Source organism: Microcaecilia unicolor, chromosome 8 (genome assembly GCF_901765095.1).
Source record: "Microcaecilia unicolor chromosome 8, aMicUni1.1, whole genome shotgun sequence".
In the NCBI taxonomy this organism is placed as follows: Eukaryota; Metazoa; Chordata; class Amphibia; order Gymnophiona; family Siphonopidae; genus Microcaecilia; species Microcaecilia unicolor.
This window is the reverse complement of record NC_044038.1, coordinates 5,931,650-6,075,828: the sequence shown is the minus strand read 5'-3', so window position 1 is coordinate 6,075,828 and position 144,179 is coordinate 5,931,650. Positions and strand designations below refer to the sequence as shown.

The 144,179-nt window shown below is 44.9% G+C and overlaps 2 protein-coding genes across 4 annotated transcripts; both read left to right on the top strand.

The window, feature by feature from the left end:
* Nucleotides 1–60,922: 60,922 nt before the first annotated feature.
* LOC115476750 (somatostatin receptor type 5-like) lies at nucleotides 60,923–90,058 on the top strand. Its single transcript, XM_030213321.1, has 2 exons — nucleotides 60,923–61,550; nucleotides 88,350–90,058. Exon 2 carries the CDS (start codon nucleotides 88,408–88,410, stop codon nucleotides 89,509–89,511), a length of 1,104 nt encoding a protein of 367 aa, XP_030069181.1. The 5' UTR covers nucleotides 60,923–61,550; nucleotides 88,350–88,407; the 3' UTR covers nucleotides 89,512–90,058.
* Nucleotides 90,059–109,697: 19,639 nt separating this feature from the next.
* Nucleotides 109,698–128,312, top strand: LOC115476129 (somatostatin receptor type 5-like). Of its 3 annotated transcripts, XM_030212310.1 has the most exons (4): nucleotides 109,698–109,760; nucleotides 109,844–109,904; nucleotides 126,333–126,429; nucleotides 126,668–128,312. In XM_030212310.1, exon 4 carries the CDS (start codon nucleotides 126,688–126,690, stop codon nucleotides 127,696–127,698), a length of 1,011 nt encoding a protein of 336 aa, XP_030068170.1. In that variant the 5' UTR covers nucleotides 109,698–109,760; nucleotides 109,844–109,904; nucleotides 126,333–126,429; nucleotides 126,668–126,687; the 3' UTR covers nucleotides 127,699–128,312. The 3 variants fall into 3 exon arrangements, with proteins under 3 accessions (XP_030068170.1, XP_030068172.1, XP_030068173.1); XM_030212312.1 differs by lacking the exon at nucleotides 109,698–109,760 and having other exon boundaries at nucleotides 109,785–109,904; XM_030212313.1 differs by lacking the exons at nucleotides 109,698–109,760; nucleotides 109,844–109,904 and adding an exon at nucleotides 116,843–116,930.
* The last annotated feature ends 15,867 nt before the right edge of the window (nucleotides 128,313–144,179 follow it).

The window sequence follows — 144,179 nt, the reverse complement described above, 5'->3', positions numbered from 1 at the left end:
ACACCTTAGAATATCTCCGACAGTTAACGCAAAGATTTGCAGTTCCCTTTGCGTTGTTCGGCATTTTCTGCAGGGCAACTTTGCACAATTTAGTAAATAGGGAGTTTCAGTGCAGTGGGAGGTGGTCACCGTTTGTCTACCTGATTTAAAAACTATTCTTTCTTGATGTCACACTGCAGCTGTCTGTGCTGTATTCCTGACTTACGTGTATGATGAATTTGGATCCTGTATAGGGCTCTGATAAAAATTCACCCTTCAGCTGTCCGTGCTGTGTTCGTGCCTCATGTGTGTTAGTATCTAATCTGATGATTGTCTGCTCTGTTACAGGACTGCTCTTATTTAAATTCATAAATATGGAAGATGCTAATTAGTAGGGTTTTCAAAGATATTGAGTTATAACATATGTAAAGGAATGACATCAAATTAGCATAAGAAAGGGAAATCAATGGTTTTGATCCTTCAGATTACCAAATAAATGATGGTCTTGCACTGGTACTGTGGTTCCTGCAGATATAAGAAGTAATCACGTTATTATTCAATAGCATACAAATTCCATCCCTGTGGCTCATGATAAATCAAATCAATGCTATTCCCTTCCATGTTTTATGATTTTCTCATTATTCCTCATTGCAGCCTGTCTTCTGACTCCAGGCATTGATCATTTTTAGCATTCTCTCCAAGCCCTGCTAAGACCTTGTGAAAAGAAAATAATGACCAGGATTAGCCAGGGCCATTTTCAGGGGCCGACGGTGCCCAAGGAAAGAAAAAATAAATGCATGGTGAAGAGAGCACAGGGTGACATTGGGGAGAATTCAGTAAAGGTCGCCCAGCGTTAGGAATTGGGATGATAAGCACTGAGAATGAATACTAGAAAGGCCCTTCTGGACAGAACTGTTTTCCTAGAATATTACTAAGCTGCAATAGGGCTAGCACGTGGGGTTACCGTGCCCAAAATCGGCACCACCGCCAGGGTAGCGCGGGCGCCAGGCAGTAATTTCAAAGTTTGTGCGTGCTGTTTCCCACAGTGGAAAATAATTTTTATACCATGGGGGGGGGGGCATTCCCAGCGCGGCCACATTGCCACAAGGCCACTGTTTTCCGATGACTAGCATGTCAGCCCTTACTGCCAAGTAAATAGGTGGTGGTAAGGGGTCAGGCAATAATATTAGCGCATGGCCATTTACCGCCTCATTAAAAAAACAATGCCTTTTTACCCACTGCGGTAACAAATGGCCCAGCGTGCTCCAATTTCACACTAACATGGGCCACTTTTTACCGCAGCTTAATAAAAGGGTCCCTTAACACGCATTTTGCACCTAACTTTGGATGCGAGCACTTATGCCACCTACATAAATACATAAGTATTGCCATACTGGGACAGACCGAAGGTCCATCAAGCCCAGCATCCTGTTTCCAGCAGTGGCCAATCCAGGTCACAAGTACCTGGCAGAAACCCAAACAGTAGCAACATTCCACTTAGAACCCCAAAGAGTAGCAAGATTCTAGAATTCTAAAGAATAACAAGATTCCATGCAGAATTTCAAAGTGTAGCAACATTCCATTTAGAATCCCAAGTACATAAGTGTTGCCATACTGGGAAAGACCAAAGGTCCATCAAGCCCAGCATCCTGTTTCCAGCAGTGGCCAATCTAGGTCACAAGTACCTGGCAGAAACCCAAACAGTAGCAACATTCCATTTAGAATCCCAAGTACATAAGTGTTGCCATACTGGGAAAGACCAAAGGTCCATCAAGCCCAGCATCCTGTTTCCAGCAGTGGCCAATCTAGGTCACAAGTACCTGGCAGAAACCCAAACAGTAGCAACATTCCACTTAGAACCCCAAAGAGCAGCAAGATTCTAGAATTCTAAAGAATAACAAGATTCCATGCAGAATTTCAAAGTGTAGCAACATTCCATTTAGAACCCTAAAGAGTAGCAAGATTCTAGAATTCTAAAGAATAACAAGATTCCATGCAGAATTTCAAAGTGTAGCAACATTCCATTTAGAATCCCAAGTACATAAGTGTTGCCATACTGGGAAAGACCAAAGGTCCATCAAGCCCAGCATCCTGTTTCCAACAGTGGCCAATCCAGGTCATAAGTACCTGGCAAGATCCTGAAAAAGTACAAAACATTTTAAACTGCTTATCCCAGAAGTAATGGGTTTTCTCCAAGTCTATTTAATAATGGTCTATGGACTTTTCCTTCTACAAAATTAAATATATTTTTGTAGTGTCAGGTATGACGGCACGCTGGGGGTGGGAAGTAACGCCAGGCTGCTGCAGTAGCCTAACGGTACTTCCTTTTTAGTGAGTGGTAAGCCCGCGTTGGACTTACCTCCGCTTTGTAAAAGGGGCCCTGAGTGCTTTGAAAATGAGCCCCGAAGATCGTCTCCTACCCTGCCAATGGCATATTCTGAAATGATGCCTATCAAGCATCTTTGGGGGACTTTTACTAAAGTGTACCAGTGTTTTTAACTCACATTAAAAATCAGTGGTGCTAAATGCGGAGACGTCCGTGGGAATATAGTGGGTGTCTCAGCATTTAGCGCCAGCTAATTTTTAGGGTGAGCTAAACACTCTAGCACACCTTAGTAAATGTCCCCCTTTCTGCATTATGGCAGCAGAAGGGCAAGAGGTGTCTGTGGATTAACTCCTGCCCTACTTTGACTCCGAGGAAGGAGTAAAGATGCTGGGGACAGGATCTGAGCAAATGAAAACCAAAACAATGAGCAGTTTTCCAGTGCCCACCCCTTGCTCGCTTTGAAGACCTCGGATGTATCACTGAACCTTTGATTTTCTCGCACACTTGTTGTTATAATAGATTAGCTGCTGAAAATATGATCACAAGGTTCACAATGTCAGTTCTTAACGAATTCTTGCTAAAACAATCATTATTTCTGTTACTTACAAGAACAAGGTTCTAAAAATAGATGTTATGAAGAGGAGAGAGATTCTGAGGATGGAAAGTAAAAAGTATTACCACTGGTTTCACAGAGTCAAGTTACCTGCACCACTGATTTCCATGAGTACAATCCAGAGGTATAACCAGAATTGAATTTTTTTTTTGTGGGGGGTGGGGCGGTGAATGAGAGGCCAAGGTTAATCTGAGGAGGGGGAAGGGGGTAGGGAAGTGGTGGGGTGGGGTGGGGTTGGGAAGGGAAAGTGCGAATGGAAAGGGAAAGTGCAGGAGTGGCCTAGTGGTTAGGGTGGTGGACTTTGGTCCTGGGGAACTGAGTTCGATTCCTACTTCAGGCACAGGCAGCTCCTTGTGACTCTGGGCAAGTCACTTAACCCTCCATTGCCCCATGTAAGCCGCATTGAGCCTGCCATGAGTGGGAAAGCGCAGGGTACAAATGTAACAAAAATAAAATAGATACTATTGGAGATTCTACATGGAATGTTGCTACTATTGGAGATTCTACATGGAATGTTGCTACTATTGGAAATTCTACATGGAATGTTGCTATTCCACTAGCAACATTCCATGTAGAAAGCTGCGCAGGCTTCTGTTTCTGTGAGTCTGACGTCCTGCACGTCAGGCACAGGCAACTCCTTGTGACTCTGGGCAAGTCACTTAACCCTCCATTGCCTCATGTAAGCCGCATTGAGCCTGCCATGAGTGGGAAAGCGCGGGGTACAAATGTACCAAAAAAAAAGGAAAGGGTGACATTTTCATTGTAATTGCCCGACAATGTATCTTATAAACCAAAGGATGCCCAGCTAATGTTTGGCTACTCTCAGTGTTCCTCATTTACAGATGTGAAGCAGCATCTGTAAAGAAACACAACAGATGTGATAGCTTTATCCAGTCATGGTCCCTTATCCTATATAATAATTTTTACCTCCAACATTCCATCGCTGTCTGGCTGCCTGGGTTCCTAACATCTCATGACGTCAGCCAGCCTCCAGCGTTCCGTTCCCCCTCACTGCCCCACCCTCGCGTCAAAATGTAATGACGTCAGAGGGCGGAACAGTGAGAGGGAAGGGAACGCTGGAGGCGAGCTGACGTCGGGATGTTACCAACGGAAGGGGAGCCAGCCAGGCCAACCAGAAAACGATGAGGTACAAAGGAAGAGAGAATCGTGGCACATGGAGGGGAGGGCAGGGCAGAGCAGAATCGATGGACATGGATGGGATGGGATGGGAGGAGAAGACAGGAGAGAAGAGAATTATGGGACACGGATGGGAGAGCAGGGAAGAGGAGAATCGCTGGACATGGAAAGGAGGGGAGGGAAGGGAAGAATCGCTGGACATGGAGGGGAGGGAAGAGACAAAAAATCGCTTACAAGAGAGCCTTTCTAGGGCCCGTTTCATTGTTGAGGAAACGGGCTGGGTTCCACTAGTATGTAGGTATTTGGCAAAGAGTTAAACAGGATTTGTCAGATATAAAAAAGTGTGCAGCGGTGGGTAAAATACAGTCCGAATATGATGGTATGTGAATCCTCCCAGACCATCCTTTAGGCCACTTGTTAATTGTTAGTTAATGTTTATATTGTTATTTAGAAAAGTAAGAAAGGGCCCCTTTTACTAAGCCACGTAAACGCTTAAGCCTGCCCACTTGTACAGCGCTGCGTAACCCTGGCAGCGCTATAGAAATGCTAAGTAGTAGTAGTAAGGCACACCAAATTGGAGTTGCCATCCGGTTACCGCGTGGCCCTTGCGCTAATTTCAATTTTGGTGTGTGTCCGCTACGCACGTCTGAAAAATATTTTTTTGTTTCTGGTGCACGTAACAGATGTGCGCCAACTGGCATCTGAAGCTCGTAGGTCATTACCGCCCAAATTCTTGACAGGTCTATGGCTGGCAGTAAGGTCTCGGACCCAAAATGGACGCACGGCAATTTTCATTTTGATGCATGTCCATTTTCAGCCCCCAAAAAAGGCCTTTTTTTTACAGGCATGCTGAAAAATGATTCTGCACGCGCCCAAAACCCACACCTAAACTACCGCAGGTTGATAGTTTTTTGGGTTCAAAGATGCATATATTTCCTGACACATCAAGGGAATCGCAGACTGGGAGGTGTGAAGTCTTGGCTTTTAAGCCAGGAATCATTGCCCTAGGTGGGACCTTCCTAGCGCGATTCCCTTGTAAGTGTTTTATTTCCTTATTACTTATTTGTTTGAACCTAAGAAATTAAAAGAGTTTGTGGAAACAGATGAAGAATGCTCTGCAGCAACTTCCTTCAGTTACCACTGTACCGGCTGCAATAACCGATTAACCTTCCTCCCTCAGAAAATGTGAAGTGTAAGATTAACCATTTTGAGTTTTTCTTATTTTCTTTAAGATTGTTTTCCTGATCTTGGATTTTCCAATTGTGGACAATTATGTAAATATATATTGTTGAGAGAAAATGTTTTCCTTTTTATATTAATTTCTATATTTCCTTACATTTATGTGATAAATGTGAATGTAATTAAGTAAAATGATAAATAAAATTAAAAAAAAAAAAAAAAAAACTACCGCAGGCCATTTTTCAGCGTGCCTTTGTAAAAGGACCCCAAAGAAAACTAAAAAAAACATCATCTTGGTTTTTAACATTTTTTTCATGCCTCTTTGATATACCACAATCATTAGAAGACATCTAAGTGGTTTACGTTGTATTAAAAAAAGGGGGGGAGGGATCATAGGGTTATGAGTACTCATAAATAAGGACTAGGACGAAGGACGGGGGATAGACATGCAACAGAAGGGAAAAAACAAAGGCCAAACATGACCAGCTGTGAAATCTAAAAAGTGACGATATAAAAAGAATGAAAGGCAAGGCAAAGGCGTAAGTCACGCTGTCACTTGAGCAAAGAAATGGGCCTTTATGGAGGCTATAATGTCTTAAAAGAGGCTTCCATCCTGATGGCCAAAGGCAGGCTATTCCACAAGGTAGAAACTGACACACTAAGTACATAAGTAATGCCACACTGGGAGAAGACCAAGGGTCCATCGAGCCCAGCATCCTGTCCACGACAGCGGCCAATCCAGGCCAAGGGCACCTGGCGAGCTTCCCAAACGTACAAACATTCTATACAATCAAGCCATTGTGACATCACTAATGAGGTTGGCTCTTATTGGTGGAATGAGCCACTATGACATCACAATAGGTTAAATCACTGCTCTATGTAATAAAAGTGAGCCAAGTAGAGGACATAAGTACATAAGTAATGCCACACTGGGAGAAGACCAAGGGTCCATCGAGCCCAGCATCCTGTCCACGACAGCGGCCAATCCAGGCCAAGGGCACCTGGCGAGCTTCCCAAACGTACAAACATTCTATACAATCAAGCCATTGTGACATCACTAATGAGGTTGGCTCTTATTGGTGGAATGAGCCACTATGACATCACAATAGGTTAAATCACTGCTCTATGTAATAAAAGTGAGCCAAGTAGAGGACATAAGTACATAAGTAATGCCACACTGGGAAAAGACCAAGGGTCCATCGAGCCCATCATCCTGTCCACGACAGCGGCCAATCCAGGCCAAGGGCACCTGGTGAGCTTCCCAAACGTACAAACATTCTATACAATCAAGCCATTGTGACATCACTAATGAGGTTGGCTCTTATTGGTGGAATGAGCCACTATGACATCACAATAGGTTAAATCACTGCTCTATGTAATAAAAGTGAGCCAAGTAGAGGACATAAGTACATAAGTAATGCCACACTGGGAAAAGACCAAGGGTCCATCGAGCCCAGCATCCTGTCCACGACAGCGGCCAATCCAGGCCAAGGGCACCTGGTGAGCTTCCCAAACGTACAAACATTCTATACAATCAAGCCATTGTGACATCACTAATGAGGTTGGCTCTTATTGGTGGAATGAGCCACTATGACATCACAATAGGTTAAATCACTGCTCTATGTAATAAAAGTGAGCCAAGTAGAGGACATAAGTACATAAGTAATGCCACACTGGGAAAAGACCAAGGGTCCATCGAGCCCAGCATCCTGTCCACGACAGCGGCCAATCCAGGCCAAGGGCACCTGGTGAGCTTCCCAAACGTACAAACATTCTATACAATCAAGCCATTGTGACATCACTAATGAGGTTGGCTCTTATTGGTGGAATGAGCCACTATGACATCACAATAGGTTAAATCACTGCTCTATGTAATAAAAGTGAGCCAAGTAGAGGACATAAGTACATAAGTAATGCCACACTGGGAAAAGACCAAGGGTCCATCGAGCCCAGCATCCTGTCCACGACAGCGGCCAATCCTGGCCAAGGGCACCTGGTGAGCTTCCCAAACGTACAAACATTCTATACAATCAAGCCATTGTGACATCACTAATGAGGTTGGCTCTTATTGGTGGAATGAGCCACTATGACATCACAATAGGTTAAATCACTGCTCTATGTAATAAAAGTGAGCCAAGTAGAGGACATAAGTACATAAGTAATGCCACACTGGGAAAAGACCAAGGGTCCATCGAGCCCAGCATCCTGTCCACGACAGCGGCCAATCCAGGCCAAGGGCACCTGGTGAGCTTCCCAAACGTACAAACATTCTATACAATCAAGCCATTGTGACATCACTAATGAGGTTGGCTCTTATTGGTGGAATGAGCCACTATGACATCACAATAGGTTAAATCACTGCTCTATGTAATAAAAGTGAGCCAAGTAGAGGACATAAGTACATAAGTAATGCCACACTGGGAAAAGACCAAGGGTCCATCGAGCCCAGCATCCTGTCCACGACAGCGGCCAATCCAGGCCAAGGGCACCTGGTGAGCTTCCCAAACGTACAAACATTCTATACAATCAAGCCATTGTGACATCACTAATGAGGTTGGCTCTTATTGGTGGAATGAGCCACTATGACATCACAATAGGTTAAATCACTGCTTTATGTAATAAAAGTGAGCCAAGTAGAGGACATAAGTACATAAGTAATGCCACACTGGGAAAAGACCAAGGGTCCATCGAGCCCAGCATCCTGTCCACGACAGCGGCCAATCCAGGCCAAGGGCACCTGGTGAGCTTCCCAAACGTACAAACATTCTATACAATCAAGCCATTGTGACATCACTAATGAGGTTGGCTCTTATTGGTGGAATGAGCCACTATGACATCACAATAGGTTAAATCACTGCTCTATGTAATAAAAGTGAGCCAAGTAGAGGACATAAGTACATAAGTAATGCCACACTGGGAAAAAGACCAAGGGTCCATCGAGCCCAGCATCCTGTCCACGACAGCGGCCAATCCAGGCCAAGGGCACCTGGCGAGCTTCCCAAACGTACAAACATTCTATACAATCAAGCCATTGTGACATCACTAATGAGGTTGGCTCTTATTGGTGGAATGAGCCACTATGACATCACAATAGGTTAAATCACTGCTCTATGTAATAAAAGTGAGCCAAGTAGAGGACATAAGTACATAAGTAATGCCACACTGGGAAAAGACCAAGGGTCCATCGAGCCCAGCATCCTGTCCACGACAGCGGCCAATCCAGGCCAAGGGCACCTGGTGAGCTTCCCAAACGTACAAACATTCTATACAATCAAGCCATTGTGACATCACTAATGAGGTTGGCTCTTATTGGTGGAATGAGCCACTATGACATCACAATAGGTTAAATCACTGCTCTATGTAATAAAAGTGAGCCAAGTAGAGGACATAAGTACATAAGTAATGCCACACTGGGAAAAGACCAAGGGTCCATCGAGCCCAGCATCCTGTCCACGACAGCGGCCAATCCAGGCCAAGGGCACCTGGTGAGCTTCCCAAACGTACAAACATTCTATACAATCAAGCCATTGTGACATCACTAATGAGGTTGGCTCTTATTGGTGGAATGAGCCACTATGACATCACAATAGGTTAAATCACTGCTCTATGTAATAAAAGTGAGCCAAGTAGAGGACATAAGTACATAAGTAATGCCACACTGGGAAAAGACCAAGGGTCCATCGAGCCCAGCATCCTGTCCACGACAGCGGCCAATCCAGGCCAAGGGCACCTGGTGAGCTTCCCAAACGTACAAACATTCTATACAATCAAGCCATTGTGACATCACTAATGAGGTTGGCTCTTATTGGTGGAATGAGCCACTATGACATCACAATAGGTTAAATCACTGCTCTATGTAATAAAAGTGAGCCAAGTAGAGGACATAAGTACATAAGTAATGCCACACTGGGAAAAGACCAAGGGTCCATCGAGCCCAGCATCCTGTCCACGACAGCGGCCAATCCAGGCCAAGGGCACCTGGCGAGCTTCCCAAACGTACAAACATTCTATACAATCAAGCCATTGTGACATCACTAATGAGGTTGGCTCTTATTGGTGGAATGAGCCACTATGACATCACAATAGGTTAAATCACTGCTCTATGTAATAAAAGTGAGCCAAGTAGAGGACATAAGTACATAAGTAATGCCACACTGGGAAAAGACCAAGGGTCCATCGAGCCCAGCATCCTGTCCACGACAGCGGCCAATCCAGGCCAAGGGCACCTGGCGAGGGGTTCTTTTACTAAGGTGTGGGAAAAAGGACCCTGCAGCAGCAGCGAGGGCTGCTTTTCCCGTGTACCAGGGCCCTTTTTTCCTGCAGTGAGTAAAAATCCCCTTAAAAAATGGCCATGCGGTAAGAGTACTTAAGGGCTCCTGCAGTAACCAAGCAGTGCACGGCGATGCCCGATTACTGCCGGGTTAGCGCTGCGCTATTAAATTTGAAAAAATATTTTCTGGCACCAATGTCTTGCACTTGAGCCAGAACTACCGTTGGCGGCTGCTTCGGGCCGGTGGTACTTCCGGGATAGCGTGCGGTTAAGCCCGAATTGGGCTTACCGACGCTTTGTAAAAGGGTCCTTAAAACAGGAGTGACGGGTGCAGTCCTGTCCGATCTGGCGTTGGGAAGAATTTTGGGAGGCCAACATAAAAAGACCCGGTGAGAGGCGATAATGTAGTTTGAAGAGAATCCAGTATGGAACAGGAAGGGGGGAGTAGGGGGGGGGGGGGTAGGACGATCATATTTCTTCATGCCAAAAAGCAGTTTAATAGCTGTGTTTTGGTTCAGTTTTACAACTGAGCAGCACTTAAACCCTGATTTAATGAATTACAATTATCCAAGCAAGAATACGGATGACAACGGAGAAAAAATGTCGAGTAGAATAAACTGAAGATTTCTATCCAACGCATTCTTCAAGAAACACCGACTGCTTGTACTAGCATTGGAAGCTAACGAGGAACTAGGTCAGCAGCACTGTTAATATGAATTACTGTATAAATAAAAGCCCTAATGAAACCACCAGGTTAGGGCAAAAAGATCTATCCACATCCAGCAATAACATCAGCCTATCAAAAGGTAATGAACGGCATCGTATGCATCGGTATTCTTAGGGAGTCGATGAGAATTATCTAGCAATAATGAACGAATGTATGTCTAAGGAAAAATTATTCATTTATCCATTATTCATGGTGCATGATAAATTATTTTAATCATACTCCCTAATATTCTACCCATGGTTTATTACAGGGAGATTTCTGAATAACTAATAGATCACAGACTCAGGAAAGAAAAACGTTGGAGCAGTAACACAGCAGAGCATAATGTAGTACAGAGAATGTCCCTGGAACCTTGTTTTCATAAAATTCATCTTCTGTAGGGTTTCATTTTGGATGAGTGATAAATATATAGACCCTCATAAGTACATAAATATTGCCATACTGGGACAGACCGAAGGTCCTTCAAGCCCAGCATCCTGTTTCCAACAGTGGCCAATCCAGGTTACAAGTACCAGGCAAGATCCGAAAAATGTACAAAACATTTTATACTGCTTATTCTAGAAATAAGCAGTGGATTTTCCCCAAGTCCATTTTAATAATGGTCTATAGATTTTTCCTTTAGGAAGCCAGCCAAACCTTTTTTTAAAACCCTGCTAAGCTAACCACTTTTACTATATTCTCTGGCAAGAAATTCCAGAATTAAATTACACGTTGAGCGAAGAAATATTTTCTCCGATTCCTTTTAAATTTACTACATTGTAGCTTCATCACATGCCCCCTAATCCTAGTATATTTGGAAAGTGTGAACATACGCTTCACATCTACCCGTTCAACTCCACTCATTATTTTATAGACCTCTATCATTTCTCCAAGCTGAAGAGCCCTAGCCGCTTTAGCCTTTCCTCATAGGGAAGTCGCCCCATCCCCTTTATCAGTTTCGTAGCCTTTCACTGTACCTTTTCTAATTCCACTATATCTTTTTTGAGGTGCGGTGGCCAGGATTGAACACAATATTCAAGGTGCAGTCACACCTTGGAGCAATACAAAGGCATTATTATAACGTCCTCATTTTTGTTTTCCATTCCTTTCTTAATAATACCTAACATTGTATTTGTTTTCTTAGCCGCTGCCGCACACTAAGCAGAGGGTTTCAACGTATCATCAACGATGACACCTAGATCCCTTTCCCGGTCTGTGACTCCTATTGTGGAACCTTGCATTAAATAACTATATCCTTGTATTTCCACTGTTAAGTGATCTATTGAAAATGTAGTTCCAAACACAGACGAATCGGCATGCTCTATCCCGCGCTAGCCCTCCCGCTGCTTTGTAAAAGTGCCCTTAAAGAGGCTATTGTGGTATATCGGCCATTAAGGGTCTTGAGATCAGAACACGCGATGATATTGGTCTCTAGGAAATTGCACTCTGTGAAAAATGCTTTTACTTAGAAAACAACATTTCCTTTGCTGATCCGCCTGGGGTTTTAAGACCGCGTGGCAGTACGGCTTCCTTTCATATGTTTGCTCAAGCATGGGGTTGATATGATATGCCAGTTTTGCTTGTTGTAAACTGAGTTTATTTCTGTCTTTTTTTTTACTGTGTATGTTTTATTGTGATCCGCTTAGTTGTAGGAGGGCTAGACATTTGTAAATAAATAAATAATCCCCCAAGGGGTCCTTTTACTAAGGTGCGTTGAAAAATGGCCTGCGGTAGTGTAGGTGCATGTTTTGGGTGCATTCAGAATTATTTTTTTGATGCACCTACAAAAAATGCCTTTTTTTTTGCCGAAAATGGACGTGCGGCAAAATGAAAATTGCTGTTTGTCCATTTTGGGTCTGACACCTTACCGCAAGCCATTGACCTAGCGGTAATGGTCTACACACTTCAAGTAGCTGCTGCGTGTCAGATGCGTCAAAATTGAAATTACCACAAGGGTCACATGTTGGGTGTGTGTAGGTGCCTGCGTGGCTTAGTAAAGGGGCCCCCATGTGAACTGTAAGGTGTATATGTATCAGCTTACATATTTATTAATTTAGATTTTGCTCACACCTTTTTCAATAGTAGCTCAAGGTGAGTTACATTCAGGTACTCTGGATATTTCTCTGTCCCAGGAGGGCTCACAATCTTAAGTTTGTACCTGAGGCAATGGAGGGTTAAGTGACTTGCCCAAGATCACAAGGAGCAGCAGTGGGATTTGAACTGGCCACCTCTGGATTGCAAGACTGGTGCTCTAACCACTAGGCCACTCCTCCACTCCAAAGAATCTTGTTACTCTTTCTTTGGGGTTCTACATGGAATGTTGCTACACTTTGAAATTCTGCATGGAATCTTGTTATTGTTTAGAATTCTAGAATCTTTATTTATTTAGATTTTGTTCACACCTTTTTCAGTAGTAGCTCAAGGTGAGTTATGTTCAGGTACTCTGGATATTTCCCTGTCCCAGGAGGGCTCACAATCTAAGTTTGTACCTGAGGCAATGGAGCAGCAGTGGGATTTGAACCAGCCACTTCTGGATTACAAGACCGGTACTCTAACCACTAGGCCACTCCTCCACTCCATAGACAGGGCCAACTCGAGGTGGTGCAAAGCAGGACAATTGCCTGAGCCCCAATGCTACAAGGAGCTCCTTTGGTGAAGCTAAGTCACTAAGGCGGAGCCTAGAGCACCTGGCACTGGGTGAAGCCATTCCTTTGTTTCCAGTATGACTAAAGCCAGTTCTAGATATAGACCAAGATGTGAACTAGATTATAACTTGTTGCATTAGTAGGGCCTCAACTCCTCAACGGTTTCCTCCAGTTCTGAGCTTTTCCTTAATGTTTTCACGTTTGTCCCTTTACATATGAGAAAACCAAATAAATCTCACCCCACAGGACAGGAGCAGCACAGCACAGTGGGAATGACTAAAAGGATGGAAAAGGTGATCCAAATAAAACAATCCTTTATTGTGAACCAGCTACATATACAATGGCGGGTCACGACACGGGCCGTGTTTCGGCACTAAAGCCTTCGTCAGGAGTCCATAAACACCAAAAAATGTAGAGGAACCGGGAAGTCCAAAGTCCTTAATACAGATCCAGTCAATCTTCAAAATGAATATGGTTGGTCTCGCAGCAGCTAGTCTGTGAAACAACTTGGTCCATCCTTTTGGTCATTGCTTTGTGCTCCTGCCCTTAAATATAATAACACATGTGTTTCTCAGCTGTTCGTCTACACACCCTCATTTTTTTATGCCACTGGAACTGGGAAAGAAATGGAAGAGTTTAAAATGCTTAATGCAAGTAAGATCTGAAAACATTTAAAGAAAAGACAACATTACAATTAGCATTCAGAAAATTACTTTCCTCTCATTCTCTTGCAACACTTTTCATTTGTTACGGTAACAAAACACTTCTGTATTTCCTGCTATTTCTGGAATGAAGTGGGCTTAATCAGGACTCGCTTCACTGTCCCGGCTTTTCTATTTTAGATATATGGATCTGCTGTGAGCATCAGAGCTGGTATGAAAAGATTAGGAGGCTGCAGGCTCCGAAGGGATGGCAATACTTTTTATACCTCTGACTGCAGACAAATTGATCTTTTGGTTTTTAAACCATAAATGTTTCTTCTTCTCCACAGGTCCCTTCTCTCTCATTACAGGCTGCCTCATCCCTGCCTGAAGTTGCCTCTTGTTTTCTCACCTCTACTCTCCAGCTCCCCACTCCCCTTCCTCTCAATTTCATCTTTCCTACCATCCTTCCATGTGTTTCTCTCCAGTCTTTCCTTCCCTTTCTCCCTCTCTTCTGTGTGTTTCTGTCTACTCTCTCGTCCCACCAAAGTTTGAAAATACATTGTCTTCCTAATCCTGTAACTGGACATCTTTTTTTACAGGCCAGTTAAATGCATAAGTGCACAGATTGGCAGCATTTACATGGCCAAGTGTACACTTCTGCATGTCAGTGGCAGCAAATCACATGAGAGTTATATTGTAAGGACGTGCGTAAGTGGCGATAGTGCATTAATGCAAAGGGGGGAGGGTGTTCACATGGGCGGAGCATGGGTAGGGCATGGATGCTGCTGCCACATATATGCTCCACTTATAGAATACTGTAAAAGTTACACAAACTTTTGTTACCCTTTGGGATTCCAGAATCGTCTTACTCTGTGGGATTCCAGAATCTTGTTACTCTTTGGGATTCTGAAACCTTGCTAGTATTTGGGATTCCGGAATCTTGTTACTCTTTGGGATTCTGGAACCTTTCTACACTTTGGGATTCTGGAACCTTGCAACTCTTTGGGATTCCGGAATCTTGTTACTCTTTGGGATTGTGGAACCTTGCTACACTTTGGGATTCTGGAATCTTGTTACTCTTTGGGATTCTGGAACCTTGCAACTCTTTGGGATTCCAGAATCTTGTTACTCTTTGGGATTCTGGAACCCCCTTGCTACTGTTTGGGATTCCGGAATCTTGTTACTCTTTGGGATTCCAGCGGAGTGGCCTAATGGTTAGTGTGTAGCAGGTTGTGGACCTAGGGAACTGGGTTCAATTCCTGCTGTTGACTGATGGTCATCAGTGGGTTGAGATCTTTGGGAACCAAGTTCAATTCCCTCTGTAGCTCCATGTGACCCTGGGCAAGTTACTTAACCCTCCATTCCCCAGGGAAATGGGACTTGATATACTGCCTTTCTGAGGTTTTTGCAACTACATTCAAAACGGTTTACATATATTCAGGTACTTATTTTGTACCAGGGGCAATGGAGGGTTAAGTGACTTGCCCAGAGTCACAAGGAGCTGCAGTGGGAATTGAACCCAGTTCCCCAGGATCAAAGTCCACTGCACTAACCTCTAGGCTACTCCTCCATCCATGAGCCACATGGTGCCAGAAGTTCAGGTTGATTTCAAGGGTTGTAGTCTCGTGAGACCTAAAACCACGAGAGCAACACGAACTCCTGGCACTACGTGGCTTAAGCTTTCAGAGATCCAAGTCATGGTGGGGAATCAGGAATCACAGCCATTTACCTGGCCAAGAGAGACTGGGGAGGGTATTTGATGAAATATGCAGCAAAATATGACAGTGCATGTTTTGGCCCTCCAAAGGTTACAAAATACAAAATGTGGCCCCCAATAGGAAAAGATTAAACAAGCCTGATTTACACCAAGGGAAACATGGCGGAAATGTCAGTGTGTAGATTTAGGCGCACAGGGGCATATTCAATAATAGTGTGTATAAATTTTGGAACACCCACGAAATACCCATTTCCCTGGCCATAACCATGTCCCTTTTTTCCTCCACGCCTTAGAGTTTAGGCGCAGTGCGTTACAAGTTGTGCACGTAAATTCTAATTACTGCCAATTAGTGGTCATTAAGACTTAGATGGTAAGCCAATTAAGTTATGCGCGTTGTTATAGAATTCACTTGGATTTTGGACTAGGCGCGATATATAGAATCTGGGAGTTTGTTTCATTCATTCCAAATTGGAGACAACGTGAAACAGCAGAACGAATATTGGTGTATTCAATGCCATATTTAATGGCATTCACTTCCCCAGTGGCTAAAAAGCTCAGTGAGTCACACCCCAAACTCAAGCGTTTTCACCCGCTGTGATTAAAGCAGAAACACAGAGTGGAAAACTTCCAGTCACTGTAATATTCTGAACTATTAACAGGAAACAGTCAGTAAAATGAATTTTGCCTATGGCAAAAGTGACAGGAAAAGGAATAAAAGATGAAATTTTAAAAAATTAATTAAAAATCCCTTCTGAGCATGTTAATGCCAGGCAGATAATTGTCTTTTTAAATCTACCTTGCCTGCTGCTTTCTGGAGTTTCTTTTTTTTTTTTTTTTTTTTACATGGATCAGAATTCATCAGAACTTTTATCCTCAGCACAAAAAAGTGTCAAGAAACCAGTGATGAATTATTAGGGCCCTTTATATCGGTAATGTAAACAGCAAATGGCGTGGAGAAGATGGAGCTGGAGACTCGCATTGACTCGCTTCCCGTGAATGCATTTAATTTCTTTCGCCTGTAATAGGGATGAAGAAAGAGGTCTGACCGAGAAAGTCTCTTTCCCTGATAGGAAATGTAACCCTAACTTGCTGTAAATCATGATCAGATGGGTGGAACAAAACCGTGGAAAATGAATCGTAAACTGAGGAGCCTGTGTGGTGAAATAACTCCACCTTCAGCAATCATTAATATGAAAACTAGCTGTATTTTCTGTCCAAAAGCAAAGATCAGATTTCATTCCTAGGCACACAAACACATTGAGCCTGCAAATTGGTGGGAAAATGTGGGGTACAAATGCTACAAATAAAAAGAAACCAACAAAATCAACACTTGGGGAAGGGGTGTTTTGCAAAGTTCATTTAGTTCACAATTCAGTGCGATTCCAGTTGGACCAGAGTTAAGGACTACACAAGTAGTTCGGTACGTGGTTGAACATTTAATTTTGCGCAGTTTGCAGCCATGGACGGAGCTGGTCTTTGAAAACATTCCCAGAGTAGTTACAAAGGCCGTGTGTGCGACTGCGGACATCCAGTTCTTGTCCAGCTGTGGCCAGATGTCACCTTTATGACACTTTGGTCTCTGGACAGACCTCTCAGATCCCAGAGGCCAACACACAACAATGTTCACAAGTGTTTGTAATGCACCAAAAATTATGTATCACAGGCTGAGGTGAAATGCTCCGCATTACTTTTGCCATCTTTGCATGCTGAGTGCACAGTATTTGTTTTGGTATTTTCTTGGGGGGGAGAGGGCATGTCAGGGGTGGAGCTAATCAGCTAGAACTGACATTATCACCATGCTAAGTGGTTAATGCATCCATAACACCTCCTAAATAGGAGAAGGTAACCTTTATCTTGTCTTCCTCTCTTCAATAGTCCCTTTTCCCTATGTGTCCTATCTGTCTGTCCTGATTTAGAATGTAAGCTCTTTTGAGCAGGGACTGTCTTTTCTTCATGTTCAATTGTGAAGCGCTGCGTACGACTGGTAGCACTCTAGAAATGATTTGTAGTAGTAGTAGCTGCTATGGTAATTTTTAAATGGCCATGTGAGAGAAATGGACTTAGCGCATAGGAAACACAGAAACACCCATTTCTTAGCGTGTCTTAGAAAAGGGGCCACTAAGTCGTAAGAACATTGGTGTTGCCGTACCGGACAGACCGAAGGTCCATCAAGCCCAGCATCCTGTTTCGAACAGTGGCTAATCCAGGTCACAAGTACCCGGCAAGATCCCAGAAGAGTAAAACAGATTTTATGCTGCTTATTCTAGAAATAAGCAGTGGATTTTCCACAAGTCCATGCTAATAATGGCTTATGAACGTTTCTTTTAGGAAATTATCAAAACCCTTTTTAAACCCTGCTAAGCTAAATGCTTTTACCACATTCTCTGGCAACAAATTCCAGAGTTTAATTATTCATTGAGTGAAGAAATATTTTATCCGTTTTTTTTAATTTACTACTTAGTAGCTTCATTGTGTGCCCCCTAGTCCAAGTATTTTTGGAAAGATTAAAAAAGCAATTCATGTCTATCTGTTCCACTCCACTCAGTATTTTATAGACCTCTATCATATCTCTCCTTAGCTGTCTCTTCTCCAAGAGCCCTAGCCAATTTAGTCTTTATAATTTTTGTCACACTTCTCTGTACCTTTTCTAATTCCACTATATCTTTTTGAGATGTCATGACCAGAATTGCACACAATATTCGAGGTGCGGTCACACCATGGAGCGATACAAAGGCATTATAACACCCTTCCTGTGCCAAAATACATACAGCAACAAAACTGTGAAAATGATGAGACAGTCCATGAAAAAAAAAGTGCACTTCTACAAAGGGCATCTAAATTTAAGCATCAGTTGTGGATACTGATTTGTAGACTAGGTGCAACTTATACGCATAAATGATGTCACTAATTGGCGGTTAGCTTAGCAGGGTATAAAAAAGGTTTGGATGGCTTCCTAAAGGAAAGGCCCATAAGCCATTATTAAAATGGACTTGGGGAAAATCCACTGCTTATTTCTAGAGTAAGCAGCATAAAATGTATTGTACTTTTTTGGGGGATCTTGCCAGATACTTGTGACCTGGATTGGTCACTGTTGGAAACAGGATGCTGGGCTTGATGGACCTTCGGTCTGTCCCAGTATGGCAACACTTATGCAACATAGCAGAATGCAGAGTGACGGGAGGTGCAGAGAAGCAGTTGAGAGAGGGAGGGCAGAACCAGGAGATTATTGTCAGGCTGTCAGCTGATTGAAGACACCCAAGAGGGAGGTAGGGGATGAGGTGGTGACTGAGATAGGCGGGAGCCTGGATTTGTAAATTACAGGATACCATAACATTTACCCCATGATGGAAATGCACTGATGCCAACTTAACTTCTTGTATAGGTTCATAGCCTGCATAATTTAGGTGTTGAAGCTGTAGCACCCAATTATAGAATTTGCCCCTAAATTTTCAGATGCACTAGTGACTAACTACTACTACTACTACTTAACATTTCTAGAGCGCTACTAGGGTTACGCAGCGCTGTACAAATTAACAAAGAAAGATGGTCCCTGCTCAAAGGAGCTTACAATCTAAAGGACGAAATGTCAAGTTGGGGCAGTCTAGATTTCCTGAGTAGAGGTGTAGTGGTTAGGTGCCAAAGGTGACATTGAAGAGGTGGGCTTTAAGCAAGGATTTGAAGATGGGCAGGGAGGGGGGCTGGTGAATGGGCTCAGGGAGTTTATTCCAAGCATGGGATGAGGCGAGGCAGAAAGGGCGGAGCCTGGAGTTGGCGGTGGTGGAGAAGGGTACTGAGAGGAGGGATTTGTCTTGAGAGCGGAGGTTACGGGTAGGAACGTAAGGAGAGATGAGGGTTGAGAGGTATGGAGGGGCTGCAGATTGAGTGCATTTGTAGGTTAGTAGGAGAAGCTTGAACTGTATGCGGTATCTGATCGGAAGCCAGTGAAGTGACTTGAAGAGAGGGGTGATATGAGTATATCGGTCCAGGCGGAAGATAAGACGTGCAGCAGAGTTCTGAACGGACTGAAGGGGGGTAGGTGGCAAAGTGGGAGGCCAGTGAGGAGTAGGTTGCAGTAGTCAAGGCGAGAGGTAATGAGAGTGGATGAGAGTTCGGGTGATATGATCAGAGAGGAAAGGGCGAATTTTGCTGATGCTATAGAGGAAGAAGCGACAGGTCTTGGCTATCTGCTGGATATGCGCAGAGAAGGAGAGGGATGCACATTCCTAACAGCACATAACCCTGTATTTCTTATCCAGACTCTGAGGTCCTGCATGCCTCAAGAATCGCTGTGCATCGAATTTCAAATCCTGAATGTAATTTGGAGCTAAAGCAATTTTGCCGCACAAATGTTCTGGCGAGTTTGCATAAGTAACCTGTCAAATGTGCCAAGTACAAGAACCACATTAGAGGGCTGAGTTCTGCTTCAGGTGTGAGCAAAGCAAGCTAAGTCCTAAATTCAGAAGATAAATCTGTATGGTGTGCTGATAAACCCCACGCCATGAAAACACTCACCTTTATGGACCTCTGGGGATTAGGAGTTAAGCATAGGCAGAAGGGAAGGCAGGAAAACATAGAAACAGCAGCACATAGCAACCAGCTGGAATGCTAATGTGTATGAGGTTCAAACTGCAAAATGGTCTGAAAGCAATGAGAATGGAAATATGAGAGAGAGAGAAAAGGGTTCTGCTAAAGAGCGAGGCAACTATTCACAGTTTTTGCAAGCCAAAGAACTATTTCTTGCACTGCTAATATTTCTCTTCAAGGATTTTCAGATAGCAGGTTTGATACTTATGGAAGGAACGGTTTCGATAGCAGGGAAAGGTGATGCCCTGCATAAATATAAAAAAAGGCATACCCTCCCGATCCAACCTAAATGCCTGACCTCGGCTACAGAAGAAAACTAAAGCACATAATGAACGTAACTCTAATCCTCTGCTCTATGATTCTTATTGTGGCTCTGCCATATAAACTTCATCTTACCACAACATCACTTTGTATTTGTTCACACCGCAATCTGCGAACGCCTTTCCGGTACTATGTAAGCCACATTGAGCCTGCAAATAGGTGGGAAAATGTGAGATACAAATGTAACAATTTACTACTACTACTACTATTTAGCATTTTTATAGCGCTACAAGGCGTACGCAGCGCTCCACAAACATAGAAGAAAGACAGTCCCTGCTCAAAGAGCTTACAATCTAATAGACAAAAAATAAAGCAAGCAAATCAATTAATGTGTAGAGGAAAGAGGAGAGGGGAGGGTAGGTGGGGGCGAGTGGTTACGAGTCAAAAGCAATGTTAAAGAGGTGGGCTTTCAGTCTAGATTTAAAGGTGGCCAAGGAAGGGGCAAGACGTAGGGGCTCAGGAAGTTTATTCCAGGCATAGGGTGCAGCCAGACAGAAGGCGCGAAGTCTGGAGTTGGCAGTAGCGGAGAAGGGAACAGATAAGAAGGATTTATCCATGGAGCGGAGTGCACGGGAAGGGGTGTAGGGAAGGACGAGTGTGGATTTGGAATGGCTTAGGGAAGCTTCTTCATACCCCACCCCACAATGCTCCAGCAAAGAGTCCATACTACAACCGCTGGACGTTACATGCCTCTCTCTCTCACACACATACAAACACACACTAGCAGTGCAAGCTTCACACACACACCCTGAAAGAGGGCCCTGAGCAAATTGATGAATGAGGTGAAACAGGTCCCATAGGGGTCAGATAAGGGAAGTACTTGCTATGATTTACCTATTGAGCTTTTGCTTGGAAATTTGTAAGTTTGAGTCACTGACACTAAAACCACATAAAGCACATTGGTGGATGCTAGTAAGTAAAAAAGCGGGTGGAGGTCTTTCAGACCGATAAAAGATAAGCAGAACCTGTACTAAGCAGACTGAAATAAACAGTCAGGCTTTACGGTTTCTGAGGTCTTCTCCTCTGTTGTTATAGTACAGCTGGGATTTCCTACTGTTCGTTTTATTTATTTCGATTTTTGCTCACACCTTTTTCAGTAGAAGGACAGATCTTTGTATTTGTTGGGTGAATGTGTAAATGCACCACAGAGTTGGAATTAGGCAGCAGGATAAACTGAGACAAGAGCATCCCATGTATATCAGAGGCAGGCAATGGATTTAAACTTCCATTTGAATGAATGTCACAAATATTGAGAGTTATTTTGTTTTTGTACTTTCTATATTACATTGCAATTTGCAATTTTGTTTTTGTATGAAAATTTAATAAAAATTTCTGGAAAAAAAGAAATAGTTTAAAATAGATGATACACATTAGGGGAGCAGAGTCATGGTATAAGAACATAAGAGTAGCCATACTGGGTCAGACCAATGGTCCATCTAGCCCAGTATCCTGTGTTCCAAACAGTGGCCAAGCCAGGTCACAAGTACCTGGCAGAAACCCAAATCATGGCAACATTCCATGTAGAACCCCAAAGAATATCAAGATTCTGGAATCCTAAAGAGTGACAAGATTCCATGCAGAAACTCAAAGAGTAGCGACATTCCATGTAGAACCCCAAAGAATATCAAGATTCTGGAATCCTAAAGAGTGACAAGATTCCATGCAGAATCTCAAAGAGTAGCGACATTCCATGTAGAACCCCAAAGAATAGCAAGATTCTGGAATCCTAAAGACTGACAAGATTCCATGCAGAATCTCAGAGTAGCAACATTCCATACTACACATCCCAGGGCAAGCAGTTGCTTCCCATGTCTGTCTCAATAGCAGAATATGGACTTTTCCTCCAGGAACTTGTCCAAACCTTTTTTAAACCCAGATGCACTAACCACTGTTACCACATCCTCCGGCTAAGAATTCCAGATCTTAACTATTCGTTGAGTGAAAAAATGTTTCCTCCTATTTGTTTTAGAAATATTTCTATGTAACATTTCCTTGAGTGTCCTCTAGTCTTTGTACTTTTGGAATGAGTAAAAAAATCAATTTACTTCTACTCGTTCTACAGCACTCAAGATTTTATAGACCCCAGTCATATCTCCCTTCAGCTGTCTCTTTTCCAAGCTTAAGAGCCCTTTAGCCTTTCCTCATACCAGAGGTATGGTGCTGGTTCTTCAAACTGAATGAAGCTCTGCTACCCTTCACGCTCACATTACTATTTTCTGGTCACGTTATTAGCGTTAGATTTGTTTTGGTCTTGTCCATAGAATACTAGCATGAAGCCGCTTTCACATGCCAAGCTTTAGGTGTGACCACTTACACCAGTCAATGGCTGGCATAGGTTGGTGCACCTAAATGCACCACGCAATTCACGTAACAGACACAATTCTACAAGTGTGTGTCGCTTGGCGACACACCCACGGTTCACCCACATGCACACTCCTTGCAGTCATATGCTACAACATTTCATCTTACCATCTAATAGCACCTGGCACTTGTGCAATTAAGACGCCACTTATGCATGCCAGATGCGGGTAACTGCATGTACCCGTCGCATGCACCAGTTACTGAACAGCCCTGGCATTGCCCCAGGAATGAGCCTTAGCCCTACCCTTGAAAGATTCTCTGTGAAAGAGAAAGAAAAGTAGACACAACGCTTTCCTATGCCTGTTCGCAAGTGGAGAACTCTACAAATGAATATCAGAAAACATTCGTTGGAGGAGAGGTGAGAGAGGGAACTGTTTCGCTCACATTTAATAAGGGAATCAGCACCGTTGGGTTATTTCAGCACATGACACTGCTGGGTGACCCTACTGTACCTGCTTTCATCACAGACAACCTACTGCTGTTGAATCTGGATTGCAGTTTGCAGATTCGAAAGGTTAAGTGGCCCAGTTTGCTTTGCCAGTTCTGCTTTCTCTAATCAGAGTGCAGAATCGTTTTCTTTTTTTTTATTTTTATGAAGGTCCTACATAAGAAAGATGGAAGAAAATCATTTGCAGCTGCTACATTTTCTGTCCCAGACCTCAAAAAAACCACACGAAGAAAGTGTGAGTGCGTTTGGGGCAAATCTTACTTTTATAGACCAGTTCAGTGCAGCCATCTTCCATTAACAGTGGAACAGAGGATTCATTTTAATCCATCTTTTCATCTCTTCAGCCAGCAGCCTTTTACAGTTTCCCATTTAAACATCTTCCTTTTTCCCTGCTTCCTTTTTTGAACCTATAAATCATCAACTACATAGTAACATAGTAACATAGTAGATGACGGCAGAAAAAGACCTGCACAGTCCATCCAGTCTGCCCAACAAGATAACTCATATTTGCTGCTTTTTGTGTATACCCTACTTTGATTTGTACCTGTCCTCTTCAGGGCACAGACCGTATAAGTCTACCCAGCACTATCCCCGCCTCCCAACCACCAGCCCCGCCTCCCAACCACTGGCTCTGGCACAGACTGTATAAGTCTGCCCAGCTCTATCCTCGCCTCCCAACCACCAGCCCCGCCTCCCAACCACCGGCTCTGGCACAGACCGTACAAGTCTGCCCAGCACTATCCCCACCTCCCAACCACCAGTCCCGCTTCCCACCACCGGCTCTGGCACAGACCGTACAAGTCTGCCCAGCACTATCCCCGCCTCCCAACCACCAGCCCCGCCTCCCGATCTTGACTAAGCTCCTGAGGATCCATTCCTTCGGCACAGGATTCCTTTATGCTTATCCCACGCATGTTTGAATTCCGTTACCGTTTTCATTTCCACCACCTCCCGCGGGAGGGCATTCCAAGCATCCACTACTCTCTCCGTGAAAAAAAATACTTCCTGACATTTTTCTTGAGTCTGCCCCCCTTCAATCTCATTTCATGTCCTCTCGTTCTGCCATCTTCCCATCTCCGGAAAAGGTTCATTTGCGGATTAATACCTTTCAAATATTTGAACGTCTGTATCATATCACCCCTGTTTCTCCTTTCCTCCAGAGTATACATGTTTAGTTCAGCAAGTCTCTCCTCATACATCTTGTAACGCAAATCCCATACCATTCTCGTAGCTTTTCTTTGCACCGCTTCAATTCTTTTTACATCCTTAACAAGATACGGCCTCCAAAATTGAACACAATACTCCAGGTGGGGCCTCACCAACGACTTATACAGGGGCATCAACACCCCCTTTCTTCTGCTGGTCACACCTCTCTCTATACAGCCTAACAACCTTCTAGCTACGGCCACCGCCTTGTCACACTGTTTCGTCGCCTTCAAATCCTCAGATACTATCACCCCAAGATCCCTCTCTCCGCCCGTACCTATCAGACTCTCCCCGCCTAACACATACGTCTCTGTGCTCACATCAGGAGAATCAGCTAGTCCAGTGTCTCAGAGCTTGATTGAAACCTCTCTAATGTGCTACAGTTTGGTCTTTTTTGGAAATCCCAATCACCGAGTCAAAACAAAATGCAGTATCAGTTCCTTCTGCCATTACCATATAACATTAGCAGAGATATCACTTTTCATATGGTGAAGACATCAATCAATGGTATTGGTATTAAACGGAGCTATAATTTCTTTCATTAAGAGATATCTTTGTAAAAAGCTGACTTCTGAAAGGTAAAAGGTTTACCAGGATCCACATGTGAAAGGGGACAATTCTATGAAGGCATATTTGACTATTATGGAATCTGTGGAACTGTCTCGAAATGGTTCTCAGGTCTTACCAAGTTGAGCAACTGGGTATTATCTTGTTTCTTGTAGTGGTTCCACAGGGTTCTCCTCTGTCACCTATTTTGATTAACATTATGATGTTCCCTTTAGGCCACTGGCTAGAATCAAACGGGTTTTCAGCGTTCATATATGCTGATGTTACAATTTATATCCCATTCATCAAGGAATTACATGAGATTGCAAACAAAACCAAAGTAGGTATTGGCTTAATGGAATCCTGGGCTCTTAATTTCAAATTGAAACTTACTACTGATAAAACGAAATTTATGATAGCAACTAGCCCTTATCACCCAATAACCATCTCAAATTTTAAGACTGATAATGATCTGTAACCTGTCATTAAAATTGTCCATAGAACCTGAAGATTGGAGGGTAACCACTGTAACATCGATTTTTTAAAAAGGGTTCCAGGGATGATAAGGGTGTGGAGAGAGTGGTTTCTGTGCCAGCTGATCTTCTCGCTTTGCTAAACCAGACCTAATCTTCAACCAGCCCATAAAAATATATTTGTGCAGCCCATCTGATGCTTATACTCAACTCAGTGTTACACTGTTAAGCATGTTCCCAAGTTTTTTTGCCTGAATAAAGCAAGTACAAGTAAATCTTTTGGTTCAGAACCTAAATTCTGGCTTCGACTGAAAGGAGTGTGATGAGTGCATGATTGTTCTATTGGACTCCCAGGTCAAGCTGGTCCCAGCCCTGACCTCCCTACCAAACTATAACATTTACTAAAGCAACCCACCTGATGCTCAGCGAGCAAAACAGAGTATTACGCTTTATAGAGGACGGAGGGAGAACTGGCTGCTAGTAATGTTTTTAAAACATAATTTAAACAAAAATGAAAACTTTGTTCATTCCTCATTCATTTTCAAAGAGGAAATGAATCAAAATGGGACACGTGAAGGATATTTCCTATTTCATTTCAATCAAAAGAGCTACCACTGTTACCTTCAGTGTCTTGCCTTATTTTCTCAGTTCATCAGCAGGACGGTCTTAGTTTTATGTGAAAAGCAATAAAAATGCAAAACAGCTGGCACCTCGGAGATGCTGTCGTGCAGTATGGCGACGTCTGCTCTGAAACATAACGGCTAATAGCTGGGGACAGAAAACAATGCCCAAGGTAGAGCTTTAACGTTATCTCAAAAACGCAGCCACAAGACACCCATCATTCCCTTCACTAATGTTCCTTGGGGTACCTGTGTTTTATGGATTAACTGCTCCATTAATCCGGTGAGCACATGGTGAGCAGCTGGTACCTCGCGAGCAGCTGGTACCTCGTTCCATTCCTGTGCTAAGCAGGACCTTGGAAAATGTCTCTGCCTTCTAAAGATTTTGGCACACAATAAGATACCCCCTATGGACACAGTGATTTAGACCGGTGCTCTAACCACTAGATTGTCAGCCCTCCTGGGACAGAGAAATATCCAGAGTACCTGAATATAACTCACCTTGAGCTACTACTGAAAAAGGTGGGAGCAAAATCTAAATAAATAAAGATTCTAGAATTCTAAAGAATGACAAGATTCCATGCAGAATTTAAAGTGTAGCAACATTCCATGTAGAACCCCAAAGAGTAACAAGATTCTTTGGGGTGGAGGAGTGGCCTAGTGTTTAGAGCACCAGTCTTGACATCCAGAGGTGGCCAGTTCAAATCCTGCTACTGCTCCTTGTGAGCTTGGGCAAGTCACTTAACCCTCCATTGCCTCAGGTACAAACTTAGATTGTGAGCCCTCCTGGGACAGAGAAATATGCAGAGTACCTGAATGTAACTCACCTTGAGCTACTACTGAAAAAGGTGTCATCAAAATCTAAATAAATAAAGATTCTAGAATTCTAAAGAATGACAAGATTCCATGCAGAATTTAAAGTGTAGCAACATTCCATGTAGAACCCCAAAGAGTAACAAGATTCTTTGGAGTGGAGGAGTGGCCTAGTGGTTAGAGCACCGGTTCAAATCCCACTGCTGCTGCTTGTGATCTTGGGCAACTCACTTAACCCTCCATTGCCTCAGGTACAAACTTAGATTGTGAGCCCTCCTGGGACAGAGAAATATCCAGAGTACCTGACTGTAACTCACCTTGAGCTACTACTGAAAAAGGTGTGAGCAAAATGGAAATTTAAAAAAAAAGGTAAATGTGGGAGCTAGAAGGTACTAGCACTTCATTTATCTGTGCCCCCATGATCATCCCCATATGGTCGGAAAGACCCGCCCTGTGCATCCCAGGATGCACTGGGCAAGGCTGGGCACCACCATTTTGAAGGTGGCACTGGAAAGAGAAGGGAGTGTGCTACTTCCTGCTCCAGCACAGAGGGAAGGGAGGTGGGTGGGGGGTTGGTGTGGCAGCCCACTTCAGCCACCAGGGATTTTTGGAGGGTTTGGGGAGGGGGTTAGGGGGCTGGAGATCCACTGGACCTCCAGCCCCCCATGCTCTCATGTCATGGGGAGGTTGGGGATGGAGGTCCACCTGACCTCCATGTCACTGTTCTGAGGGGGGTGTGAGGGATTGGGGAGTCACTAGGCTACCAGAGTCTTGCTTTTGGAGGGGGGGGTCCGGAAGTTCCACGGATCTCCAGCCCCTGTTTGACAGGTTGTGCTTTTCGCATGCTCAGGCACAATCCTCCCACGCTACTGCCAGATGATCAATGCTAATAATGTGCATAAATTTGCGTGTTATTAGCGTTGATCATTGGGGAGTTAATTCCTTGTGCTGTTCCAGTGCTATTTTTAGGGCGCTGCTTCCGAACGGCACGGGGAATTGATCATCGGGGCCTGACTGAGCAAAGGAGCTGACCAGAGGTGAGGGGGGAAACAGCATAACCCTTGGAAGGGGCTGCAGAGGAAGAGGGGCACAGGGACTGGCCGAGTTTCATCCTGATGCTGAGCGCTTTCATACGCGGTGACGCCAAGATGCTGGAGCACAAAGGCAGACAAAAGCAATAAGAATGACAAATTGGCAAAGCACCAATTCGGTAAATAAAAGAGTTTGCAGGGAATGTTTTTGCAATGTGGATTAATTGGAAATAAATTTAACGGCACCCAGTAAAGACCTGCTAAGCAGCAGGTGCTGTCTAAGGATAAGAAACTGCAAAACAAAGATCCTGTAAGGAAATTAAACAGAAAACAAACACCGGTGCCCTCCAAAGTATCATTTCCATTACTCTGTTTTGCAGACATCTGTGTGCTAGAACAGGAATTACATTCATTATAAAGGGCTTTTATTAAGGCTACGCTTGTGGATAACGAAGCGTCGCGGGACGTTCATTTACCAGGAAAGAAAGCATTCCTGGATTCCTGATTAAATACAGTCCTGTTCGATTTGCATCATTCCCAGACAATCTGTGGGGGGCAAGGCAAACTAACAATTTTTCCTACAGTCAGAAACGCCGTAATCCATCTGGCGAAGTGCTTTCAGGAGACAGAGAATGCTTTGGTTTTCTTTTTCTAGTAAGCTTATTCCTGAAAGGCGTAGACTTCACGGATGTTTACATTCTCCGTGTTCTCCCAAATTGATATGATATGGGGCAAGCGAGCGCTCAAATTACTTTCACGGTCTCATGGCTGTGGAGCTTCAACTGTGTCCTTTAGCAGGGGTTGTCCAGGGAGATTTGTTCTCTCCCTTTCCTCTACCTATGGTCCTCTGACAGTGACGGCATTCTGCAAACTGCTGATCCTCCATAGCACTAAACACTTTTTGCAGGATTTGTTCTCTGGATCTTTGGCTAGTGCTGCTGGGTTGGAGACGGAGCTTGGATGCAGAACTAAAAGGTGAGGGCCGACTCGTGCACTCTCACCCCCACCTCCCCTTCTCTCCTTGAGAACACTCTTGGCCTTGTCAGCAGGGGCGTAGCCAGACAACAAATTTTGGTTGGGCCTAGGCAAGAAGTGGGTGGGCACCAAGTGTTCTCCCCCCTCCCAACCACCACCAAAAAAATATTTGAGCTGGCGGGAAAATGCTTCTTTCCACCTTGGCAGTATGCAGCAGGCATGCGCTGAAAACTGAGCGTGTGCAGGTGCCAGTATCGTGGAGAGTATCGTCTCCGTTACCATCAGGGGGAAGTCTTCAGCTGGCCGAGCTTGAGATCCCCATCAGCTACTGCTAAATGTGCGCTACTGTTGGGTGGGCCTGAGCACTAAATGGGTGGGCTCCGGCCCACCCAGGCCCACCCGTGGCTACGCCACTGCTTGTCAGTCTCCGTGGCTCTGGTATTTGCCTATAACTACTCACTGGACATCATGCTGCTAACCAAGTTCTCCAAATTCTCCTCAGTCACCAGACTTTTGTTTGCGCTTTTTCTCTAAATCTTCAAGTCCCAAACACTGGGCCCCTTTTACAAAGCTGCGGTAAGCCCAACGCGGGCTTACCGCTTGCTAAAATGGAACTACCACTGGGCTACCACGGTGGCAGTTCCCACCCCCAGCGCACCATCATTTTAGTTTTGCAGCGCTGGTGTGTATCTGGCAGTAATTGCGCAGTGCTGCACGCTGCCCGGTTGGCACCGGATTATCGAGGGAACCCTTACTGCCACCTCAATGGGTAGTAGAACATAGTAACATAGTAGATGACGGCAGAAAAAGACCCGCACGGTCCATCTAGTCTGCCCAACAAGATAAACTCATATGTGTATACCTTACCTTGATTTGTACCTGCCTTTTTCAGGGCACAGACCGTATAAATCTGCCCAGCAGTATTCCCCGCCTCCCAACCACCAGTCCCACCTCCATCACAGACCGTATAAGTCTGCCCTTGATTTGTACCTGTTTTATTTTATTTCAGGGCACAGACTGTATAAGTCTGCCCAGCAGTATTTCCTGCCTCCCAACCACCAGTCCCACCTCCCATCTCCATCACAGACCGTATAAGTCTACCCTTGATTTGTACCTTACCTTGATTTGTACCTGTCTTTTTCAGGGCACAGACCGTACAAGTCTGCCCAGCAGTATTTCCTGCCTCCCAACCACCAGTCCCACCTCCCATCTCCATCACAGACCGTATAAGTCTGCCCTTGATTTGTACCTTACCTTGATTTGTACCTGTCTTTTTCAGGGCACAGACCGTATAAGTCTGCTCAGCGATATTCCCCGCCTCCCAACCACCGGTCCCGTCTCCCATCTCCATCTCAGACCGTATAATCTGCCCAGCAGTACTCCCTGCCTCCCAACCACCAGTCCCACCTCCATCACAGACCGTATAAGTCTGCCCTTGATTTGTACCTGTCTTTTTCAGGGCACAGACCGTATAAGTCTGCTCAGCGATGTTCCCCGCCTCCCAACCACCGGTCCCGTCTCCCATCTCCATCTCAGACCGTATAATCTGCCCAGCAGTACTCCCTGCCTCCCAACCACCAGTCCCACCTCCATCACAGACCGTATAAGTCTGCCCTTGATTTGTACCTTACCTTGATTTGTACCTGTTTTATTTTATTTCAGGGCACAGACCGTATAAGTCTGCCCAGCGGTATTCCCCGCCTCCCAACCACCGGTCCCGTCTCCCATCTCCATCTCAGACCGTATAATCTGCCCAGCAGTATTCCCTGCCTCCCAACCACCAAACCCGCCTCCCATCATTGGCTCTGGTACAGACCGTATAAGTCTGCCATCTACTATCCTCGCCTCCCAACCACCAACCCCTCTTCCCCCCACCTGCTCCTCAATCCAATTTTGGCTAAGCTTCTGAGGATCTATTTCTTCTGCACAGAAAGGTCTCACGAAATGGCCACACGGCATGTGCTTTACTTGCCGCATAAATACTTCAAGCTTAGTCGGTCCTAGATATACAATTATCTCTTATGCACATACCTCCACCATATTTTCAACGTATTCAGTTTAATCCATTTTTTCAATTTTTTGCCTCAGTTGTGCTCATTTGGCAATAATTATTTTTTTGGCAATTTATCAAGCACCAAATTCTTCACCGGCTTTTATGCAATCATTTTGATTATATTTTGATACTTTAAACACTTATCTTTATAGGTAGTCAGACTGGGGGCTCAAAAGTGTCCTAGGCTGTGTCAAAGACTCCCCCCTTTGTCGTTTTCAGCACCAGCTTCACTACATTATTTTCGCCACCGCCTTCCCCGAGGCTGCCGCGCTGCAGTCCCCAGTCTCCACCTGCCTACCCTGGCCCCATCGACAGCCCCCCCCCTCCATCCGCCACCAGGCTGGGCCCCCTGCATTCAAATCACAGCGCCTCACCTCTGTGTGAAAGCGCAGCAGCGGCAGACCGCCTCCTGCCTTTGGGCCTTCCCTCCCTATGTCCCGCCCTCGTCTGATGTAACTTCCTGTTTCCATGAGGGCGGGACACAGGGAGGGAAGGCCCGAAGGCAGGAGGTGATCTGCCGCTGCTGCGCTTTCACACAGAGGTGAGGCGCTGTGATTTGAATGCAGGGGGCCCAGCCTGGTGGCAGATGGAGGAGGGGCTGTCGATGGGGCCAGGGTGGGCAGGTGGAGACTGGGGGCTGCAGCGTGGCAGCCTCGGGGGAGGCGGTGGCGACCTTGAGGGGGTGGGGCGGGGCCCGGCCCGGCCCAGTCTCTCGGCAGATGAGGGATCTTTAAATACAGTTGAATTGTTTCAATAGATCAGTGTGTGGTTTAGTGTTAAGGGTTTGAAATAATTGAGTCTGAAGTGTGTAACATGTAGGCTATGATACTGAAATCCATTTCTACGTGCACGTGAAGGCATTACTTGTTAATAAGAGTAGCCAGTAGCCCTTCTTTGGGCTTCAGTCTCTTCGTCATCATTTCAAATTTATACGTTGAATGCACGGCCAAAAAACCTCACTTACTGGCCTTCATTTTCTTTTATTGGGCTGGTACATGTCAGTCTTCTGGATGTGCCACCTTTAGCATCTCTCTGCACTCTGATCCAGCATATTCCTTCTCTCCACTACTCCTTTGTCCAGCAGTTTCCTTCCTCCCCTACCCCTCTCCATGCCGTGCAGCCAAGGAGCTCTCAGACAGACAAATCTGAAGTTCATGAAGAACCAGTTGAACTTGTAGTTCCCAATCTCATGAACCAGCAAAATCAAGAAGCTCTCTGAGGGTCAGAGGGGAGGTGGAAAGATATGTGTGTGAGACAGAGGGGCAGGTGGGATGCAGTGGCGTTCCTAGGGGGGCTGATACCCAGGGCGAATCGCCGATGCGCCCCGCCCCCCCGGGTGCAGCGATCCCCCCCCCCCCGGTGCAGCACGACCCCCCCCCGGCGAAAGGACACCCCCCACCCCGGCGAAAGAACCCCCCCGGGTGCACGCCGCTGGGGGGGTGCCGCGCGCCGGTCAGCTTCCTTCGTTTCCATGCTCCCTCTGCCCTGGAACAGGTTACTTCCTGTTCCGTGGCAGAGGGAGCATGGAAACGAAGGAAGCTGACTGGCGCGCGGCACCCCCCCCCCCCAGCAGCGTGCACCGGGGCGGACCACCCCCACCGCCCCCCCCTTGGTACGCCACTGGTGGGATGGAAGAGAACAGCAGAACCAGTGGCGTAGGAAGGGGGCGGTGGGGCGGTCCGCCCCGGGTGCACGCCGCTGGGGGGGTGTCGTCTCCGTTGGTTCCTTGCTCCCTCTGCCCCGGAACAGGTTACTTCCTGTTCCGGGGCAGAGGGAGCATGGAAACGAAGGAAGCTGACTGGCGCGCGGCACCCCCCCAGCGGCGTGCACCCGGGGCAGACCACCCCCACCGCCCAGGGTGCATGCCGCTGGGGGGGGTGTTGTCTCCATTGGTTTCTTGCTCCCTCTGCCCTGGAACAGGTTACTTCCTGTTCTGGGGCAGAGAGAGCAAGGAACCAATGGAGCCGACGCAGCTTCCAGCAACGTGGACTCGGGGGCGGATCGGCCCTCCCGCCCGCCCCTCGCTTCTAAACTAGGTAAGATTGCGCTCCGGGAGAGGGTGAGCGCCGGAGGGGGGTGCGCGCCGAGGGGGGGGGGCGCCATGCTGCACCTGGGGGGGTGCGCAGCGGCGACCCGCCCCGGGTGTCAGCCGCCCTCGCTACGGCACTGAGCAGAATGACTGTAGGCAAGTGGGAGAGGTGTGAGAAAAGGAGGAGTCAGCATCCTCTACTGACACTTTTTTCAATCCACTAAGAGACCTATTTATACTTACTGAAGTTTACACTGTTTAATTTTGCTTTGTCATTTTATTCTCAGCATTTGATACCTTTTTATTAAATTTAGATATTAAGGTATTATCTGCAACTATTTTGCTGACCTTTCTTTCTGCATGTTGTCAGACAATTAAGGACTCAGTCCCTCCAATGGCCCCGCCCCACCCTAGCTCCACCACTTTAGCCTCCCCAAACAGCTGAACCGCCAACTCCCTATGCCGCACAGGTAACTGCCTGACATGCCCCTGACCACTGTTCCCTCTAAGCTGAGTGGAAGTCCTTTAATTGCTTGCTGCCAGTGTAGGGGGGGGGGGCGATGCTTCAATATTGTGCTTTCAATCACTAGGGTCCTGGAAGAGCCGCCTTTGTACTGTGAGTTTATCTTGTTGGGCAGACTGGATGGACCGTGCAGGTCTTTTTTTGCCGTCATCTACTATGTTACTAGGGACAGGCAGGTTCCCTGGAGTCCTGCAGAGCTTGCCTGTCCCTCACTATTGAAAATGTGAACGTGAAACAGCACCCTCTACTGGCAGGCTTATAGGTGGAGGACTGCCACTCAGTTTAGAGGGAACAGTGCCCCTGACCCACCGATGCCCATCCCAGGTCCATATCCACCATAAGTACATAAATAGATAAGTATTGCCATACTGGGACAGACCGAAGGTCCATCAAGCCCAGCATCCTGTTTCCAACAGTGGCCAATCCAGGGCACAAATACCCGGCAAGATCCCAAAAATGTACAAAACATTTTATGCTGCTTATCCTAGAAATATGTAGATAGGAAAAAGTCACTAGTAAGAACACTTGTAAATTGCAACGAGGTGGAGTCTCATATCATTTAGCACAAATCCTCATATCACTCCCATGGTGAATCCAAGTTTGTGCATTTATTTTAATCATTGACTATAAGCCACCTCCACCCAATTGTTGCAATTACAATAATTTTGATGATAACCTGTGCTCTCACAACATCTCATGGAAAATTTACATATATATATAAAAATGCTCAAAAGAGTTGAGCATACAGGCTCCTCAAGCTAAGTGTCTTTTGAGCATTTTTTATATATATATGTAAATTTTCCATGAGATGTTGTGAGAGCACAGGTTATCATCAAAATTATTGTAATTGCAACAATTGGGTGGAGGTGGCTTATAGTCAATGATTAAAATAAATGCACAAACTTGGATTCACCATGGGAGTGATATGAGGATTTGTGCTAAATGCGTGGGATAAGCATAAAGGAATCCTGTGCCGAAGGAATGGATCCTCAGGAGCTTAGTCAAGATCGGGAGGCGGGGCTGGTGGTAGGGAGGCGGGGATAGTGCTGGGAAGACTTATACGGTCTGTGCCAGAGCCGGTGGTTGGGAGGAGGGGCTGGGGTTGGGAGGCGGGGCTGGTGCTGGGCAGACTTGTACGGTCTGTGCCAGAGCCGGTGGTTGGGAGGCGGGGCTGGTGGTTGGGAGGCGGGGCTGGTGGTTGGGAGGCGGGGATAGTGCTGGGCAGACTTATACGGTCTGTGCCCTGAAGAGCACAGGTACAAATCAAAGTAGGGTATACACAAAAAGTAGCACATATGAGTTATCTTGTTGGGCAGACTGGATGGACCGTGCAGGTCTTTTTCTGCCGTCATCTACTATGTTACTATATGAGACTCCACCTCGTTGCAATTTACAAGTGTTCTTAGTGACTTTTTCCTATCTACATACTTTTTAGTAGTTGATACTATACAATTGGAGAAAGTTAAGCCATATATATTGTTTTGCTATCCTAGAAATAAGCAGTGGATTTTCCCCAAGTCCATTTTAATAATAGTCTATGGACTTTTCCTTTAGGAATCCATAGAAACCGTTTTTAAACCCTGCTAAGCTAACTGCTTTTACTACATTCTCTGGCAACAAATCCCAGAGCTTAATTACACTCTGGAATTTGAGAGCACATATACATATACAGCTGTAAGCCTGATAACAGTGTTCTGAATGCTTGCTCTTCCGACACCCGTTCACTGACCTCATCGTAAGGTTCGGTTTACTTTTTCGTGCACCAGAGACATACTTTTTCAACTAGTTATCAGGCTTAGAGCTATGTTTATGACCCCTGAGGCAAGTGGCTGCGCCCACTGAAACATTGCCCGTGTCAGGTGCCATTACACTGGTGCTTTTAATAAAGATTTGAAGACTTCATCCCCACGGTTGATCATCATTTTGTTCATCCTCTACTCCTACATGGAGGCTCTGCTCCTGCTTCTCTGTTTTTGCCCTTGTTAAGGCCAATAAGCATTAAATAATCTATTAATTATGCACGGCAACTGACCTTATTGTATAAAGTCTATTCTAGCTGAAAATTTGGGCAAGCAACTTTCTAAAATTGGGGGGATACGTGTGTAAATGCAGGTAGCTAAACATTTTCACATGTAACATGCGTTTGAATGTGTTGGCCAGGTTATGAAACTGCCCTTCACATGTCTGCATGCTACAGAAGCAGGAAGCTGTAATTGCACTAGTAAACTCTACCCAGTATCAAAGATAGGCACAGTGCCCCAGAGGTGCACGGAGCCGCAGGTAACATGGCGCCATGCACCGAGGGGCATGCGCGTTCATGTCAGCGGGGTGCCAGCGAAGCGGGGTGGGCTCGTTCCCACCGGAAAAAGGGGGCACCCTGCTGGCATGGGAGGAGAGAGAGCGGGGCTTAAAAACCCCGGGGCGGAGGCCGGACGACCTCTTCTCGCGTCCAGGCTCCAGGTGCAGCACCTCACCTGCATCCAGCAGCGGCGGCGTTCCAGGACAGAGCGAACAGAGGCGGCGATCCAGGCCCAGGCCAGCCCCAGGAAGCACGCGGAGGAAGAGCAGGGCACTGCGACCTAGCGTCCCAGGCATCGCGATCCATCAGGTTACGATTGGTCAGTCTTGCTATGACGGCGGACTGGGTTGGACAATGAGCCTGAGGCTGGATCGGCTTGGGTATACCCATGGTTGAGATGTGTTGTATCTAAATAAAGCTGCGGCCGAGTTATGCCATATATAAAATACCGTGTGTCGTGTCCTTATTGTATTTCATGTACTGTTGTGAAATTGTAATCCGAGGTGTCTCGGCTGCCTATGTTAAGGCTACTCAAACACTTAACTACCCAGAAATTGTCAGTAGGGAGCTTATCTTCAGGATGCACATGAAGTGAAAGAAACTCACAGCAGCCCCAGCTGCAGCAGCCTGCAAATCTGCAAAGGTGGAAAGCAGAGATGAGAGCAACCTGCCAAGTACTTGTTCCAAAGAAGAGAAGCAGGGAATCTGCTAAGGTTGAAGCAGGAACATAAGGGAGGCAGGAGCAAGGCAGGAGATGCAGGAGCAGAGGCTTGGAAACACAAGAGTATAGTCAGTCTTATGGGCTACTAAAACAGTGAAGAAACAAATGTTATTTCCAGCCAGAGGCTGAGTGCTCTGGGCCAGGCTGAGCCCTGTCAATGGCTATGGCAAAAGGTAGAGGGTCATGGATTTGATACACCGCCTTTCTGTGGTTACAATCAAAGTGGTTTACATATTATATATAGGTACTTATTTTGTACCTGGGCAATGGAGGGTTAACTGACTTGCCCAGGGTCACAAGGAGCCGCAGTGGGATGTGAACCCAGTTTCCCAACCCACTGCATTACCCGTTAGGCTACTCCTCCACAGGCAACTCAGTTCAGAAGGGTTCTTGTCTGGCAACCAAGTGATCCTGACACTAGGGACGGGCATTCGTTTGCAAGTATATGAAGCATCCCATGTCATTGTATGTCGTTGTCAAATTAAAATGAGCAGAAAAAAATAGGAGGCCCTTTTACTAAGGTGCATAAGCGTCTACAAGTTCCCAATGCATGCCAAAATGGAGTTACCACACGGCTACCGCTTAGCCCTTGCGGTAATTTCATTTTTGGCGCACGTCCGCTACACGTGCCCCAAAAATATTTTTGTATTTTCTGGCGCAAGTCAGCTACATGGCATTTGGCGCACATAGGTCATTACCACCTGGTCATCGCGTGAGACTTTACAGCTAGGTCAATGGCTGGCGGTAAGGTCTCAGACCCAAAATGGACGCGCGGCAATTTTGATTTTGCCGCACGTCCATTTTTGGCAAAAAATTGTAAGAAGGTTTTTTTTTTACAGGCACGCTGAAAAATGGATTAGCATGTGCCCAAAACCCGCGCCTACACTGCCGCAAACCATTTTTCAGCACACCTTAGTAAAAGGACCCCTAGGAAAATGAATGTTTTATCATTTACCAATAACAGATCGCACTCTTCTGAGAGTGCACACTGTTTACAAAGAGGGCAGACATTAGCCATGCGCACATAGGGCTGGATTCAGTAAATAGTGCTGAAAATCAGAGAGCAAAAAGAAAACACCAGGAGCCTTCAAAAATCGGGACAAGAATCTTCAGACAGTGACCCGACAGGGGCTGTGTTTCGGCGCACAGCGCCTGCGTCAGGGGTCTCGAAGGTGTAAGGACTGTGAATGGTGATAAAACTTGCTCCTCCGCACGGTCCATGAGGAGGAGCAAGTTTTGCCACTATACACGGTCCTAAAACCTTCGAGATCCCTGACGCAGGCGCTGTGCGCCGAAACACAACCCGTGTAATTAAAGGATTCTTGTCCCGTTTTTTGAAGGCTCCTGGTGCTTTCTAAGTCTAGTGCTTATTACCCTCTCTTTGTTGTGTTGTGGACACTGAAAATCAGATGCCAGGAAAAACCTAAATCAAGTGAAAGCTGGTGTAAAATACTGGCAGACAAGTTGGGTGTGAATCTCTGAAATTCTGTAACATTGTGTGTATCTTTTGTGAACACCCACGACCCGCCCATGTCCCTTCCGGGGCCACACCCCCTTTGGATTGCATGCCAGAGGATTTGGGTGCAGATCTTTCTAGAATTGTGCGCATGTAAATCTGCATGCAAATCCAAATTACAGCCAATTAATGCCAAGAATTGATTGTTAATGGCTCAGGATCTCGGCAGGGGATAGTGCACATTCTTTCAAAAGAATATGTAAGTACATAAGTGTTGCCATACTGAGACAGACCAAAGGTCCATCAAGCTCAGCATCCTGTTTCCAACAGTGGCCAATCCAGGTCACAAGTACCTGGCAGAAACCCAAATAGTAGAAACATTCCATGTAGAACCCCAAAGAGCAGCAAGAATCTAGAATTCTAAAGATAACAAGAGTCCATGCAGAATTTCAAAGTGTAGCAACATTCCATTTAGAACCCCAAAGAGTAGCAAGATTCCATTCAGAATCCCGAGTACATAAGTATTGCCATACTGGGACAGACCAAAGGGCCATCAAGCCCAGCATCCTGTTTCCAACTGTGGCCAACACAGGTCACAAGTACCTGGCAGAAACCCAAACAGTAGCAACATTCCATGTAGAACCCCAAAGAGCAGCAAGAATCTAGAATTCTAAAGATAACAAGATTCCATGCAGAATTTCAAAGTGTAGCAACATTCCATTTAGAACCCCAAAGAGTAGCAAGATTCCATTCAGAATCCCAAGTACATAAGTATTGCCATACTGGGACAGACCGAAGGTCCATCAAGCCCAGCATCCTGTTTCCAACAGTGGCCAATCCAGGCCACAAAAACCTGGCAAGATCCAAAAAAAGTACAAAATATTTTATGCTGCTTATCCCAGAAATAAGCAGTGGAATTTCCCCATTTTGATAATGGTCTATGGACTTTTCCTTTAGGAAGCCGTCCAAACCTTTTTTAAACCTTGCTAAGCTAACCACCTTTACCACATTCTCTGGCAATGAATTCCAGAGTTTAATTACAAGCTGAGTGAAGAAACGTTTTCTCTGATTCATTTTAAATTTCCTACTTTGTAGCTTCATTGAATGCCCCCTAGTCCTAGTATTTTTGGATAAGAGTAAACAGACGCTTTAACGTCTACCCTTTTCACTCCACTCATTATTTTATTGACCTCATCTACTTTGCTCCCATGATGAAAAATAGCCAAATGAAAAGGAATCAAATGAACATTCCCAGAAATGCCACAGGAAACAATACAAAATGGCATTTCTTTGACCGCTCATCCCTCCCTGACACATTCCCTTCAGTAGATAAAAGACTGGATTTCTGATACTTGTCCCTATTACCATGTTGCACGCAAGTGACCCAAATGGTACAGGTTTTTTTCAAACCCTTAATACTGATCTGAACAGAATGTGGTAGGAAGAAGCTGAAGAAACTAATGGTTAATTGGTTGGAATTGCTTTCCAAATTGGGAGCTAAGTCCAGTAACAACAAACTGGAAACATTTCTGTGCAGCTTGTGATACAATGCAAGAATTATACAGACATGGATTTTGTGCCGCTTTGTTTGCCTTTGTTCAGTGCCTGCTCCTGTGAAATAAAACCAGCAATTACAGGGATCATCTTTCCATTTGTTTTGATTTAACGGTAGAACATGTCCTTCAGTAAAAAGCCTACTTGACTAGAACGAGAATACAAATGTCTATTTATGGAACTGCTTGCTAAAAGTCGCCTTTTCCGACTGGGTCGTGCCTGCCACAGCTCCACTGTCCCTCCATTAATCAGGTTAATAGATTTGTCCCCCCAATCAAAAGAAGTCAGATAGAGCAATCCAGCAACTTGCCTACATTAACCCTGACAAAAGCTTTTCTATTGGAAAACACTGATACTTATCCAGCATTGACATAAATGCAAAAATTCATCTTTTGCACAAGAAGTCAGGAGTTGCTCTCTGCATAGAAAAGAGTGTAATGGCTGTAGTGACATTTAATAACTTAGGAGCTTGTTCTTTCAAAAGACACCGGAACAAAAATATTGATTATTAAAGCAGTTTTTCTTCAGTTAACGGCCTCCAAGTGTTTTCAGAAGCAAACATGTTTTATTATGCTTTATAAAGGGGATTCAAAGAGACCCAGGTTCATTAGCGGACTTCCTATGTCACCCATCAATGGGTATTGACGATGATGATGGTGATGGGTATTTATAGCCCGCTGCGCTGCCTAATTATAGGTTCAGAGTGGATAAAAAAACAGCACAATCTATACCTGACAACAATGATTAATAATAACACAAACAGGTAAGAATACCACAAATTTAAAATAAATTTAACAATTGAGCCTCAACTGCCCAGAGCTGATACCAAGTCAAAACTTGTACATCAGCTCAACATCGGGCTTCTCTCATAGGCTCCAACGCCCTAAAATTGGGGGGGGGGGGGGGGGGAACCCACTGACGAAAAAAGCAAATCCAACAGTCATATAAATAAATTAAGTCAAATTTCGTGATGTTCCCTTAACCGTGTCATAAAAATGTAAACAATGAAAAAATGTGTTTTAGTAGGTTCCATAGGATACCAAGAGCCAGCCTCATAATAACTCATCTGGTCATATCTTCCTAGCCGCAGCAACTCAAATTACTTCCAACATTTTTTCATTGTTATATTTTTGTGACACCGTTTCATCCGTTGTACTTTTAGGCAAAGTGGTAAAGTCCATAGACCATTATTAAATGGACTTGGGGAAAATCCACTATTTCTGGGATAAGCAGTAAAAAATGTTTTATACTTTTTGGGGATCTTGCCGGGTATTTGTGACTTGGATTGGCCACTGTTGGAAACAGGATGCTGGGCTCGATGGACCTTTGGTCTGTCCCAGTATGTTAACACTTATGTACGTACTTGGGATTCTAAATGGAATCTTGTTATTCTTTAGAATTCTAGAATCTTGCTACTCTTTAGGGTTCTACATGGAATGTTGCTACTCTTTGGGTTTCTGCCAGGTACTTGTGACCTGGATTGGCCACTGTTGGAAACAGGATGCTGGGCTTGATGGACCTTTGGTCTGTCCCAGTATGTTAACACTTATGTACGTACTTGGGATTCTAAATGGAATCTTGTTATTCTTTAGAATTCTAGAATCTTGCTACTCTTTGGGGTTCTGCCAGGTACTTGTGACCTGGATTGGCCACTGTTGGAAACAGGATGCTGGGCTTGATGGACCTTTGGTCTGTCCCAGTATGTTAACACTTATGTACGTACTTGGGATTCTAAATGGAATCTTGTTATTCTTTAGAGTTCTAGAATCTTGCTACTCTTTAGGGTTCTACATGGAATGTTGCTACTCTTTGGGTTTCTGCCAGGTACTTGCGACCTGGATTGGCCACTGTTGGAAACAGGATGCTGGGCTTGATGGACCTTTGGCCTTTCCCAGTATGGCAATACTTATGTACTTAGGATTCGGAATGGAATCTTGCTACTCTTTGGGGTTATAAATGGAATGTTGCTAGACTTTGAAATTCTACATGGAATCTTGCTATTCTTTAGAATTCTAGAATCTTGCTACTCTTTGGGGTTCTAAATGGAATGTTGCTACACTTTGAAATTCTGCATGGAATCTTGCTATTCTTTAGAATTCTAGAATCTTGCTACTCTTTGGGGTTCTACACGGAATGTTGCTACACTTTGAAGTTCTGCATGGAATCTTGTTATTCTTTAGAATTCTAGAATCTTGCTACTCTTTAGGGTTCTACATGGAATGTTGCTACTCTTTGGGTTTCTGCCAGGTACTTGCGACCTGGATTGGCCACTGTTGGAAACAGGATGCTGGGCTTGATGGACCTTTGGTCTGTCCCAGTATAGCAACACTAATGGATTAATGAGACAAAGCCAACATGGATTTAGTCAAGGGAAATCTTGCCTCACCAATCTACTGCATTTCTTTGAAGCGGTAACTAGGCGTGTGGATAAAGGTGAGCCAGTCAATATTGTGTCTCTGGATTTTCAAAAGGTATTTGACAAAGTACCTCATGAATAACTCCTGAGGAAATGATTTTACATAGTTCATAATAAGACTCCTGAGGCAGGCCAGTGGCCGAAACACGGTACTGTGTCAAGTCTTCACCAATAAACTTTGAGCAGGGACTGTCTTTCTTCTATGTTTGTGCAGCGCTGCGTACGCCTTGTAGCGCTATAGAAATGCTAAATAGTAGTAGTAGTAGTAGTAGTACTAGTGATTGAAGTCCCCTCATTTGTTTCTGGGTCGCCTGGTCTATTTCCCACTCCTTGTGCATTTCTATTCCTTTACTTGACGTGTACTTATTTCCTAGCACGGTCTGTTTAAAGTTCTTCAGATCTTTCTGTGGTAAAAGATACCGCCATACAATAACCCCAAATTCTATAAATAGTGCCTTAAAGGCCAACTTGCATGTACAACTTAATTAGGCATATTTAGACCTGGTTTTAGGTAGCCTAATGGGTGTGCCTATATTTTAGTCACAAGAACGGCATGTGAGCATATTCTATAAACTACGCCTAAAGGGGGTCTTTAACAAAGGCGTGCTACCATTTTTAGTGCCCGCCAAAGATAAACATATGCTAAACACTACAGATGCTATTGGTGTTTCTAGCATTTAGCGTGCTCTAAAATCCTAGCATGCCTTTGTTAAAGACCCCCCTTTAGGCATAGTTTATAGAATTGCGCTAAGCCAGGGGTAGGCAACTCCGGTCCTCGAGAGCCACAGGCAGGTCAGGTTTTCAGGATATCCACAATGAATATGCAGGAGACAGATTTGCAAGCACTACCTCCTTGGTATGCAAATCTATCTCCCGCATATTCATTGTGGATATCCTGAAAACCTGACCTGCCTGCGGCTCTCGAGGACCGGAGTTGCCTACCCCTGCGCTAAGCGCACGGTTTTTACTCACCAATGTTTAGGGCACCATTTATAGAATTTGAACCTAAGAGTCTATAGGGTGAATAAAATGATTTGCTGTCCCTATACCAAACACCGATTTCCCGATAGACACAGGATGATTGAATTAGTGGAAAGTGAATAAAGTACATCAAAACTCTTACAAACTAAACTGTAGCTGGAATACAGAGTTATAATTTGATCTACTATTTTGGTAAATGTCATGACTGCACGCTGGTGTCTTCTGAAGTTCAACAAGTTGGATCAACCAGGGCTTGGAGAATGTGGCCTGGGTCACGGTGAACTCACCCATCCATATCAACTGTCTATGAATGAGAAGAACTCGGCATGAATCACATAAATTGAAGTGAACATTAATCATTAGGGAAGTGAGAGCATTAATCCGAGTGCTGAAAACTGAAACGTCCCCCACGAATTCCATTCCCTGCAACCCATTTGCAGGGTGGAACCGCTCAGTGTCTGAGACTGAGATTTCAGAGCACAGTTTGCGCCAATGTAATATTCACTTCATTGTAACAATATATCCTCAACTATACAGAAAAGGTTTAAAAACAAATCAGATATACCAATGTAAGAAAGTCAAAACGGATTCTGAGCATTTGTAACATGGAAGGAGAAAGGCTTAGGGGCCCTTTAATTAAGCCACATAGGCAGGGGTATGCTGGTAAATTTTTAACAATGGGCTCTCTCTCCGGACATAGCCGGCCCTGAAATTTGGGTGGAGGGTGGAATACATGCCTCTCTCTCCCCTCCCTTGTGCGGGCACGCTAGGCATATTTTTGTCGAGCCTCACCAGCCAATAAACGGACTGCCACCATTCTCTGCTGCTTGTTTCTGGCTCTGAGCAGCAAGATGGAACCTTCTTGCGCTTGCATGAAAAGTCCCAGCCTGATGCTCAGAGTCAGAAACAAGGAGCAGCAGCAGTCTGTTTACTTGGCTGGTGGGGCCAGCATCACTGCCAGCAAAGTAAAAGAGAATTCAGGAGGGGGCCCAAGCCCACATTTTGGGAGTCAGTTGTTAAAGTAGCCATGGGGGTGGCCTACTTTAACAACCGGCTCCCAAAATTCTTAAAAATTTAACAAACGGCTCTCGCGAACCCGTGAGAGCCCGCTCCAGCACACCACTGGGTACAGCAGATTCTACATTTGAAATTTATGTTATGTTGGTTGTACCACGGAAAGATGGTACATCAAATCTGTGACCCTTTACTCTTTCTGCTGCTCCAGCACACCACTGCACATAGGTGCATACGTACGTTCTGCGCATGTCAGTTCTGAACTACCACCCAGCTAGTACGTGGCCCGGGCAGTAATTGCTGGCACATGGCGCTAACCGGGCGGTAATCAGCATTGTGCATGCACTGATGATTATCATTACTACTACTACTACTTATCATTTCTAAAGCGCTACTAGACGTACACAGCACTGTACACTTGAACATAAAAAGACAGTCCCTGCTCCACAGAGCTTACAATCTAATTAGGACAGACAAACAGGATAAATAAGGGATAAGGGAATATTAAAGTGAGAATGATAAAATAAGGGTTCTGAACAAGTGAATAAGGGTTAGGATTTAAAAGCTGCATCAAAAAGGTGGGTTTTTAGCTTAGATTTGAAGACGGCCAGAGATGGAGTTTGAAGTACCGGCTCAGGAAGTCTATTCCAGGCATATGGTGCAGCAAGAGAAAAGGAACGGAGTCTGGAGTTAGCGGTGGAGGAAAAGGGTGCAGATAAGAGAGATTTACCCAGTGAACGGAGTTCCTGGGGAGGAATGTAGGGAGAGATGAGAGTGGAGAGGTACTGAGGAGCTGCAGAGTGAATGCACTTATAGGTCTATAAGAGGAGTTTGAACTGTATGCGGCAGGGGCGTAGCCAGCCTTCCGTGGGAGAGGGGTCCGAGCCCGGGGGGAGGGGGCACATTTTAGCCCTCCCCCCGGCGCCGCCCCCCCACCGCCGACATTGCCGCCCCCCCTCCTGCCGCGAACCCGCCGCCGCTGCAGCCTACCTTTACTTTTGCTGGCGGGGGATCCCACTTCCCGCCAGCTGACGTCTTCTTCTTAGTCGCTTCCCGCTCTTCAATTTGTTTGCTGTTCTCTGAGTCTGACGTCCTGCACGTATAATTACGTGCAGAACGTCAGCAAACAAATTGAAGTGCAGGAAGGACTGAGAAGACGTCGGCTGGCGGGGAGTGGGATCCCCCGCCAGCAAAAGTAAAGGTAGGCGGTGGCGGGGGCGGGTTCGCCGGGAGGGGGGTCCTGGGGTGAATCTGCGGGGGCCCCGGTCCCCTCAGGCACCATGTAGCTACGCCACTGGTATGCGGAAACGGATAGGAAGCCAGTGAAGTGACTTGAGGAGAGGGCTAATATGAGCATAACGACACTGGCCGAATATTAGTCATGCAGCAGAATTTTGAACAGATTGGAGACTGATTATCACCCAGTTAACGTGTGAGACCTTACCGCTAAGTCAATGGGTGGTGATAAGGTCTCAGGCCCAAAATAGAGGTAAAAGTCATGATGGATTATTATACTACTACTACTAGTTAACATTTCTAGAGCGCTACTAGGGTTACACAGCGCTGTACAGTTTAACAAAAGGACAGTCCCTGCTCAAAAGAGCTTACAATCTAATAGGTGAAATGTCAAGTGTCAAGTGGGGGCAGTCTAGATTTCCTGAATAGAGGTATGGTGGTTAGGTGCTGAAGGCGACATTGAAGAGGTGGGCTTTGAGCAAGGCTTTGAAGATGGGCAGGGAGGGGGCCTGGCGTATGGGCTCAGGGAGTTTATTCCAGGCATGGGGTGAGGTGAGGCAGAAAGGGCGGAGCTTGGAGTTGGCGATGGATTATTATGAAGCAGTCTTTGGGAAGAGAAAGGGTTTTAGCCTCTTCCTGAAGCTGAGGTAGCTGTTTTCTATTCTGACGGGACTAGGTAAGGAGTTCCATATTTTGACTCCCAGAACGGGGAATAGAGAGCTGAAAATCTTCTGATTTCTAATTGTCTTTTGGAATGGTGATGTTAATATCAGTTCTTGTTTCAGTCTGTTAGACTGGACTAGACATAGCGAAGTGGTCTTAGTCAGCAGTTCAGAGGTGAAGCCCTGTAGGATTTGAAAAACCAAACAAGCAGCTTTGAACTCGAGTCTTTCTGCTATGGGAAGCCAGTGCAGTTTGATTAGATGAGTTGAAACACTAGTATATCTAGCCAATCTGTATATAAGTCTAGCAGCTGTGTTCTGTATGATTAGCAATTTTTTGGCATGGTATTGACACAATACCAAGGAACAGAACTTTCTAGTAATCCAAGTGAGGTAGAACTTACTTTCTGACTTACTTTCCAGATAACCTTGAGATATTTGAATACAAAAAAAGCATTGCTTTTGAGTTAGCAATATTTAGATTAAGTTTATACTTCCTGATCCAGCCAGCAATGATAAGAAGTTTGTTTGATATCACATTTAGCAAATGATCATTTCAGGATTCAAACTGATCAATAATTGTGTATCATCTGCAAGAAACAAAAAATAAAAAAAACAGCTGAAGCTAAGATCTCGAATTACAGTTACTAATGGAGACAAATAGATATTAAATAAGATAGGCACAAGATCGGAACATTGCCCACCCCTCCTCCAACGTGGCAAAGAGTACCAATTAAAGTATGTCCTATTCTAGCCAACCATGAGTGGATAATTTGTCAAAGAATGAGTCAAACCAGTGCAAGGCAGTATCTTGGATGATTAGATCAGAAAATCTTTCCAGTAGAATTTGGCCCAAAGAGAAAATGCTACAGCCAGGTCCAGCGATATGTGGAGTGTAATGTTTCCTGCACCTGTTTGGATTCTGATGTGATGGATAATATCTATTGAAGCAACGGATGTCTGGATGCAAAGCATTTCCTTTCTCTGCAAAGGATGGTGATTGAGTAGTGACTCTCTTATCTGCCACAGGCTATAAAGCAAAGGTTTGAAATTTGCTGGTCATTTGATGCTCGAGACACATCTGTCTTTAATTCTTTCAATAATACCCAAAAACCGATGAAAGCAATAACAACCAGGATATATAAATTTCAATACCAAATTTCAAAACTCTTCAGGAGGAGAGACATCAGACATAGTTTAAATCTAGTCTTAGCACCTCCTGTAGAGCACTAGCATCTTTAGTGTCTGGAGGAGTGGCCTAGTGGTTAGAGCACCGGTCTTGCAATCCAGAGGTGGCCGGTTCAAATGCCACTGCTGCTCCTTGTGTGCTGGGCAAGTCACTTAACCCTCCATTGCCTCAGGTACAAACTTAGATTGTGAGCCCTCCTGGGACAGAGAAATATGCAGAGTACCTGAATGTAACTCACCTTCAGCTACTACTGAAAAAGGTGTGAGAAAATCTAAATAAATAAATAAATAAATAGCAAGATTCTAGAATCCTAGAGAGTAACAAGATTTCATGCAGAATCTCAGAGTAGCAACATTCCATGGAGAACCCCAAAGAATAGGAGTGGAGGAGTGGCCTAGTGGTTAGAGCACCGGTCTTGCAATCCAGAGGTGGCCGGTTCAAATGCCACTGCTGCTCCTTGTGATCTTGGGCAAGTCACTTAACCCTCCATTGCCTCAGGTACAAACTTAGATTGTGAGCCCTCCTGGGACAGACAAATATCCAGAGTACCTGAATGTAACTCACCTTGAGCTTCTTCTGAAAAAGGTGTGAGCAAAATCTGAATAAATAATAGCATTTGCTAATGTTAGAGACACCCATATATTCCTATGGGTGTAATTAGTGCACACTAATTTTTAGCATGCGCTAAAAATGCTAGGGGGTCCTTTTAGTAAGCCACGTAAGCACCTACACACTCCCAATATGCGCCAATTCTGAGTTGCTGCCCGGCTTCCACATGGCTCGTGCAGTAATTTCATTTTTGACACGCGTCCACTATGCGCTCCAGAAAATATAGTTTATTTTCTGACGTACAGCGAAAATCAGGCGGTAACTCCGTAGGTGATTACTGCCCGGTTAACATGATAGACCTTACCGCTAAGTCAATGGCTGGAAGTAAGGTCTCAGACCCAAAATGGACTCGCGTCAATTTTTATTTTGCCGCACATCAATTTTCGGCAAAAATTTTAAAAAGGCCTTTTTTATAGGTGCGCTGAACAACGATTCTACGCACGTCCATAGCACCTACACTACCGCAGCCCATTTCTCAGCGCACCTTAGTAAAACGATCCCTAGGGCACCTAAAGCACTGCTTAGTAAACAGGCCCCGAAATATCAAAAATCAGACGGAAGAGACGTCAGAAGTAACTTAAATCTAGTCTTAGCACCTCTTGTAGCGCAGATACTTCAAGTCCGAGACTTTTCATTTGTCTCTCCTCCACCACTTAATGAAACTTTATTATAAAGCAAGTATATGGGTGTCTCTAACGTTAGTGCCTGCTAATTTTTAGCACTCACTAAAAATGCTAGTGCACCTTAGTGAACAGGGCCCTAAGTATTGACATTGTGTACTTACATAGCCTGTTCGCAGGGCCACCGAGAATCACAGCCGAGCCCGGGGCAGGACCACTCCCCCACCTGGGAAACTGCTGCCACGCCCCCTCTCACTCGGGCCGCCACCCACATTCAGGCCGCCACCCACTCACCCACCTCTTTAACTTCCTGAGTCTGACTGCTCCTCCCTCAGTCTGTCGTCTCCTGCTTCTGTGTGCCAGGACCCGGATGATTGCATTAATGCAATAAACAGGTCACCCGGGTTATTGCGTAAATACAGTCATCGAGGTCCTGGCACACAGGAGTAGTAGAGAGACAGACCAGGAAGAAGACAGGAAGGAAGAAGCTTACCAGTGCCGGGCACCCCCCCCCCCCCCCCACCTCTTGAAAGCCGAGCCTGAGGAATTATGCCCCACCTCCACCCCTCCCCTCTCCGCAGCCCTCCCTGGTTATTATTGCCTTCCTTGTCTTTTGGGTGTTGTAGGATTTATCTGAGAGAGAGTACAGTCTTCTTCTGTTTTGTATATTTAATTCTGTCAAAGCCAGCCCCTAGTGCCAAGCTTGAAGTTTTAATAGTTTAATACAATGTCACATACCACCCTATTTGTGAACAAGTCAGAGTGGTTTACAATACATAAAATCCAAGGCAGAGAAGAACGCCGATAATAAAAGCAAAGCAATTCATGCCAAGAACAGGCAACCATGACATCAATACACAGGCCTTATTCCCTACTAGTCATCTGTCCAGAAAGCAGATGGAAATTTCAGCCACCCAATAATTTTCCAAATAAATAAGATTTGAATTGAACTTTAAATACTTGATAAGATCCCTCTTCATGAATACCCAGCGGCACCTGATTCCACAGAGACGGGGCATACCAAAAAAAAAAACAAAAACCCCTTCCCTAGTCAAAGTTGAAGGGCCCTTTTACTAAGCCGCGTCAGTGTCTACGCACGTTCAATGCGTGAGAAAATGGACTTACCACCCGACTACTGCAAGACTCTTGCAGTCCTTTCAGTTTTGGTGCACATCCGATACCCACGTCTGAAAAATATATTTTTATTTTCGGGCGCATATAACGGACGCACGCCAAGTGGCGTTTGGCGGCCGAAGGTCATTACCGCCAGGTTACTGCGTCAGTCTTTACCACTAGGTCAATGGCCGGTGGTAAGGTCTCAGACCCAAAATGGACGCGCGGCAATTTTCATTTTGCCGCGCGACCATTTTTGACAAAACTTTTTAAAGGCATTTTTTTACAGGCACGCTAAAAAATGGATCAGCGCGTGCCCAAAACCCGTGCCTACACTACCGCAAACAATTTTTCAGCACGCCTTTAAATGAGCTGAGGATTAAGAAGGAAGCTATCCTGAGACCTAAGAGCCCTGGGACAGACTTAATACTGTAAATTAACACCTTTTACATAGATCGATACTCCACTGGAAACCAATGAGATACTTAACATAAAAGGGAGTAGCATGATCCCTCCTAAGTCCTCCAAGCACTGTGATCTCAGGTTATCATAACATGGATGAAAGAAAAGAATTATTCCAAGTGGGTACAGAATCTAGTGCACAGCTGGAGTGCTTCATTGTGGAAAACTACCCCTGGGACTAAGATGTAGAGAGTTGCACGGGGACAGAAATTTCACCTGTCTCCACCCATCTCTGCTGGAACCTAACTCATCCCCGGTGGAATCTGCAGTGCCCTGACTTTATTTTATTTAACTTGTCCAAGCCGCACGTCTATATATCTTTAAATACCAATACATAACTATTGATACAGGGTATTTGGTTGTACAAAATTAATTCAGTAAGATAAAATGAAATTAAAGCACGTGTCCATAAATTGAATTGCCATTGTGTAATTTTGTTCTTCACCTAAGGAATCTCATGAACATCCTCAGGTACAGTAGCAGGTGAATGTCTGAACTTCCGTCTTTAGGAATTCAGATCGATGATGAATTGGTCTTTTAAGCAAGGGGTGTTGAGGAACTGATGTCTTGCAGATGAAAAAGATCCCATTTCTATGATGGTTACCCTACAAGTGTCTTTGGAAGTAACAGTGTCCTGAAGGAGTGTCCGCATTTTCACACCTCTCAGACCAAGAAATGGACTTGAAATGACTGAGGGTTATTCGAATCCCTTTTCTAATTTGATATGTGCAGTGTGGACAGGATTGATCAATCAGTCTGGATGGATCGGTTGCCCTTTATCTGTTGTCATGTACTATGTTACTGAATCCCTATTTATTATTTCTGATGTCTGGTGGAGAAGAAGGGGAATCATGCAAGCAAAAATGAATCCGCTGTAGTCAGTGTGGGAACAGGAAGGAAGGAATGTTCAAGTGGTTAGAAACACCCCATCCCACTCTCATGTCCTGTCTCTCACACAGAAAGATGGATAGCAGATCCTTGAATTTAAATTCCGTAACTGTGTAAAAAGCTACCCAAGCTCATCCGCCTTTCTCATGATTTGCAAGCTGTCACTGAATGGCACTTTGCCCTTTAGAGCGACAGTCTGTTGTAAGATTATAAATCACATTAACACGTTCAGCTTTCATGAAGCCACAAAATATTTGCTGTATTAATCAAACATATAAAGGCGAGTGTCGTACTCACTCGCAAATGCGCAGTAGAGACGTCCCTCTCTGCCCCGCCCCTGCATCAATACGTGATGAGGGGGGCGGGACAGAGCGGGAAGTCTCTCTCTACTGCGCATGCCGCAGACGTACTCGCAACCGCTCCGCCCTCCCCCCCCCCCCCCCTGAGGTCACTGCTACCGCTCCCCCCACCCGGAGTCGCCGCCACCGCCGCCCCTCCACCCAGCCCGAGCACTTTCTTATTGAACTTACATCGCACCACGCAGACGCAGCAGGCACATCAGCAAAGCTGCCGTTGGGAAGGACTTCCTTCTCTGCCTGTGTCCTGCCCTCGCCGCGTTACGTCACACGAGGGTGGGACACAGGCAGAGAGGGAAGCCCGTCCCGATGGCAGCTTTGCTGATGTACCTGCTGCGTCTGCGTGGTGCGATGTAAGTTCAATAACAGACAGTGCTCGGGCTGGGAGGGCCTCGGAACCCCCCCCCCCCCATTCCAAAACTAGCCCGTTTACACGGGCTCAACGGCTAGTAATATAGATTTCTTATGGTAAGATGCTGACAGTTTTGTCTATGTGCAAAGTGGTCTCAAACCATAAGAACCTGTACTGGGAAAATCAGGAATGGTCCATGGGAGATGTGGAGTCAATTGCAGACTCAGAGGCCCTTTTACTAAGCCATGTAGGTAATTACGCAAGTCAATTTTGAACTACTGCCCGGCTACCACGTGGCCTGTGCAGTAATTTCATTTTCTACGCACGCCCCGGAAAATTTCTGGTGCATGGTGCTAACTGGGCAGTAATCAGCATTGTACGTGAACTGACATTTACTACCCGGTTAACACGTGAGACTTTACTGCGAGGTCAACAGGCGGCAGTAAGATCTCAGGCCCAAAATGGACGCACGCTGATTTTTATTTTGCCGCACATCCATTTTCAGCAAAAAAAAAAAACCCAGGCCTTTTTTGCAGGTGCGCTGAAAAATGGGCCTGCGCATGTCCAATACACGCGTCTACACCAGCGCAGGCCACTTTTCGGCACACCTTAGTAAAAGGACCCCACATTGCAGGGCCTCATTTGCATAACTCAATGGGAGCTAAAAACTTAGGGCTTAAGAGTAGAGCCATTTGCAAAACAAACACTGTCGCTCAATGGAAGGGCCAACCTTAAGGAATATCTCTCACTAAAAATGTGTAAAAGATATTTATATTCTTTTATTATTATTATTAATTAGGAATTATTTACTGCCTTTTTGAAGAAATTCACTCAAGGCAGTGTACAGCAAAAATAAGTCAAACATAAGCAATAGACAATTACAGAAGTAAAAATATTCTAATTACTACTACTACTACTACTTAGCATTTCTATAGCGCTGCCAGGGTTACGCAGCGCTGTACAAGTTTAAACATGGGGAAGGACAGTCCCTGCTCAAGAGAGCTTACAATCTAAAGGTAACAAACTATGTAGTCAGTGTAGGTATCATGAATGGGGAAGTGGTTAGGTGCCAAAAGCAAGGGAGAAGAGATGGGCCTTGAGTAAGGACTTGAAAATGGGCAGGGAGGGCACATGGCGTATGGGCTCAGGAAGTCTGTTCCAGGCATAAGGTGATGCGAGGCAGAAGGGGCGGAGTCTGGAGTTAGCGGTGGTGGAGAAGGGTACAGAAAGGAGTGATTTGTCCTGAGAGCGGAGGTTACGGGTGGGAACATATGGGGAGAGGAGGGTAGAGAGGTAATGGGGGGCTGCAGATTGAGTGCACTTGAAGGTCAATAGGAGAAGCTTGAACTGTATACAGTAGCGGATCGGGAGCCAGTGAAGTGACTTGAGGAGAGGGGTGATATGAGAGTATCGGTTCACGCGGTAGATAAGACGTGCGGTGGAATTTTGGACAGATTGAAGGGGGGATAGGTGGCTAAGCGGGAGGCCAGCGAGGAGAAGGTTGCAATAGTCAAGACGAGAGGTAACGAGCGAGAAGACAAAGTATGGCAGGCTAAATTACAATGTCAACAAGTGATAAAATTCTATTCATTTCTGTAAGTATCTGCTTCAATGTTCATCTGCAAAGCTTCGTTCTGTTTCTGTGAGTCTGACGTCCTGCACGTACAATGTGCAAGACATCAGACTCAGAAACAGAATGAAGGAAGAAGATGACCTCGGCTGGCGGGGGTTCGGGTCCCCCGCCAGCAAAGGTAGGCGGTGGCAGGGGAGGGTTGGCGGCGGGAGGGGGGGTCGAGAGGGTTGTCGGCAAGGGGGGGTCAAAGTTGGTGGTGGCAGCGGCGGTGGCAGGGGGGGCTAAAATGTGCCCCCTCACCTCGGGCTCTGGACCCCCCTCCCACCGAAGTCTGGCTACACCCCTGCTAAAGAGTGACAAGATTCCATGCAGAATCTCAAAGAGTAGCAACATTCCATGTAGAACCCCAAAGAATAGCAAGATTCCGGAATCCTAAACAGTGACAGGATTCCATGCAGAATCTCAGAGTAGCAACATTCCATACTACAAATCCCAGGGCAAGCAGTAGCAGTTGCTTCCTATGTCTGCCTCAATAGCAGACTATGGACTTTTTCTCCAGGAATTTGTCCAGGATTGAATACAATATTCTAAGGGGGTCTTTTACCAAGGCACGCTCACGTTTTTGGCGTGCGATAAAATTGTAGACGCGCTAAACGTTAGAGACACCAAGGCATTCCTATGGGCATCTCTAACGTTTAGCGTGCCCACAATTTTAGCGCACGCTAAAAATGTGAGCGTGTCTTAGTAAAAGACACCCTAAGTGAGGCCTCACCAATAACTTGTGAAACCTTTCTTTTTTCTGCTGGTATCCAAATGGCCGCATTCACGCTGTGCCTTTCTAGAATTGTCCGCAGCCTGGTGTTCTGTAATCACATGCTGTTCATGGCAGGTTCATTCATTTCAATATAATTAAACATTTTTAAGTGCTACAGATGTAATTAGAGTTTAATTGAAGCTCTATTTTAGTGGGATTTGCGTTGACAGACACCTATAATCAGCTAGCTTTTTTTCAGAGAGAAAAACAAATATTTTAGTTCCTTGTTTTGTTCTGTATGTCAACCAAACTAAGAAAATAAAATCAGGCGTTCGATTTTCTTATCTTTTTTGAGAATGAAAAAACAATTGGTAGAAAGAAAAAAAATATGTATTAAGACTAATAGAATCAATTTTTTTTAATGAGTTTTAACTGATTATTCTAGGAATCAGGCCAAGAAAGTCAAGTCAAACCAAGCTGTGAAGAACCTTTTCCTGTTCTTAGCTTCTAGGAGAAAATGTACCAGAGGCTTTCAGATAAACCATGATAACAATCATTTCTTCAAATGTTGCAGAACAGTGGTTACGCTTCAAAAATGCACTCTGGGACTCACTTTCAAAGCACTCAGACTTACAAAGTTCCATAGGTTACGATGTAAGTCTAAGTACTTTGAAAATACACCTCCATACGTGCTGCATACTGGATACATTCGTATATAGGAGAGGTTCAATCAAGCAGTTCTTAATGAAAGAGCTGGCAAGATGTTTAATTTTGCTGTGATAGGAGAGGTAGGTGGTTTCCTTTTTAAGGGGCCCTTTTACAAAGGCATGCTGAAAAATGGCCTGCAGCAGTGTAGACGCGTGTCTTGGGCGTGCGCAGAATTATTGTTCAGCACACCTGTAAAAACAAATGCCTTTTTTTAAATTTTTGCTGAAAATGGACATGCGGCAAAAAGGAAAATTACCGGGCGTCCATTTTGGATCTGAGACCTTACCGCCAGCCATTGATGTAGAGGTAAAGTCTCATGCGGTAATGGGGCAGCAATGGCCTACGTGTGTCAAATGCCACTTGGCGCATGTCCAATATGCGCATCTGAAAATTATTTTTTTCGGATGTGAATATCGGACATGCACCAAAAATGAAACTACTGTAAGAGGCGGGACTGGTGGTTGGGAGGCGGGAAATACTGCTGGGCAGACTTGTACAGTCTGTGCCCTGAAAAAGGCAGGTACAAATCAAGGTAAGGTATAGACATATGAGTTTATCTTGTTGGGCAGGCTGGAGGGACCATGCACATCTTTTTCTGCCGTCATCTACTATGTTACTGTAAGAGCCATGCAATAGCTCCATTTTGGTGTGTTGGGTGTGTGTAAATGCTTATGTGGCTTATTTATTTCTTTAGATTTTGCTCACACCTTTTTCAGTAGTAGCTCAAGGTGAGTTAAATTCAGGTACCCTGGATATTTCTCTGTCCCAGGAGGGCTCATGATCTAAGTTTGTACCTGAGGCAATGGAGGGTTAAGTGACTTGCCCAAGATCACAAGGGGCAGCAGTGGGATTTGAACCGGCCACCTCTGGATGGCAAGATTGGTGCTCTAACCACTAGGCCACTCCTCCACCCCAAAGAATCTTGTTACTCTTTGGGGTTCTACATGGAATGTTGCTACACTTTAAATTCTGCATGGAATCTTGTCATTCTTTAGAATTCTAGAATCTTTATTTATTTATTTATTATTTAGATTTTGCTCAAACCTTTGCCAGTAGTAGCTCAAGGTGAGTTACATTCAGGTACTCTGGATATTTCTCTGTCCCAGGAGGGCTCACAATCTAAGTTTGTACCTGAGGCAATGGAAGGTTAAGTGACTTGCCCAAGATCACAAGGAGCAGCAGTGGGATTTGAAACAGCCACCTCTGGATTTCAAGACCTCTGCTCTAACCACTAGGCCACATTCCATGTAGAAGCCTGCCTGCAGCTGCGTTGCTGATCTGCAAGGGCAAGCTTCTACATGGAATGTTGCTAGTGGAAAAGCAACATTCCATGTAGAATCTCAAATAGTAGCAACAGAATCTCAATAGTAGCAACACTCCATGTAGAATCTCAAATATGTATTTATTTAGATTTTGCTCCCACCTTTTTCAGTAGTAGCTCAAGGTGAGTTCCATTCAGGTACTCTGGATATTTCTCTATCCCTGGAGGGGTCACAATCTAAGTTTGTACCTGAGGCAATGGAGGGTTAAGTGACTTGCCCAAGATCACAAGAAGCAGCAGTGGGATTTGAACTGGTGCTCTAACCACTAGGCCACTCCTCCACTAGCAGCATTCCATCTAGAATCTCAAATAGTAGCAACATTCCAGAATCTCAAAAAGTGGCAACATTCCATGTAGGATCTTCAATAGTAGCAACATTCTATAGTAGCTCAAGGTGAGTTCCATTCAGGTACTCTGGATATTTCTCTGTCCCTGGAGGGCTCACAATCTAAGTTTGTACCTGAAGCAATGGAGGGTTAAGTGACTTTGCCCAAGATCACAAGGAGCAGCAGTGGGATTTGAACCAGCCACCTCTGGATTGCAAGACAGGTGCTCTAACCACTAGGCCACTCCTCCACTTGTTAGTCTTTAGGATTCTACATGGAATGTTGCTACACTTTGAATTTCTGCATGGAATCTTGTTATTCTTTAGAATTCTAGAATCTTTATTTATTTATTTAGATTTTTCTCACACCTTTTTCAGTAGTAGCTCAAGGTGAGTTACATTCAGGTACTCTGGATATTTCTCTTTCCCAGGAGGGCTCACAATCTAAATTTGTACCTGAGGCAATGGAGGGTCAAATACTTCCGAAAAGGTATTATGAAGTCAGGTGCTTGTCCACTTGTGTTAGGTCCCACAGAATCTCTGTTTTGCTTGGGTTTGGGCAGAGCTTGTTGTGGTTTTGCCCTTTCCTTAGTTGTGGTTACACAGTCAGTCAGTTTATTCAAAGCTGTAGGTCGGGTTCAATGGACTTGAGTAGTTGCACCAGCATGGATACAGAATTTTGAGCCAATTGACCAAAGCAGCTCAGAACATATATAACAGTTAAAATCATTTAATACTTTATTTCACAACTAAATGAGTTAATTAAAATCATGCACTTAAAATACTTAACAAGCAAATAGTCAAGTCAATCTTAATAAATAAAATAAAATCAATAATAAAACAATGAGAGTTAGTACATATGAGAGTGTCTGAGGATCTGAAGGTGACGAAACAGTGTGACAAGGTGGTGGCTGTAGCCAGAAGGTTGCTAGGCTGTATAGAGAGAGGTGTGACCAGCAGAAGAAAGGGGATATTGATGCCCCTGTATAAGTCGTTGGTGAGGCCCCACCTGGAGTATTGTGTTCAGTTTTGGAGTCCGTATCTTGCTAAGGATGTAAAAAGAATTGAAGCGGTGCAAAGAAAAGCTACGAGAATGGTATGGGATTTGCGTTACAAGACGTATGAGGAGAGACTTGCTGACCTGAACACGTATACCCTGGAGGAAAGGAGAAACAGGGGTGATATGATACAGACGTTCAAATATCTGAAAGGTATTAATCCGCAAACGAACCTTTTCCGGAGATGGGAGAGCAATAGAACGAGAGGACATGATATGAGAGTGAAGGGGGGCAGACTCAAGAAAAATGTCAGGAAGTATTTTTTCACGGAGAGAGTGGTGGATGCTTGGAATGCCCTCCCGCGGGAGGTGGTGGAGAAGAAAACGGTAACGGAATTCAAACATGCGTGGGATAAACATAAAGGAATCCTGTGCAGAAGGAATGGATCCTCAGAAGCTTAGCCGAGATTGAGAGGTGGAGCTGGGGTTTGGGAGGCGGGACTAGTGCTGGGCAGACGTCTACGGTCTGTACCCTGAAAATGGCAGATACAAATCAAGGTCAGGTATACACAAAAGTAGCACATATGAGTTTATCTTGTTGGGCAGACTGGATGGACCGTACAGGTCTTTTTCTGCCGTCATCTACTATGTTGCTATGTAGTATATGCATACAATGTCCAATACTAAACAGAAATCATAAATCTAAAAGTTTGACAGGGAAAAGGGACACATACCTATCAGGGTCTCTCAAAGTACTTTCTCCTAATTGTGAATTATATATTGAGAGCAGCAATAGTGTCTGTAGAAAACCTAAAAACAGCAAAAGATATTTAAAAATAAGCTTGAAGCCAACTAAAACACTTACAAACAAAACCATAAAGATGCAACTTCTCACAGACAGCAGCAATATCTCTCTGCAAAACAGGACTTCTCCTCCTTGATCAGCAGAGGATTCCGCAGGTACGGCAGAAGTTGCCACGGAATTCCCATGGGGATGGAAGAAGCTGCCGGAGGATTCCTGTGGGAATGTAGTCAAAATCTCTGGTGACTCCAGAATGAAGTTTAGAATGTATAGAGAGAGGCAACTGGAGCGCCAGAATGACGCTTGAAAGGCCCAGAGAGGGAGCCACGGAATTCCCATGGGGATGGAAGAAGCTGCCGGAGGATTCCTGTGGGAATGTAGTCAAAATCTCTGGTGACTCCAGAATGAAGTTTAGAATGTATAGAGAGAGGCAACTGGAGCGCCAGAATGACGCTTGAAAGGCCCAGAGAGGGAGCCATGGAATTCCCATGGGGATGGAAGAAGCTGCCGGAGGATTCCTGTGGGAATGTAGTCAAAATCTCTGGTGACTCCAGAATGAAGTTTAGAATGTATAGAGAGAGGCAACTGGAGCGCCAGAATGACGCTTGAAAGGCCCAGAGAGGGAGCCACGGAATTCCCATGGGGATGGAAGAAGCTGCCGGAGGATTCCTGTGGGAATGTAGTCAAAATCTCTGGTGACTCCAAAATGAAGTTTAGAATGTATAGAGAGAGGCAACTGGAGCGCCAGAATGACGCTTGAAAGGCCCAGAGAGGGAGCCATGGAATTCCCATGGGGATGGAAGAAGCTGCCGGAGGATTCCTGTGGGAATGTAGTCAAAATCTCTGGTGACTCCAGAATGAAGTTTAAAATATATAGAGAGAGGCAACTGGAGCGCCAGAATGACGCTTGAAAGGCCCAGAGAGGGAGCCACGGAATTCCCATGGGGATGGAAGAAGCTGCTAGAGGATTCCTGTGGAAATGTAGTCAAAATCTCTGGTGACTCCAGAATGAAGTTTAGAATGTATAGAGAGAGGCAATTGGAGCGCCAGAATGACGCTTGAAAGGCCCAGAGAGGGAGCCACGGAATTCCCATGGGGATGGAAGAAGCTGTCGGAGGATTTCTGTGGGAATGTAGTCAAAATCTCTGGTGACTCCAGAATGAAGTTTAGAATGTATAGAGAGAGGCAACTGGAGTGCCAGAATGATGCTTGAAAGGCCCAGAGAGGGAGCCACGGAATTCCCATGGGGATGGAAGAAGCTGCCAGAGGATTCCTGTGGGAATGTAGTCAAAATCTCTGGTGACTCCAGAATGAAGTTTAGAATGTATAGAGAGAGGCAACTGGAGCGCCAGAATGATGCTTGAAAGGCCCAGAGAGGGAGCCCGAAGGCTAGACTGAGTCTTGGAACACTAGTTGGCTGAATAGTGACTACCATCCAAAAAGCCAAGTACGGACTCCTGTAGGTACGGATGGGGATGGATGAGATTAATTGTGGGGATGGGTGAGGATAGAATGGACCTTAGCGGGGATGGGTGGGTGGGTGATATTTCTGTCTCTATTCTGAAAGCCATGATTCTGTTTCTTCCCATCTCTTAATGGAATCGTACTGCCTGATGCTGAAACTTGGAAAGACCAAGACCCTCGCCTGCCCCTTCCTATCTCTCTATCTACCTAATAATCCTTTTTTCTTTTCTTTTTTTCTGCTGCCTTAATTTTCTTTCATCCCCTAGCCCCTATATCTCCAAACAATGTTGCTTTCAGGTGTCCTACATCCTCGAATTCGGGGTTTTTAAAAAAATATAAGAAGAAGCTTTGTTTGTTTGTTTTTAAGAGATTATTAGATTAAAAGGCCCGAGAGCTGGTCTCGACGGGCCCCGTTAAATGAGGGCTGGGCCCGTTCGAGACGGTTCTGGAAGGGCAAGAGCGAGGGGAAGGGGTGCGAGGTGCCACGGGTGTGATGCGCGGGAAGGACGCGTTGTGAGTGGCCAGTTAAAAGCTGCTCCCTTGGCGGGCCTTGTGTGGGGGGCCGCTATTGTTGGATGGCAGCATGGAGGCGGGGCTAAGGGGAGAGTGAAAAGAGCTCCTCCGAGGATACGGGCGTTGTCCTGTTCCTCGGAGGCAGTTTGCCCACCCTCCCGCCCTGGCATGGGGTGTGGTTGGGAGGAGGAGGCAGGAGAGGCAGTTTCCTGGTTGTGTTTTTTCATTCCAGCAGATGGCCTGGGAGTTTGTCGCAGCAGCAAAAAGAAGCAATCAAACCCCGAGCTACAGGCGCTATGGCTCATGGGGGCTGAGCCAGGGCGTGACAGGCAGGTCGGGCGACCCGGAAGATGTGCGGAGGTCCGCACGGATCAGGGCCCTTGCTGGTAGGGCGGGGCCCGGAAGATGCCGACAAATTGCCGCTTTGCTAATATGGCAAGCGGTGGAGAGGGGGGCTAACTGCTGTTGTTAAGCCTGGACATATGTAGCTCGGGGTAGGGGGGGTCACATTGTTTATTCCTGTTTATTCATGTTAATTAAGTTTATGAAGTACATGGTTAATAAAGCAAGCTGCAGCCTATGGTTACCCAACTTTAGTGTTGGAGAGTTATTAGGGGGGGGGGGCAAAGGCGGAAGGGGGGGGTAAGTGGGGTCGAACGGGTCCCAGCTCCAAGGTTTAATATTTACCATTAACTTTCTCTTTGCTTAATGTACAATTTCTCATTCATAATAGATTTTCTAAATGTTAAACATCCATATGCATTATTCTTAGTTATGTATCTTATACTGTTTATTGTAAGCCACATCAAACTCAAACTTGTTTGGGATAATGTGGGATATAAATATCACAAATAAATAAATAAATATGTAGGAAGTTTCTGTCGGTCTAGATCTGGCTGGTCCATTCCCTATCTCTAGGCAATTAAGGCAAATTTTTGCTCAAAAGGTAACACACATTTCAGACGTATCATCAGATCCTCAGAAGAGAATGCAATGAGGAAAACTTATTCACCTCTTTTTTTTTTCTGAAACTCATAGCTGAAGAATCCGATGATCTGAAAAGACAGTCGAATAACTATTTTCCCTGACTGACATGCACAAGATGGTGTGTGGATTTAAGGCTGCCATTTCCAGACGATCCCTTATTCTGGGATGCAAGAATTCGTTGTTGTTCCCTGGGAGCCCCGTAGGTGTTGCAAGTGCCAAGGTTTCTGCATTGCTTCTGAACTGGGAAATGCCAGAGCTTTCTTAAAAGTGGTTCACTTTGCTCTCTCTCTCTCTCTCTCCTATTTCTGGATCACCTGTTTCAAAACCCTACACGTCTGTAAGGATAAGACACCCCCCAGCTTTCCATTTCCTTATTTGATCTCAATGACAGGCACAGAGAGGTGGATTAGCCTCACATCATGAATGATGATGAATGGAGAAGTGGCAGCAGGTACCGAGCCAGGAAAGCTGCGGTTTCTTTCGGGGCAGACACTGAGCAGTAAGTGTCAGAAGAAATCAGCAGGAATCTAGCAGCTGATCTACCTCTGGCAACCATCAGGGTCCAGAAATCAGCAGCTACACTGCAAAAAAAAAAAACGGAGTCAGCTTTCGAAATTCCTTTAAATAGGCTTTTTTTATTCCTAAAATCTGTAACCCAGAGTTAAAAGGCGATGGAAGAGAACTGACCTTCCTTGACTTCTGAAACACCTGCTGCCTTTTAAGCACGAGTTTGCCTTATTCACCTAGAAATTTGGGGAAAGTCCAGCAGATCCAGACGGAGACCTCAAGACTGCGACAGCTGGACCTTTAGACTGAAACGGTCTTTCAACAGCCCCCCCCCCCCCCAAACGGGAGAGGCACTTTTCCACCCCATTACTAGGCAAAACGTCTCTGCAGAGCATCCGGACAGAACCAGAGGTGTCTCCAGATCCACAAGTGCCTGGAACCATGAAGGAGAAGACTGAATAACAGTATGCAGGTAGGAGGGGGGTGGTTTTCTTACTAACGAGTATTTTTCTCAAGCAATAACAATTCGCGATCTTAAGAAACTAACCCCCCACCTTTTTTTAAATACTTGTTTTAACTTTCCTGAAGTAGATGTGTGCTTTATATTACACTCTCTGTAGGAAGGTTGTTCTAATTATCACTTTGTTTTATAATACAACTATAAATTAATAACCCTGCCGATCACACATTTAAGCTAATCGGGAGAAGGGAAGGCACAGCTTGTGAAAGAAATTCTGCTTTTTAAGAAAAATGCTGCAGTATTAATTATCCACACAGGGAGGGTTCCAGGATTCCCAGTATGTGGAAGTTTTGCACCATATGGGAACTGGGGATTCTGCATTTTTTTAGCGCATTTTTTTTAAAAATGTGAAATGATGGTCCTGACCCAGCAGGCACCTTTGGTCCAGACCTGCCAGCACAGCAGTCTCTTAGGGGGTCTTTTACTAAGGCGCGCTAACGTTTTTGGTGCGCGCTAAAGTTAGAGACGCCCTTAGGAATGCATGGGCGCCTCTAATTTATAGCGCGCGCCAAAAACGTAAGCATGCCTTAGTAAAAGGGGGGTCTTACTTGGTTTTGCAGCCAGACTGGCTGTCACAAGAGGAGGGGGGAGGAGGGGTAGCCGGAAGGTGGTGGGCTCGGACCCTGCTTCCACCTCCCATGCATTTCTCAATCAATTAACAGTCACCCACAGATTAGCAAAATGTACTAAATAGTGCCTTCCAAACTCTTAAGAGACTGTTCAGAGACCGCTGAAGGAAAGCTGTGTGACAGGCAGAGGATTTGCAGCAGAGGGAGGTCTTTAAAGTTGTCCGTTAGTTGCTATACTTTGTGGACAACAAAATGTTCTGGCTGGAAGACCCCCGGCAGCCTCAGCTTTCCTTTCCTGTTTTATTGCAGTTACCATCTTATTATAATATCGATTAATTCTGGCTCTGGCCATTCTAGGGCTGAACTGCAGGCAGGCTGCTGCTGCTTCTTAATCACCTGCATTAATTAGCATGATGAGGGACGATAGCCACCACCACTGATTTATCCTAATCCTCACCCCACCCCCTCCAGATCAAGAAAAGAGGCCAATATTTTTATAGGGTTAATCATTGATGGACACTGCGTCAAGCAAACCTGAACTTTCTTTAACTGAGAGAGATTAGCACAGGCAGGAGAACCTCCAGGGACAGTAAGGTCTGTGGTGGGTTGTAAACCTTGGCACTGCTGTAGTTCTGAATACGTCTTCTTAGAGACAATTAATGAAATCAGTCCAGAACGGGGGACATAATCCACCTGGGGGGGGTCCATATTACCTAGACAAATGTGATCTCCTTTTTATAGACTTGTCAGATAGAGCTTGCTGCATTAACTTATGGATTAAGGGCAGTAAGGCTTCACATCATCTCAGAGGTTTCATAGCCATAGTGATATGCCTTATAATTGTGGGTAGGCACACATGTGCACCAGTATGCATGCACATATGGATACATACTGCACATGCAAACATGCACACACATGCTTACCCATAAATTTATTTATTTATTTATTTATTGCATTTGTATCCCACATTTTCCCACCTATTTGTAGGCTCAATGTGGTTTACATAGTACCGGAGAGGCGTTTGCTGACTCCAGTGTGAGCAAATACAAAGTGATATTGTGGTCAGATAAAGTTCATATGGCACAGCCACACTAGGGAATCGTACAACGGAAGAGTTGTGTTATGTCTATTACGTTCTTTAGTTTTGTTGTGTTGCAGAGATTAGGCATTTAAGTTGGATCGGTAGGGTATGTCTTTTTAAACAGGTTGGTTTTTAGTGATTTCCGGAAGTTTAGGTGGTCATATGTCGTTTTCAAAGCTTTTGGTAATGCGTTCCACAGTTGTGTGCTTATGTAGGAAAAACTGGACGCGTAAGTTGATTTGCATTTGAGTCCTTTCCAGCTTGGGTTGTGCAGATTTAGAGATGTTCGTGTTGATTCGGATGTGTTTCTAGTTGGTAGTTCAGTTTGACCTGTGCTTAATCTGCAGAAGTTGTGACAGTGAGTAGGCAGACAGTCTGGTCCCCTGTTCAACACTTATTTTACTAGCTTGAAATAGCTGCCTTATTTGGTCTCCTGACCTCTACCCTTTGGCCTCTGGCTTTCCTGCCTGCCTTTGGCCTTCAGTATTAGCTGGAAGGGGATGCAGTTTTACCATGTTTGATGGAATTTTTTTTTTTTGTTACATTTGTACCCCGCGCTTTCCCACTCATGGCAGGCTCAATGTGGCTTACATGGGCCAATGGAGGGTTAAGTGACTTGCCCAGAGTCCCAAAGTCCACCACCCTAACCACTAGGCCACTCCTCCACTGTTGCTACTATTTGAGATTCTACATGGAATGTTGCTATTCCACTAGCAACATTCCATGTAGAAGTCGGCCCTTGCAGATCACCAATGTGGCCGCGCAGGCTTCTACATGGACTGTTGCTAGTGGAATAGCAACATTCCATGTAGAATCTCCAATAGTATCTATTTTATTTTTGTTACATTTGTACCCTGCGCTTTCCCATTCATGGCAGGCTCAATGCGGCTTACATGGGGCAATGGAGGGTTAAGTGACTTGCCCAGAGTCACAAGGAGCTGCCTGTGCCTGAAGTGGGAATCGAACTCAGTTCCTCAGTTCCCCAGGACCAAAGTCCACCACCCTAACCACTAGGCCACTCCTCCACAATTGTGTTTGTGGGTGGGTGTACATTTTATTACGTTAAGAATCTCTTGGGTTTGGGGGTTTGTTTGGGTTTTTTTTTTACAGTTCTCTAATATGTTTCAAGTATCCTTGTGAAAAGCCTTTCAGAGCAGTTCAGGCTGGAATCTTAGGTTCTGATGCATTTTTTAAAGTTCACTTTCTCAGCCTTCTGGTGAACATACAGCAGTGCTCGGCTGTGACCGGTTATGGATGGAGCTACATCACAGCTAGGAAGGCAGTAACCAGATAGTTCTGGGCAATACGTTTGTACAGGACATCTCGGGGTATTGTTCATTCCAAATCTGCACCTTGGCAGGCCAGAAACATACGAGGCACTTTCAATTTTCAAGCAACCCAGTGTAGCCCAGAATTCGCATTTGTTCTCAGCGTTCAAAAGTTACCCTTTGCAACTCTCAAATCACCCCTGGTAGGAAAGAGCATCTTCTAGTAATTTCTCGGCCTTGTGAGCTCCAGCGCTGGGGTCTCGCAGGAAACGGCGTCCTTGAATGGGCTGCAGGGATCTCTCGGCAGTCCTCGTGGAATACATAAGCATCTTTCGTTGTAGGATTGCGTCTGCCTCTTGTCTCAGGCTGATGTTGCACAAATAGAGGGTCTAAATCAGTGAAGCTTTTCCTTTTCCCACAGACTCAGGATGTGAGAGAGGTTTTGTGAGTCTTGCCATCTCCTGGGATTCTCTAGGGTTCTGCACTGATCTTTACAGGAATTAGAGATGTATGTAATATAAATATGATTATACATAGGACGTCTCTACTTTCCAGCACTTTTGAAGGTATGAAAAATCAGTGTTTTGGGTGTTGAAGTGCTACTGCTGGGCACCTTTTCTAATGGAGTCAAATACATACATCTGTACCGTTGAACAGCTGAGAAGGCACCAAAAAAAAAAAAAACCAACAGAGTGGAGGATCCAGGGAAGAGGTAAAAGGGAAAGTGAGGTTTATCCAATCTTATACTTGTTTTGCTCTGGGATGTTTTGTTAGGTTTTAACTGATAAATTCAAAGAATAATCAAAATCCCTAATTACATCCAAGAACTAGAGAATGACACGGGGACAAAGTTTGTCCCCATCCCCGCCCCGTCCCTGTGGGTTCTGTCTCCGTTCCCGCCCGGTCCCCGCAGGCCATGTCCCCATCCCTGTCCCTTCCCGCCTTGTCCCCATCTGCAGAAGCCTTGAACAATTATGATTTTATATTTAAATCTTTTTATTAAAATATAAAAAGGAACAATATGCTGTGCAAATGTTGTGTATAAATTACAAACAGAGAACAATAATAACAATGAGCAGCTATAATAACCCTCCTTCCCACCACCACCCTCTACCCTTCCAACCCCAACAGTGATTTCTACACACCAAGGAATCCTAATTCACCCTGTTAAAATGTCCAGTTCTGTATGCCCTAGAGGGGAGAAATATGCCCTATGTAGCACTGTTATGATTTTTTATAATCTGTGGATAAATAAGAAATCAACAATCTCAGGATTCAATCTAGCTCTCCTGGTCTTCCACAGTCCTTCCTGGAACAGAAGTTGTCTTCTTAGAAGATGTGCTGGTAAGCAGGATGTACAGGATCCACCATGCAAATTTTGCTAGTTGTGGCCAGAATGTTTTCAAAATATCGTTGTCTGCATCACTCAAACATAAATAACAATCCAGTTCATTAACAGGCTTCAAAGTAGAAAATGACACAGGGACAAAGTTTGTCCCTGTCCCCGTGAGATCTATCCCCGCCCCGTCCCCATCGCCGCAGTTACTGCGGATCCCCGTCCACGTGTCATTCTCTGCCAAGAACCAAACAAGCCGAGATTCAGATGATTGCAAACAAGGATGTTCTGGAGACACAATTCACGGGACAAAAAGAAATTCCTAAGGTTTGAAGTATTATCTATGGACTGAGACCTGTGATGCAAGAGTCTGTCCGTACTTCCTCTCCCCTTTCCTAACTGGTAGATCTAATCAGTGTGTTCTGGAGTGACTAGTTTTGACATACAAGTTTATTTATGTCGAGAACAAACTATCTTAGAGGTTAACAATTAAAATTAATAAAATTCTAGCATGATGGTATAGAAATGATAGGAAAGAGAAGGGCAGAAGTCAAGTGGAAAATGTTAAGAGATTATGAGCAAACGTTTTGGTAATGACTAATACCCTACTCTTCAGGTGGGGTGAAGGTAGGAGAACAATGTGTTTGGATTCAATAAGGTTTAGTTGTGGAATGCGTCACGGAATAAAGAAGTTTTTAATTCTATTTTGAGAATTCCAGTCTCGCCACCTCCGTCTTTAACCAAAGTGCCAAACAAAACAGGACAGACCACTGTCTTGTAGAAAACAATTTTATTGATCAAAAGTGCCCGTCGTGGCCACGTTTTGCCTTCCTAAAGGCTGTGTCAGGGGTTTACATTATTAGGGTCCCACAGGGCATATACACCTAATAGTAAACTCGAAAGCAAACAGCAGCTGTGTCGAAGTAAAGGATCTCTGACTCGTAGAGTTCCTTCCTAGTAACTGTTAGGTGAACTTACTCATTTTTAAACAACTTAGGATGTTTGCAGGCCTGAGTGGTGTAGAACGAGTAGAAGTAAATTGATTTTTTGCTTGTTCCAGTAGTACAAAAAGACTAGGGGACACTCGAGGAAGTTACATGGAAATTCTTTTAAAACAAATAGGAGGAAATATTTTTTCACTCAACAAATAGTTAAGCTCTGGAACTCTTTGCTGGGGGATGTGGTAAAAGCAGTTAGCGTATCTGGGTAAATTCCTGGAGGAAAAGTCCATAGTCTGCTATTGAGACAGACATGGGAAGCAATTGCTTGCCCTGGGATTTGTAGTATGGAATGTTGCTACTCTGAGATTCTGCATGGAATCTTGTCACTCTTTAGGATTCCAGAATGTTGCTATTCTTTGGGGTTCTATATGGAATTTTGTCACTCTTTAGGATTCCAGAATGTTGCTATTCTTTGGGGTTCTATATGGAATCTTGTCACTCTTAGGATTCCAGAATCTTGCTTTTCTTTTAGGTTCTACGTGGAATCTTGTCACTCTTTAGGATTTCACAATCTTGCTATTGTTTGGGGCTCTATATGGAATGTCGCTATTCTTTGGGGTTCTACATGGAATGTTGCTACTCTTTGAGATTCTGTATGGAATTTTGTCACTCTTTAGGATTCCAGAATCTTGCTATTCTTTGGGGTTCTACATGGAATCTTGTCACTCTTTAGGACTGCAGAATCTTGCTATTGTTTGGGGCTCTATATGGAATGTTGCTACTCTTTGAGATTCTGCATGGAATCTTGTCATTCTTTGGGGTTCTACATGGAATGTTGCTACTCTGAAATTCTGCATGGAATCTTGTCACTCTTTAGGATTCCAGAATGTTGCTATTCTTTGGGGTTCTATATGGAATTTTGTCACTCTTTAGGATTCCAGAATGTTGCTATTCTTTGGGGTTCTATATGGAATCTTGTCACTCTTAGGATTCCAGAATCTTGCTTTTCTTTTAGGTTCTATATGAAATCTTGTCACTCTTAGGATTCCAGAATGTTGCTATTCTTTGGGGTTCTATATGGAATCTTGTCACTCTTAGGATTCCAGAATCTTGCTTTTCTTTTAGGTTCTATATGGAATCTTGTCACTCTTAGGATTCCAGAATCTTGCTATTGTTTGGGGCTCTATATGGAATGTCGCTATTCTTTGGGGTTCTACATGGAATGTTGCTACTCTTTGAGATTCTGTATGGAATTTTGTCACTCTTTAGGATTCCAGAATCTTGCTATTCTTTGGGGTTCTACATGGAATCTTGTCACTCTTTAGGATTCCAGAATCTTGCTATTCTTTGGGGTTCTACATGGAATCTTGTCACTCTTTAGGATTCCAGAATCTTGCTATTCTTTGGGGTTCTACATAGAATGTTGCCACGATTTGGGTTTCAGCTAGGTACTTGTGACCTGGCTTGGCCACTGTTTGGAAAACAGGATACTGGGCTAGATAGACCATCGGTCTGACCCAGTACGGCTACCTTTATGTTCTTACGTTCTAAGGTGAGTTACATTCAGGTGCACTAGGTATGACTTAGTCTGAGGGGTCTTTTTTACTAAAGCTTAGCATGTACTAATGGACATTTTTAACAGCTGTATTAACAATTCATTGAAGAGACACAGCATAAGTGCTCTAACTAGACCAGATGGACAAGGGACTGAACAGGAAAATCTCTTGGCATTGTGAAGGTAATTTTATAACCAGTTGCCTGATTTGGGAAGCAGAGTTGGTGCCTCTCTTAAGGCTGTTTTTATAGAGACACATAAAGGTCCAGGTTACATAACAGGTTGCAATTGGAATGAAGAAATTCTGGTTGTGTGTGTGTGTGGGGGGGGGGGGGGGGGAAGGGTGCTCAATTCCAGAGATAGTTTACAAAAGGCTACGCCAAATGCAGAGCCTTTAGTAACATACCTATAAGAATATGAAGGAGCAACCATTTCACAAATATACACATGGAAAACATGAGTGGAATGAACAGCTGGGACTTGCATAGCTTTTTTTCCTTTTAAAATTTCTACCCATCCCGCACCAGTAAGCACCCCTTGCCCCCCAGAACGTCCCCCCAACCTCCCCAGGTTTAGATAGGCACCTCCCCAGACCTACCATATTATCCCTGATGGTTCAGTGGAAGCGATGGGGGCTGAAGCAAAGCCTTCTCCCTCTTGCCCTTTGCAGCTGCCTTCAGAAAATGGCTGCCATGACCTCTTGCAGCTGCTCACTCTAGTTGTGAAGTACCACAAGCAGCCAAGAGAGGTCACGGCAGCCATTTTCTGAAGGGCACACTTTTCTTAGTGAATGTGCACTCTGGGCCTGATCTTCAGCTTGCAACAGGCAGCGCTTTTGCTGTCCGCCGCAGGCATTAACCCAAATATTCAATGCCGGGCCATGTCCCGCGACCAGCACTGAATAGCCAGGGGATTTTTCACCGCTAAAAGTTAACTGGTTAAGCCAATATTCAGCACTATCTGGTTAACTTTTTAGCGGTTAAAGATAGGCCTGTTTTAACCACTCAACATAGCCAATAAAGCAATGAATATCCACGCCTAACTGGCTGCTGTGCGATTATAGCTAATTAGCGACTAACCGTGGATACTTAGCAGGAGATAACCGGTTATCTCCCACTGAATATTCACAGTTAGGCACTGGTAGGCTGTTTAACCAGTCAGCGTTCATGTCTGGCCTGTTAAATAGCTTTGAATATCCGGGGAGGGGGGGAGGTATGTGTAAAGAGATTGAACTGAGCAAATGCACACTCTTTCCCAATAATACATGCAACCACACATGAGTGAACCATTGCACATGTGCAGCAGGGGTGAAGCCAGACCTCGGTGGGAGGGGGGTCCAGAGCCCAAGGTGGGGGGCACATTTTAGCACGCCTCCCCCCGCCACCAACCCCTCCCTGCCACTTTTGGACCTCCCCCAGCCGCCAACCCTCCCCCTACACTTTTAACCCCCCCCCCACCCCTGCTGCCACCACCAGGTACCTTTGCTGGTGGGGGTCCCCAACCCCCGCCAGCCTTAGTCTTCTTCAACGCCGGTCTCCAGTGCATTCGCTGATCTGTGCTGTGAGTCCTGACTGACGTCCTGCATGCATGTCCTGCATGTTAACGTGCAGGATATGTATGCAGGACGTCAGTCAGGACTCACAGCACAGATCAGCGAATGCACCGGAGACCGGTGTTGAAGAAGGCTGGCGGGGGTTGGGGACCCCTGCCAGCATAGGTACCTGGCAGCAGCGGGGGAGGGTCAGCAGTGGCAGCAGAAGGAGGGTCAAAAGTGACGGGGGTCAAAAGTAGAGGGGGCCAGGGCTAAATCTGTGGGAGTCCATGCCCCCGTGTCTCCACCTAGCTATGCCCTTGATGTGCACCATCTTTCATGTGAGTGTTGCACTCTGAAGATTACTGTGACCTCTGTACACATTGTGTGAATACATTAAGAAGAGTGAGGATCATTATCAGCAAATGACAGCCCCTCCCTGCACTAGTCGAACTTCCAGAAATAATTTTATATTAGCAAAGAATATGCCCTAATTTGGTTGTGTAATAACCCTCATTCTGGAGATGGTTTCTCATATACCTGTCATCTTTAATAGCTGCTTTATCATGCACCTTTGTAAAATGGATGCGAGGATAAACAGCTTTTAAAAGATTACACAAATACCTCTAAAATTGATTTTTCCTGTGATAGTGAAGGACAAAGGGACCTTTGGCACACATTTAAATTTACAGGAGACCATATCAGCATGAAACCTCATCTAGGAATTTACTGGCCGAGTTTCACTGTATCTTACAAGGGGTAAGGGGTCAAGTTGCGGGAAGTCAAAAGTTCAGTAACTTCTATGTAGGGCTCTATCAACCTTCCTTCATCAACCTTCGCAGTCACCCAGGCTTTAATGAAAATGAAACCCATGACTGCTCCGCAGGCCCCATTTCCTGCTGTTTTAATCCAAAACTGACACCGCTTTCCCCCGGCTTTGAATATGGGGTTGCCCCCTGCTTCTTGGAAAATGGTTTATATCCATCCTTCGATGAAAGACCAAAACCTAATAGTAGTTTAGCTTCATATTTCTGGCCAATCATAAATCTACTCTTCATAGGAGTGGCCTAGTGGTTAGGGTGGTGGACTTTGGTCCTGGGGAACTGAGGAACTGAGTTTGATTCCCACTTCAGGCACAGGCAGCTCCTTGTGACTCAGGGCAAGTCACTTAACCCTCCATTGCCCCATGTAAGCTGCATTGAGCCTGCCATGAGTGGGAAAGCGCGGGGTACAAATGTAACAACAACAAAAAATATCTTCATACCTTCAAATAGGTGGGAAAATGTGGGATACAAATGTACAAATTTGCTACCTTGTCACTCATCGGTTTGAACAAATTTAATACATTACACCAGTGCTTCCCAAACCTGGTCCTGGAGGCACCCCAGCCAGTCAGGTTTTCAGTGTATCCACAATGAATATTCATAAGATAGATTAGCATACCATGGAGGCAGGGCATGCAAATCTCACTCATGAATATTCCTGTGGGTATCCTGAAAACCTGACTGGCTGGGATGCCTCCAGGACCAGGATTGGAAAGCACTGCATTACACCAATCAGACTGTATTCCTCAAATGTCATAGTGCAGAAATCGCCTTTATTTCGGCCAACCTGGATCAAAGTAACACAGCCCTGCTTCTCTCTCTGGAGCTGATTGCTGATTTTGGCTTGATAGGTCTTTCTTTTTTACTTAGCAGGCTTCAAGATATCAGGGTCTCAAGAACAGTCCTAGAATGGTTTCATTCCTACCTGCTAGACGGATCCTGTTCAGCGCTTTGGCAAGATATCACCTCTGACCCCTATTCCTTCACTTGTGGCTCCTATCGTATTTAATGTGCATATGATCACCCTAGCCAGTCTCTGGATTTAACCCCCTTTATAAGTGCAAGCGATATCCAGATTCTGACCATAACAGATCCCCAAAACCCATAAGATGATCTCTCACTCAGCAAGAAACTTATAACTATCACCTCTTGGTTGGAAACTAAGAGGCTGAATTTGAACCCTGACAAAAAAAAGGGGGCTCTCATCTTCCCCAGAAAGGACATCACAGTGTTCTCTGGCCCCATTACTGCTAATTCCCAGATTCCTCTTGTGACATCTGTGAAAATATTGGGAGGGATTTGGGATCATAGTTCTTCCATCTTAGTACATTTCTTTTTCTTTCAAATTGAAAAGGATTTGTTCCATCCATAGACGTTTGGATAAAAAAAAGCTCTTTGGACCCTGGTATACTACTGTAATACCTGATTGCCAGACACATAGGAGTACTCCGAAGTACTGCAGTTAAACTCATTACTGGTGCTCAAAAACTTGACTACGTCAACCTCTGTACTAGAAGCTGAACATTGGTTACCTGTTTCTTGTAGGATACCCTTTAAAATACTGATGTTAGTCTACAAAATCTGTTACTGAGGTGCCCTGTTTTCTCCTTCCCTTTTTGTCCTCTTTGTTCACTGAGATCCTCCCAACAGAATCTTCTAGTAGTCCGTACCTTTAAGCATGTATTTTTCACCATTTCATCTTTAGTGCAAATGGGATCACTCTCTGGAATAATCTGTCATTGCATTTAAGGCTAGAAACTTCTTTTCAAAATTTAAGTCTGACCTCCAAACTTTTCTTTTTTTTTTTCCATTGAAGAACCTTGATTCCTAGGTCACTAAATATAGATTGATATGCTTCAGCGAGAAATGCTGGAGTATCTGGGGACTAAGATCTATGACAGAATAGCTCTCCGTACTAGCCAGCTGTAAACCTATGACCTTCAGATTGGAAGGCAACTATCTTCTAAGAAGAGATATTCTGCCTCTTGAAAGTCTGCTATAGCCAGCCCATGCCTAGCTGTGTCTTGTATTTCTGATAATCTTAGCTTCCATTTCCTGATTTTTTTTTTACTTTTAGTAATCCTTGTGTGTCTTCTGTGCTGGATGCACTTCTTGGAGGTACAATGACATTAAGACGTACGTTGAGCAAGCATAGTTCTTATTTTAGTCCAGTATTCAAGCCTCAAGAGTACCTGCTAGATAGAGCCCCTGTGACAGAATAAACCAGTCAAAGTAAAAGTACTAGAAGATTGACGTGGAGTTATATTTTTAAACAGTGCTGTTTATACAAATAATATTCCTATTAAATATACACAATAATGCCCTCTGCTGTAGCACAGCAGTCCTGGAGTACCCCTTGCCAGTGAGGTTTTCAGGCTATCCACAATGAATATGTATGAAAGAGATCTGCAAATAATGGAAGCAGTGTATGCAAATCATGTTCATGCATATTCATTGTGGAAATTTGCATATAATGGAAGCAGTGTATGCAAATCATGTTCATGCATATTCATTGTGGATAACCTGACTTGGCAAGGGGGTACTCCAGGCCTAGAGGAAAGAAGGGACAGGGGAGATATGATACAGACATTTAAATACATGAAAGGTATTAATATAGAAACAAACCTCTTCCAGAGAAGGGGAAACAGTAAAACTAGAGGACAAGAGCTGAGGTTGTGGGGTGGTAGACTTAGGAGTAATGTCACGAAATTCTTTTCACAGAGAGGGTGGTCGATACCTAGAATGCTCTCCTGAGGGAGGTGATAAGAGACAAAAACAGTGACGGAATTAAAAAATGCATGGGATGAACATAGTGGATTTCTGTTTAGAAAATGGATGGTATTTAAAAAAAAAAACAAAAAAAACAACCTTACATGGCTGCATGTGTGTGGATGTGTGAGTGACGCTTAGATGGCGACTCCAGCTGTGAAGAACTAAGGCAGGTGCCGGGCAGACTTTGTAGGTCTGTGTTCGATATACGGCAGTGTTTAGTTTGGGCTGGAAAAGGCTTCACAGCAACTTCAGTAGCCGTAACTGAGGACAGTGCTGGACAGACTTTTATGGTCTGGTTTCCGCAAATGACAAGATGGATTCGAACAGCCTAGAGTGGGCTTTGACGGCGACTCTAATAGTTGGAACATAAGGACAGAGCCGGGCGAACTTCTACCGTCCCAGAAACACCGAAACAAAAAACACGATCAAGTATATAATATCACGTTCATTGTTGATTTTAATCATGAATTGATAATGAGTGTGACTGTTCAGCAGACTGGATGGACCGGTCAGGTCTTTTTATCTGTCGTCACTTACTACGTTAGTACATTACCTTCCTTGACAAAAGTTAATGTTTAGGAACTTCCCTGAGCAAGGAGAGTGTTATAGCTAGAAGAATCCTGTTGCGAGAGAAAAGATACTCTTGGATCTGTGGGATGTTTCCTGCAGCAATAACCTAAGCCTCTGTGCCAGTTTGTTTGAGCTAAAATAATGGGATGACGCACTGAGTATGGTTTTAAGACAGTATGCGCTGTGTGCTTTCTCTCTGCAAAGTAGGTTGTATGTACGGTTTCGTCAACAGCTCAGGTTTAATGAGGGTACTTCAGCTCATCAGCAGTCCCTGAAGGGCGCCTCTTCAGTGTTTACATGTAGATAACCAACTGTGAAAACGCATTTCAGTGAAAACTACTGTGATCAGGAGAAAAAGAGGAGACTGAGTTAATCATATCCAATTCCCAGATCATATTTTCCTAGAAAATCTTAGTCTTGAAATAAATGCTCACAAGTCCAGTATCAACAATAGATGCCGTCAACCCAAAATTGGTGTTTTCAAAACCAATTTTTAGACGCTTTTCTATGAAGTCCGTCAGAAGTGCATTCAAATCACAAGGGGAAGTGTGTCAGGGGCGTGTTAAGGGTGGGCTCTGGGCGTTCCTAACACTTGGGACATTTTTCAGCCATAACGGAACAAAACAAAACCGTCCAGGACTAAAGACATTTTGAGCAAGACCTGTTTTTATAACAAGGCACAAAAAGGTGCCCTAAATGACCAGATGACCACTGGAGGGAATCAGAGATGACCTCCCCTCACTCCCCCAGTGGTCACTAACCCCTTCCCACCCACCCCCAAAATGTGATTAAAAACATTACTTACCAGCCTCATATGTTATACTCAGGTCCATTAGAATAGCATGCAGGTCCCTGGGGTAGTCTAGTGGTGGGTGCAGTGCATTGTAGACAGGTGGATCCAGGCTCCTACCTCCCCCCACCTGTTACACTTGTGGATGAAACTGTAAGCCGTCCAGAACTCACCAGAAACCCACTGTACCCACATATAGGTGTCCCCTTCACCCGTAAGGGCTATGGTAGTAGTGTACAGTTAGGGGTAGTGGGTTTGGGGGGCTCAGCAGACAAGGTAAGAGAGCAATGGTGAGATGTGTACCTGGGAGCTTTTTATGAAGTCCACTGCAGTGCCCCCTAGGGTGTCCTATCGCTTTCCTGGGATGTCAGGGGAGACCAGCCTACTAAAAATGCTGGCTCCTCGTACGTCCCAATGGCTTGATTTTGTGCATTTTGCACTTGGACAGTTTTTTTTTTTTTATGAAAATGGACCAATAAAGAAAACGTCTAAATCATAAAACCTTGGTCAAAACAGTATTTAAAAAAAAAAAAAAAAGATAGTCGTTTTTCTTTTTTGAAAATGACCTTCTTTCCTATTCAGATTTCAGGTGTTTTTCACTGAATCTTTCACTTGCTCATCTTCCAATGTGGTATATATCATTCAGTGTAAAAAATGTAACGAAGGATGCTATATTGGAGAAACAGGCCAGATGCTTAAGACAAGATTCAATTTACATAGACATCACATGAACAATACAGCCAGTAGGGCCCCCACCCCGGTGGGACAGCACTTCACAGAACCAGGACACTGTATCAGTGATTTCACAGTGAGAATACTGAAAGGTAACTTTAAAACCATACAAGAACGTAAGACCTTTGAAGTCAGAATGATTGAATATTTTAACACCCAACAGAAAGGACTTAACAAGGATCTGGGGTTCCTAGCCCATTATAAACCATAAAGCTGTATGTCTCTGTTGATCACCCCACCCCTCACCTATCCACACCCATCCTGTTAGAATATCAATGATATGCTTTGATGTCCCCATGCATACCTCCTACCCACCCCCATCCTCCCACCCTGTCAGACTGTCATAGTAATGCTTGAATGTTTTCACTTATATACACTGTCAGCTAGCACATTTACTTATTTCCGATCTGACGAAGAAGGGCAACCTTCGAAAGCTAATCAAGAAATGTATTAAGTTATGTCCAATAAAAAAGGTATCATCTTATTTTCTTTTCCATGTTTTATTTTGTTTGATTTCTATAGATTTTACATGGAATGTTGCTATTCCACTAGCAACATTCCATGTAGAAGTCGGCCCTTGTAGATCAGCAATGTGGCCGCGCAGGCTTCTGCTTCTGTGAGTCTGACGTCCTGCACGTACGTGCAGGACGTCAGACTCACAGAAACAGAAGCCTGCGCAGCCTTCTACATGGAATGTTGCTAGTGGAATAGCAACATTCCATGTAGAATCTCCAATAGTAGCAACATTCCATGTAGAATCTCCAATGGTATCTATTTTACTGTCATAGTAATGCTTGAATGTTTTCACTTATATACACTGTCAGCTAGCACATTTGCTTATTTCCGATCTGACGAAGAAGGGCAACCTTCGAAAGCTAATCAAGAAATGTATTAAGTTATGTCCAATAAAAAAGGTATCATCTTATTTTCTTTTCCATGTTTTATTTTGTTTGATTTCTATCGATTGCAAAACATCCAAAGTCAGATTTAGACGTCATATTGAAAATGCCCCTGTATGTAGAATATGCCTAAGTTTGGTGGCCTAATTCAGCCACCGAAATAGCAGGCCTGTCTTTGGCCAGTTCAGCTTAATTGGCCAGCGCTGATTATCGGCTTGACCCGTTAAGCTGAAACCAGCCAAAAAACAGCCAGATGTTCAATGCCGGTCTCATGAGGTTGCAGACTGCTTCCAGCTGCTCCCATTTCTTCTAGGCAGCTGAAAATAAACAAAAGATGAAAAAGTCTCTCCTTCCAGAGATTACACAGTACTTCAGTACCCTTCCCTTTTTGTTTGGCGTAGGCCTAGTTCAATTCCCCGCCCCCACTGTCTCCATGAACTTGGCAGAAAAATAAGTCAAAAAGAACCCTTTCCCTCTTGAACTTTACCTAACGTATCCTCCTGGCTCCGCCTTTGGTTTCTCCTTTTCTGGGTTTCAGCCAGAAAATTCCTGAAGCACAAAGATCTATATTGCTACTAGACAGAAGTCCAGGTTTTCTTAGAGCCTTGAAATTAGTCTTTTCTTCTTTAAAAGGTGTTTGTTTCAAATCTGTTATTGAGGATTCCTTTTCTGTTATCGGGGCTAGAATGTGGAACAAATTGCCTTTGGAACTGAAGCTTTTACCTTCCTGTTTTGCCTTCAGAAAAATGTTGATAATTTACTTATTTGAGAAATAGTTTGATTTATTTTGATTTTTAATTTTTAAATTTGTTTTCGATATATTCTTGTTTTATTATTGTTTATGTTTTTGATTGTATATTTCTCCTAATTTGGGAGGTTTTTTTTCTACTTGTTATAAACCGCTTTGAATCCTTTTTGGAACAACTAGCGATATAGTAAACTCGGGGCTCAGCGCCAACCGCAGGAGTCGGCCTGGCTACCTCCCATGGTCTGAATATTGGGCCCTAAGTGCACGTACATCATTATGGTGTCTAGAATGAGGTGGCAGTTTCTAAAATTGCCGCCACATTGCTCTGAAACAGGAGTAACTTTTGTGCAAATGTGTAGGAATCGGTGGATATATATATATATACAAGTACATAAGCACTGCCATTCTGGGACAGACTGAATGTCCATCAAGCCCAGGATCCTGTTTCCAACAGTGGCCAATCCAGGTCACAAGTATTCCATGTAGAACCCCAAAGAATAGCAAGATTCTAGAATGCTAAAGAATAACAAGATTCCACGCAGAATTTCAAAGTGTAGCAACATTCCCAAAAAACGAGCAAGATTCCATTCTGAATCCTAAGTACATAAGTGTTGCCATACTGGGACAAGACCAAAGGTCCATCAAGCCCAGTATCCTGTTTCCAACAGTGGTCAATCCAGGTCACAAGTACCTGGCAGAAACCCAAAGAGTAGCAACATTCCATGTAGAACCCCAAAGTAGCAAGATTCTAGAATTCTAAAGAATAACAAGATTCCATGCAGAATTTCAAAGTGTAGCAACATTCCATTTAGAACCCCAAAAAACTAGCAAGATTCCATTCCGAATCCTAAGTACATAAGTATTGCCATACTGGGACAGACCAAAGGTCCATCAAGCCCAGCATCCTGTTTCCAACAGTGGCCAATCCAGGTCACAAGTACCTTGCAGAAACCCAAATAGTAGCAACATTCCATGTAGAACCCCAGGGCCCAGAGGCTCTAGGAGCCCCAGAGGGTCTCCCCCACCACCCCTCCAGCCGCTGCCGCACACCAAAGCCCACTGAGCCTCAGTGGGCCCTCCCCAGTCCCACGTTGAAGGGTCCCACTCTTTCATGTCTGTTGCCACTATTGCACCCGGTGCCTCCGTGTTTTAAAAATGGCTGCCAAGACTACCATGGAAACCTTTGGCATTCATTTTGAAAACACAGCAACACCGGGCAGAAGAATGGCAAGAGTGGGGTTCTTTCCTGCCCCCGAAGAAACCACTTTACCACAGGGCCCTTCAACGTAGAACTGGGAAGGGAACACTGAGGCTCACAGGACTGTAGTGTGTGGGAGGGGGCAGCAGCACAGTGGTGGGGGGCAGCAGCTGGAGGGTCCCAATGACCTTTACTGCTTGGGGGCCCAGGTCACTGTCAGTCCACCCCTGTGTTTAACTGTGTGTCTTGCCTATGCTCCAACCAGACACTGCAAAATTCATTCAATTGAAGATATGTATGCAGGTACACAATAGCATTTAGCCATATTATTAGCATATATACATGTATGTACTAGTACTCGAAACATGTAGCACCCACTTTAGAGAAATAACCCCCCCCCCCCCCCCCGGGTGCATTGCTCTTACCTCCTGGGGTGCTAGGAGCAGCCATGCGGCGCACAGCTGCTCCCTGCGCCCCCCCCCCCCCCCCCCCCACGCAGCGTGCCCCGCTCTTGGTTCGCCACTCCTGATTGCTATTTACCCAGGTCCTATTTAGCCACTAAACTTAACCGGTCAGCCTTTGAAACTCAGCACTAACCAGCTATGTCATGCAACATAGCCGGTGACCGGGATATAGGTGGTTATGGCCCGCTGAATATCGGTGGATAGCCGGCTTGAAGGTATTTAACCGGCCAGATGCTATTCCTGGCCAGTTAAATACCTTTGACAAGAGGGCATGCGATGAAGCTGCAGTGTGGTAAATTTAAACGAATCGGAGGAAATGTTTCTTCACTCAACGCGTAGTTAAACTCTGGAATTCGCTGCCGGAAAAGGTGGTTAAGGCGGTTAACTTAGCGGACTTCAAAAAAGGGTTGGACGGCTTCCTGGAGGAAAATGCCATAGAATGTTATTGAATGACGAGGGAATAATACAGTATTTCTAGGATGGGCGGGACAAATTGCTTGTTCTTTTGGCCGCTGTCGGTGACAGGGTGCAGGGCTCGATGGACCCTTGGTCTGTCCCAGCATGGCGATGCTTATGTACTTATGTAGATAGGCGGTTATGGCCCGCTGAATATCGGTGGATAGCCAGCTTGAAGGTATTTAATCAGCCAGATGCTATTCCTGGCCAGTTAAATACCTTTGACTATCGGGCGGCCAGTTCATAGAGTGGCCGTTACGTCTGCACAACGAGAGATTAGATTTTTCTGTCAGGTAGTCAGTTTAGTGATCTTGGAACATTATGCAGTTGGGTTATTTTAATCGTGCCTCTGCCTACTCTGAGCACCTCTAGCTACTGTAGTCCATGTCATAAATATTTTAAATAAATAAAATCTGAATGAGCCAGGGCTAGGTGCTGAAGCAATGTTCCTGCTGTGCTTAACGTCATCAAACTCTGATAATAATCAGCCAGCGAGGTCGGTCACAGAATCCGAAGATTATAAGCCTCAGGACAGTACATATAGTAATAAAAGATTTGTCCTGAGCAGAACGAACGTGAGCTGGAGGTTAGCAAACCACCACAGAAACCCGAGCATCTCGTTTTCCCCAGTGACTTGCACTCGTCGGCATATTATACTGCCAATAAAGCTGAGTGAAGGGAGAATATGTTGTTTTTGGCATGGCCCTGCAATGGTTTCGCCACAGATTTCCCTCTGAGCTCCGTTGAGTACAGAGAGGCAAAGTCTGGCAGCTCACAGGCCCCCTCTGCATGTAGGCAGAAACAGCTGCAGTGCAATGTGCTCCCATGGGCATCAAATTTCAGAAACTCTTTAGCTCATGCAGCCCACACAACGTTGACAAGCAGCTGAGAGATGCTCTGGGCCAGGATCCTTAAATCTGAAGACTGCACCATTAAGAGGAGATAAAACCGAGCCTTTTTTTTGGTGGGCATTGCTGAAATTTTATTAATCTACTAGTAAAACATGCCCGTTTCTTGCGGCAATAAAACGGGCGCTAGCACGGTTTCCTTTCTGACCTCCCCCCTCCGTACTCACTCCATCGGCGTTCGCCCGCCATTGTTGCTGACCTTGCACGCCACTTTCAATCTGCTGTCGTTGCTCCGCCCTCGACGTCATCACGTTTGACGCGAGGGCGGGGCCTCACATGGTGTTTTTGGTGGCTTCACCACCACGAAGGCTTCGAACCGGAAGGAAGTGCCCGGAGGACCTGACAGTGACGTCAGTGTCCTCAGAACGTTGAGGGTGAGTTTTATTATATAGGATTTATTAGGATTTATTTATCGCCTTTCAAACATAAGCAATAAGACAATTACAGCAGCAAAAATATTCAAAGAACAATACAAAATAAGGCATGGAGGGGCATTTTCGAAAGAAAGAAAGAAACGTCTATGCTTGGATTTGGATGTCTTTGTAAAACGTCCAAATCCAGAGGCAGGGAAAACTGTATTTTCGAAAAAAGATGGACGTCCATCTTTCATTTCAAAAATACCAAGGATGTCCTTGAATTTGGACATCCCTAGCCATGGACGTCTTTGAGTTTCGGCAATTTTTGAAACCAAAGACGTTCATGTCAAAAACGTCCAAATGCAAGCCATTTGGATGTAGGAGGAGCCAGCATTTCTAGTGCACTGGTCCCCCTGACATGCCAGGACACCAACTAGGCACCCTAGGGGGCACCACAGTGGACCTCATAAAATGCTCCCGGGAACATAGCTCCCTTACCTTGTGTGCTGAGCCCCCCAAAACCCACTACCCCCAACTGTACACCACTACCATAGCCCTTACAGGTGAAGGGGGGCACCTTTATATGGGTACAGTGGGTTTGTGGTGGGTTTTGGAGAGCTCGCTGTTTCCTCTACAAATGTAACAAGTAGGTGGGGGGGGGGTATGGGCCTGGGTCCACCTGTCTGAAGTGCACTGCAGTACCCACTAAAACTGCTCCAGGGACCTGCATGCACTGTCATGGACCTGAGTATGACATCTGAGGCTGGTATGAAATATTTTTAAAGATGTTTTTGAGGGTGGGAGGGGGTTAGTGACCACCGGATGAGTATCAGGAGGTCATCCCCGATTCCCTCCGGTGGTCTTCTGGTCATTTCGGGCACCTTTTTGTGCCTTATTCGTTTTATTTTAGGACGTCCTTGCTTTTTTCGATTATGGGTCAAAGACTTCCAAGTGTTAGGCACGCCCAAGTCCCGCCTTCACCACACCTCTGACATGCCCCCTTGAAATTTGGACATCCTTGCGACGGACTGCAGTTGGAGACGTCCAAAATCAGGTTTCGATTATACTGATTTGGACGTCCCTCGGAGATGGATGTCCATGTTCCGATTTATGTCAAAATATGGACATCCATCTCTTTCGAAAATGAGCCTGATAGTATACTACTTACAATGTCAACACAATACGTAATAGAACATTTTAATTGACAGTAAAGGGTAAAGCAAAGATGGATCATATAGGGGCCCTTAACAGAGTGGCAGTAAGCCCCTACACTGGCTTACCGCTCACTCCTCCGGGACTACCGCTGACCCAACGTGGCTACCGGCAGTACTCCTGCCCTGAGCATGCGCCATTTCTAGGAAGAACAAGAACCCCCCCCCCCCCAAATGGCTTGCACAGCGGTAACCCAGTGGAAATCGGGCATCGCTGCATACTGTCTGGTTACCGCAGGAGCCCTTATCACCACCTCAGTGGGTGGCGGTATGGACTTCCTACTGCATGGCTACATGGTAAGAGTTTCCTTATCGCATGACCATGTGTGTCTGAAGACTTACCACCTGCTGCGGTAAAAATGGCCCTGGCGCGTGGGAAAAACAGCTCCCCACCGCTAGCGCAGGGCCCTTTTTCCCGCGGCTTGGTAAAAGGACCCCATAGAGAGGTAAGAGGAGTTAGAAAATGAGGTCAGAGAGATGTGTGTTTTCCATGTCCCTCCTCTGGATCAAATGAAGCGCAGCTAGGAGTAGCTATATACAAGGAAGTAGGTACTGAGCAATATGGCCGCCATAATAGGCTTAATTCAGTAAACTGGGCCCAAATTTGGACATCGAAAAGATGAGCACTAAGTTCTATTCTATACACGCCAATTAGGTTGTGCAAACCTTTGTGGGCTAATCCTCTAATTCTATATATGGCACTCAAAAGAGTGCACCAAAATGTAATTGAATCAGGCAATTAGCACCAATAATTGAGCTCTAACATCAATTATCAACACTAATTTGAATTTACGTGCACATCTTTGTAGTCGGTATTCTATGAAGACACGCGTGTAAATTTTAAGTGTGGATCAAATAAGGGGACGTGGCCATGAGAGGGGCATGGGTGGGTCCGAGACATTCCTAGATTTATGGTCAAGAAGATGGTTGAAGGATAGGAAACAGAGAGTGGGGTTAAATGGGCAGTATTCACAATGGAGAAGGGTAGTTAGTGGGGTTCCTCAGGGGTCCGTGCTAGGACCGCTGCTTTTTAATATATTTATAAATGATTTAGAGATGGGAGTAACTAGCGAGGTAATTAAATTTGCTGATGACACAAAGTTATTCAAAGTCATTAAATCGCGACAGGATTGTGAAAAATTACAAGAGGACCTTAGGAGACTGGGAGACTGGGCGGCTAAATGGCAGATGATGTTTAATGTGAGCAAGTGCAAGGTGATGCATGTGGGAAAAAAGAACCCGAATTATAGCTACGTCATGCAAGGTTCCACGGACCAAGAAAGGGATCTGGGTGTCATCGTCGATAACACACTGAAACCTTCTGCTCAGTGTGCTGCTGCGGCTAAGAAAGCGAATAGAATGTTGGGTATTATCAGGAAAGGTATGGAAAACAGGTGTGAGGATGTTATAATGCCGTTGTATCGCTCCATGGTGCAACCGCACCTTGAGTATTGTGTTCAATTCTGGTCACCGCATCTCAAGAAAGATATAGTAGAATTGGAAAAGGTGCAGCGAAGGGCGACTAAAATGATAGCGGGGATGGGACGACTTCCCTATGAAGAAAGACTAAGGAGGCTAGGGCTATATAGCTTGGAGAAGAGACGGCTGAGGGGAGACATGATAGAGGTATATAAAATAATGAGTGGAGTGGAACAGGTGGATGTGAAGCGTCTGTTCACACTTTCCAAAAATACTAGGACTAGGGGGCATGCGATGAAACTACAGTGTAGTAAATTTAAAACAAACCGGAGAAAATTTTTCTTCACCCAACGTGTAATTAAACTCTGGAATTCGTTGCCGGAGAAAGTGGTGAAGGCGGTTAGCTTAGCAGAGTTTAAAAAGGGGTTGGACGGTTTCCTAAAGGACAAGTCCATAAACCACTACTAAATGGACTTGGGAAAAATCCACAATTCCAGAAATAACATGTATAGAATGTTTGTACGTTTGGGAAGCTTGCCAGGTGCCCTTGGCCTGGATTGGCCGCTGTCGTGGACAGGATGCTGGGCTCGATGGACCCTTGGTCTTTTCCCAGTGTGGCATTACTTATGTACTTATGTACAGGCCTAGTTTAGGCACAAAGAGTTCTACCAGGTTTCAATTGGTGTAAATGCTCGTGCCTGAAATCTGGCGTTGGATCCCAGTGCTAAGTGCCCTTCTATAAACGTTGACCAATTTTGAGTGAAATTTTTGTCGCGGTTTTTTTGACCAATGAATGAAATTGTGAGCTGTGTTTATGAAGTAGCTGGTGCTTTTGAATTGCCCAGCAAGCATATCATCATTTGATGATCACAGCCAGCTGAAATCTTTTTCCTCCATTTTTCTACCAAAATTAAAGATGGTTTTTAATCCTCGCGTATACAATCTAAACTTTTCTGGTGAGAAGTGGTGCTTATACCCTTTCCCTGTCTATTAAAATGTTTCATTACGTATTATGTTGACATTGTAAGTAACATAGTAACATACATAACATAGTAGATGACGGCAGAAAAAGACCTGCACAGTCCATCCAGTCTGCCCAACAAGACAACTCATGTGTGCTACTTAGTATACTATCCAGCTTGTTTTCGAAGGAGATCGCCGGCCATATCGGTATAATCGAAAGCCGATTTTGGCCGGTGCCAACTGCTTTCCATTGCGGAGCCAGCCAAACTTCAAGGGGGCATGTCGGTAGGGTAGTGAAGGCAGGATGGGGGCAGGACAGGGGCGTGCTCACGAGATGGCCGGCTTCGCCCGATAATGGAAAACAGAAAGCTGGCCCTGACAAGCATTTCGCCGGCTTCACTTGGTCCCTTTTTTTTCCAGGACCAAACTTTAAAAAGGTGTCCCAACTGACCAAATGACCACTGGAAGGAATCGGGGATCACCTCCCCTTACTCCCCAGTGGACACGAACCCCTCCCACCCAAAAAAATATATAATTTTTTTTTGACAGCCTCTATGCCAGCTTCAAATGTCATACCCAGCTCCCTGACAGCAGTATGCAGGTCCCTGGAGCAGTATTTAGTGGGTGCAGCGCACTTTGCAGGTGGACCCAGTCCCACCCCCCACCCCCCACACCTGTTACACTTGTGGTGGTAAATGTTAAGCCCTCCAAAAAAACCCCAAAACCCACTGTACCCACATGTAGGTGCCCCCCTTCATCCCTAAGGGCTATGGTAGTGGTGTACAGTTGTGGGGAGTGGGTTTTGGGGGGATTTGGGGGGCTCAGCACCCAAGGTAAGGGAGCTATGCAGCCTGGAGCTATTTTTGAAGTCTACTGCAGTGCCCCCTAGGGTGCCCGGTTGGTGTCCTGGCATGTCAGGGGGACCAGTGCACTACAAATGCTGGCTCCTCCCACAGCCAAATGCCTTGGATTTGGACAGGTTTGAGATCGCCGGCATTAGTTTCCATTATCGGCGAAAACCGATGCCGGCCATCTCTGACACTTGGCTGGCCCCAACCGTATTATCGAAACGAAAGATGGCCGGCCATCTTTTTTGATGATAATGCTCTTTACGACGCCGGCCAAATAGATGGCCGGCCATCTGTTTGGCCAGCGCCGTTCAATTATGCCCCTCCATGCCATACTTAGTATTGTTGTTTGAATATTTTTACTGTTGTAATTGTCTGTTGTTTATGTTTGATTTATTCTTACTGTACACTGCCTTCAAAGAGGCAGTAAATAAATCATAATAAATAAATAATTTAATAAAATTTCAGGAATGCCCACCAAGAAAAGCAACAACAAAATTATCTCCTCTTAATGGAGCAGTCTTCAGATTTAAGGATCCAGGATGAGAGCATCTCTCGACTGCTTGTCAACATTGCGCTAATTGTGAGCTTAGCGTGTGGGCCATTAATGGGGGGGGAAAAAAAAGGAAATTGTGGCCACTTTACAGCCACGTTAAAAGTGGCCTCAGTGCGCAGGAAACCCACATGCTAAAAACAGTGCAGGCCACTTTTTAGCGTGGCTTAGTCAAAGGGGGCCACAAGATTGATAGTTCAAACCTTGGTCCTGGCTCACATAGATTACTGTAACATTGTCTATATAGGGTGCAAAGAGTACTACTACTACTACTACTACTACTACTACTATTTAGCATTTCTATAGCGCTACAAGGCGTACGCAGCGCTGCACAAACATAGAAGAAAGACAGTCCCTGCTCAAAGAGCTATGTAATAAAAGTGAGCCAAGTATAGGACAATCAAGCCATTGTGACATCACTGATGAGGTTGGCTCTTATTGGTGGCCTGAGGCATTATGACATCACAATATCACCTCTGATTACAAGAGACTACTACTACTACTACTATTTAGCATTTCTATAGCGCTACAAGGCGTACGCAGCGCTGCACAAACATAGAAGAAAGACAGTCCCTGCTCAAAGAGCTTACAATCTAATAGACAAAAAATAAAGTAAACAAATCAAATCAAATCAGTTAATGTGTACAGGAAGGAGGAGAGGAGGGTAGGTGGAGGCGAGTGGTTACAAGTGGTTACGAGTCAAAAGCAATGTTAGAGGTGGGCTTTCAGTCTAGATTTAAAGGTGGCCATTTTAAGGAGATTTCAAAGGCTGCAAAATAGAGTGGCATGTTTGATATGTGGAGGCCTCCAAACTTGAGAGAGTTACTCCCTTGATTTCAAGGTTACATTGGTTACCACAGTAGTGCCACGAACAATTTTAAAATTATGCTCTTTAATCTTTTTTATCTTGCATGGACGGGCTGCAGGCTAAATGCAAACTTTGATTTGTCTGCTAGAAACTCCAACCCAAACTCAAGAAAGGACTTATTCCTGCATTATCCCAATCCGAATAAGTTTATATATAAAACAGTATTTTCATCTGTTTGTACTTACCAGGCAGCCGATTGTTGGAATTCACTACTGACAGAAATTAGATGTCAAAACTAATTATGGAATATTTCGTAAACTTTTGAGAACTTTCCTTTATGTTCTAAATGTGTTATTTCTCAATGAGAAGTTCATATTTGTGCTTTGTAAATTCCCAGAAATGCCCGGTTTCTTTAATGTAAGCTACACTGAACTCAAGAGGCTACTGTTGGGTATAAAAATCCATGTAATGTATTATAATGTAACTAGAGGCCCGTTTCTGATAGAAATGAAACTGACACTAGCAAGGTTCCATGCCCCCCTCCCTACCTCCCTCTCTCTCCTCTGAATTCCAACCCCCCTCACCTCCAAGTTCCATGTCCCCCTACCTCCCTCCTTCTCCTCTGAGTTCCAGGACCCCCTACCCCTTGAGTTCTAGGACCCCCCTCCCCTTCAAGTTCCAAGGACCCCCCTCCCTCCCCTTTGAGTTCCAGGAATCCCCCTTAGAGTTCCAGGACCCCCTCCCCTTTGAGTTCCAGGACCCTCCCCTTCGAGTTCCATGCCCCCCTCTCGTCCGAGTTCCAGATCCCCATGCCTCCCTCCCTCTCTCTCTCTCCCCTCCGAGTGCAAGCACGACCTGTCCGGCTGTTGTTCGCCTTCCTAAGTGCCGGCTGTAATTTAAAACTTGTTACCTCGTGGTCCGGCAGCAACAGTGAAGTGGAGCAGGCACGGCGCTTCAGACTGCTTTCCCTTCTGTTTCAGCTCTGCCTCTGGGCCCGCCCTCATTTCCTGTTTCCAGAAGGGCGGGACCAGAGGCAGAACTGAGACAGAAGGGAACGCAGGCTGAAGTGCCGCTCGCCTTCACTGCTGACACCGGACCCCCAAGATAAGAATTTTTAAATTCTGTCCGGCATGCAGGAAGGCGAAGGGCAGGCGGAGGACAGTTTGTGCTTGCACTTGGAGGGGAGAGCGAGAAAGGGAGGGAGGCGCAGGGGTCTGGAACTCCGAGGAGAGGGGAGGCATGGAACTTGGAGGGGAGGAGAGGGAGGGGGCGTGCGGTCCTGGAACTCAAAGGGGAGGGGGCCTGGAACTCAGAGGAGAGAGAGGGAGGTAGGTAGGGGGGTTGGAACTCGGAGGGACGACAGGAGGGGAGGGAGAGGGGTGATTCTTTACTCACCTCCAACGTTCTGTAGCTGGCTGGTGCTGGCTTCCCTTCCCTTTCACTGATCCGCCCTCTGACGTCATTGCGAGGGCGGACCAATGGGATGTGTATTACGAACCCAGGCATCCAGAAGTAGAACGTTGGAGGTGAAAATTATTATATAGGATATAATGATCTGCTAAAGAATATTTCTCTGTAAATCAGGAAGTCAAGTTGAATGAATGACACATAAATGATAAACGAAATGAGAAATAATGAATGTCAGAGCTGAAGTTGTAGGTTGTAACCTACAAGTCCCTCCCACATACATGGGTTAGAATGTTGAGTACTGTTAAACATAGCTCCAGTCTGATCCAGAAGTGACTGATTCAATTCAATTCAATTTGGGTCTTATATACTGCTAATGTCCCATTTAGGGTTCAGTGCGGTTTATAACGTTGGTGGCTTAACAGTTACAATATTATTAGGATGACTTTAGGTAGTATGATATGTGCATATCCTTCGATAATATACTCTTTACTACTGGGTAATGCAACTGCTGAAATTTAACTTCATGTATTTTGTATTTTAGAAATGCGATGTCCATGAATCATCACGTTGTTCAACCTTGAAGGAAGACTAGCAATAGCATGGAGCCATTGTATTTCCCTTCCTCTGCTAGCCTAGAAACTGCTCCAATGGATAGCAACTTCTCTTCATTGACCAATGCAACTCATAATATGACGGAGCCATCTGTATCGAGCATTAGAACTATCCTCATTCCAATCATTTACCTTTTGGTATGTGTCATTGGACTCAGTGGAAATACCTTGGTCATCTATGTGGTTTTACGATATGCCAAAATGAAAACTGTCACCAACATTTATATTTTAAATTTGGCAGTTGCTGACGTACTCTTCATGCTTGGTTTGCCATTCCTTGCCACCCAGAATGCCATATCCTATTGGCCTTTTGGAACATTTCTTTGTAGACTGGTCATGACAGTGGATGGAATTAATCAGTTCACTAGTATTTTTTGCTTAACTGTAATGAGTATTGATCGTTATCTGGCTGTCGTCCACCCCATCAAGTCTACCAAATGGCGGAGACCAAGGGTGGCAAAATTAATTAGTGCAACAGTTTGGACTTTTTCCTTCTTGGTCATTCTTCCAGTTATTATATTTGCAGATGTGCAGGAAGATTTTCACACCTGCAATATTAGCTGGCCAGAGCCTGTGAACGTCTGGTCTGCAGCTTTCATTATTTATACATCAGTTGTAGGGTTTTTTGGGCCTCTGTTAGTGATATGCCTCTGCTACCTTCTGATTGTTTTTAAACTAAAGTCCTCTGGCCTCCGAGTTGGCTCCACCAGACGCAGAAGGTCCGAAAGAAAAGTAACGAGGATGGTAGTCATTATCGTTGCTGTCTTCGTCTTTTGCTGGCTCCCATTTTTCACTCTGAATATTGTCAATTTAACATTTATTTTGCCGGAAGAACCTGCCTTGGTCGGGGTCTATTTTTTCGTAGTAATTCTTTCATATGCCAACAGCTGTGCCAACCCAATTCTTTATGGATTTCTGTCGGATAACTTCAAGCAAAGCTTTCAGAAAGTGTTATGTCTTCGGAAAGGCAACGGCATCAGAGATGGAGACCCTACTGAACACAGGCAAGAAAAAAGCAGTCGGCTACAAGAAACCTTTTTAAGTCAGAAAATTTCTGAATTTAATGGCCACATGCAGACAAGTAAAGTCTGAAAATAATTCGTGTACCTAACACTGCATATGTGCAAAGCTCCATTAATCCTTTGTGAACTGTACACCAGACATTTGATGCTACACAGATATGGAATCTACAGTGTTGTCAGCTTAACTCGTTATCCTGAGAAACCAATCCACACTTTCCTTGCTAGGATGAGATTTAAACAGCCAAACACGAGTAAAAAGTATTGTTTGAAAACCTGGCAAAAACTCCAAGGTTTTTCATGGGCAGTTCCAGTTAAAATTGTTGTTATTTATTCCATGTATGTTGGATGATTACCATGACTGAAGGATTTCCTTCTTATAACATGATTATGTGGTGTGGCTCCTTTAGGTATGGTCTATACCAAACATTTTTTAAATGGCCTTTACAGGGGGAAAAAATGTAACTCAACTGGACTAAGGAATCCAGTAGGATTCTTTCTACAACTGCTATTGGTGGAAAATAGGCTGGTCTGTTTCCTAATTCACTGATGCTGTGAAGCAATGGCGTAGCTACGTGGGGCCAGGGCCCCTGTAGATTTGGCCCTGGACCCCCCTGCTGACGACCCTATCCACCCCCCTCCTGCCACCAACCCACCGTCGCCGTGGGCTACCTTTGCTGGCGGGGGACTCCAATCCCCACCAGCCGAGGAGGTCCTCTTCTTCCCGCGAAGGCTTCGTTCTGTTTCTGTGAGTCTGACGTCCATGTCAGAAACAGAACGAAGCCTTGCTGATCAGCCAGCAACGTTCTGTTTCTTTGAGTCTGATGTCATGTACGTGCTGGCTGATCTGCAAGGCTTTGTTCTGTTTCTGTGAGTCTGACGTCCTGCACGTACAATGTGCAGGACGTCAGAAACAGAACGAAGCCTTAGTGAGAAGAAAAGGACCTCGGCTGGCGGGGATTGGGGTCCCCCGCCAGCAAAGGTAGGCAACGGCGGGAGAGGGGGTCGAGAGGGTCATCGGCAGGGGTCATCAAAGTTGGTGGCAGGGGGGGTCGATAATGGCTGTGGGGGGTCGGCGGCACCGGGTGGGGGGCTAAAATGTGCCCCCTCACCTCGGGCTCTGGACCCCCCCTCCTCCTGCCGAAGTCTGGCTACGTCCCTGCTGTGAAGTAAGCAAATGTACAAACTGAGGGGTCCTTTTACAAAGGTGTGGTAGCATTTTTAACGCACACTAAATTCTAGAGACGCCCATAGAAATATATGGGCATCTCTAGCGTTTAACTCACAGTTATTTTTAAGCGTGTGCTAAAAATGCTAGTGCATCTTCGTAAAAGGACCCCTGAGTCTTAAAACAGCTATACGGTCAGTCTAGAACTCGTATCACAAGACGGGGCTTTCCAGCAAAAAAAACGAATTGTGCCAACCAGAAACTAGTCCAGGCACATTAGAAATCTCTGTGCTACCACGGCTATAGACAAACCATTGACTCTTTGGACATATTAACGCCACTGAGCCCTGGACCATCACTCAGCTTCTCAGTCCTGACAGCATTCTGGTTATTAAATTCTGAAGACTTTGGGGCTGAACGGGAACACTGAAGAACGAGTGGCAGAAATCTTTCTCCATCACATTGTTAGGATTACTTAAGCATTTCTGTAGGTGTTGGCTTTGAAATTACTCACAGCTCTGTATTGGAAAGACGTTGACGCTATCCAGGAAAGCCTAAATGTTGTCATTGACTGTACGGTTTATGTAAGGTGAAGGAAAAACATTAGAAAGGATTGAAAGGTAAGATAGTTGTATTTTACGCAATGGGGTTCATGTGCCTGCTTCATTTGTCAACTCAACTGTTTTTAAAGCCTAAATGTACAGCAAAATAAAACTGCTGAGATCTTATTACTCAGTGAAATCACGCCAGAAGCCTTTGAAAGATGTTCTGAACCAGACAGTGTAAGTGTGTTCTTGGATTTAGCGGTGTGGATGTGAACTCAAAGGGAATGTGGAGGAGTGGCCTAGTGGTTAGGGTGGTGGACTTTGGTCCTGGGGAACTGAGGAACTGAGTTGGATTCCCACTTCAGGCACAGGCAGCTCCTTGTGACTCTGGGCAAGTCACTTAACCCTCCATTGCCCCATGTAAGCCGCATTGAGCCTGCCATGAGTGGGAAAGCGCGGGGTACAAATGTAACAAAAATAAAATAGATACTATTGGAGATTCTACATGGAATGTTGCTACTATTGGAGATTCTACATGGAATGTTGCTATTCCACTAGCAACATTCCATGTAGAAGGCTGCACAGGCTTCTGTTTCTGTGAGTCTGACGTCCTGCACGTACGTGCAGGACGTCAGACTCACAGAAGCAGAAGCCTGCGCGGCCACATTGGTGATCTACAAGGGCTGACTTCTATATGGAATGTTGCTAGTGAAATAGCAACATTCCATGTAGAATCTCAAATAGTAGCAACAGTGGAGGAGTGGCCTAGTGGTTAGAGTGGTGGACTTTGGCCCTGGGGAACTGGGTTCAATTCCACTGCAGGCACAGGCAGCTCCTTGTGACTCTGGGCAAGTCACTTAACCCTCCATTGCCCCATGTAAGCCGCATTGAGCCTGCCATGAGTGGGAAAGCGCAGGGTACAAATGTAACAAAAAAAAATGTGGAGAGTTTAAAATAAATGGAACTATCATGTTGAGTTTTGCTAGCCATCTCATGATCTGTTAAGTTATGCATCGCTGCCGGCTGCTAAAGGCAGGACTTTGTACTTGATGTGCTAAAGAACCTACAGTGGTTTTGCAACAACCCTAACAGCAAGCAGCACATATACGAGACTTTCCTGATATTTTTATATTCTGAGCCCAAAGTCAGTTTTACGTTCATATCCAGCAGCAAGGGGGGGGGGGGGGGATCTTTGAAACCATCAATACTGCCCTGCAGATCTTTTGCCGTTTCATCCAATTCAAATTACTATAGAAAATGGCATCTGAATAGGAAGCCTCACTCACGTTGATATAAAATGCATTGCATTTAATTCCAGCAGAAACAGCTATATGCAATAAAAACAGGACAAAAGTCACTTTGAGCGATGAAAAAACCTGCTGTGTTTATTGCAAACCAAAAAAATACTCAAAGAGAAATGGACTTTCTTGCTTAGCAGTGTTTAGGCCCAAATTTTTCATTTTGTGTTGCTTCCCATGTCAGTTACGGGAATTGTCATGTTCTTTATTTATCATTATTCTTTTGTTACAGGAACAATAAAGTTGATATGGCACCCTCTTCCAAAGAATGCATTATTTGCATCGCGTGCTCGCTCCTTTCGAAAGTGGGTGCAAGCTTCCCCAATAATGCGGACTGCAGTGCATTATTTACACAGGTGCACACATGAACTATTTTTGTTACATTTGTACCCCGCGCTTTCCCACTCATGGCAGGCTCAATGCGGCTTCCATGGGGCAATGGAGGGTTAAATGACTTGCCCAGAGTCACAAGGAGCTGCCTGTGCCTGAAGTGGGAATCGAACTCAGTTCCTCAGGACCAAAGTCCACCACCCTAACCACTATGCCACTCCTCCACTGTTGCTACTATTTGAGATTCTGCATGGAATGTTCCTATTCCACTAGCAACATTCCATGTAGAAGTCGGCCCTTGCAGATCACCAATGTGGCTGTGCAGGCTTCTTCTTCTGTGAGTCTGACGTCCTGCACGTATGTGCAGGACGTCAGACTCACAGAAACAGAAGCCTGCGCAGCCTTCTACATGGAATGCTGCTAGTGGAATAGCAACATTCCATGTAGAATCTCCAATAGTAGCAACATTCCATGTAGAATCTCCAACAGTAGCAACATTCCATCTAGAATCTCCAATAGTATCTATTTTATTTTTGTTACATTTGTACCCTGCGCTTTCCCACTCATGGCAGGCTCAATGCGGCTTACATGGGGCAATGGAGGGTTAAGTGACTTACCCAGAGTCACAAGGAGCTGCTTGTGCCTGAACTGGGAATCAAACTCAGTTCCTCAGTTCCCCAGGACCAAAGTCCACACCCTAACCACTAGGTCACTCCTCCACTGTTGCTACTATTTGAGATTCTACATGGAATGTTGCTATTCCACTAGCAACATTCCATGTAGAAGTCAGCCCTTGCAGATCACCAATGTGGCCGCGCAGGCTTCTGCTTCTGCGAGTCTGACGTCCTGCACGTATGTGCAGGACGTCAGACTCACAGAAGCAGAAGCCTGCGCAGCCTTCTACATGGAATGTTGCTAGTGGAATAGCAACATTCCATGTAGAATCTCCAATAGTAGCAACATTCCATGTAGAATCTCCAATAGTATCTATTTTATTTTTGTTACATTTGTACCCTGCGCTTTCCCACTCATGGCAGGCTCAATGCGGCTTACATGGGGCAATGGAGGGTTAAGTGACTTGCCCAGAGTCACAAGGAGCTGCCTGTGCCTGAAGTGGGAGTCAAACTCAGTTCCCCAGGACCAAAGTCCACCACCCTAACCACTAGGCCAATCCTCCACTCCTATGGGTAAGAGGGTGCATTTTTTGCAAATAGTGCAATACTCCTTACAAAAAAAGCATTTTTTTTTTTAAACAAAACTATGCACTATTAATGACACATGAAGAAAAACTGAGGGCCTGATATTCAAGTGGGGGCAATCAGCATTTTACTGACTGCCACCGGCATTAAACCCGGAAATCCAAGGCCGGGCAATGTCTGGGCACTGGCATTGAATTTCCAAGTTTCTGGAGCGCATAGCTGGTTAAGGCGTTCTTTTACTAGGCCCCTTATATTCCTATCATTTAGAGTATGCTAATCGTTAGGCAAACACTAACAGATTTAGCATGTGCTAAGAGCCCATGGGGGGGGGGGGGGGCAGGACAAATACCTGGCTCTTTTACTTCAATCTCTAGTAGGCAGATGATCAAAAGCAAACACCGGGGTTAGAGGCTGTTAGCGCCATATTAGCGCCATATTAGCGCCGGCGTTTGCTACCACCCCATGATCAGAGCCCTTGAGTGTGTGAAACAACGCGCTCAAGGGCTCTTAGCGCAAGTAGCTTGCAAATGCATGCTAATCAGTGCTTAATTCATTCATCCCCAATGATCAGTAACCAGCGTGCCAAAGATTGGGTCGCTGGCCGCGACAAACCCTACGCCAGCTCCAAGCTGGCGTTAGGGTTTGCAGATCATTGGAGAGGAATGGTGAGCCCTGTCCAGCATGTATTTGCATGTTGGCAGGTCCCCATTCCCCCCTACAGCAAACCTGCCAGCGAGGGCAGTTGAGGACGTCCAACATTTGGATGGTTCTGTGATGGAGCAGTTGAGGACGTCCAAATTTTGGACGTTTCTATGAGAAGACGTCTTTCTCATAGAAACATCCAATTTTGGACGTCCTCAACTGCCCCGTCGCTATACCTCCAACACCCCCTTGAAATTTGGCCGTCCCTGCAACAGGGCAGTTGAGGACGTCCATCTTCCGATTTAAAGATGGGCGTCCTTCTCTTTTCATTGGTCTCCAGCCCAGACCTGTCAAACAAGTGCGGGAGCATTATGCTGAGCGCATGCTCAGGCGCAATCCTCCCGCACTTCTACCCCATCATCACAGATAATTGCGCTGCTTAAATTTGCATGCATTATCTCTGATCATAGGTCTAATAGCGCCCCGTGCTGTTCCAGCGCTCTTTTAGATCGCTGTTTGGAACAGCGCAGGGCTTTTGATCATCTGCCTGTAGGAGACCAAGGGAAAGAAACACACACACCACCAATAAAAAAAAATAAAAATAAATCACAGATCAAAGGCCTTTGGGAGAAAGAACTGAGGGTTTCACATAATGGCAGTGAGGCCACCCAGAACTGTCTCAAAATCCCTCAGGTCCTCTTCTCTTTTTATTAAGAATGTATTAAGTCATAAATTAACTGGTTACATCACAAATCATGGGACACAAACTTTGAAAGAAATCAGTGGCCAGATTATATTCTGCTTACATCTGCAAGTTCAGGGGTTCAGGGTACTTTCCAAAACTCCTCGTGGTTCCAGTAAAAATGTGGAACTAACATAACATTATTTCATATTACATCTGCATATTTCTTTCTTACTTCCCTATTCCCTTCCAAACACGCGTGTTCTTAGTGACACTTTCCAGAATCTGAACAAAACATTCATTACTTAAGCTGGTTGAAACTGTTAATTCAGCAAGTGTCAGCAATCTGTAACTAGGTTAAATGCATCTGTCCTGCTCTGTCTTAAAATTATCTCCGTTTCACATTTTTTTAAATTTATTTATTTTATTAGGATTTATTTACCACCTTTTTGAAGGAATTTCACTCAAGGCAGTGTACAGTCAGAATACATCAAACATGAGCAATAGGCATTAATGTTTAACTCTTGATACTCCCTTCTGAGCTGGGGGTGCTATCGTTTTCGTAGTACATACTTAATATCATCATTAGCGGTGAGCTAAGTGCAATATTCAGCACTTAGTGGACCTTTTACTAAGGCGTTTAGGCGCCAACGCGAGTACAACATGCATCAAGTTAGAACTGCCGCCCGGTTACTGTGGGCCCTGGGCAGTAATTCTAATTGTTGATGCACGGCAGAAAATCATTTCTATTTTCTACCACCTGGCACTAACCAGGTGGTAATCGGAAGTACGCGCGCTTACGATTACCACTCAATTAACACGCGAGACCTTACCGTTGTCAATGGGTGGCGGCAAGGTCTCAGGCCGAAAATGGACGCACGCTGGTTTTTATTTTGCCGCACGTTCATCAGGGGCGTAGCTAGATGGTCAATTTTGGGCGGGCCAGAGTCCAAGATGGACGGGCATGGAATTCACCACCCCCCCCCCCCCCACCCGGTTTGCTCCTTTCTCCACCCGTCTCTGCCCAAAACCCCCAAATATTAAATACTTGAGCTGGCGGGGATCTCCAAACCCTGCCAGCTGAAGATTTCCTCGTCCTCCTCAAGCAGCCAGCACTCTTCCAAACGGCAGCCGGCAGCCCTTGCCTCAAACTGATGTTGCTGCTGGCAGACCATATATGCTCAGTGCTTTTGCATGTGCGAAAACTGAGCATGTGCAGAAGGGCCAGTCTGTGTCAGCTCAAGGCAAGTGCTGCTGGCTGACATTCGGAAGAGTGCTGGCTGCCCAAAGAGAGAAAATATTCAGCATAGCAAGGTTTGGGGATCCCCACCAGGCACAGCAAGTGTCACAATTTTGGGTGGGCCTGAGTCCAAGGTGGGTGGGCCCTGTGACATCCAGTCTACCCAATCATACCTCCCGTCAGCTGTCTCTTTTCCAAGCTGAAGAGTCCTAACCTCTTTAGCCTATCCTCTTATGAGAGGAGTTTCATCCCCTTTATCATTTTGGTCACTCTTCATACATAAGTACATAAGTATTGCCATACTGGGAAAGACCAAAGGTCCATCAAGCCCAGCATCCTGTTTCCAACAGTGGCCAATCCAGGTCACAAATACCTGGCAAGATCCCAAAGAAATACAAAACATTTTATACTGCTTATCCCAGAAATAGTGGATTTTGCCCAAGTCCATTTAATAACAGTCTATGGACTTTTCCTTTAGGAAGCCATCCAAACCTTTTTTTAAACTCCGCTAAGCTAACCGCCTTTACCACATTCTCTGGCAATGAATTCCAGAGTTTAATTACACATTGAGTGAAAAAAACATTTTCTCCGATTCGTTTTAAATTTACTACATTGTAGCTTCATCGCATGCCCCCTAGTCCTAGTATTTTTGAAAAGCGTAAACAGACGCTTCACATCTGCCCGTTCAACACTCATTATTTTATAGACCTCTATCATAACTCCCCTCAGCCGCCTTTTCTCCAAGCTGAAGAGCCCTAGCCGCTTTAGCCTTTCCTCATAGGGAAGTCGTCCCATCCCCATTATCATTTTCGTCGCCCTTCTCTGCACCTTTTCTAATTCCACTGTATCTCTTCTGAGATGCGGTGATCAAAATTGCACACAATATTTGAGGTGCGGTCGCACCATGGAGCAATACTGAGGCATTATAACATTCTAATTTTTGTTTTCCATTCCTTTCCTAATAATACCTAACATTCTATTTGCTTTCTTAGCCGCAGCAGCGGCAAAGATATTTTGCCATATCTATTTTGAGATACGGTGACCAGAATTGAATGCAATAGTCAAGATGAGGTCACAGGATGCATCAGCGTGTCTCGGGGTAAGCCAAGTTGCAGCATAATACCAGGAGCCCTTAGTGTGTGTTAAACAGGCAATTTAAAAATGATTTATGCATAAACCAGTATTTTGTGTGTGGAAATAGGCATTTTAAAATTACATATCTACAATCAAATTCCACGTGTCTGAAAGGCAATTCTATAACTAGTCATGTGCCTCACGCTTGTAAATGCACAGAAAAGTAATATTTTTGCACATATGTAAGCCGCATTGGGCCTGCCATGAGTGGGAAAGCGCGGGGTACAAATGTAACAAAAAAATAAAATAAATTAAAAAATATGTGCACTGTGCATTATTCTATAAGAGAATGCATAACTGCAAGGGGACATTAATGTGGGTGGAAAATGGGAGGGTAATGGGCATGTCTCCAACATAACCTAGGAGGGGAATGGGCGTGTCTCCAACATACCTGGGAGGGGGAATGGGCGTGTCTCCAACATACCTGTGAGGGGGAATAGGCGTGTCTCCAACATACCTGGGAGGGGGAATGGGCGTGTCTCCAACATACCTGGGAGGGGGAATGGGCGTGTCTCCAACATACCTGGGAGGGGGAATGGGTGTGTCTCCAACATAACCTAGGAGGGGAATGGGCGTGTCTCCAACATACCTGGGAGGGGGAATGGGCGTGTCTCCAACATACCTGGGAGGGGGAATGGGTGTGTCTCCAACATAACCTAGGAGGGGAATGGGCGTGTCTCCAACATACCTGGGAGGGGGAATGGGTGTGTCTCCAACATACCTGGGAGGGGGAATGGGCGTGTCTCCAACATAACCTAGGAGGGGAATGGGCGTGTCTCCAACATACCTGGGAGGGGGAATGGGTGTGTCTCCAACATACCTGGGAGGGGGAATGGGCATGTCTCCAACATAACCTAGGAGGGGAATGGGCGTGTCTCCAACATACCTGAGAGAGGAACGGGTGTGTCGCCAGCATTCACATGCAATTTAGAAAATAGTATAAGTTATGCACATTACATCGTGCACTTAGGACTGCTTTTACGCCTGTCATTAACCTGGAGTAAACCACTGGACCTCAATTTAGGCATGTCAGTTTGGGTTTAGGCTACTATTTTATAATAGTATCCTGGTGCAAAGATGCCATTAATCAATTAAGCTCTGGAATTCATTGCCAGAGAATGTGGTACCAGCAATAACCATAACAAGATTTTAAAAAGATTTTGACCAATTCCTAAAGGAAAAGTCCATAAACCCTTATGGGCTTTTGAAAATCCAGTGCCTATTTCAGGGCTAAGCAGAATGGAATCTATTTTATCTTATCTTGCAGTTGAGGAAGTGCAAATCTAACACCATTTGGATTAATCGGAATTAATGATAGGGGGGGTGGGACGACTTCCCTATGAAGAAAGACTAAGAGGCAGATGCACTAAAGCTAAATGAGCCTTAATGACTCTCCAACGAGGAAAATTTGATCCGTTGCATGCATCAAAGGGCTTTTACCGAGGAAGCCAGCAGCTAACGAAAACGGAATGGAGATGAGCAATTAGTGTGAAAACCCCATTGAAACGACATGCACTAACCTTTTCCGATTGCCTTTACGCAGGAAAAAGGCAGGAAATCTAACGAGAGGTCTGGACCTCTCGTTAGGACAGCTCTGTGCCAGGAAAAATCATTAAGTGAAAAAATAAACAAACTTTGAGCCAATCCCAGCGCATTAGCAGAGCTAAAAGCGCTGTGATTGGTCCAAAGGACGTCAGAAAACACATAAAAAAATAAAATAAAAAAAGGATCGGGAGGGGGCAAGGGCGCTCATCAGGAGCGTCCTGTACGGACGGCCTTGCCCCCCCCCCCCCCGCTGCTCCCCACTTTCCGCCGCTCCCTCCACCCCGAAAAAGCAAAATTCTAGCAGCCCCTGCCCCCCTCCCTTCCTCACTACTCTCTCACCTCAGCTCCGCCTCCCAACATCCTCCGTCCTGTGCCCCGCCCCCTTTTGGGGTCGTCGCCGCCATTCCCCTCCTCCATCGGGCCCCCCTCCCTCTTACCGGGCCCGTGCAGCGCCTCTCTCCTCTGTCCGAAGGCGCTGCACGGGCAAGAAGAAAGCTGATGCCTGCCTTCGCCCAGCTTCGATGGCGCGTCTTTCTCCTGCTGCGCCCGCCCCTGTCTGACGTCGGTAACCTACGTAGGTTACTGACGTCAGACAGGGGCGGGCGCAGCAGGAGAAAGACGCGCCATCGAAGCTGGGCGAAGGCAGGCATCAGTTTTCTTCTTGCCCGTGCAGCGCCTTCGGACAGAGGAGAGAGGCGCTGCATGGGCCCGGTAAGAGGGAGGGGGGCCCGATGGAGGAGGGGAATGGCGGCGACGACCCCAAAAGGGGGCGGGGCACAGGACGGAGGATGTCGGGAGGCGGAGCTGAGGTGAGAGAGTAGTGAGGAAGGGAGGGGGGCAGGGGCTGCTAGAATTTTGCTTTTTCGGGGTGGGGGCAAGGCCGTCCGTACAGGACGCTCCTGATGAGCGCCCTTGCCCCCTCCCGACCCTTTTTTTTTTGTTTGTTTTGATTTGGGAGCCATGTGCTTGTGATTTGACTGTGTTTTGACTGTTTGTGGCATGCGCAGAGCAGCTAACATAACGCTTGGCTGCTCTGCGCATGATTTGGGAGCCGATTAACGATGTGTATTGTGATTCTTTGATACATTGTACGTTTCAATACCGATCTCAGCATGTGTGACTTTTTTTTTTGGTGCATTTTTCGTTATTTTAAAATCGTTAGGGACTTTAACGATTTAGATTTTTTTACGTTTGGTTGCTGCATCTGCCTCTAAGGAGGCTAGGGCTTTTCAGCTTGGAGAAGAGACGGCTGAGGGGAGACATGATAGAGGTATATAAAATAATGAGTGGAGTGGAACAGATGGATGTAAAGCGTCTGTTCACGCTTTCCAAAAATACTAGGACTAGGGGGCATGCGATGAAACTAGTGTAGTAAATTTAAAACAAATCGGACAAAATGTTTCTTCACCCAACACATAATTAAACTCTGGAATTCGTTGCCGGAGAACGTGATGAAGGCGGTTAGCTTGGCAGAGTTTAAAAAGGGGTTAGATGGTTTCCTAAAGGACAAGTCCATAAACCACTACTAAACAGACTTGGGAAAAATCCACAATTCCAGGAATAACATGTATAGAATGTTTGTACATTTGGGAAGCTCACCAGATGCCCTTGGCCTGGATTGGCCGCTGTCGGGGACAGGATGCTGAGCTCGATAGACCCTTGGTCTTTTCCCAGTGTGGCATTACTTATGTACTTATGAATATTAATGAGCTGCTATACATACATGGGCATGCATATCACCTCATTAAAATATTCCCCTCCCCCAACCAAACCAGAAAGAAACAAGAGTTAGTTATGCTGGGGGATTTCATTGCCCCCAATCTCCTACCAACACTGGTCTCTGCCTCCAAGACAGATCCTCCTCAGCACATCAAGGGCCTGAGTGAACTCTCTGGCCTAAAAGGATTATTGGAATAATGGCTGCAGTTACCCACTTCATTGTTCTCTGACAATAGAATCACAGTAGGGTAACCAGTCATGGCAAACACCAGGGATACATTCTATCCTCCCCTTTCAAAATGCTACAAACAACAGAAGAAAGTGATATGTAAGTATTGCAAAGAAGCCTTCTCTTTTCTGTAAATGCAGGAGGTGTGAAGAAAGCCCATCCTTTCCCTAAAGACTTTGTGGCCACACAACACCCAATGTCCTTGTGAAAACACTGCAACCTCCAAAAACCATTAAAGGAGAAAATTAACCTCACCAAGGCCCAGATGCACTAAACGTTTTTGCTTGTTAAATGAGCCTTTAACGAAGAATTTTCTACCCGTTGGATGCACTAAAGCCCATTTTCCGACGATGGTAGCAGCTAACGAAAACGGAATGCAGATGAGCAATTAGTCTACAAACCCTATTGAAATGACATGCACTAACATTTTCCGATTAGTTTAACGCACGAAAAGTGAACAAAACACCGTGAAATCTAACAAGAGGCCTGTCCGCTAAAAATTTCAATGTAAAAACCAAAAAAAAAAAAAAAACCAAACCTAGGGGGGCGAAAACGCGCGTCAGGGGCATCCTTTATTGATGCCCCAGGTCGCCGCTGATCCCCTCTCCATCTACACCACTATAAAAGTACAAAAAAAAAGGATCGGGAGGGGGGCAAGGGCACTCGACCGGAGCGTCCTGTATGGACGGCCTTGCCTCCCCCCCCCCCCCCCCCCGCTGCTCCCCGCTTTCTGCCGCTTCCCCCCCCCCCCCCCCCCCACACACACACACGAAAAAGCGAAATTTTAGTAGCCACGGTCCCCCTCCCTTCCTGTTCCTCTGTTTTGCCAAAGCTCCACGTCCTGTCATTCCTCCACCCCGTGCCCCGCCCCCGCTGCCCCCCCTGAGGTCAACTACACTGCTGCCCCCCTCCACCGAGACCCCCCCTCTGTATTACGGGCCCGAGCAGAAGGAGGCGACCAACAACAGATGCAACAGATCTTCTTCCTGCCCGTGCAGCGCCTTCAGAAAGAGGTGAGAGGCGCTGCTCGGGCCCGTAATACGGAGGGGGGTCTTGTTGGAGGGAAGCAGTGGTGTAGTTGACCTCAGGGGGGGGGCGGCGGGGGCAGGGCACGGGGTGGAGGAATGACGGGAGGCGGAGCTTTGGCAAAACAGAGGAACAGGAAGGGAGGGGGACCGCGGCTACTAAAATTTCGCTTTTCGTGGGGGGGGAAGCGGCGGAAAGCGGGGAGCAGCGGGGACGGGGCAAGGCCGTCCATACAGGACGCTCCGGTCGAGCGCCCTTGCCCCCCTCCCGATCCTTTTTTTTGTACTTTTATATTGGTGCAGATCGGGTAGCCATGTGTATGTGTTGTGGCTTTTTTGTTTGTTTGTTTTGACGTTTGCGGCATGCGCAGAGCAGCCAGCATAACGCTTGGCTGCTCTGCGCATGCTTTATGGGCCGTTTAACAACGGGGATTGCGAATGTGTGATACATCCTTCTTTTCAATACTTCACCGAACATTTCTGAAGCGGTTTTTTTGAGCATTCTTCGTTTTTTTCATATTCGTTAAGCACTTTTACGATTTTGATTTTTTTAACGTTTGGTTGATGCATCTGGGTCCAAATTAGCAAAATCAACAACAAAAAATCTTGTAATAAACTGGATTAAAAATATTTTCATAGAAGTGGTATTTACATATTGATACGGAGAAGTGTTATTTTTTTTTTTAATCAGGATTTTGCTCACACCTTTTCAATAGTCATTTTTGGCAGAGTTATGCAGGTGCCGCCGGCCGATATTCAACTTCTCAGCTGCCCCAATTTGAATATTGTCGGCCACTCCCTGTGCCACCCCTTACTTGTCTACTTTTTTGGGCCAGTCAGAGCTGATATTCAGTGACGCCTGCCCGTTTGAACAGCCGCTGCATATCAGCAGTTGGATGGCCCCAGGATCATTGCCTAGTAACATAGTAGATGACGGCAGAAAAAGACCTGCATGGTCCATCCAGTCTGCCCATCCTGCTGCTAAAATTGCTTTGAATATGTTTTAAGATAAATGCGTGACTTTTGGAGAAATTTTGGGGTTTGTGTGGCCCTTTTACTAAGCTTAGCATGTCCTATTTTATACCTACCAGCCATAGCTTTAGTAAAAAGCCCCCTTAATGCATGGAAGTGGGCAATACATAGTAACATAGTAGATGACGGCAGAAAAAGACCTGCACGGTCCATCCAGTCTGCCCAACAAGATAAACTCATATGTGCTAGTTTTTTGAGTATACCTTACCTTGATTTGTACCTGTCTTTTTCAGGGCACAGACCGTATAAGTCCGCCCAGTACTATCCCCGCCTCCCAACCACCAGCCCCGCCTCCCACCACCGGCTCTGGCACAGACCGTATAAGTCTGCCCAGCACTAGCCCCGCCTCCCAACCGTCTCTGCCACCCATGGTAGTTCATTTATATCACAAGAGAAATATTATTTCACCTCACCTTCCTTACACACACATTTATTGGTGATTTTATTTTTTTTGAGGTGTAGTTTTTAAGTAAAGCTGACCTATAGCCCGACGCTGGCCCATCTGGGGTCATAGGCAGCAAATGCACAGCTTCAAGCACACAGCAGTAGCTTAGGACTCAGGCCTGGGAAAACCATGAAGCCCTAAATCACCCACATTTTATTTATTTTTGTTACATTTGTACCCCGCGCTTTCCCACTCATGGCAGGCTCAATGCAGCTTACATATTGTATACAGGTACTTATTTGTACCTGGGGCAATGGAGGGTTAAGTGACTTGGCCTGAGTCACAAGGAGCTGCCTGTGCCTGAAGTGGGAATCGAACCCAGTTCCCCAGGACCAAAGTCCACCACCCTAACCACTAGGCCACTCCTCCACTGTTGCTACTATTTGAGATTCTACATGGAATGTTGCTATTCCACTAGCAACATTCCATGTAGAAGTCAGCCCTTGCAGATCACCAATGTGGCCGCGCAGGCTTCTGCTTCTGTGAGTCTGATGTGCAGGACGTCAGACTCACAGAAAGAGAAGCCTGCGCAGCCTTCTACATGGAATGTTGCTAGTGGAATAGCAACATTCCATGTAGAATCCCCAATAGTAGCAACATTCCATGTAGAATCTCCAATAGTATCTATTTTATTTTTGTTACATTTGTACCCTGCGCTTTCCCACTCATGGCAGGCTCAATGCGGCTTACATGGGGCAATGGAGGGTTAAGTGACTTGCCCAGAGTCACAAGGAGCTGCCTGTGCCTGAAGTGGGAATCGAACTCAGTTCCCCAGGACCAAAGTCCACTGCACTAACCAATAGGCCACTCCTCCACTCCATGACTGCACAAATAAAGTGAACATGCACCAAAGGCAGTCTTGACATTTTATCGAGCAATCTACAAAGGAGAAAACCCACAGGTCAGCATGGTAAGTGCGTAGGCTTGTCAGAGATCACAGAGAAAAGCTGTGAAACACTTCATAAACTACGTACTTGTACTTCCATCCTGAAGCTTCTGGAACGGATGTCACTTGCTGGCTTCTATAGCTCTTTAGAAGGTATTAGTTACCCAGGTTCACCCAGAAGGTACGCTTACTTCCGTCAATTTTAAGGAATTAAATATTTGGAGCTCTGGTAGCCAGAGGATCACATTATTTTCCTCAAATGTGGGGCAAATGCAATAGACAAAGGCATTCGTATTGCACATTGCATTAGCTCAAACGTCAGGCTGCTAGGTTAAGACAGGAAGGGCTCCCAAACCGTTTGATATTCAAAGCAATTTAAGTGGGTAACGGTCTGCGGGCTGGTCACTTTGACCGGGCAGTGCTGCTGACTATGTTGGCTCTGACTGGCCATTTTTGAAGTGGGTCGGAGAAGGGCATTACAGTCCTCCCCTCCCTTCCACCTCACAAGAGCCAGACCCACCCCCAACACCCTTGAAAAGGCAAGACCCCCGTCCCTGTCCTTCCCCCAGACAAGGAAAAAGTTTCCTTCCTCCCACCCACCCCTAGTCAGAATAGGCCCCCTGGGTCTACCTTAACCTCATTGGTGGTCCAGGGGGTAATAGGGGCAGCTTCAACACCCACTTGCTTCTGCCCCTAAAGGTTGCACCTTGAAAATGGCCACCTCTACCTCTAACAGAAGTCTCACGTGTAGTACCACATGACTACCACTAGATGTTACAGTGGCCATTTTCAATTTGCAGCTGCTAGGGGCAGGAGTGAGTGGGTTTTACTCTTTCTACCGCCCCACTGGACCACCAATGAGGTTAAGGTAGGCCCAAGGAGAGACCTATTGCAATAGAGGGAGAGAGTGGACTTCTATTGGTGCAGCAGGGAGGAGGGCTTAGACAGGGAAATTGAAGTTGAGGGGCTAGGCTACTATTGGCGTGATGGGGGAAAGAATTTGATGGGGGATCAAGATCACAGGACCTGATATCTCCTTGTGTGCGTTCCAGCCAATATTCAGCTGGGACCTGCATAAGTGTGTTATGTGGGACTTGACTAAATATTGGTCGGGACCTGCATAACTTCCAGTACCGGCCGGCACATTTCCATCATCTTTCCCTCCTTCTGGCAAGATCCAGACCCCCTCCCAACCCCTTGACAAAGGAAGACCCCCATTCAGAATAGACCCCTGGGTCTACCTTAACTTTATTGATGGTCCAATGGGGCAATGGGGGAAGGAGCAAAGCCCACTCACTCCTGCCCCTAGCAGTCACATCTTGAAAATGGCCTTCTTGACCTCTAGTGGTAGTACACCCCCACCAATGAGGTTAAGGTAGCCATGAAGAAGGGACCTACTATGGAGTGGTGGGGTGGTGGAGGGGTGGGAGGAGGGTCAGGACGGGGGATCAAGATTGGGGGGTGGACTTCTATTGACGCAGTGGGTGGGAGGGCCTGGACGGGGGATAGAAATTGGGGGCCTCGATGGGTAATCGAGATTGAAGGACCTAATAATTCCTTGTGCAGGTCCTGGCTGATATTCATGTATTTTATGTGGGTCCTGACTGAATTGTTGCCGGGACCCGCATCAATCTCAGCAGCCAGGAAGACTGGAATATTCAATGCACCGTGTTGTGCCCACTGCAGGTTCATTGGGGAGTTTTTATAATCTCTTTCCACAAAGCAATCTGCAAAATCACAACACTAAGGTGTCTTCAAAACACAGACTGGTTTTTATGCGAGCCCTAAGTATCAAGCCAGCACCGCAGCCATTAACATGACTGTACACTGTCAGCGTCCGCTGATGCACACATTAAGAAAGTCACTTTATGAAGGCATTTTCTTATGTATATGTCATTTTCGAAAGAGAAGGACGCCCATCTTTTGACACAAATCGGGAGATGGGCGTCCTTCTCCCAGGGTCGCCCAAATCGGCATAATCGAAAGCAAATTTTGGGCGTCCTCAACTGCTTTCCGTCACCGGGACGACCAAAGTTCACGGGGGTGTGTCGGAAGCATAGCGAAGGCGGGACTGGGGCGTGCCTAACACATGGGCATCCTTGACCAATAATGGAAAAAACAAGGGCGTCTCTTGCGACCAAGCCTCAAAAAGGTGCCCGAACTGACCAGATGACCACCGGAGGGAATCGGGGATGACCTCCCCTTACTCCCCCAGTGGTCACTAACCCCCTCCCACCCTAAAAAAAAAAAAAAAAACTTTTCAAATATTTTTTGCCAGCCTCAAATATCATACCCAGCTTCATGACAACAGTATGCAGGTCCCTGGAGCAGTTTTAGTGGGTCCTGCAGTGCACTTCAGGCAGGCGGACCCAGGCCTACCCCCCCCCCCACCTGTTAAACTTCTGGTGGTAAATGTGAGCCCTCCAAAACCCACCAGAAACCCACTGTACCCACATCTAGGTGCCCCCCTTCATCCCTAAGGGCTATGGTAGTGGTGTACAGTTGTGTACAGTTGTGAGGAGTGGGTTTTGGGAAGGTTTTGGGAGGCTCAGCACACAAGGTAAGGGAGCTATGTACCTGGGAGCAATTTATTAAGTCCACTGCAGTGCCCCCTAGGGTGTCCGGTTGGTGTCCTGGCATGTGAGAGGGACCAGTGCACTTCGAATGCTGGCTCCTTCCACGACCAAAGGGCTTAGATTTGGTCGTTTCTGAGATGGGCGTCCTCAATTTCCATTATCGCCGAAAATTGGAGACAACCATCTCTAGGAACGACCATCTCTAAGGTCGACCTAAATGTGGAGATTTGGGCGTCCACAACCGTATTATCGAAACGAAAGATGGACGCCCATCTTGTTTTGATAATACAGCTTTCCCCGCCCCTTCTTGGGGATGTCCTGCGAGGACGCCTTCAGGAAAACATGGGCGCCCCGTTCGATTATGCCCCTCCACATATACCCATTGGAGGGATTTTATAAATAATGCTCAGAATTTGACACCAGAAAAAATCGTCACTAAGTGTGATTCCAAAAAGGACTTTGCGCCCTTTATAGGATTATGCTTAGCGCCGATTCCCACACCTAATTTTGGGTGCTACGCCTGCTAAAACCTTATATAAATTCCGGCACCCAAAAGCACAACATTTTGAAACGCCTCTGACATGCTCATTGCCATGCCCCTTTTTGAGCTATGTGCTAGTAGACTTAGGGGGTCCTTTTACTAAGCTGCAGTAAAGAGTGGCCTGTGCTAGTGTGGGCACGTGTTTTTGGCGCATGCAGGGCCATTTTTTTACCACAACTGGGAAAAAGAAATTTTTTCAATGGGGCAGTAAACGGCCATGTGCTAAAACGAAAGGTAGTGTGACTATTTACTGACCTAACTTTGCCCAGTTAACTAACCAGGTAGCTGGCTGAACGTCACAACTACCAGGCTAACTATCACCTCCTGATTCTGCCCCCAGATTTCCACGGTAGTAACCAGATAGTGCTGCACTGGTCGCAGGCGATTTTCAATGTCATGACCCGTTTAAGTGCCACTGAATATTGTGACCAGCCTACTCAGCATGGTTTAAGCGGACAGGAGCTCCTTCCCTCCCAGTTAAACCACGCTCGGTATTGATCCCTAAGCTTTTAGCTCACACATGCTGACAACTGTTTTTGCAGAAGCACCTATAGGTTATTTTTGATGTACAATGGATGCAGCTCTGCACAATGGAAGCTCACACACAGGGGTTTCATGAGTGATTAACACAAGTCATGGAGATACGGAAGAAGTTCTACCTCTTCCATGAGCTTTGTCCCGTAAGAGCAAAGACCAAACATTAAAGAAACTCCAGACCGCCCAGAACATGGCAGCCAGACTTATCTTTGGAAAAACCCGATTTGATAGCACAAAATCTCTCCGCGAAAAACTACACTGGCTGCCAATCAAAGAACGTATTGCTTTCAAAATCTGCACAATGGTTCACGAAATTATCTACGGTGAAGCCCCGGGATACATGACGGACCCAATTGACCTACCAACCAGAAATACTTCAAAATCAGCAGGAACATACCACAACATTACTGTATTTGTTCATACCGGAATTGGCGAACGCCTTTACGGTACTATGTAAGCCACATTGAGCCTGCAAATAGGTGGGAAAATGTGGGATACAAATGTAACAAATAAATAAATAAACCTGCACTACCCAAGCTGCAAAGGACTCAAATGCAAATCAACTTACGCATCCAACTTTTCCTACGTAAGCACACAATTGTGGATATGCACTTCCAAAAGCCTTAAAAACTATATACAACCACCTACACTTCTGGAGAACACTAAAAACATATTTGTTCAAAAAGGCATACCCTACCAACCATAGGAGCCAACTTTTCAAAATTATTGGGGGTGCTAAGCCCAATGGAAATAACCCCTCCCTGGACACATACAAGGAATTTTCTCAATATTGGGGGTGCTCAAGCACCTACAGAGTCAGCTCCAATGCTACCAACCCAACATAAAAGCCTGACCGCTGCAACACAACAAAACCAAAATACAGTATAGACACAATAATAACAAAATACATCATGGACACAACATAATTCTCCCGAGTACGACGCACCTATGTGGCTATGCCACACGAACCTTATCCTATCTCTACATCACTCTGTATTTGTTTACACCGGAGTCTGCAATCGCATCTCCGGCACTATGTAAGCCACATTGAGCCTGCAAATAGGTGGGAAAATGTGGGATACAAATGTAACAAATAAATAAATAAATAAAACTGTACTAGCTTAACTCCTGATTGCTGCTCATTAAGGCTATAATTAACATTTTGGTCCCTGATGGATTAATGCAAAGTATTCTCATACATTTTCTAACCCCACATTCTATTTGCTCTATCCTTTTGCTGAAACTCCCGGGTTTTGTCATTTCGATCCATGATTTGGCCTTGCATGGACAGTGTTGACTTCTTGCAGTTGGGAAATTGTATATTCCTGTGAGAGGCTCTGCAGATTCATACATCCACACACACTGAACGTTCCTCAGAAGAGAAGGCTGGAGGTCAGAGAGACATATCCTGCCTTCCTTTCTCCAATGGGAAGAGAATTTTGTAAGTAATTTAACACCCACTGAAGTTCTCACAGTCTTTTCCAGACACAGGCATTCGGTCTGCAGGAAGCAGTGCTGTACATCGGAGAACCACTTCAGTAACTATATGGTACTTTCATCTGATTCTGAAAATGTTCATTTAAGGTTTTGGAGGAACTGAAGATAATTCTTTTCCATGTTTTGTGTTGTAAGGATATATAACCACATGAAGACCGCAGTCTCCTGTCTCTCAACCACTTTTGCATATCCTCAGGTAAAGTCTCTTTTATTTTAGAAGTCATTGTACGATCACTTGTACCTACAAATGTTTAAAAATGTGCAGAGATTCTAGGTCTTTATCTGCTGCCGCAGTTTTTGATTCTTAAGGCGCTCGTTTGCATGGCCCAGACTGTATTTTTTTAAATAACTTTAAAACAATCAAAGGATTGATTCCTGAACAAAGCTTCCAGTAGGCACATACATTGGAGGGAGTGTCAGTGAGCTTATGAAAGGGAAGGGAAGGGGAAATGGGACTTGATATACTACTGCCTTTCTGAGGTTCTTGCAACTACAGTCAAAGTGGTTTACACTTTAAGCAAGCCTACCCTAATGCCCCAATCTAATCTCCCCAACTTCCATTCCCAATTCTGTTCTGACTTAAATACAGACCTCCCATCCTTCTCTTTCCATCTCTCCTTAATTTTATCCCTCCTTACCCCTTTTCTCCCAAATTACACTATCCCATCCTGTCTACCCTCTTTTATCCTAGTCATATATTATCTAGCTCAACTTATCGTACACTACTAAGCCCGACTTTACGTTGATTTACTACTGTCTTATTGAAAATTCTATTCTTAACTTTGTATTTCAAATTACTATGTAAGCCGCATTGAGCCTGCATTGTGTGGGAAAGCGCGGGGTACAAATGTAATAAATAATAATAATATATTCAGGTACTTATTTTGTACCTGGGGCAATGGAGGGTTAAGTGACTTGCCCAGAGTCACAAGCAGCTGCAGTGGGAATTGAACCCGGTTCCCCAGGATCAAAGTCCTCCATTAACCACTAGGCTACTCCTAGGAGCAGAAGGAGCTCTCAAACCAGTCCTCGGGACACACCTAGCTAGTCTGCTTTTCAGGGTAGCATGAGCTAGATTTGCACACAGTGCCTTCATTATATGCAAATCTACCTCATGCATATTCATTAAAATACCTCACGTACCAGTCTTTTGTTTTAAAGCTACTTCTTAATGCAAATTTTATTAATATCAATATTAACACATCAGTTTAAATCATTAATATTTTCAATGTGGATATACCTCCTGCTTATACTGCATACCTTAAACCACAAACTCACTAATCATTCATACCTATACACATAGAGCATATATGCACCACTTAGCTCAATAATAACCCAGATCTATACAAATACATTCCTGAACTTAACGTTTCTTATCACAATTCGGTTATCATTACACAGTGCATGTAGCAAAGATCATCCTTGTAGGTAGTCCTCTTATAATCATAGACTATATTTTAATCAGCAGTCATAAATTCAAACCAAGAATGTCTCGTAAGCAAAGTTCAACCGTTGTACATGCTCTTCATATTATTATTATTATTTGTAGCATTTGTATCCCACATTTTCCCACCTATTTGTATGCTCAATGTGGCTTACATTTGCCATAGTGGCGTTTGCCATTACCGGTCTACAGAGTTGCACATGGTTTTACAGTCAGTGCGTACATACATGGTATAAGAATACATTATGATCTTGCGTAGGTGTCAACATTAGGGTAAAAGTGATAGTGTTTGGCAATGAGGTTAGTGTCATAAGAACTCTTTCATATCCATAGGTTTACCAACGTAAATCAATGCAAGCCCTTCAGAGCATCTTGTAAAACAGCGTTGTTAATCCACGCCCTCCCAGGCATCATTGTTCCAAGCCCGATGCGTTTCGCACTAGGCGTCTTCAGGGGCTCAAGATCTACACACAGTAACAAAGCAAGTGTATCAGTTCCATCCCTGTCTTAACAAAATACAACCATTATTATAAAACACCAACTAATTTACCTCAGCTATTATGAGTGCTCAAGCTCTTCAGGCTGTTACCAAGATGGCTCCCTCCACAGAATACCGGAAATGAGATCAGCGTTACCGCTCTGCCTTACGCAGGAAAAGGTGTAATGGCTTCCTGAGTAATGGCTCGTCAATTAATTAAACTTCAATTACAGAAGATGGAGTACTCTGAGGATAAATGTTCATTTTTGAATAAAATTGTGATTCATCCTATGTAATCTATGCTAGTTTTTGCCCTTGAAAATTAGTATATATAGGACAAACAGTCAAAAAGGTAAAATACAGAATTGCACAGCATTTGAGTAATATTAGATTACAGAAATTAGATACTCCGCTGGTGAAGCACTGGCAGGATAAACAACATAGGCTGGAATATCTGAGATTTGTGGTTTTACACCAGATAGACTTAAGCGAGGGAATGTGCTGCATAGAATGAGGCAAATTGAACAACGTCTCATACACGATTGGAAAACAGTGACACCTACAGGGCTTAATGAAGAAGTGGAATGGGGGAATCTATAAATGGGAAGCAACAGACTCAGGAAGCCATTACACCTTTTCCTGCGTAAGGCAGAGCAGTAATGCTGATCTCATTTCCGGTATTCCATGGAGGGAGCCATCTTGGTAACAGCCTGAAGAGCTTGAACACTCATAATAGCTGAGGTAAATTAGTTGGTGTATTATAATAATGGATGTATTTTGTTAAGATAGGGATGGAACTGATACACTTGCTTTGTTACTGTGTGTAGATCTTGAGCCCCTGAAGACACCTAGTGCGAAACGCGTCAGGCTTGGAGCGATCACGCCTGCAAGGGCGTGGATTAACAATGCTGTCTTACAAGATGCTTTGAAGGGCTTGCATTGATTACGTTAGTAAACCTATGGATATGAAAGAGTTCTTATGACACCACTCAAGAGAATATGAGGAGCATGTACAACGGTTGAACTTTGCTTACAAGACATTCTTGGTTTGAATTTATGACTGCTGATTAAAAGACAGTCTATGATTATAAGAGGACTACCTACAAGGATGATCTTTGCTACATGCACTGTGTAATGATAACTGAATTGTGATAGGAAATGTCATGTTCAGGAATGTATTTGTATAGATCTGGGTTATTATTGAGCTAAGTGGTGCATATATGCTCTATGTGTATAGGTATGAATGATGGTATGAATGATTAGTGAGTTTGTGGTTTAAGGTGTGCAGTATAAGCAGGAGGTATATCCACATTGAAAATATTAATGATTTAAACTGATGCGTTAATATTGATATTAATAAAATTTGCAATAAGAAGTAACTTTAAAAGAAAAGACTGGTACGTGAGGTATTTTATTGATTGTTGTACTAAGTTCTATGATATTTACTCATTTAGTATTTAATGCATATTCATTGAGAAGAATGGCTAAACCGGGCTGGCACTCCAAGACAGGGATGTCGGGAGATCAGATCTCGGAGCTCTTAGCAAGTAACAGACTGTTTGGGTCATTAGCAGAAGAACCACAAATTGAATGGACCGACATTCAGAAACTTAATAAATACCTTATAAGAACTGTGTTTCATTCACGCACTCTAGTGGAATACTGCCATGTACAGCGAATCCCTAGAGGGTTAAGATTATACAAGGAACCGAGATTTTTAGATGATGACCAATATGTTAAACAGTGGAACGATTTGATTTCACAATGTTCTTTAGACTTGATGTTGATCACCATAGCAAAATTAAATCAAAATATTAAAAGCGCACAGGATGAGCTGAATGTGAAACTAGCAGGTATGAAGTGTAGACTGCAGGAGAATCAGTTTAACCAACAATTAGCTGAACATAATCACTTAATGGATAAGTATAAGGTTGAAATTAGGAATCAAACGATTTCTAAATTTAAGAGAGATGAACAAGATTATACTCGCGGATATGTTTATCCGTGGATGGATAAGGGTCGTAAATCTAGAAGAGGCAGAAAAAATAAGAAAGTTAATTTCATCAGCTCTTCCAGTGACTCTTCAGAAGGGGAAGTGGAGATCGCAGTTAATGAGCCTAGTGATCGACAAGAATCAAACAGAACCAGTGCTCAAACTTTTTTATGTGTCACAATACAGCCAATAATTCAATCATCGGGAGTAACATCGGGGGCCCGACCAAAGGGATTAACACGCAAACAGAATTGAGTGTAATCAACATATCATCTCACGAGTTAACTAAAGAGCAATATGAGATATTGGCCAAGGGTCTATCTTTTGTCCCAACGCAGTATTATGACTCTTTTCAGATGAAACAACATGTCTATACATTTTTCAGACAATTACGTTTGAAGCTTCATTTCAAGGATGAGGAGATATTTGAGGATATTCAGGGCGTAGAGCATTCATTTTCTGCTAAGCATCACTCTCCCTCGACGTGGATTCCTCCGGGACACATAGACGGGGCGATAGATACCTTTCAAAAATGGGTGTTGCAGGATATAGAAAAATTAGAAAACAAACGATCATTTGTGTATAGCAATTTATCTAAAGAACTAACTAGGGCGCTAACGCAGCTAGCGAGCAACAAACATTTAGTGATTACCAGGGCACATAAGGGAGTGCGACGATAATACAAGACAAGCAGACCTCTGTGAATGAAGCACATAGACAGTTATATGATCAGAGATTTTATCAAGTATTACCAAGAGATCCCACTATGGAATTAGTGGAGGATATGCATGAGTTACTAACAGGAGCACATCAGAAAGGGACTATTAGCAGAAAACAATACAGATATTTAGATAGACAATTTCCGAAAGTCCCGAATATTTACTTCCTGCCCAAAATACACAAAGATTATACTAATCCCCCTGGACGCCCTATTGTAAATGGTATAGGGTCATCTCTTGAGCCCTTGTCTCAATATTTAGATTTCCATCTCAATATAGCTGTACCTAAAATTGAATTATATATTAGAGACTCTACCCACTTGCTGCAAAAGTTGGATACTCTACAAATAGAAACGGAGGAATAAGTCACACTAGTCACTCTACTACTACTACTACTACTATTTAACATTTCTAAAGCGCTACTAGGGTTATGCAGCGCTGTACAATTTAACATGGGACAGTCCCTGCTCAAAGAGCTTACAATCTAAAGGACAAATGTAGGGGCAGTCAAATTGGGGCAGTCTAGATTTCCTGAACGGTATAAAGGTTAGGTGCCGAAAGCAACATTGAAGAGGTGGGCTTTGAGCAAGGATTTGAAGATGGGTAGGGAGGGGGCTTGGCGTAAGGGCTCAGGAAGTTTATTCCAAGCATAGGGTGAGGCGAGGCAGAATGGGCGGAGCCTGGAGTTGGCGGTGGTAGAGAAGGGTACTGAGAGGAGGGATTTGTCCTGTGAGCGGAGGTTTCGGGCGGGAACGTAAGTCACACTAGTCACTCTAGACGTTACAGCACTCTACACAAACATCCCTGAAAGGTAAGCTCTTCAATTAATTAAACATCAGTTACAGAAGATGGAATACTCTGAGGATAAATGTTCATTTTTGAATAAAATTGCTGAGAAAGTAATACTAAATAACTACTTTACGTTTGAAAAAGAGTTTTTTTCCGCAGACAAAAGGGGTAGCTAGGGGGAGGCTACAGTAGCCCCCACATTAGCGAATCTGTATATGGCTCAGTTTGAAAGTAAATATATATACCAGAATGGCTACATGCATTACATTAAACAGTGGGCACGGTATATTGACGACGTGCTGCTCATCTGGAAGGGGGATGTTAGTACGCTGGAAGAATTTTTGATTCAATTGAATGAATTTGACCCCAATATTAAGTTTACTACACATATAGGATATAATGCAGTAGAATTCCTAGACGTGCATATTGAATGGAACAACAATACATTCACTACTCAGGTGTTTAGAAAACCCACAGATAGAAATACCCTCCTTCATTATTCTAGCTTCCATCCGTCCCCTTTTAAAAAATGGTATACCTGTAGGACAGTTTTTGCGTATCCGGAGAATCTGTTCTGAGAAGAATGACTTTATTGTACAAGCTGCACAGATGAAACAGAGATTTAAAGAAAGAGGATATCCAGGGAGGGTTGTGCATAAAGCGTTCAACGAGGGCGTTTAATGTGCACAGACGCTGGCTATTTAATAAGGGCATTGAGTATAAGGATAAACGTCATATGTATTTTGCCTTATGTGACACAGACCCAGCAGATAACACAGATTATACGGAGACACTGGGGTTTATTTGGGATTCATAAAGTTTTTCGTGAATGCCCCTGGTTCTCATTCAAACGAGGGCAAAATTTGGGAGCCAAACTAAAATCCTACAGACAAATAGGTAAAGTTGAGTGTAGGGAACATCATAAGTGTAAGGGATGCACATAGCAGTGGCGTACCAAGGAGGGGGCGGTCCACCCTGGGTGCACGCCGCTGGGGGGTGCCGCTGTGCGCGCCTGCTGTGAGAGTTTGCTAACTTCTCTTGTTCGCTGCAGCTCCCTCTGCCCCGGAACAGGTTACTTCCTGTTCCGGGGCAGAGGGATCTGCAGCGAACGAGCAAAGTTAGTAAACTCGCAGCAGGCGCGCGCTGCGGCACCCCCCCCCCCAGCGGCATTCACCCAGGGGGGGGGTCTTTCACCGAGGAGGCAGGGCGCCGCCCCGGGTGTCCGCCCCGCTAGGAACGCCACTGGCACAGTGCCCGTATGCTTTGGAGACGTGCAGTGTGGAAATTCCCAATATGAAGAACCTTAAACAATACCAATTATTTTCGTCTACAGACTGTGATTCATCCTATGTAATCTATGCTATTTTGTGCCCTTGCAAATTAGTATATATAGGACAAACAGTCAAAAAGGTAAAACACAGAATTGCACAGCATTTGAGTAATATTAGATTACAGAAATTAGATACTCCGCTGGTGAAGCACTGGCAGGATAAACAACATAGGCTGGAAGATCTGAGATTTGTGGTTTTACAACAGATAGACTTAAGCGAGGGAATGTGCTGCATAGAATGAGGCAAATTGAACAACGGCTCATACACGATTGGAAAACAGTGACACCTACAGGGCTTAATGAAGAAGTGGAATGGGGGAATCTATAAATGGGAAGCAACAGACTCAAGAAGCCATTACACCTTTTCCTGCGTAAGGCAGAGCGGTAACGCTGATCTCATTTCCGGTATTCCGTGGAGGGAGCCATCTTGGTAACAGCCTGAAGAGCATGAGCACTCATAATAGCTGAGGTAAATTAGTTGGTGTTTTATAATAATGGATGTATTTTGTTAAGACAGGGATGGAACTGATACACTTGCTTTGTTACTGTGTGTAGATCTTGAGCCCCTGAAGACGCCTAGTACCGAAACGCGTCGGGCTTGGAGCGATCACGCCTGCGAGGGCGTGGATTAACAACGCTGTTTTACAAGATGCTCTGAAGGGCTTGCATTGATTTACGTTAGTAAACCTATGGATATGAAAGAGTTCTTATGACACTAACCTCATTGCCAAACACTATCACTTTTACCCTAATGTTGACACCTACACAAGATCATAATGTATTCTTATACCATGTATGTACGCACTGACTGTAAAACCATGTGCAACTCTGTAGACCAGAAATGGCAAATGCCACTATGGCAAATGTAAGCCACATTGAGCATGCAAATAGGTGGGAAAATGTGGGATACAAATGCTACAAATAATAATAATAATATGAAGAGCATGTACAACGGTTGAACTTTGCTTACGAGACATTCTTGGTTTGAATTTATGACTGCTGATTAAAAGACAGTCTATGATTTTAAGAGGATTATCTTTGCTACATGCACTGTGTAATTTATTTATTTATTTGTAGCATTTGTATCCCACATTTTCCCACCAGTTTGCAGGCTCAATGTGGCTTACATTATGCCGTGATGGCGATCGCCATTTACGGGTACAGAGTTACAAATGGTAATGCATTAAGGTGCATACATACATGGTGAAGAGGAATACATTATGATATTGCATTGAGGTTTCTGAGTGTTACAAATAGTTTTGCATTAGGTGTATACCTACATGGTAGAGAGAATAACCGAATTGTAATAAGAAACGTTATGTTCAGGAATGTATTTGTATAGATCTGGGTTATTATTGAGCTAAGTGGTGCGCATATGCTCTATGTGTATAGGTATGAATGATGGTATGAATGATTAGTGAGTTTGTGGTTTAAGGTGTGCAGTATAAACAGGAGGTATATCCACATTGAAAATATTAATGATTTTAACTGATGCGTTAATATTGATATTAATAAAATTTGCGTTAAGAAGTAGCTTTAAAACAAAAGACTGGTACGTGAGGTATTTTATTGATTGTTGTACTAAGTTCTATGATATTTACTCATTTAGTATCTAATGCATATTCATTAGGGATAGCTTAAAACCTGACTTGCTAGGTTTCTCCCAAGGACTGGGTTGACAACTCTTGAAATAACCTTAGAATTCTTCAAAGAAGAAAGGGATCTTTTGTCAGTAGACATTCAAAGCGAGTTATATTCAAATGTAGCAGGTATGTTCTTGTAACTTAAGGGCTTTTGTGAAAGGGCATTAGGCCTTTACCCCTGGATCCTATATAGCGCGCTTAGATTTAAGTGCCGAAATCAGCGTGGATTCTATAACACTGTGCGTAATTTAATTGGCTTAACAAGCTCATGAGCTAAGCGCATTCTGTAATGATGTGCGCCAAATTTCTAACACGCCCAGGCAAAAAGAGGTTATGGTCGTTTTGTGGGCATTCTGACATCTAGGCAGCTAGTTATAGAATATGGCCCAGTGCGCCTAAACCTACGCACTGGGATTTACGCCACTTTTTTGTCGGTGTAAATGGACGTGCCCAGATTTAGGTGCTGAAATATCAACTGCGCATGTTCTATAACTGGCGCCTAAATCTAGGTGCCGATTATAGAATGCATTTAAGTCAGCGCTAATATTTTAGGCGCAATATATAGAATCTCCTCCTTAACATGTGGTTATAGACTGTGGAAACCGGCTAACGTAGAAACGCATTAGTGGTATTGTATGTATTTATTCATTATTAAGACTTGCTATACCGCTGTTTCTAGCCAGTAGTTCACAGCCGTTTACAATAAAAAGTAGTAAAATAGAACATGTCGAAAAAGAACTACATTAGTTGATAGGAAAGCGCATTATCTTTTTAATTTTAAATATTTTTTGGAGGTAACATTTCCTGGGTGCAGAGTGGACATTATCCTGCAAGCGTGTTATGATTAACGTTTTAACTGGCTAATGCAGAGTTAATGCAGAAGCAACTAGCACTTTCTAAATAGGAAGCGGTAGGTGGTGTCACGCTCCCTATGCAAGTGCCAAACGCTTATGAACAAATGAGCCCATGACCTGCAATTAAAAAAAATTTTTAAACTCCAGAGCTGTTGCTTTAAGTCTGGGCTTAGTGCGGTAAAGTCCTGCATTAAAGCGCATTAAGCAAAGATTTAACAGGGGCTCCGAGACAATTCCCTCCCTCAGGATTGCACCCACACAAAATGCCAGTCAATTTTCACCTGGGAACCTTTTCGTAGTCGCTTCAAAACACTTTAATAATTAGACAGACAGGGAAATGGTGTACAAACTGGCCACAGCTTCGATTAGTGGTGAAAAACTTCAACCCGAGCAAAAACAAAATTCTTCTTTTGTAACCCAGAGGATGGACTACCTGCAGTCAGCAGCTGGAAGTCTGGGTAACAGTCAAACATATAAACGGCAAGTGACCGACTTACCTGCAAATGCGCAGTACAGACTTCCCTCTCTGTCCCGCCCTCGCGTCAATACGTCATGTCGTCAGAGGGCGGAACAGAGAGGGAAACGGAGTCGGACTGTCGGACGACGACGCTGCCGCCTGGAAACGAACATCGCGCGAACCAACCTCCACCCTCCCCCCCCATCCCCGCTGCCACTCCCACCCCCCTCCGTATCGGGCCCCCTGCACTGACCTGACAGCGCCTCTCACCTCCGTGTGGAAGCGCTGCAGGCAGCAGCAGAGCGATCTGCTGCTGCCTGCAGCGCTTTCACACGGAGGTGAGAGGCGCTGTCAGATCAGTGCAGGGGGCCCGGCACGGAGGGGGGAGGGAGCGGCGGCGAGGAGGGTAGCTGGACATGGGGGAGGGCAGGGGGGAGAGGGCATGGTTGCTGGACATGGGGTGAGAGCAGGTCAGAGAGGAGGGTTGCTGGACATGGGGGGAGAGCAGGGCAGAGGGCATGGTTGCTGGACATGGGGGGGAGGATCGGTGGACGGGGTGAGGCCAGGGGAGAGAGGAGGGCTGCAATACTCGCCCGTTTTTACAGGCTTAACGGCTAGTATAAATTAAGTAAACAACAAAACCCTGCCTTATCAGCTACAGCTACAAACGCCAAGCCTGCGATTGGGAGTTTAGGCCTCATGTTGACCCCCAGGGGAATGTTAAGGCCCTGTTCATAAGAACATAAGAACAGCCATACTGGGTCAGACCGATGGTCCATCTTGCCCAGTATCCTGCTTCCAACAGTGGCCAATCCAGGTCACAAGTACCTGGCAGAAACCCAAATAGTAGCAACATTCCATGTAGAACCCCAAAGAGTAACAAAATTCTTCAGGGTGGAGGAGTGGCCTAGCGGCTAGAGTACTACTACTACTACTATTTAACATTTCTAAAGCGCTACTAGGGTTACGCAGCGCTGTACAATTTAACATAGAAGGACAGTCCCTGCTCAAAGAGCTTACAATCTAATGGACAAATGTACAGTCAGTCAAGTAGGGGCAGTCAAATTGGGGCAGTCTAGATTTCCTGAAAGGTATAAAGGTTAGGTGCCAAAAGAGGTGGGCTTTGAGCAAGGATTCAAATTCCACTGCTGCTCCTTGTGATCTTGGGCAAGTCACTTAACCCTCCATTGCCTCAGGTACAAACTTAGATTGTGAGCCCTCCTGGGACAGAGAAAAGTAACTCACCTTCAGCCACTACTGAAAAAGGTGTGAGAAAATCTAAAAAAAATAAATAAATAGCAAGATTCTAGCAACATTCCATGGAGAACCCCAAAGAATAGGAGTGGAGGAGTGGCCTAGTGGTTAGAGCACTGGTCTTGCAATCCAGAGGTGGCTGCTGGTTCAAATGCTACTGCTGCTCCTTGTGATCTTGGGCAAGTTACTTAACCCTCCATTGCCTCAGATACAAAAACTTAGATTGTGAGCCCTCCTGGGACAGAGAAATATCCAGAGTACCTGAATGTAACTCACCTTCAGCTACTACGGAAAAAGGTGTGAGCAAAATCTAAATATATGGAATGCTGCTACTATTGAAGATTCTACATGGAATGTTGCCACTTTTTGAGATTCTGGAACGTTGCTACTATTTGAGATTCTAGATGGAATGTTGCTAGTGGAGGAGTGGCCCCGTGGTTAGAGCACCAGTCTTGCAATCCAGAGGTAGCCAGTTCAAATCCCAGTGCTGTTCCTTGTGATCTTGGGCAAGTCACTTAACCCTCTGTTGCCTCAGGTACAAACTTAGATTGTGAGCCCTCCTGGGACAGAGAAATATCCGGAGTACCTGAATGTAACTCACCTTGAGCTACTACTGAAAAAGGTGTGAGCAAAATCTAAATAAATAAATAAAATGGTGTACCACAGGATGTGTTCAGGCATCCCGCACTAAGGGGGTCCTTTTACCAAGCTGTGGAATAAAGGTCCCTGCATTAGCGGCAGGGGCTGTTTCTCCCACATCCCAGGGCCCTTTTTGGCACAATGGGTAAAAAAAAAAAGCCCCCGACACATATGACCATGTGGTGGGGATCCCTTAACCACCACCCATTCAGGTGGCGATAAACTAGTGGTAACTGGGCAGTGTGCGGTGATGCCCGATTACCACTGGGTTTTCGCTACGCAAGCCATTTCTGGGGGTTTTCTTTTTCCTGAAAGTAAAGCACTTGCCGTGCGGCCATGTTTGGGGAGGGGGGCTCCTGCGGTAGCCTAGCAGTACTTCTTTTTAATGAGTGGTAAGCTGCGATGGGCTTAGCCTAGTGGTTAGTGCAGTGGCCTTTGATCCTGGGGAACTGAGTTCGATTCCCACTGCAGCTCCTTGTGACTCTGGGCAAGTCACTTAACCCTCCATTGCTGCTGGTACAAAATAAGTACCTGAATATATGTAAACCACTTTGAATGTAGTTGCAAAATACCACAGAAAGGCAGTCTATCAAGTCCCATTTCCCTTTCCCTTACTGCTGCTTCATAAAAGAACCCTCAGTTAAGCCCCAGCTAAAACAAACATTTTAATATTAGTTACACTCGCTTTGGAGCAGGCAGTAGAGCCCATGTAAAAAAGAAAATGCATATTTAAGGACCCTTTTACTAAGCTGCGGACAGCACTAACACCTGCTTACCGCAGCTTAAAATGCACCACCATGGGGCGCACAGAGGTATCCCGCGGTATTTTACTGGCAGTGCTAAAAGTGGCCTGTGCTATCCCCAGTGTGGGTCTTTCCTGCGCACTAAAAGGGCTACTTGATGTTTCTATCAGCCCAAAGTCTGCCCAGACACAACCTCTTCAACGTGCAGCATCCCAGCCATCTACACATGTAAACAGCAGTTTATTTATTTTTAATTTATTTATTAGGATTTATTTACCGCCTTTTTGAAGGAATTCACTCAAGGCAGTGTACAGTAAAAATAAATCAAACATAAGCAATAGACAATTACAGCAGTAAATATATTCAAACAGCAATACAAAGTATGGCACAGTATACTACTTGCAATGACAACACAATACACAATAAAACATTTTAATAGCGTAGGATATAAGCCAATCCACACAGCTAAATGCCACGTTTTACATATGTAGATGATTGTAAGATGATCTCCAGTACGTACTTTGTCTGTTTTGCCCCACTGAAATGTTGGTATTTGAGAATGTAGTAAAAGCAGTTAGCTTAGCGGAGTTTTAAAAAGGTTTGGATAGCTGCCTAAAAGAAAAGTCCATAAGCCGTTATTAAAATGGACTTCTTATTTCTAGGACGAGCAGCATAAAATGTACTGTTTTGGGATCTTGCCAGGTACTTGTGACCAGGATTGGCCACTGTTGGAAACGGGATGCTGGGCTTGATGGACCTTCGGTCTGTCCCAGCATGGCAATACTTATGTACTTCTGGAAATTCTAAAAGTGCAGTGTCAACAGATCACTGGATCAGTCCTTCATCCCTGGATATTTCCTTCAAAACTATAAACTTCCAAAACTGGAGGACAACACACCACACCACACCACACAGGCACTGTTTCCAGAATCTTAGCTGGGTTGCAGTGCCAACCCAAGATGTGAGATATGCAGACAATTCTTATTTCGTGTTTTTATTGCTGTAAAACCTTTCATCCTGAGATGGTGGCTAAGGTTATCTCATCCGTTTCCTATTTGGTAGGTTTGCAATGGCGAAGCTTGTACAGATTTATGAGTGCAAATTGATAGAGGCAAAGCCTTTTACAAGGAATATATTTCTTGTGAATGAAATGTTCCTTCAGTCAAGATGTCTCTCTTACTTTGAGCGGTTTCTGGTTACTGCATCAGTGAAAACAGTAAAATCAGTTTCTCAACGAAGGTTAGCTTTCTGATCAAAGCCTTACTTTAAGTGTCTTTAAAAAGATGTGTTGGATATTCAAGGGGATTTTAGAGGTCTAGAGTCTGGTATTCAGCAAGCTGGCAGGCATACAATTTATCTAGATCAAGTTATCCATCTAAATATTTAGTAGAAATTATTCAGATAAGTTTGCTACTGAACTCTGGGGCCCTTTTACTAAGCTGCATAGGTGCCTACACACAGGGCCGCCGAAAGACTAGGCCGGGCCAGGGGCAAGGCCACCCCGCCTTCGCCCAACCCCCACCCTTGCAGTCCGCGGTCTCACCTGCCTGCCTCCACGGCTCCGGGCCCCCTGCATTCAAGGCGGCAGTCGCAGATCGCCTGTCTTCTGGCCTTCCCTCCCTATGTCCCGCCTTCGTCTGATGTAACTTCCGGTTTCCGCAAGGGCAGGACACAGGGAGGGAAGGCCCAAAGGGAGGCGATCTGTGACTGCTGCTTCGAATGCAGGGGGCACGGAGCCGAGGAGGCAGGCAGGTGAGACCGGGAACTGCAGCGCCGGCGGCCTGACCCCGGCAGGGAGGCCCGGGTAATTTTGTCCCCCCCTGCTCCCCCTCTCGGCAGCCCTGCCTATGCGTGCCAAATTGGAGTTACCGCCCAGTTACTGGGTGGCCCTTGCAGGATAATTTCAATTTTGGTGTGCATCCGCTATGCGTGTCTGAAAAATATTTTTTATTTTCTGACACGTGGAAGCTATGAGCGTCAAGTGGAATTTCACGCACATAGACCAGTACCAGCCGATTACCATGATTACCTTACCGCTAGGTCAATGGCTGCTGGTAAGGTCTCAGACCCAAAATGGACGCGCGGCAATTTTCATTTTGCCGCACGTCCATTTTCGGCAAAACATAAAAGGCATTTTTTGTAGGTGCACTAAAAAATAATTCTGCGCGCGCCCAAAACACACGTCTACACTACCGCAGGCCATTTTTCAGCGCACCTTAGTAAAAGGACCCCCTTAGGATTTTTGGATAATTTGAGAATAGCCGGCACTGATATCTGCAATCTCAGAACTCCCAGATTAAATCCAGAGTAGGAAAAATGGTTCAAGTAGGACAGAGTTTTGGAACTGGTAAATAATTACATGAAACCCACTATGCTCAGCACAGATCCTGAAAACCTGTGTCCCTTCTCATGGGACCTCTTTTACAAAGCTGCAATAGGGCTACCGTGGCAATGTCATGTGACAAATTGGGTTCTACTCATCTCCATATGGTCACCCACCCTATGGCCCATATCTCTGACTTGCCATTCCCTCTGTCCATCCCAGTGGCGTCACGAGGGCAGTTGACACCCGGGGCGGGTCGCCGCTGCGCACCCCCCCCCCCCCCCGGGTGCAGCGCGACGCACCCTCCCCCCTCCGTAGCGCAACCCCCCCCCCGCGAGAACATACATGGAAGGCGGTGAGAGGCGGGCGGGAGGGCCAATCAGCCGAGTGCACGCCGCTAGGGGGTGTCGGCGCCTCGCTAGTTCCTTGCTCTCTCTGCCCCGGAACAGGAAGTAACCTGTTCCGGGGCAGAGAGAGCAAGGAACCAGCGAGGCGCCGACACCCCCCAGCAGCGTGCACCCGGGGCAGACCACCCCCCCCCTTCCTACGCCACTGGTCCATCCTAGGATTGCTACTGCCATGGTGGTGGTGGGGATATAATAGAAAAAGCAGAAGGCCATCCAAGCCAGGGGAACAATCAGGAGGAGGGATCTGTAGTAGGCCAGCTATGGATCCAGAAGAAAGAGCGGCAAAACACAGAAGAAAGCGGATCTCCGCAATGGAAAAACCAAGAAAAGAACACAGCAAAGGTGACAAGATGGATGACGCCAAAACAACCTTCTACTGGACTCAGAAAAAAGTTCACAGCAAGAGTTTATTCTTAAAAAAAACTGGACTCAAACTCTGCCACATAAAGGTTCGCGATGTTGGGAGCCATGGCAGGCCCCAGTAGAAGTTTGTTTGGTGTCATCCATCTTGTTACCTTCGCTGTGTTCTTTTCCAGAAGAAAGAGAACAGGGAAGACACAGCATGACAGGGAGCCAGTAAGGGAGGAGGTGTTATGTACAGCCTAATAGGGAACCCAAGTGCAGAGATACAGCCTGGCAGCCCAGAGCTGGAAGGAAGGAAGAGGTAGACAGCAAACACATGGGTCCTGACTAGCAAAGGCTGCAGGTTAGAACATTCCTGGGGGCAATTTGGAATTACATTCTTTAACCATTTGTTTGCAATTAGCTCCAACATTAAAACTCGTGACTGACATTTTGTGTACACTAATCTTGTCACAAAACCTGCTACCCACACTTTCTCAAGAAGCTGGTACAGAGCAGGACGTACCCCAACAGTAATATGTCCACAGCCAAACTGTTTACGAGATTTGGGCATGAACTGTACGAGTCCTTTACTAATGATGCCCCTGATCCCGGAGGGAATGGCGATGCTTAAAACGATTAGAATTCCAGAAAACATGGTCCTTTGTTATAAAGAAATGAAGACATAGCCGGGAGTGGCCTTGATGGCACGGCAAGGGAAGAGTAAATGGGACAGACAAAATAAAACTTTACAATCTTATGGGGCTGACATCTTCAATGTTTCTAAGTTATATAATTCTTTGGTTTTCTTCCTTTCATACCAACTGATGCAAAATCCTTAGAGCACATCTCAGAATGAAGACTTTTGTCTAAAGGACATGCATGATGTCAAATTTCCATTTCATTATATTAAAGTCCAAAAGCCCTTTGGTCAATGTCAGAGGTTGCATGAGGAAAGAATTGACCCACTCAACTACCGTAGGGATGACTGGAAGCCCCTTGTTCAATAACTCTATGAATGCAAAGAGCAGTTCATTGAGCCCAGCAGTTCTGGTGAGAGCTCCTATGATTAAAAAAAAAAAAAAAAAAGACAGCATAGTTGTGGTAAACAGTACAGAAGGAGGCTGTGAATTCACTTCCGAAGATTACTGTATTTTCTAAACAGCGGGAATATTTTGTAACTTGCTTAATTTATATCTCCTTTTCTAGCGCTGTGGAAATACATTCCTGCCGGGTTGGACTTCAATTATTAATCTTGAATTTTTCTGCGTTCTATAAATTGGAACAGGCACCTGCTCCAGATAAGGTAAAAAAAAAAAAAAACATTTTGGGGTAGTCAGTGGAAAAGCTGGATAGCCAACACCAGCTTTACTAGAATGAGAATCAGTATAGTAACATAGTAGATGACGGCAGAAAAAGACCTGCATGGTCCATCCAGTCTGCCCAACAAGATAACTCATTTTATTGGTGAAAAGAATAACTCATTAATTTGTTTTTCTATCAACAAACTAATTATGGAAATATATGTTTTGTTAACTTTCTAGAAACAAGAGAAGAGGGAAAAATGGAGAGTTTAGATACTGATTACCTACAGAATGACAGCCTTCTTCTCGACTTGTGGAACTTCACAGAATCGTATGAAGTCTCTCCAGACCTCAGTACCAATACTATTGTCACATCTGTATTTCTCCTGTTGATATGTGTAATTGGATGTATAGGAAACACCTTGGTGTTCTGGGCAATTTTCAGATATGTCAAGATGAAAACTGTGACCAACATTTACATTTTAAACGTGGCTGCAATAGATCTACTCAATGCGTTGGTCTTGCCCTTTGATGTCGCTCATAATATCTTAAAGGCCTGGCCCTTTGGTTCAGTTCTCTGCAAATTCATGTGGATTGTGCATCACAATCTATTCCCCAGAGGTTTTTTCCTAACTGTGATGAGTGTTGACTGCTGTGTCTCTGTATACCGTCCAATGATGTCCAACAAGTGGCGGAAGGCAAGGGTGGTCACCTTGATCTGTGCAACAGTTTGGGTGTCTGCAACCCTATTGTCCCTTCCAGCCATTATATATGCAGATGTGCATCTAGTTTTTCAAGTTTGTACACTTGATTTCTCACAGGACATCTGGGCCTACTCTTATGACGTTTATACCTTCACTGTAGGAATTTTAGTACCCCTGCAGATCATCGGTCTCTGCTTCTTTTTAATTGCTGTTAAGGTGAGATCTTCTGGTCAACCAGTTGGCTCACCAAGGTGTGGCAGCTCGAAAGGGAGCAGGAAGGCCCTGTTTCTCACAATTGTCTTTTTAATTTGCTGTTCCCCCATACAAATACTGCTAATCACCCATCGTTATTTTCCGCTCACTTTTGACTGGCTGCTTTCCTTCTTCTACGTTCTGGCCAGTGTTAGAATCTGTGCTAATCCCATAGTTTGTGGGCTTCTATTCAATGATTTCCATGAAAGTTTTCGGACCATTTTGTGTTTCTGGAGAAAAGCTGGTGCTGAGGCCAGTGACCCACGTGAGAGCAAAGAAGAGAATAGCTATCATCAGGAGTCCATGTTAGCTTAGCAAACAACAGTATGGAATGAACTGCTGACGTTCACACTTTTCTGGGGGCAAGGTGCACATCCAATTTCTTTTACAATAGGCCTCACATACATAGTAGTGAAACATCAAGTCAGGTCTGACTACTTGCAAGGTATAAAACTGAACATACCTTCTGATCATAATCCCACAAGAGCAGCAAATCCACACTCAGGGTGAGGATAAACGTACAAACAGGATCCCCAACACAAGAAGACTGGGCAGGCTTAGGTCACGACTAGCAAAATGGAAATACACGGAAATAGTTGGGGCTCTTAATATCTAGCTTGTGACAGCGGTCTTGAAGCTGCTTATAAACACTGACAGAATTAAGCCCAGATATTCAAAGCTGGTCAATGTCTCGGCACAGGTATTGAACATTTTTCAATCTTTTTAAACCAAATGTGCAAAGTAATGGACTAAATACTTTAAACTTTCAATCTTTTAAAACAAATGTGCAAGGTGAAAAGCTGAGTACTTATCCAGTCTCGTGGGAATTCTTCCACTTTATTCCTCTTTATTCCACACTGCCTTCCCCTGAAACCGCCCAAGTCACTGGGCAAGTCACTTAACCCTCCATTGCCCCATGTAAGCCGCATTGAGCCTGCCATGAGTGGGAAAGCGCAGGGTACAAATGTAACAAAAATAAAATAGATACTATTGGAGATTCTACATGGAATGTTTGGTCCTGGGAACTGAGGAACTTTCGATTCCCACTTCAGGCACAGGCAGCTCCTTGTGACTCTGGGCAAGTCACTTAACCCTCCATTGCCCCATGTAAGCCGCATTGAGCCTGCCATGAGTGGGAAAGCGCAGGGTACAAATGTAACAAAAATAAAATAGATACTATTGGAGATTCTACATGGAATGTTGCTACTATTGGAGATTCTGCATGGAATGTTGCTATTCCACTAGCAACATTCCATGTAGAAGGCTGCGCAGTCTTCTGTTTCTGGACGTCAGACTCACAGAAGCAGAAGCCTGCGCGGCCACATTGGTGATCTGCAAGGGCCGACTTCTACATGGAATGTTGCTAGTGGAATAGCAACATTCCATGTAGAATCTCAAATAATAGCAACAGTGGAGGAGTGGCCTAGTGGTTAGGGTGATGGACTTTGGTCCTGAGGAACTGAGTTTGATTCCCACTTCAGGCACAGGCAGCTCCTTGTGACTCTGGGAAAGTCACTTAACCCTCCATTGCCCCATGTAAGCCACATTGAGCCTGCCATGAGTGGGAAACCGCAGGGTACAAATGTAACAAAATTAAATAAAAATAATACATTTCATTTGGTCAAATTGATGTTTCAATTGCTGGCAATGTCTCACCATGAAAGCTTCAATTTTCTCATGAGATATGCAGTGGTGATGTTCGATTGCCCACATTTTGAATGTCCTTGTGGTATGTCCAATGCACAATAACTCACAGGGACATTTAAGTGCATAAACCACATTTTCTGAATCACAAGTAGTACAATGTCTCAATTTCAGCTCCTTACCATTTTGCCAAGTCAAAGTAGAGTTCTCAATACAATAGTCACGGGACAGATGGAACAATGACCACATTTTTTTTATGTCCCCGTCCCCACCGTGTAATTCTTTTCTGACCATAAAATTGCAATTAAGAGCATATGAAATCATTAATCTTCGATCTTGAAACACATCACTTGTTTGAATAACATTCAAATGCTTCTTAATTACTGTTGCTATTTTAGGAGACATCTTAGTATGTTTTAATATGCAGAAAACTGCTGATGGAGTTGTTTTTTCTTCCCTTGATTCCAATAAAGATTCCATGTGATTATACAATGCTCATTTAAATAATTTTTTATAAGTTTTTCAGGATACTCTTTAAAATTTATTTTTCAGCTTCTCAGAAGATTGTCTTTACTGCTGAGTAATGTCACATATTCTTTTGTATCGTAGAAATTGCGAAAATGGGAGACTATTTTTAAGAAATGTCGAGGGGCATAATCGAAGGGGACGCCCACGTTTTCCTGAGGACGTCCTCGCAGGACATACCTGTGAAAGGGTGGGGAAACCCATATTATTGAAACAAGACGGACGTCCATCTTTCGTTTCGATAATACAGTCGGGGACGCCCAAATCTGGAAATTTAGGTCGACCTTAGAGATGGTCGTTTCTGATTTTCGGCGATAATGGAAACTGAGGACGCCCATCTCAGAAACGACCAAATTCAAGCCCTTTGGTCATGGGAGGAGCCAGCATTCGTAGTACACTGGTCCCCCTCACATGCCAGGACACCAACCGGGCACCCTAGGGGGCACTGCAGTGGACTTCAGAAATTGCTCCCAGGTGCATAACTCCCTTACCATGTGTGCTGAGCCCCCCAAAACCCACTACCCACAACTGTACACCACTACCATAGCCCTTATGGGTGAAGGGGGACACCTAGATGTGGGTACAGTGGGTTTCTGGTGGGTTTTGGAGAGTGTATGTGGATTTAAATGTTACTGGACACCATGGTAAAGAAATCCTAATAAATAAATTATAAATAAATGAATAAAATAGCGATTGTCTCCTCTATTGAGCAAGGACAAGTTAAGTTGCTTGATTTGCTTGTGAGGTTACCTATACAACTGGTTTTATCCGCATGGAAAGATAACACAGCTTTGTCAATGCAGGGGCGTAGCCACGGGCAGGCCTGGACGGGCCCAGGCCCAGCCACTTTTCCTTCAGGCCCGCCCACCCTAACAAGCCCCAACCCAAGTGAGGCGCCATCTTTTCCTGCCTGCCTCTTTTGCCCGCTCCCCTCATCCGCGTAGTCTGTTCATTTTTACTCCCTGAAGCGCCGTTCTCCCTCCAGCACCGGCGATTCCCATAGCCTGCTGCCAGCGTGCGTCGTCAGGGCGGGGCCTCTTCTTAGGCGTGTCCCACCTCGGGAGGGGATGGCGAAGGGAGAAAGTGCTGCCCAGGTAGGCCAAGGAGGGAGAGATAAGAAGATGCCCGGGGGGGGGGGGGGAGAGGGAATTTTTTAAAATAACTGTACAGGGGTGGGGGTGGGAACGGCTCTGTCTGGTTCATAAATATGGAAAAGTGGATGCTATTAAGAGATGTAGCATCAACAGTTTAAAAGCCTTTCTGTTAGCTAGATAATGTTAATGTTTTGTGCTGGGAACTCAACTATTTGAGAATAATGTCCTGTGGGTTGGGGATTGTATGTATTTGAATTTTTCAATAAAAATATTGAAATTCCTAAGTTTGGCCATCTCCACCCCCCCCCCCCCTCACACCCGGCCTACCTTTACTGGTCCCTGGTGGCCGTAGAGAAGCGAGTAGCATTGCTCCGGCCTTTTCCCCTTAAAGACCAGGGACCAGCAAAGGTAGCCCCAGGGCAGCATACAGAGGAGGCTTCTTGAAATTTTCTTTCGGGGGGGGGGGGATAGAGGGAGGAACAGAAGGGGGGTAGCCAAAGTTCAGAGCTGGGGTGGGGGATGTTAAAGGGGTGGGTTATGCTGCTCTGTGGGTTAGAGGGCGTCTGGGAAAGAGGAAGTGGCAAGACACAGGCAGATAATTTTATGCAGATCCCGGCGGAAAATTGGCCTTTACCCATATAACACCCAGCGGCCAACACCTAAACAATTAGAGCCAGCCCGGACATGGCCCAACATTGAATATTTGAGACTAAATCTGCTTGCAAGCTGAATATCCAACGGACAGAGAAATGTGCTAAAATAAAAGTGGTTCCGTTTCCAAATGCCAGAAAGGTAAAAAATATATATTTATATATTCAGGTTTTGCTCCCACCTTTTTCAGTAGTAGCTCAAGGTGAGTTACATTCAGGTACTCTGGATATTTCTCTGTCCCAGGAGGGCTCACAATCTAAGTTTGTACCTGAGGCAATGGAGGGTTAAGTGACTTTCCCAAGATCACAAGGAGCAGCAGTGGGATTTGAACCAACCACCTCTGGATTGCAAGACTGGTGCTCTAACCACTAGGCCACTCTTCCACTCCCAAGTGCTATCTAGAATCTCAAATAGTAGCAACATTCCAGAATCTCATAAAGTGGCAACATTCCATATAGAATCTTCAATAGTAGCAACATTCCATAAATTTCATTTATTTAGATTTTGCTCATACCTTTTTCTGTAGTAGCTCAAGGTGGCAAGTTACATTCAGGGACTGGATATTTCTCTGTCCCAGGAGGGCTCACAATCTAAGTTTGTACCTGAGGCAATGGAGGGTTAAGTGACTTTCCCAAGATCACAAGGAGCAGCAGTGGGATTTGAACCAACCACCTCTGGATTGCAAGACTGGTGCTCTAACCACTAGGCCACTCTTCCACTCCCAAGTGCTATCTAGAATCTCAAATAGTAGCAACATTCCAGAATCTCATAAAGTGGCAACATTCCATATAGAATCTTCAATAGTAGCAACATTCCATAAATTTCATTTATTTAGATTTTGCTCATACCTTTTCTGTAGTAGCTCAAGGTGGCAAGTTACATTCAGGGACTGGATATTTCTCTGTCCCAGGAGGGCTCACAATCTAAGTTTGTACCTGAGGCAATGGAGGGTTAAGTGACTTTCCCAAGATCACAAGGAGCAGCAGTGGGATTTGAACCAACCACCTCTGGATTACAACACTGGTGCTCTAACCACTAGGCCACTCTTCCAGGGTTTCATTTTGTTATATTTTGCCCCTCATTTGAAAACACTGCGCATGTGGACAGGTATTCTGATTAACTCAGCAGGCTGAGAGCTAGGGGAACCTGCTTCAAGTCACTTAACCCTGTGTTGCCCCAGGTACAACAGTAGTACAATGTACTACTTAGACTGTGAGCCCACTAGGGACAGACCCAGGACCTGTAAAATGAGATTGTGAACCACTTAAGTCTAAACAGTATATAAATGAGTGGAGGAGTGGTTAGTGCAGTGGACTTTGGTCCTGGGGAACTGAGTTCAATTCCCACTGCAGCTCCTTGTGACTCTGGGCAAGTCACTCAACCCTCCATTGCCCCAGGTACATAATAAGTACCTGAATATATTTAAACCACTTTGAATGTAGTTGCCAAAACCTCAGAAAGGCAGTATATCAAGTCCCATTTCCCTTTCCCTTATGACATCACAATATCAGAAGTGAGCCAAGTATTGGGCAATCAATCCATTGTGACATCACTGGTGAGGTTGGCTCTTATTGGTGGAATGAGTGGAGGAGTAGCCTAGTGGTTAGGGCAGCTGGATTTGATGCTGGTGCCTGGTAAACTGGGTTCAATTCCCACTGCAGCTCCTTGTGACTCTGGGCAAGTCACTTAACCCTCCATTGCCCCTGGTACAAAATAAGTACCTGAATATATGTAAACCGCTTTGAATGTAGTTGCAAAAACCTCAGAAAGGCGGTATATCAAGTCCCATTTCCCTTTCCCTTATGACATCACAATATCAGAAGTGAGCCAAGTATTGGGCAATCAACCCATTGTGACATCACTGGTGAGGTTGGCTCTTACTGGTGGAATGAGTGGAGGAGTAGCCTAGTGGTTAGTGCAGTGGACTTTGATCTTGGGGAACTGGGTTCAATTCCCACTGCAGCTCCTTCTGACTCTGAGTAAGTCACTTAACCCTCCATTGCCCCTGGTACAAAATAAGTACCTGAATATATGTAAACCGCTTTGAATGTAGTTGCCAAAACCTCAGAAAGGCAGTATATCAAGTCCCATTTCCCTTTCCCTAAATACTGAATTAATGTATTAGCAGCAGTGGCCAAGGTGAGCATAGCTACAGAGTTTGCAGTTGTCCCTCCCATGGAGAAGAACAAGCACATTTTTAAAGGGGAAAAGCCCCAGCCATCTGCCCACATCTCCATTGTTATTGTATAAGAGTGAGGAGTAAATGGATTTCCTCTGCCAACAGCCTCCCAGTAAAAGCAGGTCCCAAGCCTGGCCTCCCTACAAACTCTTTAATATAAGCAAAAAAGTATCCTGCCTCTGCTCTCTGAGCAAGAAAGGGTTATACCAGTTTCACTGCTACTTCTCTGGATAATTCTTAGGTGAATTCTCTTTGTAAAGTTCTGTTGCAGGAGGAAGAGGCCTGTTAATGTGACACCTCAGTACTAGTATTCACACTTTTTGACAGGCTCAGCTGCTCTAAGTCTGTCTGTGTTGCTCCACATGCCAAATTCTCTATTGCTGTGTAAGTGGAGCTCAGTTGCAAAGTCTATGTTATTATCGGTGAAGTATGGTGCGTGATAGAGTGATGATTACATCTGGAGTCAGAAGCATTTCAATACCTTCCTCCTACTTCCTCATGGCAGTAATCACCAGGGTTTGCTATTTTCAAATATTCCTACATAGGCAGCTGTCTTCCTCTTGTGGTGTTGACTAGCCCAAGGTCACACCGTTTTCTGATCAAATTTTAAATATAATGCGAACGCAGCAGTTTGAAAAAGATAGGGGGTATGTGCTCACTTTCATCAGGTAGAGTGAGGCGGGCCACCTCAGATGCTAAATTTTTGGGGGGCTGAAAAACGTGACCTCTGTGGATGCCACCTCACTTTGCTTCTGGTGGAAAGGAGGCTGGTTTTCTTCCTCCTCTGGACCAGCTGGGCAGTAAGCAATGCCCACTTCCAATTCCTATCACAGGGGGAGAGGGGCCAAGAAAAGCTCCAGAACATGGCAATGTGGCAGTAAAAGAGAAAAGGTAGCAGAGGCCCTTTGAGCCTCTGCACCTGCTCAAAGTCTGTCAGTCCTGCCTTCTCTGAAAACGACTGGCTAGCTTTAGGAGTGCGCAGGGGCCCATGGACAACGCATTGCTTTCGCTTCTGCAAGCAGCATGGTAGCCTAGAACAGGGACGGTAGGAAAGATCCTGTACCAGGGAGGGGACTGAGGGAAGAAGCTGACTGGGGGATGGGGGGGGGGTGGGAAAAGATGACTGTAAGGAAAATAAAGCACAATTGAAATATTCCCCCCCCCCCCGTTAGTTTACTTATTACATTTGTATCCCACCTTTTCCCACTTATTAGTAGGCTCAAAGTGGCTTACATAGTTCCAGAGAGGTGGTTGCAGGCTCCGGTGTGAACAAATACAGTATAGGGGAACTATTACAGTGACAAGTACAGTAAAGAAGTATCGGTGAATAGGTTGGGGTGATTCAGACAAAATGTTAGGGTGTGATCCTGCGTCTGAGTTGAAAATTGTCTGTTTCCTGATTAAAATGCCGTATTTCATTATTCGGTGTTTATGTCAGATACTGTGGGGTATGCCTTCTTGAACAGGTGAGTTTTTAGGGTTTTTTTTCGGAATTCTAGATGATTATTCGTCGATTTCAGGCGTTTTGGTAGAGAATTCCAGAGCTGTGTGCATATGTAAGAGAAACTTGACGCGTACATTGATTTATACTTCAGGCTTTTACAATTTGGGAAGTGAAGAGTTAAGTACGTTCTGCCTGATTCAATTGTGTTTTTGGCAACTCGATTAGTTCAGACATATAGCTCGGAGCTAGACCATGTATTACTCTGCGAACAAAGGTACAAATCTTGAAAGCGATACGTTCCTTGATTGGTAGCCAGTGTAGTTTTTCCCCGGAGGGGTTTTGCACTTTCAAATTTAGATTTTCCATAGCAGAGCCGGTAGTGGGAGGCGGGGCTGGAGGTTGGGAGGCGGGGATAGTGCAGGGCAGACTTATACGGTCTGTGCCAGAGCCGGTGGTGGGAGGCGGGGTTAGTGCTGGGCAGACTTATACGGTCTATGCCAGAACCGGTGGTTGGGAGGCGGGGCTAGTGCTGGGCAGACTTATACGGTCTGTGCCAGAGCCGGTGGTTGGGAGGAGGGGCTGGTGGTTGGGAGGCGGAGATAGTGCTGGGCAGACTTATACGGTCTGTGCCAGAGCCGGTGGTGGGAGGCGGGGCTGGTGGTTGAGAGTCGGGGATAGTGCTGGGCAGACTTATACGGTCTGTGGCCTGAAGAGCACAGGTACAAATCAAAGTAGGGTATACACAAAAGTAGCACACATGAGTTGTCTTGTTGGGCAGACTGGATGGACTGTGCAGGTCTTTTTCTGCCGTCATCTACTATGTTACTATGTTACTATATAAGCCTGGCTGCCATATTCTGTAGTTTCCTTAGGATTTGTTCCCTGCAACCCGCATATACTCCATTGTTAACAATATTAGGGGAAAGCAGGGGCCCCTGCAAAACCCCACAACCAGGTAACCACATGAGAGAAATCTCATTATACGTCTTGACAGAATAACATATACTTTTAAGAAATCGAGAACAACACTGATCCTAATTCCTTTAAGATTCAATTTCCTGGACAATAAAAGCACAGGATAGGTCCAACTGCATCAGAAATGTACTTGATGAGAGATTCAAATCCATCATTGTCACCAAGTTATATCAAATAACCTATGGTCTGATTGTTATGTCTTTCAAGGACATGTGAAGAATAGGGAAAAAGGATAAACCTATTTTGGGCTTTCAGCTTCTCACAGCAAGCTATACAATCGCTGTCAAAGCGGTAAGAATAAAAAGTCTGATCTCATTCTCATCTTTATTTATTTATTGGGATTTATTAACCGCCTTTATGAAGAGATTCACTGGCAAAAGATGAAACATGGCCATGCTGGGTTTTATGATTGCTTTTTTTTTTTTATATTGAATGTTCTTAATTTATTGGTTTATGTCTGTTTTTCAATATTGAATGGTTTAAATTATATTAAATTCTTCTGGTACTTATTTGTATGTATTGTTTTCATTAATTATTTGGTATCACGTGTCTTATTGAGGATCTGCTCTCGCTTTGTGCTGGTTCTTTCAAGCAACCAGCCTCTCGTTTCTCCACCACAAGGATCACTGAACCTCCTTCAGGTTATGAGCGAAACAACTTACTTTCTCTAAACCCTGAAGTTATAAATGATAGAAAACTTAGTCTGGGTTTGTTTATTTTTTTTACTTTATTAACATCTCTAGATCACTCATTTGCCCTCCCCTTGTTCCTTCCCTCCTTTTCACCCAGTACTTCCCTCACCCGTAACTGTCTTGTCTGTCTGTATTACTTAGATTGTAAGCTCTATTGAGCAGGGACTGTCTCTTTGTGTCAGGTGTTCAGCGCTGCGTGCGTCTGGTAGCGCTATACAAATGCTAATAATAATAACTAGCTTATTGCATCAGCATAAACATTTTGTGTGTGATAGGAAAGAAAATGTCTACTCAATTTACTGCTACTAATCATTTCTATAGCGCTACTAGACGTACACAGTGCTGTACACTTTATATGCAGGTACTTTCTCTGTCCCTAGAGGGCGCACAATCTATGGGGCCCTTATACAAAGGTGCGTAATGCCCTACACGCATCCAGCATGTTCCAAATCAGCATTACAGCCCGGCTACCCCGTGTCCCGTGAGGTAATTCTGAATTTGGCGCGCGGCAAAACCACACAGTAGAAAATATGTTCTATTTTCTACCACGTGGCGCTTACCCGGCGGTAAACAGCAGTGGATGCGCTCTGCATGCCCTACTACCCGAGTAGCGCATGAGACCTTACCGCTAAGTCAGTGGGTGGTGGTAAGGTCTCAGGCCGAAAATGGGCACGCACTGGTTTTTATTTTGCCGCAGGTCCATTTTCCAGCCCCTTAAAAAGAAGCCCCTCGCCAGGTGCACACCCAAAAGATGCGCTTGCACTACCGCAGGCCACTTTTTTTTTCTGCTGCTTAGTAAAAGGGCCCCTATGTCTTTGTAGCTGGGGCAATGTAGGGTTAAGTGATTTGCCCAAGGTCACAAGGAGCTGCAGTGGGAATTGAACCCACATCATCAGGCTCGAAGTCTCTTGCACTAACCATTACGCTACTCCTCCACTCTGAAAATATGAAGCTGGCAGAAGTGGGGATTTGAACCCACCCCACCAAAATGACTGGAGCCTAAATGCAGTGCATTCGACCACTCAGCCACACTGAGTGCACCCAATTTACACAGAGTGTGTCCATGTGTGTGTCTGTTTGTGTGTGTGTGTGTGTGTACCATGTGCAAACAGCACAGTCTTTAATGCACGACATCGGCCTATGAGTGGTATCAATAGTTTTATTACTTCTCTGCAATATAAATGCTATTAAAATGTTCCAAATAAAAAATCATGAGACCCAACGTTCAAAATACTTTCAACGGCCAGGAGAGGCTCCTGGTGATTTAATTCACCTGTCCAGAGCTAACCAGGCATTTTCAGCCCCATTAACTGGACAGTGCAGATGAAAACGGCTGATTAGTGCTCATGCCAAAACGGCTATTTTGGGGGCATTCAGGGGGCAGAGTCAGCACTTAGCCAATTAAGATAGGTCCTATTTTATGCAGTTATCTTTGTGCAATTCTTCAGTCAAATAAGGGCAGAATATCATATCTAACTAGTTTTGTTCTTGCTGGCTCCGTATACCCAGATATCCAATGCCGGGAGCCTGGACATGGCCCTGCATTGAATTTCCGGGTTTAACAACAAACCAGCGGCAATCAGTAAAACCAGTGTGTTTTTTCTAGCAAAGAAGGTGCCGGTACTCAAACGCTAGGCCACCCTTCAGGAGTGGGGTGATCACTGAGAGACCCACTCCATCACAACCAGGCCCCCTGCAACCAGTCACAGAATCTATGACAAGACAGAATTGGTGTGTCGAACCTGAGCTGTATCATTAAAACTTGGGTTCCATGGGTCAATTTCAGAAGACAGTGGAAAAGGTGCCGGTACTCAGTACCCCCTCAAAAAAAGCCCTGAGTAAAACGTTGATCACCACTGGTTGAATATTGGGCCCTTTGCTATCATCTTGGTGGTACTCTCATAAAACACTTTCCACCTATAAAGCATGTTTTATACATGGAAAGTGGTTCATAAAATTGCCTGGCCAAATACATGCATATTAGTATATATGCTGGCAAGATCGCGGGTGTTTACGTGCCTTCCTCAGGGGTCACAGCTTTTATGTCATTAAGTGAATCCACAATCACCACATCTTATCTATTTATTTTTACATTTGTATCCCGCGCTTTCCCACTCAAAGCAGGTTCAATGCGGCTTACATAGTAAAAGGAATACAGAATATTGTTAGAGAGGGTAAAAGTTAGTTATACCAGAATAATAGGCGAGATGAGTAGGTAGAAAAAGGCAATGGAGAGGGGAGTAAGGTGGGAGATGAAGTCTGGGTCATCTTTCTTGTTGACCTTGCTTTCTACTTTCTTGCCACTACGGTTTCCATGTAGTGACAAGAGTCGGAGAGCGAAGGAGCTGAACGACTACCTAGTGGCCTGGGCCTCCGGTGTCAGAAAGGTGCACCTAGTGGGCGATGAGGCGCTCGGGGTGCAGCGAAACGGAGTATAGGCAGATTCTCCAAAGGAGAGACAATTAAGAGGCACACTGAGAGCTGAAGAAGAAAGGAAGCTCAACAAGGAAGATGTGGTGATTCTGGATTCACTTAACTACTTAAAAGCTGTGACCCCTGAGGAAGGCATATATAGTCGAAATACGGACCGTGTCGGGTCCAGGTGAACCCCATGACTTTATGAAGAGAATAAACCTTTTGGAAGACAATTGACTTCTGCTTGTTCTTTGGAACATTCCTCCACCCTGTTTGTTTGTTGATTGATTGATTGCTTTGGAAGGACTCTCCCGCACTTTTGCTTTTGCCAGTGGTCTGTTCTTAAAAATTGCACCTGGCTGATGGCTGAATATTGTCCCAATTTATATGATCGCAAGTCTGCCTTGTAAAATAAGACAAACAAGAAACAATTTTGATGTTATCTCCTTATTCAATTGAGTTTGCAGCTCTCATTCCTCTTGCTCAAAATCAGGGGATTATCTGTTCTCAAATGCATCTTAATCTAATACACCAGAACATTCCAGAATCAATCTATACTTGCTGTGTCCGCCACGGAGGTAAATTTAAAAAGAAAAAAAAAAGAAAAGGGATGTTGGGGGGGAGAAGAGGGAGGGCAGTTGAACAATGGGAGTGGGAGGGCGAGCGAGGTGAGCATGTGCGTTGGCGGCACCCCCCCCCCCCAGAGGGTGGCGCCCCCCTGCCATGCTTACCCCGCTTAGCGTGTTGGCACGGCCCTGTGTATGACTAAAGTACCCCAAAGCTAAGATACTTGAGCATCAGAAAACGTGGCTGTTTACATGTGAAACTGGATAGAAAACTGGAACAGAAATCGGAGAGTCCATAAGCAGAAAACAACAGTGGGACTGTGCTGGCAGAAGGAGGAAGATTTTTTCCCTGATGAAATGCCTGGACTAAAGACATGTTAAGTAATGAGGACAGAGCTTCATGTTGTTGGCAGCCAAAGAGTTGCAGCCTTGACAGGACCGTGGAGTCCATGCTCTTCATAATGACGGTAAAAGGATTTCTCTAATACTTTGCTTTCCGCTTGACAAGGAGAAAATATTAAGTCTCTACAGGATCCAACACATCCTAATTAAATACTCTGTCAGGACTGCACGGTACGCTGTCAGCACCTCACCTCCAGAATTAGATTATACCAAAGCTAAGAGCTCAAAGCCTGTTCAACAGATGATTAGGAATAAGGACGTACAGTCAGTGAACTTTTAAGGTAGCAATAAAGCACACATTTTGGGGGGGTAATTCTATAAATATGGTTCCAATGTTTAGGTGCCAAGAACACTCATAAATGACTGGTATATATGCAGTTAATGCTACTATTTCAGCTGTGCACTATAATGTGATGACATGTAGTCTGAAAGTGGGTGCATATATGGACGGAGTCTGGGTGAAACGTGGGTGCACACATGGGCGGAGTCTGGGTGAAACGTGGGTGCACACATGGGCGGAGTCTCGGTGAAACGTGGGTGCACACATGGGCGGAATCTGGGCGAAATGTGAGTGCACATGGGCGGAGTCTGGGTGAAACGTGGGTGCACACATGGGCGGAATCTGGGCGAAATGTGAGTGCACATGGGCGGAGTCTGGGTGAAACGTGGGTGCACACATGGGCGGAGTCTGGGTGAAACATGAATGCAAATGGGTGGAGTCTGGGTGGAATGTAAAGGCGGTTAGCTTAGCGGAGTTTTAAAAAGGTTTGGACGGCTTCCTAAAGGAAAAGTCCATAGACCGTTATTAAATGGACTTGGGGAAAATCCACTATTTCTGGGATAAGCAGTATAAAATGTTTTGTACTTTTTTGGGATCTTGCCGGGAATTTGTGACCTGGATTGGCCACTGTTGGAAACAGGATGCTGGGCTTGATGGACCTTTGGTCTTTCCCAGTATGGCAATACTTATGTACTTATGCTACTATTTGAGATTCTGAATGGAATCTTGCTAATCTTTGGGGTTCTACATGGAATGTTGCTGCTATTTGAGAATCTGAATGGAATGTTGCTAATCTTTGGGGTTCTACATGAAATGTTGCTGCTATTTGAGATTCTGAATGGAATCTTGCTAATCTTTGGGGTTCTACATGGAATGTTGCTGCTATTTGAGAATCTGAATGGAATGTTGCTATTGTTTAGGTTTCTGCCAGGTATTTGTGACCTGGATTGGCCACTGTTGGAAACAGGATGCTGGGCTCGATGGACCTTTGGTCTTTCCCAGTATGGCAATACTTATGAACTTATGTAACGTGGGCAGGGCACTCAGTTATGCACATAAGCTATAGAACACTACAATTTATGCTCATTTATTTTACCAACCAGAATGTCCAAATTATGAATGGGAGGGGGGGGGGGGGGGGACAAGAGATATGGACATCTGTATGGCAGCATTCTTTGAAAATGGCAACACAGACGTCCATGCAGAGCACAGGGGCAGCCTATTGGTTAGTGCAGTGGAATTTGTGAACCTAGGGACTCGGGTTCAAATCCAGATTTCAGTCCCTCCCTAATCCTGCCCAAATTATGCACATAACATGCCCCTTTGCTATTTGGACGTACTGCAGTGTGGGACGTCCCCTTTCTGCCTTTCGGTACTTGGATGCTTCAAGCACATGGATGTCCATTTTGGGCTTTTGAGATATCCAAATGCTTTGAAAATAAGCGCCATAGTAAATGATGGCAGATGAAGACCCGCATGGTCCATCCAGTCTGCCCATCAAGATAATCGCATAGGACATGATACGATCTGATGTGTCCTGAGGCCTGAAAATGGCAAGAACAGATGAAGATCAAGTGTGCATGCATTATATCACATAAAGGAGCATTTTTGTTATGATGTCTAAGTCCGACTTCGGACATTTTGGACAATTATGCAGGCCTGGAGTGGGGGGGCCCGGGGTGGGGGGGGGTGAAGAAGAGACGACAGGACCTGTGAAGGAAGAAGGAGAGCTGCTTGACCTTCAAGGGGGAGACAGGAAAGAGGAACACTTGCTAGACCCCTCTGGAGGGGAGCAGTAGACAGGGAAGAGAGCGTGAGTGTTGCTGACCCCACATCCCCCTCCCCTCTCTTTTTCCTTCCCCTGCTCCCACGGCCCAGCTGGAAGCTGTGTCTCTGCAGAACTACCAACACAAGTGACATTGGGGTGGCGGTAAGGGCTCCCGCAGTAACCAGGCAGAACACGGCGCTGTCCGATTACCGCCAGGTTAGCGCCACACTAGAAATTATGGAATTATTTTCTGTAGCATCGGAAATGGTGGTCACTTGAGTCGGAACTACCGCCGGTGGCCATGTTGGGCCGGCTGTAAAAGGGGCCCTAAGCCTTCCTTAAAGTTAGGTGCTGTTTATAGAACAGCACTTACGCCTGGGAATCACGCCCAACTGAAATGTGGTGCAAACGTACACGCATAAATTAGCTGTATATCCCCCCCTTATTCTATGACAACATACGTAAATGCTAGGAACACCCCTGTTCCACCCATGACCCTCCCATTTCTGTGCCCCCCCCCCCCCTTTTTACTCATGGTAAAATTTAGGCGCAGCTCCTGTGCCCAAATTTAACGTGCATAAATTCCAATGAAATCTAATTAGTGCTGTTTGTTAAAAGGCAATTAGTGGGGGCTAATTAGCTCATTCTTCAATTAAATTGCGTGCACCCAAATTTACCTGTGCAATTTTTGGTGTCTTTCGTAGAGGTTATGCCACATATATCCACCCTTACGGAAGAGTGGTTAGGGCTCTTGCGTTCATTTTTTTGCTGCATTTACGCATGCAAGGTGCATGTACCTGCGGGCACGCAATTATAGAATTGACTTTTTTATTTTTTATGTGAACTAATGAACACTCATCCCTGTTTTCCTGAGCAAAACTGGACATTTCTGCAGGTAGAAAATACAGAACAGATCTTTGGGCAGCAAATTATGAAGATTCCTGGTGCCAGATGCCAGGCCCCGTTTCTGATTACAATGGAAGCATAAAGAAGCTGAAAAAGACTCTAGGTCAAATCAAAAAGAAAACATCCCTCCCCCGCTCCCAAAAAAAAGCAGAATGAAAATACAGGCAGTGTGGAAATCATTTCATTCCCCTCTGCTGGTTATTTTCCACATTTTTTTTTCACTCAATAACAAAATTCCTCTCTCTATAAAAGACAGCTTTTTGACAGTTCTGTTTATGACCATCTGCCCGGCAATATTTCACTGACACAAAAGGGAAAGCTCTGGAAGCCCAAAACACCATCCAGTGTTGCTAATAAATGTTGTTTGCGAAGCGTCTGGTTCTGTAGAGACCTTCATGCTGTCCAGAGATATACTACTACTACTACTATTTAACATTTCTAGAGCGCTACAAAGTGTACGCAGCGCTGTACAAACACAGAAGAAAGACAGTCCCTGCTCAAAGAGCTTACAATCTAATAGACAAAAAGTAAAGCATTTAAATTTAAAATATTTAAGCAGTCAAGCACAAGAGAACAGTCACAGAAGGACAGAAGATGTTGAAGGGTGGTCAGTGTGATTAGGTGTAACTCTGGTTGGAGTAGTGGGAGAAGGTGATAGAAGAATAGAAATGGGTGAAGTAAAGTAATGAGTGGGTTGATAGGGAGGTTATATAAGACATGTCACTCTAGGGGTGGGTGGGTAGAGGGGTAGGGTGGGTGGAAGCAGGAGAAGGTATTCTCTGCAGCCTATCTGTGAGATGGAAAATGCTCTCTGAAGCTGCTGCTATAAGTTGTTAGTTTTCTCTCCCTGAAAGAGATCCAAGCCACACCCACGAAGTTCAAACTGGCAGTGGGGAGGGTGAGGGGAGGAAATGGCAGTGCTTGATGAAAAAGAGAGCTCAGTTTGATAGGAGATATACATTCAACTCATCGGCCCAGACTAGCGGCAGTGGATCAAATGCACTCTCTGATATCACAGCAAACGACAGCTCATTGAGCTGGAGAAATATATGACTGGAGTCCAAATCCGAGAAATCAAGAGAGGCTGATTCACCACAAGAATGTGAAAAATATATAAGTGGACATACAAAAAAAAAGGAGAAAAAAACATCTGAAGCTCTGCGTTTCTGAATTAAAATTCCTTTACTGGTGCATCAGACATTACTTATTGATACATACTATTACTACTTAACATTTCTAGAGCGCTACAAGGGTT

Excerpts from the sequence above, each read along its gene's own strand:
- LOC115476129 (XM_030212310.1), top strand. The coding sequence starts at position 126,688 with ATGGAGAGTTTAGATACTGATTACCTACAGAATGACAGCCTTCTTCTC.
- LOC115476750 (XM_030213321.1), top strand. The coding sequence starts at position 88,408 with ATGGAGCCATTGTATTTCCCTTCCTCTGCTAGCCTAGAAACTGCTCCA.